This window comes from Aythya marila (genome assembly GCF_965140915.1).
Source record: "Aythya marila genome assembly, chromosome: 29".
NCBI classification, from domain to species: domain Eukaryota; kingdom Metazoa; phylum Chordata; class Aves; order Anseriformes; family Anatidae; genus Aythya; species Aythya marila.
The window spans coordinates 1,378,752-1,509,046 of NC_139070.1; the positions used below are offsets into that span (position 1 = coordinate 1,378,752).

General features: G+C 62.0%; 14 protein-coding genes across 28 annotated transcripts in view; 7 read left to right on the forward strand and 7 right to left on the reverse strand.

Moving 5' to 3' along the window:
* Positions 1–8,615: 8,615 nt before the first annotated feature.
* NHLH1 (nescient helix-loop-helix 1) lies at positions 8,616–9,014 on the forward strand (the record flags this gene model as incomplete). Its single annotated transcript, XM_082781187.1, has 1 exon — positions 8,616–9,014. One exon carries the CDS (start codon positions 8,616–8,618, stop codon positions 9,012–9,014), a length of 399 nt encoding a protein of 132 aa, XP_082637313.1.
* A 7,050-nt stretch (positions 9,015–16,064) lies between these two features.
* Positions 16,065–31,783, forward strand: VANGL2 (VANGL planar cell polarity protein 2). Of its 3 annotated transcripts, XR_014319152.1 has the most exons (10): positions 16,065–16,145; positions 22,698–22,856; positions 24,427–24,694; positions 24,781–24,901; positions 26,919–27,526; positions 27,941–28,077; positions 28,404–28,539; positions 29,007–29,238; positions 29,554–31,483; positions 31,592–31,783. XR_014319152.1 is itself a non-coding variant. In XM_082780685.1 (9 exons), exons 3-9 carry the CDS (start codon positions 24,624–24,626, stop codon positions 29,812–29,814), a joined length of 1,566 nt encoding a protein of 521 aa, XP_082636811.1. In that variant the 5' UTR covers positions 16,065–16,145; positions 22,698–22,856; positions 24,427–24,623; the 3' UTR covers positions 29,815–31,502. The 3 variants fall into 3 exon arrangements, 2 of the variants coding, with proteins under 2 accessions (XP_082636811.1, XP_082636812.1); XM_082780685.1 differs by lacking the exon at positions 31,592–31,783 and having other exon boundaries at positions 29,554–31,502; XM_082780686.1 differs by lacking the exons at positions 16,065–16,145; positions 31,592–31,783 and adding an exon at positions 19,996–20,054 and having other exon boundaries at positions 29,554–31,502.
* A 1,442-nt stretch (positions 31,784–33,225) lies between these two features.
* LOC309888407 (uncharacterized protein) lies at positions 33,226–35,668 on the reverse strand. 3 transcript variants are annotated; one of them, XM_082780708.1, is made up of 7 exons: positions 35,555–35,668; positions 34,718–34,924; positions 34,474–34,575; positions 34,053–34,091; positions 33,906–33,955; positions 33,682–33,780; positions 33,226–33,486 (listed from the first exon to the last, which is right to left on the reverse strand). In XM_082780708.1, exons 1-7 carry the CDS (start codon positions 35,613–35,615, stop codon positions 33,424–33,426), a joined length of 621 nt encoding a protein of 206 aa, XP_082636834.1. In that variant the 5' UTR covers positions 35,616–35,668; the 3' UTR covers positions 33,226–33,423. The 3 variants fall into 3 exon arrangements, with proteins under 3 accessions (XP_082636834.1, XP_082636833.1, XP_082636832.1); XM_082780707.1 differs by having other exon boundaries at positions 33,226–33,483; positions 33,682–33,783; XM_082780706.1 differs by having other exon boundaries at positions 33,682–33,783.
* Positions 35,669–36,176: 508 nt separating this feature from the next.
* SLAMF6 (SLAM family member 6) lies at positions 36,177–42,992 on the reverse strand. 5 transcript variants are annotated; one of them, XM_082781042.1, is made up of 9 exons: positions 42,761–42,992; positions 40,812–41,040; positions 40,461–40,730; positions 40,239–40,265; positions 39,588–39,683; positions 39,454–39,498; positions 38,099–38,151; positions 37,676–37,774; positions 36,177–37,388 (listed from the first exon to the last, which is right to left on the reverse strand). In XM_082781042.1, exons 2-9 carry the CDS (start codon positions 40,993–40,995, stop codon positions 37,353–37,355), a joined length of 810 nt encoding a protein of 269 aa, XP_082637168.1. In that variant the 5' UTR covers positions 40,996–41,040; positions 42,761–42,992; the 3' UTR covers positions 36,177–37,352. The 5 variants fall into 5 exon arrangements, with proteins under 5 accessions (XP_082637168.1, XP_082637166.1, XP_082637165.1 ...); XM_082781040.1 differs by having other exon boundaries at positions 37,676–37,756; positions 40,812–41,096; XM_082781039.1 differs by having other exon boundaries at positions 40,812–41,096.
* A 281-nt stretch (positions 42,993–43,273) lies between these two features.
* On the reverse strand, positions 43,274–52,844 carry LOC309888637 (signaling lymphocytic activation molecule-like). Of its 3 annotated transcripts, none has more exons than XM_082781070.1 (7): positions 52,772–52,825; positions 49,788–50,114; positions 49,179–49,460; positions 48,099–48,191; positions 46,389–46,465; positions 45,750–45,917; positions 43,274–45,672 (listed from the first exon to the last, which is right to left on the reverse strand). In XM_082781070.1, exons 1-7 carry the CDS (start codon positions 52,821–52,823, stop codon positions 45,616–45,618), a joined length of 1,056 nt encoding a protein of 351 aa, XP_082637196.1. In that variant the 5' UTR covers positions 52,824–52,825; the 3' UTR covers positions 43,274–45,615. The 3 variants fall into 3 exon arrangements, with proteins under 3 accessions (XP_082637196.1, XP_082637195.1, XP_082637197.1); XM_082781069.1 differs by having other exon boundaries at positions 46,389–46,468; XM_082781071.1 differs by having other exon boundaries at positions 43,275–45,672; positions 46,389–46,468; positions 52,714–52,844.
* A 2,512-nt stretch (positions 52,845–55,356) lies between these two features.
* Positions 55,357–59,967, reverse strand: LOC309888601 (CD48 antigen-like; the record flags this gene model as incomplete). The annotated part of the gene is made up of 4 exons (XM_082781017.1): positions 55,357–55,832; positions 56,032–56,301; positions 56,378–56,695; positions 59,742–59,967. Coding segments are annotated over 4 exons (900 nt in total), but the record flags the coding sequence as incomplete, so codon positions are not given.
* LOC309888495 (CD48 antigen-like) lies at positions 59,830–64,695 on the reverse strand. The gene is made up of 4 exons (XM_082780821.1): positions 64,528–64,695; positions 62,826–63,143; positions 62,480–62,749; positions 59,830–62,289 (listed from the first exon to the last, which is right to left on the reverse strand). Exons 1-4 carry the CDS (start codon positions 64,577–64,579, stop codon positions 62,204–62,206), a joined length of 726 nt encoding a protein of 241 aa, XP_082636947.1. The 5' UTR covers positions 64,580–64,695; the 3' UTR covers positions 59,830–62,203.
* Positions 64,696–66,967: 2,272 nt separating this feature from the next.
* On the reverse strand, positions 66,968–70,214 carry LOC309888374 (CD48 antigen-like). The gene is made up of 4 exons (XM_082780646.1): positions 69,787–70,214; positions 68,180–68,497; positions 67,829–68,098; positions 66,968–67,639 (listed from the first exon to the last, which is right to left on the reverse strand). Exons 1-4 carry the CDS (start codon positions 69,836–69,838, stop codon positions 67,554–67,556), a joined length of 726 nt encoding a protein of 241 aa, XP_082636772.1. The 5' UTR covers positions 69,839–70,214; the 3' UTR covers positions 66,968–67,553.
* Positions 70,215–71,353: 1,139 nt separating this feature from the next.
* Positions 71,354–76,606, reverse strand: LOC309888661 (natural killer cell receptor 2B4-like). Of its 3 annotated transcripts, none has more exons than XM_082781100.1 (9): positions 76,433–76,606; positions 74,262–74,570; positions 73,929–74,192; positions 73,524–73,634; positions 73,054–73,127; positions 72,847–72,912; positions 72,670–72,735; positions 72,419–72,478; positions 71,354–72,190 (listed from the first exon to the last, which is right to left on the reverse strand). In XM_082781100.1, exons 1-9 carry the CDS (start codon positions 76,521–76,523, stop codon positions 72,113–72,115), a joined length of 1,119 nt encoding a protein of 372 aa, XP_082637226.1. In that variant the 5' UTR covers positions 76,524–76,606; the 3' UTR covers positions 71,354–72,112. The 3 variants fall into 3 exon arrangements, with proteins under 3 accessions (XP_082637226.1, XP_082637225.1, XP_082637227.1); XM_082781099.1 differs by having other exon boundaries at positions 73,054–73,187; XM_082781101.1 differs by lacking the exon at positions 76,433–76,606 and adding an exon at positions 74,779–74,911 and having other exon boundaries at positions 73,054–73,187.
* A 1,228-nt stretch (positions 76,607–77,834) lies between these two features.
* Positions 77,835–79,206, forward strand: LOC309888602 (SLAM family member 9-like; the record flags this gene model as incomplete). Its single annotated transcript, XM_082781018.1, has 4 exons — positions 77,835–77,919; positions 78,158–78,466; positions 78,535–78,798; positions 78,988–79,206. 4 exons carry the CDS (start codon positions 77,835–77,837, stop codon positions 79,176–79,178), a joined length of 849 nt encoding a protein of 282 aa, XP_082637144.1. The 3' UTR covers positions 79,179–79,206.
* An 8,281-nt stretch (positions 79,207–87,487) lies between these two features.
* Positions 87,488–109,556, forward strand: KIRREL1 (kirre like nephrin family adhesion molecule 1). Its single transcript, XM_082780618.1, has 15 exons — positions 87,488–87,752; positions 101,396–101,545; positions 102,195–102,344; positions 103,222–103,379; positions 103,482–103,632; positions 104,410–104,515; positions 104,618–104,766; positions 104,877–105,004; positions 105,086–105,212; positions 105,301–105,401; positions 105,508–105,706; positions 105,791–105,898; positions 106,426–106,565; positions 106,664–106,741; positions 107,488–109,556. Exons 1-15 carry the CDS (start codon positions 87,701–87,703, stop codon positions 107,962–107,964), a joined length of 2,274 nt encoding a protein of 757 aa, XP_082636744.1. The 5' UTR covers positions 87,488–87,700; the 3' UTR covers positions 107,965–109,556.
* Positions 109,557–114,649: 5,093 nt separating this feature from the next.
* On the forward strand, positions 114,650–119,164 carry LOC309888643 (SLAM family member 8-like; the record flags this gene model as incomplete). Its single annotated transcript, XM_082781078.1, has 7 exons — positions 114,650–114,722; positions 116,772–117,113; positions 117,358–117,651; positions 117,802–117,921; positions 118,032–118,123; positions 118,403–118,510; positions 118,847–119,164. 7 exons carry the CDS (start codon positions 114,650–114,652, stop codon positions 118,889–118,891), a joined length of 1,074 nt encoding a protein of 357 aa, XP_082637204.1. The 3' UTR covers positions 118,892–119,164.
* Positions 119,165–120,005: 841 nt separating this feature from the next.
* On the forward strand, positions 120,006–124,017 carry LOC309888644 (SLAM family member 8-like). The gene is made up of 6 exons (XM_082781079.1): positions 120,006–120,506; positions 121,878–122,210; positions 122,485–122,763; positions 122,852–122,971; positions 123,078–123,148; positions 123,785–124,017. Exons 1-6 carry the CDS (start codon positions 120,437–120,439, stop codon positions 123,866–123,868), a joined length of 957 nt encoding a protein of 318 aa, XP_082637205.1. The 5' UTR covers positions 120,006–120,436; the 3' UTR covers positions 123,869–124,017.
* A 342-nt stretch (positions 124,018–124,359) lies between these two features.
* Positions 124,360–130,295, forward strand: part of LOC309888569 (ETS translocation variant 3-like) — a 7,904-nt gene continuing 1,968 nt past the window's right edge. The window contains exons 1-4 of one of the 3 annotated variants that reach the window (XM_082780976.1): positions 124,360–124,493; positions 125,187–125,245; positions 126,231–126,468; positions 128,390–128,505. In XM_082780976.1, coding sequence (XP_082637102.1) covers positions 125,200–125,245; positions 126,231–126,468; positions 128,390–128,505 — 400 coding nt within the window. In that variant the 5' untranslated portion in view covers positions 124,360–124,493; positions 125,187–125,199. Of the gene's footprint in view, positions 124,494–125,182; positions 125,246–126,230; positions 126,469–128,389; positions 128,506–130,295 lie in introns of all 3 variants that reach the window. The other 2 variants (XM_082780975.1, XM_082780977.1) reach the window with 2 other exon arrangements.

Consider the following 130,295-nt stretch of genomic DNA (forward strand, 5'->3'; position numbering starts at 1 on the left):
ATGCTCAGTACCGTTGAAGCAGTCCACCCCAGCTCTGCTCAGCCTCGTCCTCTCTCTGTGTGCAGCAAGAAGGCCCAGTCAGATTTTCCTACTGCAAGCCTGGGCCTCTGTCCGTCTGCCTGTCCATCAACCAGCCAGTTGTGTGCATACCTGGAGAAAAATGCTGGGGCTGGAGGAAACGGGAGGTAGTTTGGAGAGATGGTGCTAGGAGGAGATGACGGTGCTAGGAGGAGATTTTGCCACCACCTTCTGTTTAGTGACTCAAGCTTGCTCCTTCACAGCCTGCCCTGTGCTCCTGGGGCCCTGTCCTTTTATCTCCGTGCTTTGTCCAGCCTCTTTCACCTGCCTGTCCAGCCCGTGCGTGGTGCAATTACTCAGAGGAAGCAGGGGATAAGGCAGGGATGGAGGATGCTGCTTAGGACCTACAGCACTGTGCTACCCAGGTGATCTTTCCCCAGCGCCAGCACAGTTCTAGCAGCGAGGTTTCTGGGGCTAATCAAGATCGACATACAAACAGAGCAGCATCTCTGCATCTCGGAGCCAGCAGAAAGGGAGAAGCAGATGGGCTAGAGGAGGCAGGGAGCTGCTGCTAAATGGATTGATGGAGAGGCCTTTAAGAGAGATGGATTGGAGAGGGAGCCGCTGGAGGAAAGGGCCGGGGCGGCCACGCTGCGAATGGGGCAGGGGCCCAGGGAGATGATGGGAAGGGAGAAAGGCCTGCAGATAACAGATGGATGGACACAAAGACTGGAAGGGAAGAGAGGGACAGATGGACAGGCAATAGAGAGAGTCAGGAGAAGAGAGGGATCTGAACGTAATTAGATTGGATCCGATTATGACAGACTCGATTAGAGCAATATTATGATCAGGAGCTTCTGTCGCTATTTGGCTTTTAGGGGGGAACAAAGCCAGAGAGCACGTGTGGAAGGGGGACAAGCAGAGGCAAAGGGAACTGGGAAGGATGAAAGGAAAGGGGCTCCTTGTGAAAGCTGTCAGTGGTGGTGGTGACAGATTGTCTAGTTATCGAGCACCGGGGCCGTCTGTCACCGACCGCTCACAAAACCTGCACTCAATAAAAGCCAGGGAGACAAAGGCGAGGAGAGGAGAGGGGCTATCGGAGCCGAGAGCTTCTGTCACGAGCCAGGCAAGCGTGCCCAGGGCGTGGGGTGTGCTGTGCAGAGCAGGGCCCTGCTGTTATTAGCTGGGCGCATGCACGAGGAAACACGGGGGTGCGCACAAACACGTGTGCTGAGAGGTGCTGGGCTGTGCCCTGCCACCCATGCTCACACGTGCCCTGCAGCCCAAGTTTACACACTCACTTGTGCACACACACCTCGCACGGCCAACCTGCGTGCACCTGCAGTGGTGTGCTCTGCCACGCTCAGCCAAAAAAGGTTTTGAGCCCGGTGTTGGGAGGGCGGCATCACCCCGAGCAATGGCTCCTGTGCTGCTCAGGTGTTCCTGGGGTGCTGCTTCCCACCGAGTGCCTGCGAGGTGCCTGGAGCATCACCCAGCGGTGTCACAGCGTGGTCGGCGAGGCCGTGCACTGACTGCATGGAGCAGCCCGAGCCCTGCAGCAGTTGGTTGTAACGGAGCGCTGCAGCCCAGCCCTCTATGAACCATGCGTGTGCACACCTGGAAGAAGTGTAACGGCACCAAACTGTCACTCCAGGTGCTGGAGGGCCTCTTCTGCAGGGGATGGCTCAAAAACACCAGAAAAGGCTTTGCTGTGAGTGAGCAGCTGGGTCATGGCAGGAGCACAGGGGAGCTCAGCAGAGCTGTCTGAGTTTTGTTCTGCAGAGGGTCCCTGCTGGACGGGCAGGACGTGGTCCCACCATGTGTGTAAAGATGCCAGTCCTCGGGAGCAGAAGAGGACACGTCCCAGCAGCAATGCTCTTTCCAGCATCCATGAGTCGTGGCAGGGATCTCCCTCGCGCTCTCCCACCCTTCGTGCAGCCCCTCTCTGTATAAAAGTCCACAAAACTCTGGCTGGGTCTGCTCCAGCAGCCCAAGGGTTAAAGCTGCCTGTTTTCCCTGACAAGCAGAGGCCAGCGTGGTCCCCGGTGGCTTTGTACAATATGTCGCCTCATCTCCTGCCAAATGCTGCCTCTTGGAGCCTCTTTTCATACCTCGCCGTGCCCTCCCTGCACGCAGCCGGGAGGCCGGGAGCGGCATCCCCCGCGGGGGTCCCCGGCCGTGCCTCCTCCCGCAGCTCATCCCCAAAACCCCTGGCTCGAGGTGGGCAAAGCCCGGAGGGCTCCATCCACTGGGGTGGGAGCCCTCCAGGACCCACCTCGACCTCACCCTGGCAGGTCAAGGCGAAGCTGGCGAGAGGTTTTTGAAAGTTGGCTGCGCTCCCGCTGCCATTCACCAGCTTCGTTTGCTGCTTGAATGCCGTGTTGAAAGGGAGGCCCAGGAATTCGGAGGGAAGGAGGGCTGTCTGCAGGCTCCGGCTTGTGGGCTCCTGCGATTAAGAAACCTGGTTGGTTTTGGTGAGGGATACCAGTTTCTGCCGGTCAGGAAGTTGGGAAATTGAGAAGGGAAGAACAAAGCCACAGGGTCTCTTGTTCTCCCTCCCCCAAATCTCATCGGTTTTTGGCCAGCCTTAGGATACCTGAAGCTCCCGAGTCCTTTCTGAGGAGGCAGGGAAGGAGGCAGCAGCCAAACTCCCGGGGACCACAGCTGCTCACGTGGGCTCTGAGCAAGGGAAGGTCGCAGCGGAGGGGGGAACTTTGGCTTGGATTGCAGGAGAAATGTCTTGAGGTTCTCGCTGTGTCGTCACCCTCCCATGAGACCCGTGGCCATGGCTTCATCTCGGCACGGCGGGGAGGAGCAGCCCTGCTGGTGCTCATCTTGCCCCCCATGAGCCACTGTGAGCACAAGGGCTGCATCCTGCCCGCAGGCACATCTCACGGACAAGGAGCAGCCGAGCTCAGGGACATCCCCAGGTGAAGTCCTCCCTGCCGGCAGCGAAGGGGCCTTTGCGATCTCAGCTCTTATCTGCGGAAGGAGGAAGGCTGGGAGTCAGCTGAGGGCAGAGTTAAGGTGATGGCAGGCTGGGGCGGGGATCATCTGCTGTGCTTGTGTCACTGGGACCATGCAGAGGGCTGTCCTGGCTGATCTCCCCCACCTCAGGGCTGAGCCAGGCAGCCCGTGTCCTTTGCAGGGGCAGGATGCATCTGCCTGAGCCTGGAGAGAAAAACTTGAGTGGGAGCCTGCTGAAAGGAGCAGGAACCTGCCCACTCTCCTGGATGCTGTGGTGGCCACGAGGCCGGCACAGCCTGGGCCTGGCATCCCTGCGGGGAGGCTCCAGCAGCCAGCTTCGCTCCTTCCCTCCCCTCCTCCCCGAGCCCAGCCCGGCAGGATGCCCGGAGCAGCCCAGCATCAGCTGCAGCGAGAGGTGGGGCCCTGCTGGCGTCCTGGCAGGGGGAGAGGAGCTGGCCCTGGGGGTGGGCAGGCGAGACGGAGCAGAGGAGGGAGCAAGAAATAAATGCGAACAGCCCGTCGGGCTCTCGGGGGAGACGGGGGCCCAGGCGGAGCGCTGCCGCGCGTGCGGAGAGAGGAGGGGGACGCAGGGGGATGTGGGGCTGGTGAGTGGTGCCCGTGCCCCTGTGGACGTGCGTGTGCTGCTCGTTTGCACATGCAAGAGGGGTGATTTGCGCGTGTCGCGTGTGAGAAGCGTGCGCTGGGTGCGGGATGTGCGTTGCATCCAGCGCCTTCTCCAGGCGTGCTGCGCCTCGCGCGCGCGTTCGTCTCGGGGCGGATGTGGCTACTGCCACGAGCTCATTAGGCGAATATTGTTTTATAATCGGTGCCATAGCAATGGTGAGGCAGGCTCCTCGCTGCCACCTGATCCCTCTGCCTCGTCCGCCGCACGCCCTGCAAAACTCCGAGACCATCTGCTGATCCGTGCCACGGGCTGGAGCCCGCCCAGGTGCCGATGCCCATCACCTGGGCTTCGCCCGCCGTGCGGGGAGGGGAGGCAGCCCCCGGGGACTGGGAGCAGGGCAAGAATCCAGCACCTGGGGGAGGGATGGAGGGGGTGACGGCGGGATGCTCCAGCAAGCAAACTGCAGGGAGGTCTGGGAGGATGCACACAAGTACATATGTATGTGTGGGAGAGGGGATGCACAGGTTTCTGAGACGGGAGGTTACTGGTAACAAACTAGAGCAGATTTTTTCAAGAGTTGAATGCAATAATCTGAAATCTAGGAAGGGTGAGAGGCAGAGATGGTCTAACCCACAAAAGAGATCACTGCTTTGTGGTTGGCAGTGTTTCGCAGCAGTACCCGTGTGTTCTGGGTACCTCTTCCTTTCACTTTCTTTCTTCTCGCCAAACTTTACTCCAGGTGAGTTTCACAGCAGCTCACAGGCAGCACCTACGGGACGGTTGCTGCTGCTGCTGCTGCTGCTGCTGGAGCCTGTCTGGGAGAGGCTCCCAGCGGCCCAGGCACCCACGGGTGCTCACCTGCCCCACGTGCAGACCCACAGCCGGGTGATGCACGCTCCCAGCTGCTTGCACGCGGACACACGTGTGTACCAGCAGTGCACGGACACGCAGCCTGCCTCGCACACGCACCCACACCATGGAGAGCTGCGCCGTCGGTCCCGCTGCTTCTGCAGCCGCCTCTCCTCGTCCCAGCCCGGCGCAGAGCCTCGCCTGCCCATCGCTCTCTTTCCACGCTCGCTCCCCATCTCTCCATTTCTCCTTTATGAAATATGCATGGAGAACAGATGTCGCCTTCTCCCGGAGCACCCCCACCCTCCTCCCTCCCTCCCTCCCAGCCCACCACCTCCATCCACCCTCCAGGACCACATCCAACCTCCACCTCCCTCCTCTCCCGGGGGCTCCAACCTCCCGCACAGCCAATGGCATCCCCCTCTCTTGGCTTTAATATTTATGAGGGGGGGAGCACCGGAGCGGCCAATGAGGCTGCCGGGGTCGGACCCGGCGTGCGAGGCTGGGGTGTATATATAGCGTGCGGGGCACATGCCTCCTCGGGGTGTCCATCTCAACGCGCGGTGGCCCGCCGGCGTTCCTGCCCAAGGGGTGAGATGCCAGGGCCCCGAGGCCACCGGGGCTCCCCCTGAGCCCCGGCTCCGTCCCGCCGAGCAGGACACCAACTTTCCACCTCCTCGATGGACGGATGAGCCAAGCGGCTCCTGGCTCCCTGGATTATTTGAGCTTCTGGAAGGGAAAAGCTGGAGCCCGGGAATGGTCGGCGGCTTGGGGGTAAGGGGCCTCTCCTCGGGGTGGGATAGCAACGTGCCCGGCCGCTGCTGGGGGCTTTGATGATGCTGAAATGCGAGTGGGATAGGCGGGGAGGTGCAGGGACAGCGGTGTTACGTGCTCCAGGTGCTCTCGGAAAGGTTGCCTGCGCTTTGGGGCCACCTTTAAGGCACGAGCACGCACTCGTGTCCTTCGCTTCGGGCTTGGCGGTGACCTGGGGCATTCTGTTCAGAAACAAGGGAAGGAGCCCCTGCTCGAATGGCCTGAAAGTGGGCTCCTAGGCACAGCCTGCATCCTCTTTGCGTGGCCAGGGAGTCTTCAGAAATTGTCACACCGCTGGTCTGGAGTGCAAAGGAAAGGGAAAGGGGGGAGAGCAAGGGGCTGGGGAGCTTTGCTTCCCCTCAAAGCCATCCCTGGGGCTTTGCTGGAGGCAGGGCTGGGACAGGCAGGGGTTTACAGGAGGTTCTTGCAGCAGATGGCTTTAGGAAGGTGGCAGTTTATGGTTCATCCAAAGGAAAGAGCCCCTCAGAGCGCACGTTTCAGAGGAAAGCTTCTTGAGGCTGGACTAACCCTGCAAAGAAGGAGCAGGGTAAGGAGTACTGGGGTCCAGTCCTGAAACTTGTCCTGCTGACATCTTCCTGCGACCAAGAGCAGAGAGAGGCCCCGGGCAGGACTCCTGATAACCCCTAAAATTCACTCACAAGGATGCTGAGACGGTGACAGCAACACATCCCACAGCCCTCTGCACCAGCACGCTGCCGTGCGGGGCTCGGGCTGGTCCTGAGCCTGCTCCCCATCCGTCTGCTCGAGGAGAGGAGGTTTTGCAGCCTGTCCTCCCCCAGGGATGGCAGTGACAGTGTCACAGGAGGCTGAGGGGAGGCTGGGGCTGGAGGCTATCGTTCCTCTCCTCCCCTGCCCCGTGTTGATGGGGCCGGGGCGCAGCGCAGCAGCTTCGCGCCACGGGGCAGCCCCGGGCTGGATGCGGCAGCACAAGAGGAGAGCGGACCCCTTGAATTCAGGGCAGCAGCACTGGGATAACGGGGGCAGAAGAGGTCACGAGCGTGGCCCCAGGAGCAAGGGGGAGTGTTTAAAGAGGAGCTGCACGCCTGAGCAGCACCCTGGGTGTCCGCACGCTGACTCCTCACCGCACCCCAGGTCCGGCACCGGGCGCAGGGCTGCTGTGGCACGTGTCCGGCCCCAGAGCCAATGTCCCCCCTTCTCCCAGCCCCGCTGCAGCTTCCCCAGAGCTCAGGCTCGTGGCTGGAGCTGCAGCAGCTGGGAGCAATGCTCCAGGGAGCCATAAAATGAGTAGGAATGGTGTGACCATGCAGAAGCACGGCCGTGGTGACAAGGTGGCCACGCAGAGCAGTGGCAGAAGGGATGCTCAGCTCGGGTACGACTTGCTTTGAGCTGCTTGCACCCTGACACGCTGCTCCCAAGCATCCAGCAGGGAGGGATAGAGGATGAGGAAGGAGGTCCCGGCTCTGCGGGAAGGGGACAAGAGAAACAAGGGGCTGGGGAAACGAAAGCAAGATGGGAACAGAGGAGGTTGAACGGGGTGCAGGAGGCACGGCCGTCGTACGCAGCTACAGCAGCTGTGGCTGATGTGGAAACTTCAGGTGTGTCTGTGTGGGTCCGGCTTCGCTGTCCGCAGGCAGAGCAAGTCAAACACGAAGCCAAATTCAGGCTCACCCTAAGGACAGCGTAGTTTATGTCATGCTGAAAGCCTTGAGGATATATCCCGAGAGCCACCTTTCTATCAGCCCTTACTTAAAGCAGCTCCTTCCGTCTTCTCTAGGCTAAGGGCTTCACGGGGATAACTTTTTGTTCAGGGTTTTGGTGCTTTACTTGTGCTGCCACACTGTCCTGTGTTCCAGAAAAGAAAAAAAAAAAAAGGAAAAAAAAGTCCAGCGTTTTTTTTTTTTAGTGAAATCTGAATATTCCAGTGTGTGTAGATGCCTGGTGGGGCAAATATATGAGCCTGGGTGTAAATTACTGTGCGTAAATGGATGTGGGATTCTCACAGAGGAGTTTTTGACTGGGACCACTAGCGGGTATGTGCTGGGATGTGTGTGTGGAAGCACACAGGAACAGCCACGTATATTGTATGTTAGTGTGGGGACAGGGGGACCGTGCAGTCCCTCCCGTGCTTGCTTAGGGGGTTCCTTGTGCTTCCTGGGCAGCGTTTCTGTAAATGCACATCAAGGCTCTGTCCATCAGCCGCCTTTTAAAATGGGATGTGGGCTATTTCTCCCCAGTCATCGCCTGTCCATATTCGTTTAGGTTCCATTTCTCAGTCATATGGCTCATTACAAGCTTGTCAGGCCTGAGCGATGTAATATGTTGTACATCTCTGCCTGGCTGCCTTCCCAGCCCCGCTGCCGTCTCTTTGCGCAGCAGCGTTTCCCCTTCCGAAGTTTATTCCCCAGCCTGTCCCCTGCCCGGGGACAATGTCCGTGCGGCAATCCCTTATCTCTCCCCGTGCTAGGGCTCAGGGTCCCCAGGCTTCAGCGCCGAGTAGCGGAGGCAGCAGGCAGGGGAGAGGGGCGAGGACAGGAGGCAGCCTTCCCGGCCGGCGGCACGGCGTCCCGGAGGGAGCGGGCAGCCAGCTTCTATTTGGACACATCAAGCAAAGCAGCTGTGTTGGGTTCCATATGTCTGGGGTGCCAGGATCCATGACATACGGGCTCATTTAGTATACAATAAGCCCCCCTTCCCCTCGCCCCCGCAGTCTGTTTTTCCCCTTCACTCATCCACCACCTGTCATCTCTCCGGAGAGCCAGGAGAGGCGGCTTCCACCTTCTCCCCGCGCCGCTCCGCGGGCTCCTTCTCCACCACCGGAGCCCCATCCCAGCCCAACGGGGACAGGTTTTCCCCCAGCCACCACCGCAGGGCAGCCGGAGCAAACCATCACGCATCCAGCATCCCCTTTCCATCCTGCCCAGCGGCTCTGAGAGCCCCTCTGCTTCTTTTTTTTCCAGAGCGCGCCGGAGGAGCTCGGCTCTGACACCTGACAGCTCCAAGCCTGGGTCCTGCCACGGCTGCACGGCGGAGCCCCCGGTCTCTGTGCATCTGCACGGTGCCAGCACCGAGGATATTTATTTATTTATCGCGTTTCTATGCATCCTGCCCTTTTATCCACGTGGTTTATTGTTGAAGTCGTCGCCCACCCAGCGAGGAAAAGGGAAAAATTTTGAAATTCCCTTGCAGGGACGGTGTGTGATGAGGAGGAGGAGGAGGAGAATAAGCAGGGGTTCGCTGTGAGCCGGGGCCCTCGTTCAGGCGGAGTGGCTTTGCTCCGACGTGGTGCCCGCGTCAGTCTGTCCTGCAGTGCCTCCTGCCCGAAGCGTCCGTCCGTCTGCCCGCCCGCCTCTCCTCTGCGAAGATGATGCTCAACTCGGACCAGACGGAGATCGACCTGCCCCCGACGCACTCCGAGTCCGAGTCCGTCTTCAGCGACTGCGGCCGCGCGGGCAGCGTGGAGGAGGCCGGCGGCGTCGGGTTGTGCGCCCCGTCCCGCATGGCCGAGCAGGGTGAGGCCGTGAAGAAAGACCTGCAGCACCTGAGCCGCGAGGAGCGCCGGCGCCGGCGGCGTGCCACGGCCAAATACCGGACAGCCCACGCCACGCGGGAGCGCATCCGCGTCGAGGCCTTCAACATGGCCTTCGCCGAGCTGCGGAAGCTGCTGCCCACCCTGCCGCCGGACAAGAAGCTCTCCAAGATCGAGATCCTCCGCCTGGCCATCTGCTACATCTCCTACCTGAACCACGTGTTGGACGTCTGAGCCGCTCAGCCTGCGTCCGTCCGTCCGTCCATCTGTCTGCCACATCTCCTACCTGGACGTGTGCTGGGCATCTGAGCCAAGTGCTCAAGTCCGTCTGTCCGTCTGCGACCTGCGCCACATGTTGGGCATCCAAAATGCTGTGCCTGCATCCACCCATCTGTCCAAATGGACTGAGTCCCTGTCCGCCCGCTCTGCCCCCTCCCTGAACTATGGTCTGTATTCCCCCACCGCCAAGCCCACCTCCGTCTGTCTGTCTGTCCTGAGCCAGGCTGGCTGTTCGGTCCATCGGCCGTCCGTCTGTCCTGCTGGATCTGCTGCCTCAAGGCCGTGCTGGCCGTGTGCGCTCCCAGCTTCTGTCCGTCCTCCTGCTGCACATCCCGCTGAAAGCACTGATGGGATCCTGAGCCTGCATCCATCCTTCTGTCCACCACATCCACTGCCTGACCCACAGCAGGAGCCTCCAAGCCCAAGTTTCTCTGCGTCACCTCTTTTATACCAGCCACAAACCAGACCCGTGCAGCCCCAAGCAGCTCTGGGGGTTTGTCCATCTGTCCATCTGCACTTTTGGCCACAGGGCAGCCACCAGCACGGCTGCTCGAGGCTCTGGGGCTTTTGCTGCAGTTCTGCTCCTAGCATCATGCTGGGCACCTGAGGGTCTGCACGGGGACCTTGCTGCCACCCCAACCCGCTCTGCCCAGCAGCATCCACGGGCACAAAGCAGCTCCTCAGGGTTTGTCCTGGCCTGTCAGGAAGCACAGGGCACGCTGCTCCATCACGAGGTGCCCAGAGCCACGCTGTCCCAGATCCCATCGCAGTGGAGCTGCCTCCACCCGGGGCCTGGCCAAGCTCCTCCACTGCACATCTGCCCCAAAACCTCCTGCTTTGGGAGCTTAAAACCCCAAACCCGTGCATCCCCGGCTTTGCTGCCCTGGGATCTGGTGCAAAATGAGCGTGGATCCCCCCTGGCCCTTTACTCGCCCTCTTTGCACCAACATCCACGACCACCCAGAGCAATCTTCACTGTCCCCCCCAGCATTTCCTCTGCCTCCCCTATTTTTGTTTTAATAGTTAATTTTGCACTGGCAGCAGCAAGAGCACAAGCAGAGCCCTGCAGGGACCAGGACCAAGCCGAATCCCCCCAGCACACACAAAGGCAGCGCTCTGCTGGCTGCAGGACAGGCAGGGGCCAGGCCCTCAGCGTGGGACCGGGGAGATGGAGTTGGAGGGCTGGAGGGGAAATGTTCTTGGCGAGGGTTGGTGTCCTGCAAACACCATGGGGGCAGCCAAGCAGGGATTCCTCCTCCTCCCTCCCCACTGTCTGTCTGTCCTGCTGTCCGCTCCCCACAGCCCCTGCCCTCCTGGTGTCCCACACTCTGCTTTTTGCCCTCCTGAGATGGTCACGGCCATCCGAGCCCCAGCTCAGGAGCTCGCCAGCCTCCCAGCTCCATCCCTCTCCTGTCACCACCATCAGCCCCCACCATCACCTCGCTCCGGACCTCATCTCCCCGCTCCCTGCAGAGGCAGGGGACCTGCCACTACCTCCGTGCCACCAGGTACCTCCCTGTCACCAGGGACCTCCGTGCCACCAGGATGTGCCAGGGGCTGTGGCATCCCCGAGGGCTGGAGCAGGGCCCCATCACCACAGCGCTCAGCGGCCGAGCAGAGCAGAGCAGGGCAGCCCACCCTTCCCCTCCACTCACAGACCACGTCCCTGTGCCACGAGGATATTTATTGAATTAATTTATTGATAAATGTTATTATTTATTTGCTGTGTTGTGCACTTTTTGGAAAGGAACCCTAGAAAGCAAGCAAGCAAGCAAACAATGACCACGGCAGAAAACAAAGCGACCCACCCTTGTACACGGTGTGCCCCAGCGTGTGTTTGTCTTGGCTGTTCAGACTGTGCAAGGATTTATTATTTATGAGTTCACGAGGAAGTCGGGGAGGGGGGAAATGAATTAAACCAACAGCAAAAGAGAGATCTTGAACTCGGAGTGCCCGGCTTCCCTTTTTCTTTCCTTTTAACCTTGCTTTTGACCATCTCCTCCCGGCAGCTGCGGGATTCCCCATGCCTGTGGCTGGAGGTGGTGGCAGTGAGACCACAGGACAAGGAAGCATCCTCCTGGCTAGGTTGGGGCTCATAACGGGTCCTTGGCCTTTTCCCCAGCTCTGCAGGCAGCAACCACACGGGTGCTTGCAGGGCGGGGTGAAGCAATGAATCTGGACAAGGAATGGGCACCCAGGTGATGTTCCTCCTGGAGATGGGGAAGGAACAAAGCCACAGGGCTTATGCTGAATGTCCTCGTCCAGATCGCTGCTTCAGCCAGGCTGGGATGCTTCCTTCTAGTCCTTAGAGTTACCCGAGCCCATCCTGGGCACCGCAGCCACTGTTTTAGCCAGGACAAGCAGCCCCCGAGCGGTGCCGTCCCTCTGGTGACAGCAGAGGGCTGAGGACACCCGGTCCAGGCATCAGCATCTCCGAAGGCACCCAATAAATCCACCTTCACCCTGGGAAATCAGCACAGCCCCGGCTCCAAAGTCACCCATCACATACCCATGCCCCTTTGCCCAGCAGAGCCCCCTCGGTCCCCTTCCCCACCCTGTCCCTGGTCCCCCTTGTCCCTGCGAGCCCCCGGTGCTCTCCCCGCTTCCTCGGCCCACCCCGCGCCGTGCGGGGAAGCAAGTTTGCGGCTCCTCTCCTTTGTCTGTGCCGATCCCGCGCATCCCCGGGGGCAGGTTGCAGCTGTTCACCGACTTGCTCCAAATTTCTTCATATAATCAATTGGCCTCGGCTGCAGCTCGGCTCAGCGGAGATGCGTCAAAGGGGAAATAATAAAGATGGGGAGGGAGCGGGGGAAGGACGCGGGGAGGCTGCAGAGCCCCCGCACCGGCAGCAGGAGGAGGTGGGGAGGTGCAGGAGCAGCTGATGGAGAACTGGAGCCCCCAGCTCCTCCAGGTCTCACCGGGGATGTCTCCATCCCACCCCATCCAGCCCAGAGGTGGGAATCGGGTTAGGGAAGCTCGAGCCCCACCGCGGCTCCCAAACCTCTGCTGTCCCCGGCTGCCAGCCCCGGCCCTGACATATGGTCCTCATTGTGCCTCGCACAATGGCAACACTTCATGCTAATTCAGACGCTGGTCCTGGCCTCGCTGTCATCTCCAACAGATTGGGTCCCTCGCCTGCTCTTTGTGCTCGCAAGGTAACGGGCAGCTCTGCTTCCCCTCTGCCTCCCCGAGCGCTTCCCTAGATGCTTCCCCGCTCCCGCAGCCATTCCCCCCTGTCCCCATGCACATCTCCATCCACTCCGGTGACTCTGGTCCCGGTGCACACACGGGTGCGTGCCCAAGGAAGACTTCACACAGCACTTGAAAAAAAAAAAAACATGGAAAAGAGTCACAAACACACTGATGAGCGGGTGTGCACGAAGCTGCTTGGCTGCTTCTGCCCAGCACCGAGCATGAGGATGAGGAGGTCGCCTCCTTTCCTGCTGCTCTTCCTCCCCCAGGAGGAGGAGGGTGCAGGACGGGACACCCTGCGCTTTGGGGAGGGGGAAGGACCCCGCTTGTCCCAGCAGCAGCAGCAGGGCCAGGCGTGCCCTGGAGCGGGTGGCCAGGAGGCTGTGTCCCCAGGGATGTCACCACGGGCAGCAGCTGTGTCCCCAGCTCGCCTGGATGAGGCGGCAGTGCCATCTGCTGGGTCCCCAGAACGGGGTCCTCTACACTGACGTCAGGCTGGGGACCCCAGGGCCCTGCAGCAGCCTTGTCCCCAAGCAGAGCGAGTGCAAGGGACAAGGGGAAACAGCCCCAATGCGCTCAGGTGAGACCTCCCCAAAGCACCCTCAGTGTTCAAAATGCTGCTGTTGATGCTTCTTTAGGGCACGGGGGTACCCCAGCTGCTGGGAACGGTGAGCCCAGACCCTAAAGGGCCGATGCCCTAAGAGCCAGGGAGCAGATCCCCTGCTTCCAGACACGACAGCGGGCTGCCTCGCCGATACCCCAGCTGAGAGAAGTGGCAGCAAGGCAAGAGTTGGGTGGGGGGGCACACGGCCGGAGTTGTTTGGGACCTCCTGTCCCTCCCCAGTAGGGTCACAGCGCATGGGGCAGGGGCAGGAGGGTGGCCGGGTCTCTGCCGCCCGAGGGCTTGCAGACAAACATCTGCAGGGAGGGTGCAGACGCTGCTGATCCCGCCCGGGGCAGGGCTGCTGCTTTCTAGGACTCCTAATCTCCTGAGCTATCTGGCTGGAGCCTTCGCCCCGTCCCGGTGGTGGAGCAACAAACCCAGCCGTGACGCCCAGGGAACGCCTCGGGGTTGGACCTGCCGGGGCTGGAAGGGGCAGCGAGGGTCCTTCAAAAGAGGATTTTGGGGTCAAGGCAACGCGGAACTGGTGTTGGGGACGCTTTTGTCCCTGGGAGATGGGCGCATGGTGCCCGGCACCCCCATGCTGCTGAGCCCCGGTGCTGGGCAGCTTCGCAGGCTGGGGCTTTTCGCCTGCTGCCCTGAGCAGGGTGCGGAGGGAGGGAGGGGACCGTCCCTGTAAATCACAAGGTGGAACAATGCGGCCCTTCCCAGATGGCGGGGAGGCTCCGGCAGCCCCAGCTGGCCAGGAATGAGCTCCCAGGGCCCATTAATCACTCCCGGAGCCGGAGCCGGAGCGAGAGGACAGCCCGGGGCAGCTGGCTGCAGGGGGAAGGGGGGGAGAGCAGAGGGGCCCCCACCCAGCAGCGATCCCCAAAGCCCTGCGGGGCCGCGAGGGCCCAAACCCAGCCGGGGTTCCTGCACCCCCCAGGGCTGCACCTTGAGGCCAGCCTCAGGGGCTCGCGGGGCCTGTTTCACCACATGAAAAGAGGATGGGGGTGTAGTGACCCCCCCCCAGCTCCGGGCCTGGAGCCAGGGGAGCAGCACGGGCTGGGATCTGCCTCCGGCACCGCATCGCCTCTTCGCAGGTGGAGGCCGAGAGCGACCTGGAGCAGCCCCAGGGGCCACGGTTAAGGCTGGGCTCCCGCAGGATCAGGCCCTGCTCGGCCTCCACCAGAGCCAGAAAGGAGGAAAGGAGCCGGGAGGACCCCGGGGGGGGGGTCCCCGAGGTGCCCCCAGCTCAACCCCACAGCCTCGTGGGTCGCCTTCGCCCCACGGCCGGCGAGGGGAGGCCTCGAGCCTCCGAAAGCAGCGGGGAGGCTGCAGGGGGGAGGCTGTGGGGCTGTGCCACTACCTGGGGGGGCTTGGGGGGTCCCTGGGGGGGTCGGGGGGATCCTGGGGAGGATGCTGGGGGGGGACCCTGTGGGGTTGGGGGGGATCCGAGGGGGATCCTGGGGGGCTACGGGGCACCGAGGCCGCCCCGGGTGGAGGCTCCGCAGCCTCCCAAATCCCCGGGCCCCCCCCGCCCGCAAACAAGCCATTTAAATCCCACCAATGGGGAGGCGGCGGGAGGGGAGCTCGGCACGCCATTGGTCAGCCCGGGGGGGGGGCGGGGCCGTTTTTTTCCCAGCCCCGCTCATTGATGAGAAAAGCGCCCGGCGCTGTTCCGCCCACTGCGCCCCCCCCCAGCCCCGCCCCGGTACCCGCTATGGGGGTGCCCCCCCCACACACACCCAGGCCTGGGGGGTTTTGGGGGGGGTTTTGGGGAGCAGAGTCCGGCCACGGGATGGGGAGCGCAGGGGGCACCGCGTGGGGGTCCCCTGTTGTCCATGGGGAGGGGTTGACCCCCCCCCACAGCACCCTGGGGTGCAAAGAGGCGGTGGGAGCACAGGCCTTGAGAATTTGGGGGGGCTGCTCCTGAATGCTTGCCCCCAGTTACCCCAGTGGGGACCCCCGCTCCCAGCACTGGGGCTCCTGTAGGGCTCAGCTTTGTCCCTGGTGTTCCCCCCCCACCCCAGCACTGGGGGGGCTCCCAGGGGGCCTGGCTCCATCCCTGTGGGTCCCCCAGGTCCCTTCTCCCAAATCAGGTGTGTGCCACCCTGCCCTACCCCTCCCTCTGCCCCCTTCATCCCTCTTGGTGTCCCTCCCCATCCATCCGTGTGCACCCCTCATCCCTGGGGCTGCCGGGAGCGGGGTTGGGGGGCTCCCAGGTGCTCCCCCCCAGTTTAGGGCTGGCACCCCGACACCACAACCCACGGCTGGGATGCCCCGGCTGTGATGGGCACGGCCAGACCCAGGCATCTTGGGGTCCGTCCTAGAGGTGGGTGGCAGACCCAGCTTTCACGGGGGGGGACACGTTCGAGGTCGGGGGGAGATGTTCGTTCACACGTCCTCACCCCAAAGCGCCCAGGCCTGGCACTAAGGGTGGGAGCAGGAGCACGGCCCCAATGGGACGGTGCCCGTGCGGGGTCACCTCTCCTTGGGGGAATCCTAAATTTATTAGGGTCGGCAAAGAGCTCCAAGCTCATCTGGCCCAGCCGTCCCCCTACCCACTAAATAATACCCCAATAAATAACACCACCCACTGACCCATGTCCCCGAGCACCGCGTCCAACCTCTCCTTAACCCCCCACCCCAAGGGACGGCGATGCCACCACCTCCCTGGGCAACCCATCCCAATGTCCTGAGAAGGAATTTCCCCAAATTCCCAACCTGAACCTCCCCTGGGTTCATCCCACCCTAAAAGGGGGGACACTTGGGGACACGCACACCCCCCCGCCCCAAGCTCCTGCTGGGCTCCAGGATCCCGCTGGTGACCCGCACCCCAAATCCAGGAGGGGCTCCGGAGGGGCACAGACCCCCCAGCTGGGGGATGGGGGGGGGAGTGGGGGCAACGCCAGGACCCCCCCTCGCTGTCCCCATCCCCATAGCAAGCGGTGCCGGGGGGGGGGGGGGACACAATGGGGCGGACAATGGGGTCCCCAAGCCCCGGAGGGGCGCCGGGAGCGCGGATGGGAGACAATGGGAAGGGGGGGGGGGGGCCGGGAACAGAGGCCGGGGGGGGGGTCGGGGGAGGCTCGGGGAGCGGCGGGGCCTTGGGGGCCGCTCCGTTGGGAGCCGGGGCTTCCTCCGCCTCCTCCTCCTCCTCCTCCTCCTCCTCCTCCTCTTCCTCCGCCTCCTCCTCCTCCTCCTCGGCCGCCGCCGCCGCAGCAGCCCCGGGATTTTCGTGGCGCTGGGCGCGGGCGGGGGGGGGCGCGCACAAAGGTGCACAAATGGTGAGTGGGGGGGGATTTGGGGGGGGGTCCCGGGCTGGAGGGGGTGGGGGGGTAAACGGGGAGGGGGGAGCAGCCTTAGGGCCGGGCCTGCCCGAGGGCCTGGGAAGCCGGGGACTTTCCTGGGGCCGCGGCCGGGCTTGGGAAGGCGCCGCTGGGCGAGTGGGGGGCGAGCGGGGGGCGAGTGGGGGGCGAGCGGGGGGCCAGGGGTGGGCGGCTGCTGGGAGCCCACGGGCGGGGGTGGGCAGCGGCAGCCCCCCAGCTCCCAGCCCCGCCACCGCTCGCTGGCTTCGCCCCGGAGCCCCCCACCCAGCTGCGTGCCCCCAATGCGCCCCTCCCCAGCTCCCCAGCACCGAGGGGCTGCATCGCGGGGGCTCGGAGCCCCTCGGTGGGCAGCGAACGCAGCCGGCACCCCCGCAACCCCCCCTCCCTTGGGACCCCTGCGTGGGGTGCAGGAGGGTGCCCGGGTGGTGGGCGAGGGGTCCGCAGCTCGCTCCGTCCCCTCCCCACCCTGCGGTGCTGGGTGCGTGGCTGGGGGAAGGGGGGGGGGGGCAGCAAGGTGCTGAGCTGCTCCCCCCCCTCCCAGCCACGCTCACCTGCTCCCGGCGGAGCCCCGGCCGGATCCTGAGCCGGTTTATCTTGGTCCTGGTCCTGGCGCAGCGCCCTGAGCCGCCTGGGAGTTCCCTGCGATCGGCGAGCGCAGACACCGGCCCTGCTGCCCCGGCTGGGGCGAGAGGCTTCGTTTCCCTTGGGAGAGGGAGTAGAGCCTGTTCCCCCCCCCGCCACCACCACCACCAAAGCCCGCGGGCCGCGGTGTAATAAGTGAGGCGGAGGTTTAAAAAAAAAAAAAAAAAAGGAGAGAAGAATTAAATATTATCTGCACGGAGCCTCTGGGGACGGCTCTTGCTTAATCACAGCAATTCGGGATCGTGCTGGGGCTGAGCTGGGCTCCGAGGCAGCCTGAGTCAGATGCGATCTCCGGGCTTCTCCTGGGGATTTGGGGCTGCCTTTGTGCTGGGGGCGAGCGCGGGACCCGAGCGGATGATTTAATTAGCAGATGACTCCGTCGGAGGCAGAGGTAGCTCCGAGCTTGGTTGGTAAACCCAGAGGTGCCCATCGCCACGGGTGGGTTTGGCCTTTCTGCTCTCCTCCGCAGCGAGGCAGAGGCACAGATCCAGCCATCGGCCCCGCCAGGGCTCTGCCCGACCTCCAAGCGCTTCCCAGAACATCAGACCCAGGATTTGGGGTGAATTCGGCTCCTTGCAGAGCCCGGAGGGGTTCCCTTCCCGCAGCTTGGGGTGCTTTGTGCTGCTGGTCCCGGTTCTGCCATGGGTTCCTGGGGAATTTGGCCACCTCGGCGCAGCCAGGAGAGGGGGGAAAGTGGGGTCTCTTGGTGGCAGGGGGGGACATTCAGCAGCCAGGGGTGCCCGTGCTGAGCCCCACACCATAACGTGGGGGGATGGAGCCTCCTGCTCGCCCCCAGGGACCCCATCCCATGGGGCAGAAGGTGCGAGGAGCTAACGGGGCGGCACAGCCCCACAGAGGGGCGCAGCTGGCTGCCATCCCCACTGCTCCTTTAACAGCACTCATCGTTCCTACAGGGACTTGGGGTCTCGGGGGCAGCTGCAGGTTCCCGTTATCAGCCCAGCGGGGATCCCAGAAACTTCCCTGGGATGTGGTGTGCTCCAGGAACACTCCTCCATGGCTGGCAGCGTGCACTGGTGTTTGGATGCTGAGCAGGGACCCAGTGCTGGCCATGCCAGGGGAAAGCTGCTCCATCCCGGGGCATTCCCTGCTGGAAAGGGTGACCCGGAGAAGGGGGGCTTCTGGCACGGCTTGCCTGGTGTTTGTCGGCTCTTCCAGGCTGGCTTCAGCCATTTGACTGATGAAATGTTTCTTGCTTGGGTCAGATCGCAGACAATGGGGCCGGAGGGGACACGGGGGAAGGCAGGGAGCCCATCTCGCCGGCTTCAGGCACGGCTGAAGCAGCCCCAGGTCTTTGGGCTGAGCTGATTTGAGATTTCAGGTCTGCTTCCCCAGGGCCGGCGTGCCTGGCAGATGCTTTATGGCTTTATTGTCCGGCCAGGATGCTGGGCAGGGGGCCTGGGAGAAGCGTGCGGCGAGGGCAGCGCCGTCCTTGCCTGGCTGTCCCCGGGGTCAGAGCTGTGGTGTCGTGGCTCACCAGCGGGCACGGGGTGACAGCACGGTGCCAAAGTCCCCACAGGGCCAGCTGCCAACGTCCCTGGCCCCGGACAGACCCTGTCTCTGCTCTGTTTCTCGGGGCTCTGAGACGCGGATCACACCGTCTGCCCGCCGCAGCCTTGCAGGATTTAGCGCCAGGCACTCGAGCGGATTAAGCGGAGCTGGGAAACATCCACAAGTGGGGTTGTTTACCCCGCCAGCGTCACTTTGGGTCGGGGCTGGTCCTTTAGGACATCGCAGGGCTTCCCGTGAGGCTGCCGGAGAGGCCACTAAGGTAAAAGTGCCCTCCCGAACCACGCATGCTGTGGGAGAGCCCTCACCCCATCCGTGCACCCTGCCGCCCCGCTCGGACCCCGTGCCCACCAGCGAAGCATCCCAGGACTGCGGTGTTCGGGTTCTCCTGCGCACCAGGACCTTGGGGTGGCCGCGGGGTCGTCACCCCGTGCCCGCATCCCCGCGGGAGGCACCGCCGAGGGAGATGCTGCGAGGCCGTGGGTGCAGGGCTGAGCCCCCCGCGTGGGGATCTGAGCCCAGGAGGGCAGAGCAGGAGCCGGTGAGGGGCCGTGGGGTGCGCAGGGCGCCGCAGTTAGGCTCCCTTGGTGCTGCGGCGTTTTGCAATGCAAATGGCTTTCTCTTTGCAGCCAGCCCTTCTCATGCAAATCCCCTGGGTTTGGTACATTTTCTCCCTCCGGTTCCAGACCTGCCGCAGCCATTTTTTTACCTGTGCATCCCGGCACGGCCACCGCCGCCGCCTTCGCCCCATAAAGCAGACCCGGTGACCGGGAGAGGCTGGGCTTTGTCCCGGAGCTGCGCAGTGGGAATCCCCCGAGCGCTCGGAGGGACTGGACGTTCCTGTGGATATTGTAACAATCCCGCGTGAGCGTAATTAAAGCTGACAGTTGGGAAGGGATATTAAACGTTCTGCATCCAAGCTGACGCTGAGCAATTTGAGATCAGAATGGGACCCCATGGGGGAATGGGATTAAGCTGCTCGGGCTTCCCATGGGCCTTTTGCGCGTCCCTCTGAAGCGCCTGCTTGTGCCGACGGACCAGGGACCTCTTCCAGCGTGGAAGTTTGCAGATTCCTCCTTGGGAACGTGGTGATGGCATCTCCAGAGCCTCGTGGGGCCGGGACTGGACCAGTTTCCCTGAAACGTCTCCAAAGCACGTGAGGAGGGTTGGGGCTGCTCCTGCAAAAGCCCATCTCGGGGGACTTCAGCATCCGACGGAGCCGAGCAGCCCCTGGCTTCTTCCCCAGCACGAGGCTCCCCAGAGGCAGCAGGAGAGACGCGGCGTGGACGCAGCTCAGCGAGGAGGTGCCAGGCTGGATGTGGCCCAGAGGGCTTGGGGAGAAAAGGGTTTGTGTTTGCACTTCTGGAGGGAGCGTGCGGATGAAGGGAGCCGGGCGAATTCCCCCCAGCCCCTCGGCAGGCTTGGCTAGACGTGGCTGTGCTGTAGCAGGGGGAATGCTTCGCCGAGCGGCCCCCCAGCTCCTGCCTGGGGAAGGCTGGAGCCTGTCTGCCCTCTCCACGCAGAGGACTTCAGACAGCGCCCACAAAGCTTCCTGCACCTTGCGCATCACCCGCGGACACCCAGCGCCATGGTGCCAGGAGCCTTTTCCGGGACTCAACCACGTCCCCTCCCTGTCCCCATCACCTCTGGCTTCCCCGATGGCCTTGGGGCTCCACCGGGATGGTGGCAGCTGGCCCGGTAGGGGACAGAGGCGGTGGCTGGCTGGGGATGGTGCCCATTGTGCAGAGCCAGCAAGGCGTGGTTGTGCAGCCAAGCGAGCAGACGTGCAGGGCGCTGGGCTCGGCAGACCCCAGCACCAGGACCAGGAGCTGCCTCCAGTCCCAGGCTGTGGCAGAGCTGGGGCTGGTTTTGGAGGTGTGACGGGGCTGGACAGGCTGTGCCCCGCTGGCTTTTCCACAGAGGGATGCTCGCTGTGCTGCTCCCTGCACCCAGCTCCCTGGCGGCAGCTCCAACAGCCCAAAAGTCACGGCGTGCAGCAGAGCTGAGGCTCACGTGAGGTTTTCTGCCTGTCCTTAAGTGTTTACAGACACCAGCTTGCGGTGTGCCTCAGTTTCCCCATCTCTGTGGCGGGCAGAGGTGTGCTGCCAGCCCTCGGGGCCCCTTGAGAGCACGAACAGCGTTGGAGCCGTGTGCCAGGATCCAGGACCCCGGCGTCCACCCCACGGTGCCCACCACAAGGCTGCCCACCGCCTGACTCAGTTTCCCTTCTTCTGGGAAGAAGATGCTCTCCTCAGCGTGCCGGTATTCCCTGCCGCTATTCCTGCTTGGCTTCGCCGGTGGGAAGCCAGCTCTGGTCGGCGTGCAGAGGGTTGCATCCACACCCGTTTTGGAACCACATGAGAGCACCATCGTCTCGCGCCGCTATCTCGGTGATCGATCTGGATTCGCAGATGCTTTGCACCAGTGGTGGAAAGAGCACCACCGTGGTGCAGTGGTGGAAAGGCACAACCCGTGGTGTAAAGGCACGGCCGTACGGGCATTTAGCAACCAGGTGGAGCAGTTCAGGGGCTGGTCAGGCTGCTCCCGGTGACCCCATGGGGTTTGGGTTCTGGGTCTCGGTGGGCGCCCTCCAACCTGCCCCAGGGCAAAGCAGCCCCAGGCTGGTTCAAATCCTCCTTGGCAGGGATGAGGGGAGTGGAGCTGCCAGGCTGTGTCCCTCGGGAAGAGCTGCCTGCTGCCAGCAAATGTCCTCTCTTGGCTCTTGGAAGCTCGTGGTCTCGGGGACGGAGTGGATGAGGCGAAGGTCAGTGCCCCAGAGCATGGTTTTGACTGGGAAGAGGAGTGGGTTTGCCTCTCGGGCTTCTCCCTGGAGCTGTTTAAAGCGAGAAAGGTTTCCCGTGGAGGAGCACTTGGGTCTTTTTGGGGGGCATTTGGAGGCAAGCAATAGTTGAGGTTGGAGATTTGTGGACTCAAAAGGCAGGGGAGATGGCGGCAGCTTCTTTCTGACCGCCAGCAGGATGTGCGCCCCGGAGCCCCAGCCGAGCTCTCTCTGCTTTGAAGCCCGAGATGTGCTTCAGCAGCATCCCGAGAAGCCATCCAGTCTGGACTTGAAGATGTCAAGAGATGGCAAATCCTCTCCTCCCCTGGGGAGTTTGTTCTAATGGTTAATCACCTCGCTATTAAAAATGTGAGTTTTCCTCCTCATTTGCCTGTGTCTGGCTTTTGCTCCCAGCCCTCGGCGGTTGCTCTGCTGGCTCGCAGAGGCCGGGTAAGGCGAAGCCGCTTCTCCTCCCGCAGACGAGGCAACCATTTCCAGCTCCACCTGAGCCCCCGTGCTGCCGAACCGGCTCCTCGCTCTGCCAGGCAAACTCTTCTTTTTGAACACCACCAACAATAAAAAAAAAAAAAAATCCCTTTCTTCCCTGCTGGAGCGGCCAAGCCCCTCGTTCCTCCAGCTGCCGTGAGAAACGCCGCGCTGCTTTGTACTTGGAGCCGGGCACCACGGCAGCTGCCTCCGCCTTCTCCAGGGACATCGCGAGGCGCCAGGGAAAGCTGGAAGAGTCCCCAGGGTGCTCAGGCTGCCCGGGGGCCATGGAGGTGCTGGGGGTGCGGGGCTTGGCGCTGCGCCCCTGGGGAAGCCGCTGCTTGGGGCAGGAGGAAGAGGAGCTCCGCCGTGAGCCCGTAGCCTCTGCTTGTGATCGAAGGGCCTGGGCCGTTCCCGTGGCTAATTGCCCGCTCCTGTTAGAAATGCCTGCATGGTTTTTGTCCTGGTTCGTTGAGGGGTGGTCCTGTGAGGGGTTTTTGGGCATTGCTGAACCCACAGGGCTGTTGGAGGGCTGTGATCCCTCAGGTCGCAGGGATGCGCCGAAATCCCCTCGTCATTTTGGCTGAGGTTTGAGAGACTGAGTCTGGATGGGGCCAGGACCCCGAGGGGATGCTGGAGGGGGCTGTGTCCCTTCTGTAGGGTCACGGTGAGGGGCAGCAGGGAGGTGGCACCGGCTGCATGATGCCAGAGAGTGGGGCTAGGGGCACGACAGGGGCGCAGAGGTCGAGGGTGCCGCACTGTTCCCTCTGCTGGGGCATTCTGCAGCGCGATGCCACCAGAGCTGCCTGATGCCACCACGGCTCTGCAGGGGCTCTCGGAACCGGTGACACCCTCAGTGAGCCCCATCCCTCGCTGGTGGGCTGGGCAGTGACATGGGAACAAGGACATCAACTCATGGTGGACACGTGCTGGGGCGCAGGACGCTCACAGTCCTCTTCGCCGTGACAATCCGGGGAGCAATGCGTCCCCAGGGGAGGGGACACCGCTCCTCCTGGCCGCTGCCGGGGCCAGAGATGCTTCTCTGCTCATCCCCTTCCCTTTTTTTTTCCCCCCAGCTCGGAGCCTCGGCGCGGACGCCCGACCCGTGAGCGGCCCCCATGCCGCGGTGGCCGCCAGCTGGATGCCGTCCCCGCCGCCCGCTGAGGATGCCCCGAGCGCCCCGGTGAGCGCCCGCACGGGGGACAGCGCCCGGCTCCAGCCCCAGCGCCCCTCCGGTGAGTCCCCGAGCTGTCCCCTGAGATCCCTGGGGACCGAGCTGTCCCCTCCTCGAGCCCCTCCGTGGCGCTAATGAATAGGGTCGGGGGAACAGCCCAGCCGTGGCCCCCCTGCGCCGAGCCGCCGGCCCTCGCATTGTTCCTGCCAGAAACCCGATGCCGGCCTCCCAACAAAGCCCAGAAGAAGGGGAGGGGGGGGGGGGGGGGCTGGCAGGGGGGCCGGGGGGGTCCCTTTCTCCCTGCCCCTTCCCCCATCGCTCGCTGGGGACGCCGGGACGAGCTCCCGGCCCCGTTGCCATCTCCTAGACAACCGGCGTGGGGGGGCTTTTGTCTCCATAGTGATAAATGTGCGAGCATCCAGCATCTGGGACAAAAGGGTGTCCCCCCCCCCCTCTGTCCGTGTGTGTCCCCCCCCCCCCAGCCTTGCTTCTTTTTCCCCTCCTCGACCCCCCCTCCCCGAGGCCTCGGAAAAGAGGCCAGAAGACATTTGGGTTTTATTTGGGTGAAATGGCATCGCCCTGGGAACGCGCCCAACCCCGCGCACAGCCGGCTCGGCCCCCACCGCCGGCACCCCCCCGGCACGCAGCGGGGTGGCCGGGTGCTCCCTCAGGGTGCTGGGGATCCCTTACAACCCCCCCCACCCCACCCTCCAGACATCATCTGGGTGCTGACGGGGGGCTGCGAGCCCCTCAATGGGGTTTGGGATGGCCCCGCAGAGGTGTCACCCGTCGGGGGGACACCGTGGTGGCCACCGTCTCGGTCCAGGTCCCTTCCTGGTGGGAATACTCCAGGGGGGCTGCGAACAGCTCCTGTGCTGCCGATGGGCTGAGGGTATAACGCAGCCATAAACCCCACATCATTCTCCCAATCCAACAGAGACACGGCCCTATAAGCAAGCGCAGGTGGGCGTAAGGCGCGCGTCCGGGCGGATTTACGCAGCAGCGGCGCGCAGGGAGATGTTGGGCGCTGCTGCACCGGGCTGGGGGCTCATCCGGGGGCTCCTGACCCCATCCTCGAAGCCGCCCCCCCAGCCTGGAGCCCCCCCCGGCCCTGCTGTGCCCACGGGGGCTGCGGGGCCTGCATTGATCCGGGTGTGAGATGCCGAATCCGTGCCGGGAGACTTGTTCGGGCAGAGCCCCAGACTGCGAGCCGGGCCTGCAAGCTTGCCTGCACCAAGTTATTCATTCTTTTGTTTTTTTTTTTTTGTTGTTTTTGGGTTTTAAGTTTGGCCCCCACCCCAGGCACTCTCCTGGCAATTAAAATAATGATGGTGATGTTCATTAAAAGGGTAAATCACCCGAAACAGCGCAGCTAGAAGCTGAGCACTAATAAAGGGAAAGGTGGTGGTCCCGCACCCAGCTGGGGTTTAAAATAGAAAATGTCCCAAAATGACCCAAATTCCTTCATCCTTTCCCCTCTGAAGTCCTGTCCCCGCTTTAAACCTGGATCCACAGGGACGGGGCGGGTGGTGGTGGCGTCCTGGTGGTGGCAGTGGGGGCACCCTGGGGTCCCCGGGCACGGCTCCGGGGGCCGCGACGGTGCCACCGACCCTTCCCTGTCCCCTCCGCAGGTGGGCGCACCGATTTCTCCTGAGCCGAGCCCAGCCCAGTGTTCAAAATAGAGTCCCTCAAGGTGACGGTCGACTTCCTGAAGGTGCCCCTCGGCCTGAAGAAGCCCCCTTTGAAGGAGGCCTTGGCGGCCATCCCGGGGCCGGGGAGACCCAAGCCCCTCGGCGTGGAGCGGCACAAGCCCCGGCGCGCCGACACCATGGACAATGAGTCGCAGTACTCGGGCTACTCCTACAAATCCGGGCACTCCCGCAGCTCCCGCAAGCACAGGTGAGAGGAGCTGGCGTGTCCCCGGGGGTCCCCTGTCCCCAGCGTGGGCGCGCACCCACCCTGCTCCCCTCTCTGCCCCTCTCCAGGGACCGGCGGGACCGGCACCGCTCCAAGAGCCGGGACGGGAGCCGCGGGGACAAGTCGGTGACCATCCAAGCGCCGGGCGAGCCCTTGCTGGACAACGAGTCGACGCGGGGGGACGAGAGGGTGAGGATGGGCAGGGGGCTGCCGTGGGGGCTGCCGGGCTTTACATCGCCTCCATCCCTGCTCTGGAAAGGGGCAGGAGCTGGCCCTGCACTTAGAACAGCCCCAAAACAGAGCCAACCTCGGTGACGCGGACCCAGCCCACGTCGGGGCTGGGAATTGGGGAAGGGGATGACTCCAAGAGCCCCGGAGGGTGCTGCCGAGGGTGGGAGCTGCGGGGGGGTCCCGGCGTGCCTTGCCCGCCCCCAGGGAGCAGTGGAGCCGGTCGGGCTGGCCCTGGGCAGGCTGACAGCACCTCGGGGCGCTGCCTCCGTGTGCCCGCGGCGAGGGCGGGGGAGCCAGACGAAAGGGGACGGGGAAGGGGACGGGGCTGTCGTGGTGTGGGCATGCAGCTGGGGTGGGCGCGGGGTGCCCGCAGCTCCCTGCCCGCTGCCCAGGGTGGAAAACCACCTTTGGGATCGGCTCCCTCGGGATCTGCTCCCTCCAGATTCGCTCCTGCTCCTTGCTCGGCGCCTGCGGGGCGACGCCGGCTCGGCCCTGCCAAGGTTTAATAACCCCAGCCCCGTCCCTGGGAGGATCAAACGGATGAGCGGGTTTGTGCAGCCGGTCGAGCTCTCTGCTGCTAGTGCGGGACCTGCAGCCCCCGGGACAGTTCCTGGAGCCCAAATTTCAGCAAAATCCCCCTCTGGGATGAGAGATGCTCTGGACAGGGCACTGCAGCGACGACGGGGACCAGGCTGGGCGCCAGCTCCTCCAGCCACCGCAGAGCACAGACCCTGGCTTTAATCATCTCCCAGCCACCTACACGGGCACCTCCAGCTCTTTCATCTTCCCCCAGTACGGAGCCGGTGCCGCCGGTGCTGCCTGAGCCGCTCGAGGCCGCCCGCGCGCTCCTGCAGTGTCCAAGCAAAGCACTTGAAAGACGGCCTGGAAATACGGACCAGTCCTGCGGGGGCGGCCAGCACCTCTCCGTTCCCCCTGCCTCCAGCAAGTCCCCGGCCCCGGGGGTTATTTCGCTGCTCCAGTTTGGGATGAAGTTGCCAGCCTGCAGAAATTCCGGGAGGAAAAATCCCAGCTTTGTCACGTACAAGGAAACCCCCGGCTTCAGGAACGCCGAGGTGCTGTGGAGCAGGACGCGAGGACAGACAGATGGATGGATAGACCCTGAGTGTGGAGGAGCAATGCTGGTGACGCCGCCTCCCTTTGCTGAAACCACGTTTTAACTGGGAAGGGACCAAAAAGGGACGTCTCACTTCCACACCTGCATGGCTTTGGTGAAAAAAAGAAATGAATGGGGCCAGGTTGGCCACGCTCTGGGATTGTGTCCGCTCCCGGTCCTGTTTTTATATGGGACAGGCTGCGCTGGCTGCTGGGGAGCTGCTGGGGTCTGGCGCCTGCCTGGGATTGTGCTGGTGAAGCTGGAGGTTGCATGGAGAGGTTTTACAAGCAGGGAATACGTCTGAGAACAGAAAACAAACAAACAAAAAACAGCAAAAAAAAGCCAAAAAAAAAAGCAGACTAAGCTTTAAGAAACTGCCCCGTCCCCCTGGCAGAGATGCGTACCCCAAAAGGGACTGCTGGCGAGCCGGCACGCGGCCACGAGCCCCGATCGCCGTCGATCTCGCCCTGCCCCGGCGCTGGAGCAGGCAGCGGCAGCCGGCGAGGAGGAGGCGGCAGCGAGGGTGTGTTGGGACGGCGGCCGGGCATGTTGGCTCTGGCCCCGCTAATGAGGGGATTTGCCTGGAAACAGGATGCCTTCCACTTGCAAAGCCGCTCTCGCCCGCGTCGTGCGCGGCGGGGCGGAGAGGTGGAGCGCGGCGCAGAGCCTCCGACGGGGATTTCCTGGAGGGTCCCGGCCGATTCGCCGTCCCCCCCCCCCAACCCCGGCTGCTAAATGGGGGTGATGGCACCGGTCAGCACGCCGGGCTTGGAGGTTTGGGGGCCGGAGGGGGTTGCCGGGTTGGGTTGGGATCTCGGGGTGGCAGGGCCCTCCTCCACGTGACCCTCTCCCCTTCCCCAGGATGACAACTGGGGCGAGACCACCACGGTGGTGACGGGGACGTCGGAGCACAGCATCTCGCACGATGACATTACGCGCATCACCAAGGACATGGAGGACAGCGCCCACCTGGACTGCTCCCGGCACCTGGGCGTCGCGCTGGCCGGGGCGCTGGCGCTGCTCGCCTTCCTCACGCCCCTCGCCTTCATGCTCCTGCCCCAGCTGCTGTGGCGGGAGGAGCTGGAGCCCTGCGGGACGCCCTGCGAGGGGCTTTTCATCTCGGTGGCCTTCAAACTCCTCATCCTCCTGCTGGGCAGCTGGGCGCTCTTCTTCCGCCGCCCCAAGGCTTTCTTCCCGCGCGTCTTCGTCTTCCGGGCGTTGCTCATGGTGCTCGTCTTCCTCCTCGTCGTCTCCTACTGGCTCTTCTACGGCGTGCGCATCCTGGACTCGCGGGACCGCAACTACCAGGGCATCGTGCAGTACGCCGTCTCGCTGGTGGACGCGCTGCTCTTCGTGCACTACCTGGCCGTGGTGCTGCTGGAGCTGCGCCAGCTCCAGCCCCAGTTCACGCTCAAGGCCGTGCGCTCCACCGACGGGGCCAGCCGCTTCTACAACGTCGGGCACCTCAGGTAAAGAGGGGTGGCAGGGACAGGGATGGGTTGGGGGGGACTCCCGCGGGTCTGGGTGAGCTCCAGTGTCGGTGCGGGCTCCGGTGCTTGCAGGACCGCGGTGCAGTCGTGGTGCTTGTGCGTTCCCGTGTGTGTTTTGTGTGTTTGCACGCGTGTGTGTCTGCATGCGGGTGTTTATGTGCACACACACACGTTTTTATGTTTCTGTGTGTGCATCTGCATTCGTGCGTGTGTATTCGTGCTTGTCTATTTGCACCCGGGTGTGCACACGCTGCGTCCCGCTGCATGCTGGCACCGGAGGAGCCGTGCGTGTGCCCGCAGCAAGACCCCCGTGCTCCCTCCCCGTCCTGTCCCGGCTGTGTGCGTGCCCCCGATGGATGCTAACCTGCTTTTTGTGCCCCCGTGCCCCTGCAGCATCCAGCGAGCGGCCGTCTGGATCCTGGAGAACTATTACCACGATTTCCCAGTCTACAATCCTGCCCTCCTCAACCTGCCAAAATCCGTCCTGTCCAAGAAAATGTCCGGGTTTAAAGTCTATTCCCTTGGCGAGGGTGAGCTCCCCCCGTTCCCTTGGCTTTTCCTCTCGTTCTCCCTCCTCCCATCCCGGTGTTTTCCCCTCCGAAGGCAGCTTCCCGGGCCGGGCTCCGGGCGCCGAGCCGGTCCCTCTGGATTTGCGTGCGTTTGTCCCGGCCGGCGCGGGCGAGTCGGGTGCCGGTTCCCAGCCCACACCAGTAACGCCCTGCTGCAAGCAGCAGCAAGTCGAGCGCGGCCGCGGGACGGGGCTGTGCCGGCAGCGCTGGGAGGTGTGAGGAGGGCGGGGGGGGGGGAACCCTGGGTGCCCGCTCCCCCAGTTCTGAGCTTGCCCCTTTCCCTGCAGAAAACAGCACGAATAACTCCACGGGGCAGTCCCGGGCCGTCATCGCCGCGGCTGCCCGCAGGCGCGACAACAGCCATAACGAGTACTACTACGAGGAGGCAGAGCACGAGCGCAGGGTGCGGAAACGCCGCGCCAGGTACGGGGCCGTCAGCGGGGACAGGGCCCTGGGGACCCCCAGGAACCATCCCAGGACCCCCCTGGGGTGCCAGGAGGGAGGGAGCAGCCCCAGGGCCACCTCCAAGAGCTGGAGCTGCTTTTGGAGCAGCACGTCGCAGGGTGCTGGGTGGTGTCCCCGGAAAATTGCTTTTGGGATACGGGGCACGGGGTGGAGCTGTGGGGCAGGGGGGTGGCGAGTGGCTCCCTCGACCCCCAGGGCTCCTGGGGACCTCAGGACCGGGCTCTGCTGCCCCAACTGCCCCGCTGCACCCGTGGGCTGTGGTCTTCATGGAGACCCCGAGTGGCTGCAGCTGGAGGCACTGCGGGGTCCCTCGGGTCCAAGCTGTGCCCCATCGGGGCCGCCCAGAGCAGGGGGGCTCAGCACCACATCCAGAAGCTTTCGAAGAGCTCCGAGGAGGAAGCCCCACAGGTTTTTTCTCCCGGCAGGCTCGTGGTGGCGGTGGAAGAGGCCTTCACCCACATCAAGCGGCTGCAGGAGGAGGACCAGAAGAACCCGCGGGAGATCATGGACCCGCGGGAGGCAGCCCAGGCCATTTTCGCCTCCATGGCCCGGGCCATGCAGAAATACCTGCGCACCACCAAGCAGCAGCCCTACCACACCATGGAGAGCATCCTGCAGCACCTCGAGTTCTGCATCACCCACGACATGACGCCCAAGGTGCGCGGGGGCGCAACGGGACGGGACCCAGCCACCAGGGTTTCCCCACCTTGGCTCGGGGAGGGTTTTGCCCACGGCGTGAGAGCACCCCCCGGCAGGGCGAGGGGTGGGGGGGGAGGCTTTTTGTGGCGCGGCGCAGCCAGAGAAGCGGGCGTGCCAGGCGGCGATGGATGGGGGCAGGTTCCCAGCTGCTGGACCTGCTGTGCTGGGATGCTTTTCCTGCAGGACCTGCTGAGCAGCTTGAAGCTGAAAAAAAATATATATTAAAAAATAATAAAAAAAGGCAGAGGTTCACACGTCCGTTCCTTCCTGCAGGCGTTCCTGGAGCGGTACCTGAGCGCCGGGCCCACCATCCAGTACCACAAGGACCGCTGGCTGGCCAAGCAGTGGACGCTGGTCAGCGAGGAGCCGGTGACGAACGGCCTGAAGGACGGGGTGGTCTTCGTGCTGAAGCGCCAGGACTTCAGCCTGGTGGTGAGCACCAAGAAGATCCCGTTCTTCAAGCTCTCGGAGGAGTTCGTGGACCCCAAGTCGCACAAGTTCGTCATGAGGCTGCAGTCGGAGACCTCCGTGTGAGCTGACGAGGGGTGGAGAGGGGCCGGGGGGGCCACCCCGCCTCGTCCTCCCCGCCTCTGCCGAGGCTCAGCGAGGCCGTGGCCGGAGGGCAGGACTGCGGCAGGCACCTGGAAGCAGTGCCCGCGCCTGGCCCCGCCACCAACCTGTGGCCACCGCTCGCCCTCCGGCTCGGGTCCCCGTCGGGCGAGCCGAGCCCCTTCCTCCTCGTCCCCGCGCTCCCCGAAACCCAGGTCCTTGTAGCAATCCCCCAGGAGGCGCATCCAGCGCAGGACGGTGTCGCGGCCGGGAAGGCGGCGGCGTCCCTCGGTGCCATAACTCAAGGGCTAACCCTCCGTTGAATTTCCTTCACCAGCGTCTTTGCAGCGCGGCCGGGTCTGGCGGACCCCCCCCCCCCCCCGCGCCCCGCGCTTTCCCGTTTTCTACCTGGCGACTGTCCTGCCTCTGGCCTTAAAGCACCGCCCGGCGTCCGGGGCTGGTTTTTAAAGAATCGAGACTTTTGGAGTATTTTGCAAACACCTCTGCGATCTGTGGCTGCTATGAACCCCTCCCCGGCTGCCGGGGAAGGACCCGAAGCGGCGATGCTGCCGCGGGCAGGTCCTCGCCTCCCCACCGTTTTCCACGCTCGCCTCTTAACAAAAGCAAGAGAAAGTCGGGGTTTTAAGGCAAAAAGCGGCTTTTCGGCGGCGGTGCGTGTGCCCCCGAGGAGATCAGCGTCCCTGCAACCCACCCTGCCAGCTCCGAGCATGGGGGGGGCTTTGCACCGTTCCTGCAGCGTGGCAAGAGCCCAAATCGTGCTGGAGTGGGGCAAAAATCATCCCAGCCTTGTCCGTGGCACCGGGCTGGCCGGTGAGGGCGAGGGGTTGCGGGATTTGGGGAGCACAACACCCTTGGGTTTGCTGCAGAACGGCCCTAAGCACCCCTCGGGCTCCGCTGCTGGCCCCGGGTGGCTTCTTTGCAAAGGGTCTTGGGTCACCAAGGTCCAAAATCTGCGTCCTGCGGTGGAGATGGGGACGTGGTGGCCCCCGGGGGGGCTGAGCGAGGGGACCCCGCAGCGCTCAGACCCACGCCACCATCGCCGTGGGGCACCGAGCGCCTGCAGGGCCCCCGTGCCCACAGAAGCTTTTGCCTTCCCTTGGTTTTGTTAAGGTTGCAAATACCTCATGTGGTTGTTTTTTTTTTTTCTGTTGTTTTTATTTGATTTTATTTTTTTCATCTGGCTTTTGTGCTGGGGGAGGCTCATGGGGGTGACCGCGGCACCCCGAGCCATTTGGGCTCGCTCGGTGGCGAGACCTGCCAAATTCCCTCGCTGTGACGCACACGTCCCACTCCAGGGGGGCTGGGGGCTTCCCCAGTAAATACCAGTACCGGAGAGAGGCTCCCCAGTGGATTTCAAGGGCTCGCCCAGCACAAGCTTGTGGGGGGACGCGGCGGCGGGGGGTGGGGGGCACCGCCTTTCTGAATTCCTACGAAATCTCCATTTTTCTGGAGTTTCTGTGTTTTTATGGCCCCGCCAGGTCCCCGCCGTGCCAGCGTCCGTCCCACGCCAGCTTCCAGTCCCGTTTACACCAGCACCGCCGCGCCGGAGCCCCCCCGGGTGCCGGAGCCCCTCGGGGGGGGCTGGTGCCGCCGGGAGCCCGGTTTGGGGGTGTTTTACTGCAAAAAGACTTCAGTGAGTGAGAGTGGATGTTGTAGGCCTTGGGGGGGGGGGGCGGGATTTTCCACTTGGAGTTTAAGAAGAATTCACCTTTTTTCGTTCTTTTTTTTTTTTTTTCCGCAGAGCCGAGCCCTTGTGCATGCGTGTAGAAAATTGTAAAATGTAAAATTGTTTTTTAATATATAAAAAGCTTGTTTTTACAGTTTGCAGTGGATCGAAGCATTATGGCAGTGTTAGGAAGTTGGTTTTTTGTCTTTTTTTTTTTTCATAGAGGATCTAATTTTTTTTTTTTTTTTTTAATAAAATAAACCCGTTGGACATTTTTTTTTTTTTTTTTTTGGCTTTATCTTCCCCCCCAAACCCACTCCAAACCCTTCTCGGTGTGGGGTCGGGGCCGGATCCAGATCCGTGCCCTGCAGCAGCAGGAGGCGGCCTCCAGAGAGCGCTCGGGGAAACTGGTCCCTGCCCTAGGAGGATGCTCGGGACTCTTGGGGCCAAGGTTTGGGGTTTGGGGGGCCAAGGTTTGGGGTTAACGGAGCCAAGGGTTTGGGGTTTTAGGGGTTTTATGGAGCAAAGGGTTTGGGGTTTTCTGGAGCCAAGGGTTTGAGGAAAGATTTGGGGGCGTTATGGAACCCTTGGTTTGGGGTTAACGGAGGAAAGATTTGGGGGGTTATGGAGCCCTTGTTTTGGGGTTTCTGGAGCCGAGGATTTGGGTTTTATGGGGCTAAGGACGGGGGATTTATGGGACCAAAGATTTGGGGATTGTGGAACCAAGGATTTGGGGTTTACTTGGCCAGCAGTTTGGGGTTTATGGAGTCACAGTCTTAGGGTTTTTGGGGTGACACAGGTTTGGGGTTCATAGCCCCACATGCCTGGGGCTTATGGGGCCAAGGATTTGGAGCTAACGGGGACGGGGATTCGGGGTTTGCACAATGAAGGCCCTGGGGTGCAACTGGAGAAACTCCCAAACCCTTCGGGGCGCAGCCCCCACCTCGCCCCCCTCGCAGGATGCGTGCCCTGAGCACAGAGGCAGCGGATGCGACGGCACCTGCGCCCCCAAAACACCCCCCCTGGCCCCCCGCTGATTCACCAGCACCCGGCGTCAGCGTTTCCTTTGGCTTTAGCACCTTTTTTCCCCCACTATCAGCCTCCCCGAGCATCACCTGCCCACCTCCCTCCCTGCACCTTACGTGGGGCTGTGCGCTGGCACCGGGGGGAGCAGAAAAAGGAGATGCCAAGGCAGGGACCAGCTTAACCCAGGGACCCGGGGATGTCACGGTGTCACCGGCCATGGGGACAGCATCCATCCAGCTGCATGCATTGAGAGCTGCTCGCTTCCCTGTGATGGATTTTTTTGCTTCTCTGCCCTTCCCGGGCTGCCACCCACAGGGTGCCCCCATGGTTATTTCCAGCCCTCGCCACCTTCCCTTTTCTCTCACCCCGCCTTTGCCCCGTGATGACTTCAACGCTCAGCAAATGAGCTGCCGGCACGGTAGCTGCGTGGTTTCCCCCCCCACCACCCTTTCCTGTGACTAATTAATCAGCCAAAAAACCTCCTGCCCCCGCAGCCCCCCCTTTTTCCCTCCGCGTGGGCCCGCGGCCGCCTCCGCTCCTTCCTAGGGCCAGGAAAAACTGACAGCTCGGCTGCGTGGGGTGCAGAAAATCCAGGATTTCTGGGGTGAAACCCGGCTTTATTGGCTCGGCCGTGCCCCCCCCCACAAGCCCTGTCCTTGGGGGCCGTGAACGCTGCGCCCAGCCCCGTCCCACGCGGGTCCCCGTCCCGCTGGGTTTTGGCGACGTGCCGGAGCATCCCTCGGAGCGAGGTGGTACATGATGTTCACGTCCCCCAGCATCCACGTGTCCCCCCGCTGGGTGTCTGGTCAGAATTTGTCCTCCTGGGGTGGCCTCGTGCTCCATCAGGTTGTCCAAAAGCCACTGGCTCCCCTGGCCGGCCCTCAGTCGGCACCAGGCTCCCCAGAGCAGCAGGGATTGCTGGTGGCCGCAGGGACAGCTGGCTGCTGAGGTCAGGGAGAGGCAAAAGGAGGAGATGAGGGGGCCACAAACCCTCCCTGGGGGTCACAAACCCTCCCTGGGGGTCCAGGGCACATCAGGAGCATCCTAAAAACCTCCCCACACAGCGCTTTGGGTGCACACCGTGCCCAGAATTGTGCCCTGGGCTGGCAGCTGCCAGGAGAGGGGGGAGGGGGGAATACCTGGGAAGGCAGCGGCTGTCCTGGGGGGGGGTCCGGCTGGCAGAAGGTGGTCTCGGTCAGCTCCTGGGCTTGGGGGTTCTCTGCCCCTTTCCTGTCCTCCTGCTAGAGAGGAGCAGCAGCACAAGGAGGTGCTGAGCATCCTCGCCACGGCTGCGGCAGGTGGGGAAACTGAGGCACAGGAATGGGGGGGAAGTGCTGGAGCAGCCCCCACGTGCCCGGCTCACCTGGGCAGCGGGGATGATCAGGGCGGTGTCGTGCTCTTGGACAAGCGCATCTGCAACGCAACACACGGGGCCGAGTCAAGGCACTAGGAGCGGGCAGAGGCTGCGCTAACGAGCGTTGCCCTAACGAGGAACCCGCTCGCGGCTCACCTGAGAAGTCGCTGATGGAGGTGGTTGGCTCCCGCGTCCCTGCGGGGCAGGGCAGACACACGCATGACATTAGAGAGGCTGAAAAGCCATTAATAAAACAACAACAACAACAAAAGCACACAGCGAGGTCCCGCTGGGATGAGGAGTGAGCAGGTTTGGGTTTTGCTTGGCGAGGCCACGAGCTCGAGTTTGTGCCAAAACAGAGAGAGGCCGAAGCTTCGTGGCACAGGGGAGCCCAAAAGGTGCAAAACTGAACAGAAGAAGCCTCCTCCAGCACGAAGCCTCGTCGAGCCATGCCAGCATGGGTGGCATTTTGCTGCTTTTCGTGGTGCTCTGAGGCTGGGAGGGTTTGCCACCACCCTCTGCTGCTGAACCCATCACGGGGCTGCCCCAACCACGGGTGCCCCGGCGAGGAGCTCACCTTCGCCCTTGGTCCTCCGGTAGGTGAAGAAGAGCACGAGCAGAGCAAGGAGCACAAAGATGACAGGGGACCAGTACTTGACGGGAACTCCCGACCCATTTCCTATGGGGAGAGACTGGAGATGGGGGCTTGCTGCCAGCAAAAGGGGGTCAGGGGCACTGGGGGGGCTGCAGGACCCTCCAGGGTGGTGGCATTTGGTGGCACAGCCCCGAGCCACATCTCATCCTTGCCCCAAGGCACTCACGGGTTTGGTTCCCCAGGCTGCCTGCTTGCATCGGCGCGGTGATGTTGGGGGGGTCCCTGGTCGAAGTGGGGGTTGGAGAGGCCGCAGGCCACATCTTCATCCCATCCACGTCCCTGGTGGCCGCGGTGGGGTCTCCCGTAGCCTCTGGGTTGTCATCGTGCTGGATGATGTTCTGGTCCCACAGCTCCTCTCCTTTGAGGGTGAGTGCTGGGCGCAAGGCTCGTTAATTCACGCTAGGGCCGAGCAGCCCCAGCGACACCAACCCCGCACATCCAAATATTAGGAACTCGAGGTAGGACACTGAAACCTCACACCAAGCAGCACGTGGCATCGGGGCTGCACAAACCCCACCGGGATCCTGATCCTGAGCAGCTCACCAGCAGTGCCAGCGTGGTGGCTGTGCCATGGTGGCGCAACGGGGCCACGGCTCGGGGACACCCAACTGGTGCCAGGGCCGGGCAAGGGGCCGGGTGGGCAGCGAGCATCCCAGCTGTGGTGCTGGTACAGAGCTGGGCTTGAATCTAAGAGCCAGCAGCGCGGTGAGGTTGGGGTTCACAGCAGAGCCCTGGGTGCTGAGGGAGCTCGGGGTGCCCAACGCCTCCCCCTGTGCGCAAGCCAAGCCATAAAGCAGGAGGCCGGAGCCACGCTCCCCATAAAATATCAGGGCCAGCACCCTGCCCTGATGCAGGGGCTGCAGTGCCCTGGGCAGCCATCGCGGCCTTGCACCCCCGGCCTTCACGCCGCCCCCTCTTCCTCTTCCTCTTCTTCTTTCTTCCCTCCCAGCCCTGCAGGTGGGGGCACCCCGAGGCCCCGTGTCGCCCCCCCAGCCCCACTCACCAGCCCCAGCACCAAGCACGGCGACGCAGAGCCACCTCCAGCCGGCTCCGCTCGCCTCCATCCCCTCTGCCCCTCCGAGCCCTCCACCGCGGCTCCTCGCAGCCGAATTTGCAATGCCTTCCTTCCCCTTTCTGCCCAGCCAACGGCTTCCTGTGAGCACAAAGGTGCTGCCGACATAAAGCGATGATTAATGGGCAGAAAGCATCCCGGGGGGCACCGCCGGGGCTGCAATGGGGTAAGGGACGGCGCCCCAGCCATCACCAGCGTGCGCGAAGGAGGCGGAGATGCTCCAGCACTGCCCCAGCTCCCTTTGGGCCCTTTCCTGGTGTCACCGGTGCTGCTTCGAGCCCTGGACGTTGCCCTGGTGGGCTGCCACAGGGGCAAATCCCTTGGCAAAGCGTGTGGCCCACTGAGGTTTTTTATTTTTTAATGGATCGGCAGAAATTCAAGAAAACACAAAAACAAGTCTTATCTGGCTGCACCGTGAAAACGCGGAGAACAAAGTAACACCACGGGTTAGTCACTAATAAGACTGTTCCCCCCCCCCCCCACCTCAAAAAAAAAATATGCAGACAGAAATTGAGCTCAGATGTGTCTCGCATTTTTATTCCAGCAGCTCCTAGAGGGCTCTCCTGTGCCAGGCACTTCAAAGAAATCTCCGGTTTCATCCCTGAATAATTTACTATCCGCACAGACAAGACAAAGAGCAGGGGGAAGCAGCACGCACAGGAAGAGGCTTCCACGGGTGCGGCGTCTGTCTGGAAAACCGACGGCAAGGTGCACGTCCTGCTCAGCACCAGCTCTGCTGGGGACGATGCAGACCCGGGCAGCGCGTCCTCCCCGGGCATCCCGACCTCACCCGGTCCCTGTGGGGACGAGCCCGGGCTGTGCAGCCGCTACCACCCCATGCAGCATCTCGGAGAGCTGCTCTGCTCGGCACAGCTCTGCCTGGAAGCTGCCTAATGCTGCAGCTCCAGCACCTCACACGCGAGCACATCATGCAAGAATAAAACCTCGTGTATAAACACACCAAAGGAGGTGAGCAGAGCAGCACCAGCCACGCTTCTTGTTCCATTTTCCTCCAAGACCACCTCCTGCCTGCCAACGACCTCAGACCACTTCCCACCTAGCAGAACCTCATGCAGGGCTGCAAACAGCTCGCTCGTGGCACTAAGAAAACCCCACAAGTGGTGGGGGAGCTGCGAGGTCTCCACCAGCTCCTCATGAGCACCAAAGGAGCAAGCACAAGTGCTGAAACCACAGTGCGCCCTTATCTTATTCCTTTACTGTGTTTTTAAAAGTGTTATTTTTACTTTCTCTTTGTCCCATAACCGAATAAGTCAAAGTATTTGCACAGTTAAAGAGTGTAGTAAAAAAACGTGGCTTTGGGACTCTTCTCAGGTCTTCCCATCCCCTCGCGCAGCCTTCTCAATGCTCCTCGCTGCATGAGCATCCCAGGAGCAAGGTCTCTGCGTGGCAGGGCTGGGTTGGCAGCCACAGTTTTGTTCCACGTTTCTCTGGCCAGAGAGTGCAGAAAGAGGATCCCAAGTCTCACCGGGATGCCAAAACACGGGCAGAGGTCCTGTGCCAGACGAGCGTCTCTGCCTGCACCGCATCCCCCAGGCGCTTACGTCCTTGTGCCGAGGCCAGCATGACCGAGGCGGTGGTGCTGAGCCAGGAGGGGATGCCACAGCCCGGCGTGCTGGCACCATGAGCAGGGCAGCCTCACGGGTGTGCTGGGCTCTGTCTGCGCCATGGCACCCAGCTCGCTGACCGGTCAGTAGAGGCTGATCCGCTCCTAGCACCCCAGCGTGCTGCCGCCCAGCTCATCCACCTGCAGTCACAAACGGACACAGCTGTACAAAGCTCCCAGCAGCCGATGCCTCTGGTAACATCAGAGGAGGCCCTCAGGCTTGCTCAGAAGTGCTGGGCCCTGAGGAAAAGCAGTGGCGACCCCTCTGCCCTTGCCCCAAGCCCCTGACCCCAGCACCAGGGCGTTGCGATGCGCTCAAGGGATGAGCTGCCCCTTCGCGCTGCCTCCCCACCACGCTCAGGTCCCATTTCTGCCCCCAGGGTTTTGCCTCCCCTCCCCAAGGGAGATGGCCATGAGCACCAACGCACCTGGGCCATGTTCTGGACGGTGGAATAAATGGTTTTGGAGGTCTCTACCTCAGGGGCCGGCGTCTTCTTTCGGTCATTTTTCTGTGCACAAGGGAAATCCTGCATTTGCAGAAAAAGGTTTTTTTTTTTTTTAATGCTTCCAGGGCGCAGAAGTAATGGCTTGGAGAGCCGAGGCCACCTGAATTTGGTGGGGCTGGGGACCAAGGCCCTGGTGACATGTGGGGAAGCACAGGCAGGTGGCTGTGGCTTTGACAGCTTCTCTGGGCTGTCCCCTTTGCTGTCCCCAGGAGGAACCAGCAGACAGAAGCGGGGCCGTCCGGCTGCCGTCCTCCCCCCATATCCCCACCACGCGTCCCCTGCCCTGTCCCCATCCCACGCAGGGACCCCAAAGGGGTTGCCAGGGGTGAGCCCACAGGGACTCACCTGCTGGGCAATGCCGACCTCAGCGTACACCGTCATGTATTCTGCTGCCACCTCTGCAAGGAGAAAAAGGGGCAGGTCAGCACCGGAGCCGGCTGCGGCATCCCCGGTGCGCACCCAGCTCCTCGCCGAGGGCTGGGGGACATCCCGGCATCAACCCTGCTGTGCGCTGGCAGCCAAAGACAGTCAAAGCAAGTAGCTAGTGAAAAATAGCTTTTTATTTAAATAGAAGATGTTTTCATGCCTTAGCCGCTCCGTTTTAAGCCGCAGCCATTGCAGCAAGAAGCGTTGTCAGTCTTTGTCTCGTCAGACAGAGGATGGGGGGATTTTTTAAGTCCTTCATAACCCTGGTTTGGGGTCAACAGTTCAGTGCCTGTCATTTGAAATGGCCACGGGGACCTAGGCCTGCACAGAGAGGAATTTTTAGGGGAAGATTTTGCTGTTCCTGGTGGGAGAGCTGGGTCCTGCTTCTGGAGAAAGCCTCGGTCCTGCTGCTGGGTGCGCCTGCACACCCGGCCCGGGCGCACAGAAACACGAAACAAAGGGCAGCAACTGCCCCATTCACGCCAGCTTTAGCTCAGCTCATCAACAAGATGAACACATAAAAAAGGCGAGGGAAAGCTCTTCTGGGAAGGCACAGGCACATCCCACCGCTGATACCGGGAGAGGAGACACCAGCAGGTGCTGCAGCCTCTCGCTGCACCCGGCCTCTCCGCTGCAATTGTGTCCTGAGTCCTGGGCATAGACCCGAAAGCGATGCCAAGCTCTTGGGGAAACCTTCAAGCTCTGCCCCCAAAGCCCCCCAGCCCCAGGGAATCCAGGCAGCAGCTTTTAGGGGCGGCGCAGGCAGGCAGGAGTCGCTCAGGCTGGGCACGGTGCTGCAGCGGGGCCGTTTCACTTCTCTGCACCCCCTCTGCTGCTGCTTTCAGATTGTCCCCAAAGTCCCTCTCGTGCTTTGGCGCTGTCCTCACGGCTCCACTTTCTTTCCTTGGGGAGGGCACAAAGGTCTCCAGTGAGGGACTGGGGCACAGGACGGCTCCAGCGGCCACAGAATCACCTGGGGGGGGTCGGGGCCGCCTGTCCCTGTCACCGTGTGTGCAAGATGGGGGCACAGGGAGGTGCTGGGGGCTCACCAGCCCCAGCCTCGAGCGCTACCTGGGCTCAAGGGAGGATGGACGACGACCTCCAGCACATCCCATGGGGGTTAAAGCTTTTGGGGGGCTGTGAGAGCGGCTACGCTGCGGTGCCAAGCCCTGGAGGTGGCTGGATTCCCTCCTGATCTTGGTGACCAGCCTGTCCTCCCCAAGAAAATTGAGGAGGGAAGGAAACGCCTCGGGGGGGGTGCCTGCAAATCCTACCTGTAGCGGGAGCTCCGGGCGTGGAGGGGTTGAAGATCTTCCTGCCTGGGGGAGAAACGACACCCGTCTCTGTCACCAGCAGCCCACGCGCAGGGATGCGCTGCAGAGGCTGCGACCTGCAGGCAGAGCCTTACCTCGGAATATCAAGAAGGCCAAGAGGACAGCCAGGATTATTAGCGCTATGATCACCGTCACGGCTATGATGCCTGTAAAGCTTCTGCTGTAGGTGTCTGGAGAGAGAAGAGGGTCCAGCAATCACGGAGGAGTCATTTGGGCACATCCTGAAGCTCATCGGCCTCTTCCCAGCGTCAGACCCGGGGGAAAGGAGCGCAGCTTTCCTCTGACCCCCGCTCAGCCTTCCCCTGCTCTGCAGGAGCTCTTATTTCATGGGGATGTGGTGCAAAGCTGTCAGGAGGTGATGCATTGCACAGGGACAAGCGACTCTGCTCTTGCATCTCCCGGGCTCTGCCTCCCCATTGCATTAACAGTTCCCTGCTCCGATCCCAAACTGGGACATTTGGGCACTGACCCAGACTTCCCCTTCCAAATTTCCTCAGGTAGCAGAGACAGTGCACGGATGCTGAGGATGCCCAGAAAGCCTGGATGTTCCCCCCCCTCCCAACAAGCTACAGGAAGAGATGAACCGCTCCGGCCTCAGGCTCCCCGGCCTCCAGCGCAGGGTCGGGGCAGCCCGGTGCCAGCAGCGCTGGCTCGGGCACCCTGTGACACTTGGGGACAGGACGTGGACGGGGACAGGACGTGGACGGGGCAGCACGGCAGCTCACCGGTGGCAGCAGAGTGGGTTGTGTTTTCTGGCAGCGCGGCGTGGGGAAGAGAACAGGGACAGGGGAGAGAGGTGAGCGCTTCGGCAAAGCCCCCCACCCCGGGGGGGGCCGCACTCCCTCTGCTTTCTGAGAGCCTGAGGGGCACCCGGCTGGGATCAGGATGCATCCCATCCCCGCCAGCATCCCCCGGCCCCCATCCCTGCATCCTTTGAGGGCTCTCACCTGCGCAGACGGCGGCGGGCGAGACGGTGACATTGCGGCTGCTGACGGGGTTTCGCACCGTGCAGGTGTGGGACAGCACATCCAGCTCTCCCGGCGGCGGCTGCTCCTCCTCCACCACCAGCTCGGCCTCCTCAGCATCCAGCTGCTCGCCATGGCTCCAGGAGAAGGATGTGGTCCCGGGGGTGTTCACAGCGCAGCGCAGGACATAGCGGCAGGCGTCGGCCGAGCAGTTCCGCGACACGCAGGTCACCTCCGGCTCCCGCAGCACGCCTGCAGGAAACGGGGAGGGCTCTCAGCACATCTCCCACCCTTCACTCCTGGCACGAGGCCGAAACATGAAAAGACACTCACTGTGCACCCGCAGGGTGAAGTTGGCTCTATACACGGAATTTTTTGCTGTGTAGGTACCGGCATCTTTCTTCCCCAGCTGGGAGATGGTGAGTGATCTGCCGTTGTTGGGGAAGGTCACACGTGACTCGTAGGAGTTCTCAAAAAATGAAGGATTGAGAGACTCTCCCAGTGTGATGGTAAGCATGAGCTCTCCATTGAAACTCCAGCCCAAATTTTCTCCTTTCAGGTCCTGAAGGTGAAACGTGACAGAACCACCCTCGGCTCCATCCACTTCTAATGCACACACTGGGGAGAAAAACCAGGCTGAGCCCCGAGCACGAAACAAAGGAGGTTTGGGGGTGCCGTGCTCAAGGGGCAGGTTCAGTCCCATGTGTGGAGCCCCCCCAACCTTAGGCTTTTGGGGTTCTTTGGGGTCCAGGCCCCGATTTGCCCTCCAGCCAGCGCAGCACGCGTGGCACGAGGACGGCTGGTGCATCACCGTGGCTCTGGATGTCAGGGTGCTGAGAACCAGCCCCATTATGGGGCGGTTCTGGGAGGTGGGAGTGTCCCACGTGTTTCACTCCGGGATGAGGTCCCGCAGCAGGACCGGTGATTTCGCGTCCCGCAAGCGAGCGGCACGTGGTTGTGGCTGCTCTCAGCTGCGAGACCCGCGCTGCTTCGCAGGCCCCAGGAGCATGCAAGGGACAAAGCTCCAAGGTGCAAAGCAAAAGCCGCAAGGAGGAATCTGTGACGGTTCCAAAAAAAAAAAATAAATCAAGCAGGTTCCCTTTTCTCGCAAGGAAGACAGCCGAGCTCGTCTAAATCAGCAAGAAAGCAGGTGGCTGCTTCTCTGATTTTGTGACTTCTTCCCTCTTCTGAGGAGGAAGAAGACACATTGCTGCTGTTTTGGATACTCCCAACTCTGTGCTGCCCCAGCTGGGCTAGGCTGGGAGGGGGGAGGTTTCCCCACCAGAGCCTGGAAAGGGTGGATCGTGGCCCCGAGACGCTGCTCTCTTCCCAAGGGTGCTCTTCTTCGAGGCCAAGCAAAGGCACTCCTGCCCGAACCCCCCTGCCCCGGGGACCCCTCCGGGGACGCGCTTCCCCCGCTGCAGGGAGGGGAAAAAGTTGGCAGAAGAGATAGTGCTCAGGAAGGAAATGCTGCAGGCTGGGCGCGCACAGCCTGGGGGCCGCAGGGGCTCCTGTGGTATCCTTGCTGCTTTCCCCCTGCACCTGACAGTTTCTCTTTTGTCCACAGCCACCTGCAGACCCTGCCCAGAAGTCTTGGTTAGGAAGAGAGGAAGAGCAAAGCAGCATCTCCAGCCGACGTGGGAGCAAAGCCCGTCCTGCACCAGCGCCTGGTTAAATCCTGAGCCACCCCACCAAGGCTTGGAGACAGCTGGCTGCAAGAGCCAGATGGGAATTCACACCATTTTCCCTTCCAGGCCTCCCTCGATATTACTTCTGTGCCCATGAGTTCACGAGACTCGTGGCGACCAATGTCCCAACATCTGCAGCGGCCTGAAAACAACCAGAGAAAGCTCCTCGGTCCAAAAACAGACCCGTAACGAAACCCTGGACACGCAGCAGGCTCAGAAACAGCACGCGGGCAGCCACGGGGAACAGACCCCGCGGTTGCCACGGAGCAGAAGGGCAAAAGTGCACATCTGGGGCATATCTGGCAGCAGCTGGACAGGGCACGTTCACCCGTTAGTGGGGACCACGCTAGGATGGGGGCAAGGACCAGGTCTGGGACATGCTGGGTGTGATTCGCCCATCCCTTGTGGGACAGCGGAGCTGAGCCCTGATAATGGGGTCAAAAAACGAGCCCCGTCCCCACGTAGGGCATTTGCACCGGCACACACCAGCTCATCCCGGGCTCTCCGCTCTCGTGGGCATCCCCAAACTGCCTCCACCCGTGGGCTCCTTCCCTCCCTTCGTGGCACCCGGGGAAAGGAGCATCCCTCCCTTACCTGCTGGGCACAGGAAGCAGGCGAGGAGCAGGCACACGAACACCTCCATCGGAGCACGGCGCGCTCTCTGCCCTCAGCTCTCTGGTGTTGCTTTGTGGCGACAAAAGGAAGAAGATCGCGCTACGCCTTTCTCACTTCCTCCAAACAACTCTTTAAGACCCCTGGACTGATTCAGTGGGGACTGGAACTTTTGTAGATTTTTCCAGCCTCAAGCAGCGTCCCCGGGGCCATGTCTGTGCGGTTTGAGGGTGCCCAGGCTGCCTTCTGGGGCTCCGGATGCTCTCACACATGAGGACAGCTCTCCCCACCCTCTGCCCCCCCTGCATCCCTGTGACCCTGAAGGCTGTGACAGCCCCGTGGCCACACGCTTATCTCTGACTCCTCGTGTTCCCTAAACACCCAGGGAGATGCCCTCCCGGGAAAGAAGACAGGAGAAGACAGGAGAAAGGAGGGTTTGGGGGATTTCTCCATAACGGGACCTCGCAGGCGCTTCCTGGCTTACCTGCTGGAGGTGGCCCTGCTTTAAGCCCCATTTGGTCAGTTTTGGGATGCCCATCCGTAACATCACCCCCGCTGTTCCTCAGAGGGGGCCCAGGGGAAGGAGCCAGGCAGCCGGGGCAGGATTTTAGCCCATGGGATATTCCCCTACCCCCCCGGGGCAGGGAGGAGCAAGGGGCAGCAGAGACCAAGTGTTACAGACTGAGCATGGAAAGGCTGGGAGTGAACTGGGATGAAGAGGAGGGTGAGGGAATTTTTTTTTTTATTTAATTGTTCCTCACTATTCTACTCTGTTACCAAGTGATAATAAATTAATTTTCCCCCAGTCGAGTCTGTTTTGCCCATGACAGTGACTGGTGAGTGCCCCCCTGTCCTTGTCTCAGCCCAGAATAATTTTCCAAGTATTTTCTGCTCCCGTTCTGTTGAGGAAAGGGTGTGAGAGAGCAGCTGGGTGGGCTCCCTGCAGCCAGCCAAGGGGATCCCACTGCCTGACACCACACAGCAGTGTCCAGCCCGTCACGAGGAGGAGTAAGGTGCAAGAAAATCCCATGGAACATGCACAATGGAAACCAAAACAGAGAAACACAATTTCCAGGCAGTGTGGCAACCGTGACAAAGTGCATGGTGGTGACAAGTGTCCCAGAAACCAGCCCCGAGGGAGCAGGGGGAATTGCGGGTCAGCACTGATGGACCCACATCATCCTTTGTAAGGGGCAACGAGATCCAAACTCTCCACCCCCAAAAACTGTCCGAGGAACACCTCCGCCACCAGAACTTCCAGGGTGCAGCATGACCCTGGTGTCATACTGAAATTCGGGCGAAGGAAGTGAGCTGGCGATGTCTGGCTTTAAAATCATGCTGGTTCCTCCACCTTGGCAAGGGAAAGGGTTTCAGCTGCTCGCAGGGGCTGCCACAATCCTGCCCTGATGCGGTGCTGCGTGAGGCTGGGAGAGGAGGCAAGAGCAGGGTAATGAGATAAATCAGTCCTGCGGGGTAATTAGTCCCTGAACTGCAGTACTGCTGAAGAAGTGCACTTGGACCAGCATTGTTGCTCAGTACCAGAGTAAGAAAATCATGAGCAATCTGTTAAAAACAACCCAACAGGAAGAGCCACCCACAGCCCCCTTGGGTCATCCCACTGTCACCAGCAGCCACGTGGGTCTGCACAACCAGCACTGCTCCACCTGCAGTTACACTGCCTGGGTTCTGGGGCAACATCACCTTTTTTTTTTTTTTTTTTTTTTCTCACTATCCTGAGTATTTTGAGTCCCCTCGTGCTCCACAGGTGGGCAGTGGTTGCACGTCGCAGGGTCAGAGCTGTATTTCTGCAAGGATGAACAAGAAAGCAGCAGGCTGCACCCTGCCAGGCACAGAAATTGGGGATCTGGCACCATTTTAGGGGTGCAAAGTGAAGCGTGACTTTGCCCTTCTCTGGACCTAGATTCCTGGTGGGAGTGACAGCTTTGCGAGCAGTCTTTTCCAAGGAAAGCAGCTCAGCTGATCGGCTGATGTAACACAAGGAGGAAGCTCGGGACGTGCAAAACACCAAATCATCTTCTCGCTACCAGCACCTGATCCAGCTGCAGCCTGGCGCGTGCCTCCCCCAAACCCTTCTCAAAGGAACTGGAACTTTTTTTTTTTTTTTCCCTGCAGCTGCACACGAGATCCGATGGGCTGCTGGGTTTGAGATCAGCTCGGGCTGGGACCGTTGGTGGTCCTAGGGGGGCTCCCGGCCACCCCCAGCACCCCGCTGCTGGATGCTGGCTCAGCCAGAAGTCCAGCTCTTGGAAGTGGCCGTGGGCGAGCAGCGCCAGGTGCCCTGCCCAGCGTTGTGCAACCCAAATTTCTGCAGCAGTCAGACCCAACCCCACGCCTTGTGCAAGCTGCCACGGAGCAGAGATTGAAACCCTGCTTGCAATTTGTTTTTTTCTTCTTTGGTGATTTGTCTTTTTTTTTTTTTTTCCCCTGTGTCGCCGGCCGTGGGCTCCCTCTAGCGAAGCCGGGGCCGTGGGCTGCAGCCGTGGGGTCCCGCAGCCTCCCCTGGCCACGTCCTGCCTCGCCCCCGGGGGCTGTGGGCTGTGGGGTCACATCCAGCTCCTCTCCCGGTGCTCAGCATCTCATCGCTGTCCCTCAGCCCCAGCCTGCAGCGATTCCTTTCCATGCTCCAGTCCTGCGCTGGGCTCTGCTGTTCCTTGACGCCAGCTTTTTCGGGGCCGGGAGCAGCTTTTTTGGGTGCTGGAGGGGCCTGCCCTATTTGGCAGGGCTGAGCGGGATCCCCCCAGCCCAGGATGTGGGTGCTGGTCACGGGGTGTGGATGCCAGGGGTCTCGGGGCCAGGCTGCTGCCGCGCAGGGGGGCTCAGATCTTGGGCAGCGTCACGCTGGCATAAACCGTCATGGGCTCCGCGTCGGGGCTCTGCTCGCAAGGAAAGAAGGGGGTGAGCGAGGTGCCCAAATTGGGATGCCCAAAGTGGGGAACTCGCGTTCCCTTACCTGCGAGAGGGGCGAGCAGCCCCGTGGGGTGGGTGGCTCTGCCCGGGGGCTGTGCTGGATCCGGCCGGGGGCTTGGGCTGTGTCCGGGGGCAAGCCGGTGGCTGCGGCGTAGATGGTGGTGCAGGAGGGGTGCTCCGTGCCGGGGGGGCTGCAGGGGATTTTCTGCTTCTGTGCAGGGAGCAAGGGGTGAGCGGTGCCAGACAGGTCGCTGCGGGGGCTCTTCCCTCCCTTCAGCCCTGCAGGACCCCAGATTTCATCCCGGAGCAGGATTTGGGAAGGGAAAACTTTCCCCCAGAGCCACCCCCGGGATGTTAGGGGCTGGGGAAGCTGCAGCACCCAACCTTACTCCCAGAAACTCCCAAACTAAGGTGACCAGGATGGTTCTTGGGACCTCACCATGCTGGGGGGTGACACCCATGGGCCCACGACCCCCCCAGTCCCACCATGGGCATGATCTCGCCACCTCCCTGGCTCAGCCCCCACCAAATGCATCGACACCCAGTGACCAAAGCCCACTCGTGGCAGAGCCACAAGTGCACACCCAGCACAGCTTCAGGGTGCTGCTGCCTTCCCTGCTGCCCGCACCCAGGCTGCAGCCCCCCAAGCATCTGCCTCCGTGCCTGGGCTGGGCTCTCTCACCTCCACCCGCTGCACTTGGGAGTAGATGGTGCGCACCTCGTTGTCCTCGGGGAGCGGCGTGTGCTTCCACAGCCGGCCTGCTAGGGGAGACAGAATCACAGAATCACAGAATTGTCTAGGTTGGAAGAGACCTCCAAGATCACCGAGTCCAACCTCTGACCTAACACTAACCAGTCCTCCACTAAACCATATCACTAAGTTCAACATCTAAACGTCTTTTAAAGTACCTCCAGGGATGGTGACTCCACCACTTCCCTGGGCAGCCTGTTCCAATGCCTCACAACCCTTTCGGTAAAGAAGTTCTTCCTAACATCCAACCTAGAACACCCTGGTGCAACTTTAGCCCATTCCCCCTCGTCCTGTCACCAGGCACATGGGAGAATAGACCAACCCCCACCTCGCTACAGCCTCCCTTGAGGTACCTAAAAAGAGCGATAAGGTCGCCCCTGAGCCTCCTCTTCTCCAGGCTGAACAAGCCCAGCTCCCTCAGCCGCTCCTCGTAGGACTTGTTCTCCAGGCCCCTCACCAGCTTCGTCGCCCTTCTCTGCACCCGCTCAAGCACCTCAATGTCCTTCTTGTAGCGAGGGGCCCAAAACTGAACACAGTACTCGAGGTGCGGCCTCAGCAGAGCCGAGTACAGGGGGACAATCTCTTCCCTAGTCCTGCTGGTCACAGTGTTTCTTATACAAGCCAGGATGCCATCGGCCTTCTTGGCCACCTGAGCACACTGCTGGCTCATATTCAGCCAACTATCAACCAATACTCCCAGGTCCTTCTCCGCCAGGCAGCTTTCCAACCACTCATCTCCCAGCCTGTAGCACTGCTTGGGGTTGTTGTGCCCCAGGTGCAGGACCCGGCACTTGGCCTTGTTGAACTTCATGCAGTTGACCTCAGCCCATCGGTCCAGCCTATCCAGATCCTCCTGCAGAGCCTTCCTACCCTCGAGCAGATCGACACACGCACCTAACTTGGTGTCATCTGCAAACTTACTGAGGGTGCACTCGATCCCCTCATCCAGATCATCGATAAAGATATTAAAGAGAACTGGCCCCAGTACTGAGCCCTGGGGGACTCCACTAGTAACTGGCCTTCAACTGGATTTGATTCCATTCACCACAACTCTTTGGGCCAGACAAAGTCACCGTTGTGCCGTAGGACTGCTGCTGGGGACCTCCTTGCACCCTGCTCCTGACCCCAAAGCATCACAAGGGACAACCTCAGTGTTTCCCCAGCACTGCAAGGCGGTGGGCTCAGCACTGCACGTCCCCAGCACGGTGAATTTGTCCCTTTGTGAATTTTGTCCCCCTTTGTGAATTTGTCCCTGCACAGGGGCAGGGGAGCAGGGTGGCCGGCGCCCTCGTCGAGGTGTCTGGGGAGATGATGCTGTCACAAATTTGGGCTGGGATCATGCATTTCCCCTTGAAACCATGTGATATGATCACAGAAGCATAGCATCCGGGTAAAGCACTTGAGATGTGCTAGGTGAAGCAGGTATATACATATATATAAATATATATTTCTTTTTTAAGCTGGTTTCCTTCCTGCCTTTCATCCCGTGCTTCAAAAGAAGCAGGTTTCGCTCCCTCCCCAGCACCACGGACCCCAAGACAAGGTACTGCAGGGATCAGCCTGGCTGGGGGGGCTGTGATCCCATCCTTTTCTCCCTCACAAACACCTCCCGTGCCCCCAGCTGCACTCCCTGACACTCACCCACGTGTAAGGCAGTGAAGACCCCGATGAGGACCAGCACGACCACTACGGGCACCACCAGCAGCACGAGGTTCGGCCCCGGACTGGCACTCCCTGTAGTGCAGAGAGGGGAAATGGTCAACACCAGCCCCCCAGCAGAAAAACCTCCCCATTTAAAACCATCCTGGGTCTTGTCGTCTACATCTGAGGCTGGTTTTTTCGGTAGAACAGGAAACGAGGGGCAGGAAATGCTTTCTTTTGAACTCGGCTTTCAATAAGCACCTCCAAACTGCAGCCGTCAGCGAAAAAGCTGCTGGGGGCTAGATCGGGGCCAGATAAGGCCCTAAATACCGCTCTGGTGGCTTCGCAGGGATCGCGGGGAGATAGCCTCTGGGTGCTGCAGGTGTATGGGAAGGGAGCCCAGGGACAGAGCTCTGAGGGTGGCACCGGGCTGCCACCCTCATGGTGGCATTAACGCATGTGGCACAGGGGTGTCCCCATGTGCAAGGGGCTGGGGGGACGAGGGGGGACAAACATGCCCGAAACCCTGGCATCATCTCCTTTTGGCATCTTCTTTTTCCAGTCAAGGCCTGGAGACGCCACGGGGACGTTTGCTGGGCACAGGGTGCTGTGAGAGCCCCGGAGTGGGTCAGCACCACAGGGAGGTGACTTCACACCGTGTCCCCGGGGAAAGGGGCAGCCGCTGCTTCCCCCAGCCCCAGCAAAAGTCCCAACATCACGAGGAAGGGCAAGAAAACCCCAGTGAGAGAGAACACGGCTTTTGCCCCGAAAACCTCCAAAGGGGAAGTTGTCACCGAGGTTTTTTTTCAATCCTCCCCGGCCCTCCCAGCGTGCAAATCGCATGCATTGAAAATGAGCCTTGGGCACCGGGGCGCAGCGAGTGCAGGGATGAGACCCACGGCTCGGCGTTTACGGGAAGGACCGGGCAGCCCTGAGCAGGCAACGCTGCGGCCGCTTTTCCTGCAAAAGGCTCCTCTGAGGCTGCCGAAAGCAACGTGAAAAAAATCCCCTGCAGAGCCAGAGCGGGGCTGGAGGTGGGAAAGAGCCGGGTCGGCAGCTGTAGCATCCCCGGGGACTCACCCCGCTGCTCGAAGCTGCAGGCGGAGGAGTTGAAGGTGACGGCGCTGCTGCTGACGGGGTTGCTGGCGGTGCAGGCGCAGGCCAGGCTGGTGGCGTTGAGGTGGTAGGAGAGGTGCAGGAGGCTGCCGTTGTGGGCGCAGGGCGACGAGGAGCTGGCCTCCAGGCCGGTCCAGCTGTAGGACACGTTGTCCCCCCTGGCCGCCGTGCAGTTGAGGGTGACGGTGCAGCTGTCGTTGGCCAGAGCCCAGCTGAGGACCTGGATGTTGGGATCGGACACCGGCTCTGGGTGGGGAGAAGGGACAGAGGCTCGTTTCTGGGGAAGGATGGAAACGCCGCCTCGTCCCCTGGCCTGGGAAATCCCACCGACCTCCCCTAGCTCCAAGGGAGGTGGGGAGAAATCGATCTGGCCCCAGGCCTGCTGTGGCCTCTCCAAATGGGGACGAGGTCTTCATGCACCCAAATACTCCTGGGGATACCAGAGAGGGTCCTGGACAACACGGGGGGCATCTCTCACCACCCCCACACCCCACCCCATTGCTACCCACCTCCCAGACCCGCTCCCAGCACCACAAGAGGCCATCACGGCCCTCCAAAACCAGTGCTTCTCACCATACACTTCCAGCTGTATCTGCCAGACCTTCTCCTTCGCGTCCTTGCTGATGATGTACTCGTAGAGCCTCTGGTCCTGCCGCTTGGTGCTGAGGATCTCCAGCGAGAAGTTGGAGGAGTGGAAGTGGTTCTGGCTCGGAGCGTAGTTGGTATAGTTTCCATTCGCGTACTTGAGCAGGACTTCCTTGCTATGTGGGTCCGCTGTGTCCCGCTTCCACGTGGCCACCCCAAAGCTCTGGGTGAGGTTCTGGAATTCCTGGGGGATCCACAGGACCGTCGCCTTCCCCAGCGTGCCCAGCACTGTCTCCCTCGTCCCACGGCCCATGCCTGGGAGGAGAGCAGAGAGAAGGGCTGACGCAGGCAGAGATGCATGAGGACACCCCAAAGGGCTCACAGAAGCTGCGCCCTCCCTGGTGCTGCTGGAGAACAGATGCCACCCGAGCTGCACGAGCAGGGAACGGTGTTGGACCCACCCTGGTAATCTGGAGATGGCATCTGCTCAACAATCTGCTCAGCTGCTTTACTGAACTGCATTTTCAGCCCGCCTGAACCCTTGCTCGCGCACCACATCCTGCGCCAGCGACTGCCATGGCTCTCAGGGTAGGAGGGAACGCAAGGGGCTCTGTGCCCCAACGTCCCTGCGTGCTCCCAGCTCACAGGGACCCCTTCAGCACCTGCTGGAGCGGGGCCACCTCGAGCAGGGGAAGGCGCTTGTGGCCCTGGTCTCATGGGGAGGTGATGCCCATGGGGTGGCCAGAGCACCCTAGAGCAGTCTTGGTGACACCAGAGTCACTTGGATGGAAGTGATGCTTGGTGGCCCTCGGCCAAAGCCTGTGGCTGGGTGTGCATCACGGCATGCGCCCCCCTAAAGTGCTGCAGCTACAGAAACCTCCCTGGGGAGTTTTCTTTGAGGAATTGCAGGAAACACAGCCCCACAGGCTGGCTCTCCCTTCTCCTCTCACCCAGGAGCTAGTAGGCAGTGAGGAGACGAGGTGGTCCCATGGTGTCTCTTGGGTGTCTCTTGTCTCTCACCAAGAGGGCGACTGAGCAGCTCCAATGATGGTTGGCACATGCACCCCAATGTACCCTAAAGCATCCTGCCCACCCAGCTGTCCTGGGAGAGGTGCAGTTCATGGCTTCTACCCTTCTACCCAACCCTTTCCGGCTTCAGGCTGTGACCCCATGATTCACATTTGCCCACAGCCTCCGTGAACCCTGAGCTTGTTTTTGTAGGAAATAGTGCGAAGAACGATGCCAGCTCAGCACCACTCGCTGCTGGAGCACAGAGGGGACCCGACCATGTCACCCCCATGTTTCCTATCCACTTCTTTCCACTGAGGTGGGGGCTTGTCCCAGAAAGGAAAAGGAAAGTGTGGGACTCGCTGCAGAAGAGCAAGCCTGGTGGGGCCCAGATAAGCCCAGTATCCGCCTCTCCTGCTGCACACACATTTCCAGTAAAAACCACAAGAGAGCTCAGAGCGACCGTTTTCCTCACCCACCATCCCGAGCACATGCCATCACTTATTTTTTCCCCCTCCGTGGCACAAAACACAGCAGCTTCAGAGCTGTCCCTGTGAATTACGTCTCCACGGCGCCGACCCAGCCATGCAGACACGGCCGTTATCCCGCAGAAATGCCGAGCCCCGGCTGACCCAGCAGCTGCCACGTTTACTGTAAAGCCCAGCACGGAGCTGGATGTTGTCTTTTCTTGGCGGCCTGGAGCGCGGCAGTTAAGCTCCTGATTAATTACCGAATGGAAAAGCCCTTTTTGCATCACATTAGAAAAACCCTCTGCCCCAGCAAGAAGCAGCTCCCGGGGAGAGGAGGAGACTTTTCCCCATGGGGAAGGCAGCTCGGCTGGAGCAGGGATGCTGTGGGAGGGATGCGAAGAGGGCCAAAAGCATCCGCACAAACCCAGCTGGAGGGGCTGGAGGAACACAAGCGATGTGAAGGGTCCAAAGCAGCCCCTGCGTCAGGTATTGTGTTCGTGGGACTTTCGGCACGCTGGCCGGACAGAAAACCCCAGGGAGATTTCAAGGGCAGGTATTCTAGTAACAGTGAGCCAGCAGAGTTGAGCAGAAACCCCAGCTCCACGAAGCTGCTGGTTTCCTGGCTGAAGCTTTCGGTTTGTGCCCGGCGAGGATGCAGAGGGCTGCAAGGGGACACAGTGTCCCCCGGGGATGGGGACGCTGGGCTGGCACCAAAAAGGGGGTCGGGATTTATCACTGACCTCCTTCTGCTAGGCTCAGGGGTCCCAGCTCCCCCCAAACTTCTGCACAGGTTTAACACTGAACTTTTCTCAGCACCCTCCCGCTACATGCTGCAGCCCCTGGAAAGGAGGACCCCGCGCCCTGGCACTGCCCCGACCCCTCCTGGGTTTTCTGGATGTCCCCCGACCCTTTGCACCACAGGGACTGTGGGTGCTGGGCCTGGAGGGGTCTCAGCACCCAGCAAAGACGATCCAGAGGGGTTTGAATCATTCATTTTTAAACAGAAAGTGACAACGTCCCCAGACATCACCGGCTCCCACTCCTACACCTTTTATTGCTGGGGTACAATCTCCCAGCCCACTGGCACCTCAAGCTGAGGTAACCCAAGATAAAATCTGCCAAAATCTGCCAAATCTACCACACACCTCCCGTACCCCAGCCCACATCTGGTAGCGAATGATTTGCTCGGTGCTGTTACTACCTCGTTAAAACACACACAGAGTACTTCGTTACTGCAAATACACTATCCCCATCACCATCTTTGCCCCTCCAGCCTCTCTTATTCACTCCTCCCTCGGTCTGCCTGCTAGGAGCGTATTAGGGATGCACGGCACATCCAGCCTGGAGTTGTGAGTCATTTGTCTTCCAGATGAATATTTATATTTATCTGCCTGCCCACCCAGCGCACGGCTCCCAATTTCTAAAAGCCCCAATACCTGACGATCCCCAAACCATCCGAACCACGTATTTTGCAGGTAGGAAGGCGTTATGTACCCCAGACACGGCAGAAGGAGACGACCAGCCAGAGACACACGCTGCAGCCCATGCCTCGCTTCACGGAGCTGCTGCCGGAATGAAGCTAATATCTGCTGCCGGGCTCATTATAAGAACAGGTGTACTCAAATCAGAGGCACTGCTGTGGGCCATGTGTTTCCTGTTTTTTTCAGCAGAATGACTGTTTTTCTTGAGTGGAAACTATTCAAAGCGTAGAGTCACTGCTGAATGCTTCACTGGAGAGCACCAGAGAGACTTGCAAGAAGGACCCAAACCATTGATTTATCGTTTTCACCAGAACTACATCATCCAGCCACAGGTCCTTAACCCAAACCCAAAAGAAGAGGAAACAGACAGTAAGAAAATTATTTCATGTACGGTAACAGCTTCCTGGGGCTGCCCGGCGCCTGTGAATGCGGTGGAGGGGAAAAAGGAGGTGAAACGAGCGGATCCCACACCACAGCAGCCACAAAGCTCAGCAGGGCCCCTCGCTGCAGGAAAAACACTGGATATTTTGGGATTAGCCCACTCTGGATGCACGGGACCCTTGGTGGTTCCAGCCTGCAGCTTCAGCTCCATGGCCTCACCGCAAGCAGGAGCAGAGGTGGCCTTTAACACCCATCGAGGAGAAGTCTGATCCTTGTTCTCAGGCTGAGCATCTTTTGGCCCCAGTTTGCTCCTGCACCGCTTGAGCCCATCCCCATGGGCCCAGCCCAGCCAGGACTTGGGGACGGGGACAGTCCCCGCTCCTGTGGGTACCCCCCATGTTGAAGGAGCAGGGAGGGGACATGGATGGAGCAGGGACCACGCTCAGTGAGCATCGGAGATGGGGAGCGTGGGGAAAACACCGCCCGCACGTTCCATTGCTGGGAAGGGGTGAGAAGAGCTTGGTTGGTTTTGTGTTTTTAGTGGAATGAATTATTCATCTCCGCCGTTGCTCGGCCTGCAAAGCGTTGCTGCTTTACAATGGGAGAAGGTTGTTTGTTTTTTTTTGCGTTTTTTTTCCTATTGCTCTTTTCACGTTTTTCTTACTTTTTCTCTCCTGGTTTGCAGAAGAGAGCAGAGGCAACAGCATAAAGCACAAATTCCTCCGCTGGCTTAAAACAGACCAAATTTAAGTGTCAGGATGAAATAAAAGCTGAATTTATGCGCTTCACTATTTTTCAGCGGAGCAGAGCTCTGAGCGCTCCACGACTTTTGTCACCAATAAATTATTTCTAACACTAAAAAGCAAAGTTATGCCTAAAACCACACCAAACCAGCCGGTGCTCCCTGGCGTCCTGCCGGGCTGTTCCTTCCCACTCAGAAAGCATCTGTCTGAGAAAGCAAGGCCTTTCCCAGGAAAGGGGAGAGCTCAGCAGAGGTGTAAAATAGAAAGAATGAGTAAGAGCAGTACGGAGGGGACTCTGCTCCTTTCTCACAGCAAGGAGCGTGGGCTCGGCCGAAATTTGACAGCCGGCTCGGAGGATGCTGAAGCAGCCGGATGAGAGGGGGCTTGGGTATCTCCTTGGTCTCATGATGGAGGGGTTTGGGGCATCACCTGGGGGCATTTAGCAGAGCACCCAGCTGCCCCAGCAGAAATCCCACCAAGAGCCAGTGCTCAGGAAGGGTCTTTCCCATGGATGTGCTCTTCGGTGTTCCCACACTGGCTCGGTCATGTGGGCAGGGTGTTGTGACGGTCCCCAAGGGGGACCCTGGTTCTGTCAGGGTTTGAATGCCCCCAGCCACCAAGAGAAATCATTCAGACAGCACAAATCCTCATCCAGGAAGTATGAAGGGGCGAGGAGAGGAAAAATGGTGGTGGGAGCTCACAGAAAAACTCCCTTTACCTGGAAAAAAGGATCCTACACGCTGCTGGTTTCCCCATCAGAAGCCAGGCAGCTTGGGCTGAAGTCTCCTGGCTGGAAAGGTGAGCGAGGCACCAGCTAATGCTTTGGAGGGGGCTTTCTGTAGAAACCCACATTGGTACTGAAATCTCAGGCTGCCACACACGAGGAATTACCCTGGGCCTCTTATTAAACCCGGGAGCTGGAACAACTCGTGCTCGTTCCTGATTCTCAAATGAGCCACCGAGGTCCATGCCACCCCTTTGGTGAATCTGGCCCTGGGAGCCTTTATTTAGTGATGGATCTGGGAAGTTTGCTCTTGGGTTGTTGGGAGAAGAGAGCCCGATTCTTCATTTTCTCCATCTGATTTGCTGGAGTTGACAGGAGCAGCAGCACCCCGGGCAGCTGTGGCCCTGTGCGATGTCCCCATCCCCCCTTGCAGTCTCAGGGATGTCACCATCACTCACAAGGCACGTCCCCCTGCCCTGTGTGCCTCCGACTGCTCCCACAGGGGACAGCTGTAGAAGGGCTCCTCTCCCCAGCAAGGGCAGTGGGAACAAACACAGCTCCCCAGTCACCCCCGGTCCCCAGGCACCCACTGCCACCGACACCAAACCCCAGACCAGAGGAAAGGGGGCACCAAGCCAGGAGGAATGAAGCAAATGCACCCAAAAACATGAGGTCTGGTGTGGAAAGGAAAATATTTACTGTACACATACAACATGATTCCACTATTGAGCCTTCCTGGGCTGAGAAAAGTCAACCTTAACTGTCTCATGGTCCTGCTCCGGTGCTCCACAACTGGATGTGGGGCATCACTGGCCGTATCACGCACTTTCCCTGAAAGTGTCATGTGCTGTGTACCATCCCTCATAACCACTCCACACACCAGTCCCCTAAGGGCATTGCCCCCCCAGTGGCTGGCAGACACCAGGAGAGAGCCGAGGATGCCCACAGCCATGGGGAACCTGCAGGAAAGGCTCGGCTCAGGTCTCAGAGCTAGGGCTGGGTGCATTTTTGAGCTGCTAAATGTCCATTTGGTGATTCACATTGTTGGGGTTCTCAAAGTACCGTTGAAAGAGACTTGCCATCTGGGGGCTTCATCCAGGTTCTACCCCCACAGCGGACAACATCAGCCACAGCATGTCATTAATGCAGAGCGAAGAAGAGGAGGAGGTGTCCCAGCAACATCAGCATGCTGGTCTTGGTGGTGGTGGGGACAGCAGAGGACTCAGCTGGAGGCAGAGGGAAAACCAAGACATGAGAGCAGCCCAAGTGGGACTACCGCAGGGCTGGAACACGCAGCCCCACGGTCCCTTCCCAGGGGGCTCCTACCACCCCCAGCCCATGGGAAAAGGGACCTGACCCCTGGGACACCCAGAAGCCACCTCCCACCCATCTCACCCAGGTTCTGCCACCTGGTACAGCCGGTACCTGTCCACGAGCAGGGGTGCCTGCGGGTCAGATGGGCGCTGCTGGAGGACACGGGGTTGCTGGCCCTGCAGGTGTAGGTTTCCAGGGAGGGGTTGAAGGAGAGGGGCAGGGTGCTGTTGGTGCCCTTAGAGCCCCCTGGCACGACCCTGCTGGCGGGATTCCACTCATAGGTCACGTCTTCCAGCTGCACCCAGCACTCCAGGGTGACACTGCAGCGCTCTGGGTTGTCCCCGTTCACTATGGCACGCACGGTAGGTTTGGGGACCACATCTGCAAGAGGCACTGGGATGTCACAGCCCGCCCTGTCCCCAGCGGGGTGCCGGGACCACCACCCCCCCAGGCTCACCATACACCTTCAGGTAGATGCTGTAGGTGTGCTCCGTGCCCGCCTTGTCCTCCAGGTACACCCAGTAGATGTTGCTGTCGTTTTTCTGCAAGCTGCAGATCTTCAGCGTATTGTTGGGGAAGAGCTCAAGGCGGTCCTTGAAAGGGCCATTGGGGTACCGGATCCCCCTCCCATTCTCGTGGATGGCAACCTTCAGGGAGCTGCCACAGCGCCAGTGGCTTTGGTGGTAGGTGGTCGTCTGGGTCTGCGGCGGGGGGCTGAGGTACACCACGCCTCCCACCACCCCTACTGCCTTCGGGGAGGATGCCTGCACCTGTGCTGTGGGGAGAGCAGAGAGTTGTGCTACCAGGCATGGCTCAGGGGGACGGGGTAGCCCCTGGCCTCAGCCACCCGCCTTTGTAGTCCCCTGGGGCTGTGAGGCATCGGAAAAGGCTGCCCAGAGAAGGGGCTGGGGCACCATTCCTGGACATATCTGGTGTGGTGCTCAGGGACACGGTCTCCTGGCAGACCTGGCAGCACTAGGGTAACGGTTGGACCTGGTGGCCACAGTGCTCTTTGCCCAGGGAGGTGGTGGGGTCACCGCCCCTGGGGGTGTTCAAGGAAATACGCAATGCCCCATGGTGGGAGCACGCTGAGGCTCATCAGCCCGACTCCTGCCTTCACACAGGCAGCGAAGTTTCACCTAACAGCCGGTCTGGCCGCCCCCGGCTCCATTTCCTCCCTCCCTGTCACCATAGAGAAGAGACCAGGGCCTGTGCTGGTGTTGCTCTCACAGGAAGCTGCTGGCCGCCATGACGCCTCCCCTCAGCCTGCTCCTCTCAGGGCAACGCAAACCTCGCACATCGCACCCTCTGGTCCTTGCCATGCCTCCGTTGCCCTCCTTTGGGCCAATCTGATATTTTCATGTCCTTCATATGGTGCCGAGCCCAAAACTGCACAAGGAGCTCAGGGTGAGGCCGTGCTGATGCTGATGACAGCAGGACAGCCATTTCCTCTGCACCCCAGGCTTTGGGCGGCCATTTTGGCTGCCTCAGCCCCTAACGCCCCGTTCCCCCCTTCAGGGCCACGCTCCAGCTGCCTGCCCCCATGTCCATATACATCATGCCTTCCCTTTTTTCAACCTTGGGAGCATCTTGAGAGGCACGGCTTCATGCCGAGCTCTGTCACTGACATTTTTGCTTCGACTTTCGCTTTCTTTCCTCCCCCCTCCCCAGCTTGCTTGGCAGCCCCTTGGCCCTCTACCCCATGGGACACCGGAGTGCCCCATGGGAAGTGAGACGGACACCGCGGTGTCCCAGCAGGTCAAAGCTTGGGGATGGGAATTGCTGGGGAAAAGAGTGAGGATGGGGAAGGCTCATGTAGGTCGGGCACTCCATGGGCATTGCCCCAGTGCCCACCTCCACCACCACCTCCACCACTGCCCTCCAGAGCACCATCCGCCCCCAGCCCCGTATCACAGCCCACCTGGCACCCTTGTCCCGGAGGACACCCCGCACACACACACCCTGATGTTACCTTGCACAATAGAGAAGATGAAGAGGAGCTCCGCTGCAAACCCCACCACCATCTTCACTGTGGTTTCGCATGCAAAATTATCACTGAAACTCACGTGGCTCCAGTGCCAAATTCCACCAAGCCCCCAGCTCCCCGGTCAAGGAAGTACGTTCAAAGAGTAAAGACTGCACCGTTTATTTCTCTTCTGTGTCCACCAGCCTGAGAGAGCTGGAGGGTGGCAGTCAAGCAGAGGAAGGGGAGGTTTCAGCTAGACGTTTACCAACACTGGTCCAACACAGCAACAGGCTCTCTGGAGAAGTAGTCAGTGCATCGTGTTGTGACTGGCCAGGATGCTCTGTGCATTCTTGGCATAGACTATCTCAGGAGAGCTAAAGACAGCACTTGAAAGGGCCACTGGGGTACCAGACTCCCCTCCTGTTCTTATGGATGGCGACCTTCAGGAAGCTGCTGCAGAACCAGTGGCTTTGGTGGTAGGTGGTCTTCTGGGTCTGCAGCGGGGGGCTGAGGTACACCACGCCTCCCACCACCCCTACTGCCTGCGAGGAGGATGCCTGCACTCGTGCTGTGGGGACAGCAGAGAGTTGTGCTACCAGGCATGGCTCGGGAGGACAGGGCAGCCCCTGGCCTCAGCCAGCCGCCTTTGTAGCCCCCTGGGGCTGTGAGGGATCGGAAAAGGCTGCCCAGGGAAGGGGCTGGGGCACCGTTCCTGGACATATCTGGTGTGGTGCTCAGGGACACGGTCTCCTGGCAGACCTGGCAGCGCTAGGGTAACGGTTGGACCTGGTGGCCACGGTGCTCTTTGCCCAGGGAGGTGGTGGGGTCACCGCCCCTGGGGGTGTTCAAGGAAAGGTTGCATGTGGTGCTTGGGGACATGGGTTAGTGGGTGACTGGGGTGGTAGGGGGGTGGTTGGAACACTTTGGCTTCTCCAACCTTAATGAGTTTGTGATTCTTTACCAAAATAAACGTTTCTGTGCAATGCCACATGGTGGGAACACCCTGAGGCTCATCGGCCCGACTCCTGCCTCCACAGAGGGTGGAGTCACTGCATATATCCAAGAGTGCTGTCCACTTGCTTGAGCATCAACTGTCTTGGGGCCATGCCCACCACCCCGCGAGCTTCTCCCAGGGCCTGTACACAGAAAAATTTTGCCTAACAGCCAGGCTGGGCACCCCGGCTCCATTTCCTCACATCCTGTCACCATAGAGAAGAGACCAGGGCCTGCGTTGGTGCTGCCCTCATGAGGAAGCTGCTGGCCGCCATGAGGCCTCCCCTCAGCCTACTCATCTCGGAGTTATGCAAACCTCGCACATCGCGCCCTCTGGTCCTTACCATGGGCAGGGGATGGGTGGCCATTTTGGCTGCCTCAGCCCCAAATGCCCTGTCCCCCCCTGCAGGGCCACGCCCCAGCTGCCTGCCCCCGTGTCTGTACACATCCATGCCTTCCCTTTTCTCAACGTTCGGAGCATCTTGTGAGGCACGGCTTCATGCCGAGCTCTGTCACTGACATTTTTGCTTCGACTTTCGCTTTCTTTCCTCCCCCCTCCCCAGCTCACTCGGCAGCCCCTTGCCCCCCAGCTCAGTGGGACACCGGGGTGCCCCATGGGGAGCGAGACAGACACCAGGGTTTCTACCCAGGTCAAAGCTTGGGGATGGGAATTGCTGGGGAAAAGAATGAGGATGGGGAAGACTCATGTAGGACAGGCAACTCACGGGCACCGCCCTAGTGCCCACAACCACCAGCACCACTACCACCACCATCCCCAGCACTGTCCGCCCCAAGCCCCGCATCACAGCCCACCCAGCACCCTTGCCCCGGAGGACACCCCCCACACACAGCCTGATGTTACCTTGCGCAATAGAAAAGATGAAGAGGAGCTCCGATTTAAGTCCCTCCGCAATCTTCACTGCTGTTTGGCACGCAAAATTATCTCTGAAACTCACGTGGCTCCAGCGCAGAAGCCCAGCAAGCCCCCAGCTCACCGGTCCAGGCAGTACATTCAGACAAAGAATAAAGACTGTACCCTTACTTTTTTGAGTCCTCCAGCCTTGACTGAGAGAGCCGGAGGGCGGCAGTCAAGCTGAGGAAGGGGAGGTTTCAGCTAGACATTTAACAACGCTGGTCCAAATATGCAACAGGCTCTCTGGAGAAGTAGTCACTGCATCGTATTGTGACTGGCCAGGATGCTCCATGAATCCTTGGCACAGACTATCTCAGGAGAAGATTTTTCAAGGACACAAAAGGGTTCTGCTGGACTTTTGCAATAGCTGCCTAAGAGACAGAGGGCATTAAGCAATTGTCTACCTTGCCTGGTCTCTCAGAGGACCCTTCTGTTGTGGGGCTGCTGAGGGTCGCAGAACAGCAAGTGCCAATCGCTACCACAACTGTGCACCAGCAGCACTATTGCGCCAACAGAGACTCCCTGATTCCCATCCATAAGCTAATTCATCAATTGGAGACACAAGGAGTGATCAGCAAGACTCATTCACCTTTTAATAGTCCCACATGGCCAGTGCAAAAGTCTAATGGTGAGTAGAGACTAACAGTGGACTATCGTGGCCTGAACGAAGTCACGCCACCACTAAGTGCTGCAGTGCCGGACATGCTAGAACTGGACTAGAACCAGTTCGGCTTCTATTCACACTTAAAAACACTTAAAAGTCAATTCACAAGGTGCATTGGATCTATCAAAAACAACAACAACAACAACAACAAAAAGTAGTTCATACACTGGCACTAACAAACTGTCGTGGTTTTAGCTAGGATAGAGCTAATTTTCCTCCTAGTGCTGGTAGGGTACTATGTTTTGGATTTAGGATGAGAAGAATGTTGATACCACACCGATGTTTTAATTGTTGCAGAGAAGTTCTTACACCAAGCCAAGGACTTTTCAGCTTCTCGCTCTGTCCTACCAACGGGTTGGCTGGGGGAGCAGCAAGATTTGGGAGGGAACAGACCCAAAACTGGTCAGAGGGGTATTTCATGCCATCTGGGCTCATGCTGGACAGTATATAGGGTGGTTAGCTTGGGAGGGGGGTCCAGACTGCTAGGGGTTAGACTGGGCATTGGTCAGCGCGTGGTGAGCAATTGCATTGTGCATCACTTGTTTTGTACACATTTTTATTATTATTATTATTATTATTATTATTATTATTATTATTATTATTATTATTATTATTATTATTATTATTATTATTATTATTATTTTCTGTCCTAATAAACTGTTTCTGTCTCTACTCACAAGCTTCAGTTTCTCGTTTCTTTCCCCCATCCTGGGAAGGGGTGGAAAGGGTTTTATAGTGTTTAGTTGCCAGATGGGTTAAACCACAACACGCGCATCTGCATCCTCAGCTCCCAGCAATACACAGTCCAAATTTCAAAGCTGTCTCCTCCAAAGACAAGCTTCAACCACCCAGGGGTGCACTTGCCCTGAAGGTGTCACAGGTTCCAGGCTAAACGTGCTGTGTACCGGCCCTCATAACCATACCACGCACCAGTCCCCGAAGGGCATTGCCCCCCAGTGGCTGGCAGACTCCAAGAGAGCTGAGGATGCCCACTGCCATGGGGAACCTGCAGGAAAGGCTCGGCTCAGGTCTCAGAGCTAGGGCTGGGTGCATTTTTGAGCTGCTAAAAGTCCATTTGCTGATTTGCATTGCTGGGTGTCTTGGTTTAACCCAGCCAGCATCTAAAAACCACACAGCCGTTCGCTCATCCTCCCCCCTCCCTCTCTGGGGTGGGGGAGAGAAATGGGAAAGTGAAGCCTGTGAGTTGAGATAAAGACAGTTTACCAACACAGGAAAATAAAAATAATAATGAATATAATAGTACTACGAATAATAATGTATACAAAACAAGTGCTACTGGGAAGAAAATTAACTCTGTCCTAACTGAAACAAGGCACTGGGGTTTGCAAAGTGCTGTTGCAAGAGACTTGCCATGTGGGGGCTTCATCCAGGTTCTATCCTCAGAGCAGAGGTGTGACGAGACGCTGACAGACAGAAGCTGCAGTGTGTCACGTGCTGTGTATCATCCTTCATAACCACACTACACACCAGTCCCCTAAGGTCATTCTCCCCCAGTGGCTGGCAGACACCAGGCAAGAGCCGAGGATGCCCACTGCCATGGGGAACCTGCAGGAAAGGCTCGGCTCAGGTCTCAGAGCTAGGGCTGGGTGCATTTTTGAGCTGCTAAATGTCCATTTGGTGATTCACATTGCTGGGATTCTCAAAGTACCGTTGAAAGAGACTTGCCATCTGGGGGCTTCATCCAGGTTCTACCCACACAGCGGACAACATCAGCCACAGCATGTCATTAATGCAGAGCGAAGAAGAGGAGGAGGTGTCCCAGCAACATCAGCATGCTGGTCTTGGTGGCGGTGGGGACAGCAGAGGACTCAGCTGGAGGCAGAGGGAAAACCCAGATGTGAGAGCAGCCCAAGTGGGACTACCGCAGGGCTGGAACACGCAGCCCCACGGTCCCCTCCGCGGGGGGCTCGTGCCCATGGGAAAAGGGACCTGACCCCTGGGACACCCAGAAGCCACCTCCCACCCATCTCACCCAGGTTCTGCCACCTGGTACAGCCGGTACCTGTCCACGAGCAGGGGTGCCTGCGGGTCAGCTGGGCGCTGCTGGAGGACACGGGGTTGCTGGCCCTGCAGGTGTAGGTTTCCAGGGAGGGGTTGAAGGAGAGGGGCAGGGTGCTGTTGGTGCCCTTAGAGCCCCCTGGCATGACCCTGCTGGCGGGCATCCACTCATAGGTCACGTCTTCCAGCTGCACCCAGCACTCCAGGGTGACACTGCAGCGCTCCGGGTCGTCCTCGTTCACTATGGCACGCACGGTAGGTTTGGGGACCACATCTGCAAGAGGCACTGGGATGTCACAGCCCGCCCTGTCCCCAGCAGGGTGCCAGGACCACCACCCCCCCAGGCTCACCATACACCTTCAGGTAGATGCTGTAGGTGTGCTCCGTGCCCGCCTTGTCCTCCAGGTACACCCAGTAGATGTTGCTGTCGTTTTTCTGCAAGCTGCTGATCTTCAGCGTATTGTTGGAGAAGAGCTCAAGGCGGTCCTTGAAAGGGCCATTGGGGTACCGGATCCCCCTCCCATTCTCATGTATGGCAACCTTCAGGGAGCTGCCACAGCGCCAGTGGCTTTGGTGGTAGGTGGTCGTCTGGGTCTGCGGCGGGGGGCTGAGGTACACCACGCCTCCCACCACCCCTACTGCCTTCGGGGAGGATGCCTGCACCTGTGCTGTGGGGAGAGCAGAGAGTTGTGCTACCAGGCATGGCTCAGGGGGATAGGGAAGCCCCTTGCCTCAGCCAGCCGCCTTTGTAGCCCCCTGGGGCTGTGAGGCATCGGAAAAGGCTGCCCAGAGAAGGGGCTGGGGCACCATTCCTGGACATATCTGGTGTGGTGCTCAGGGACACGGTCTCGTGGCAGACCTGGCAGCACTAGGGTAACGGTTGGACCTGGTGGCCACAGTGCTCTTTGCCCAGGGAGGTGGTGGGGTCACCGCCCCTGGGGGTGTTCAAGGAAAGGTTGAACGTGGTGCTTGGGGACATGGGATAGTGGATGACTGTGGTGGTTGGGGGGTGGTTGCACCACCATGAGCTTGGAGGGCTTCTCCAACCTTAATGATTTTGTGATTCTTTACCAAAATTAAAGGTTACTTTGCAATGCCCCAGGGTGGGAACACGCTGAGGCTCATCAGCCCAACTCCTGCCTCCACAGAGGGTGGAGTCACTGCATATATCCAAGAGTGCTGTCCACTTGCTTGAGCATCGACTGTCTTGAGGCCATGCCCACAACCCCGCAAGCTTCTTCTAGGGCCTGACCAAAGCAAAGTTTTGCCTAACATCCTGTCAGGCCGCCCCCGGCTCCATTTCCCCACATCCTGTCACAAGGGAGAAGAGACCAGGGCCTGCGTCAGTGCTGCCCTCATGAGGAAGCTGCTGGCCGCCATGATGCCTCCCCTCAGCCTGCTCCTCTCAGGGCTACGTAAACCTCGCACATCACGCCCTCTGGTCCTTGCCATGCCCCCGTTGCCCTCCTTTGGGCCCATTCTGATATTTTCATGTCCTTCGTATAGTGTCGCGCCCAGAACTGCTCAAGGAGCTTGGGGCGAGGCCGTGCTGATGCTGATGACAGCAGGACAGCCATTTCTTCTGCACCCCAGGCTTTGGACGGCCATTTTGGCTGCCTCAGCCCCAAACGCCCCGACCCCCCCAACAGGGCCACGCTCCAGCTGCCTGCCCCTGTGTCGGTACACATCCGTGCCTTCCTTTTTCTCAACGTTCGGAGCATCTTTTGAGGCTCGGCTTCATGCCAAGATCTATCACTGACATTTTTGCTTCCACTTTTGCTTCCTTTCCTCCCGTCTCCCCAGCTCACTCGGCAGCCCCTCGCCCCCAGCTCGGTGGGACCCTGGGGTGCCCCCGCAGGTCAAAGCTTGGGGATGGGAATTGCTGGGGAAAAGAATAAGGATGGGGAAAGCTCATGTAGGACGGGCGACTCATGGGCACTGCCCCAGTGCCCACAACCACCAGCACCACTACCACCACCATCCCAAGCACCATCCGCACCCAGCCCCACATCACAGCCCACCTGATACCCCCCACACACACCCTGATGTTACCTTGCGCAATAGAAAAGATGAAGAGAAGCTCCGCTGCAAGTCCTACCACCATCTTCACTGCATTTTGGCGCGCAAAATTATCACTGAAACTCACGTGGCTCCAGCACAGAAACCCACCAAGCCCCCAGCTCTCCGGTCAAGAAAGTTCGTTCAGACGAAGTAGGAAGACTGCACCCTTACTCACTTCCTCTTCGAGACCAAAAGCCTTCCTTGGCAAAGCCAGAGGGCGGCAGTCAAGACCCCAGCACCTCAGACAAGGAAGTACATTCAGACAAAGAATAAAGACTGTACCCTTACTTTTTTGAGTCCTCCTTGACTGAGAGAGCCGGAGGGCAGCAGTCAAGCTGAGGAAGGGGAGGTTTCAGCTAGACATTTAACAACGCTGGTCCAAATGTGCAACAGGCTCTCTGGAGAAGTAGTCACTGCATCGTATTGTGACTGGCCAGGATGCTCCATGAATCCTTGGCACAGACTATCTCAGGAGAAGATTTTTCAAGGACCCAAAAGGGTTCTGCTGGACTTTTGCAATAGCTGCCTAAGAGACAGAGGGCATTAAGCAATTGTCTACCTTGCCTGGTCTCTCAGAGGACCCTTCTGTTGTGGGGCTGCTGAGGGTCACAGAACAGCAAGTGCCAATCGCTACCACAACTGTGCACCAGCAGCACCATTGCGCCAACCAAGACTCCCTGATTCCCATCCATAAGCTAATTCATCAATTGGAGACACAAGGAGTGATCAGCAAGACTCATTCACCTTTTAATAGTCTCACATGGCCAGTGCAAAAGTCTAATGGTGAGTGGAGACTAACAGTGGACTATCGAGGCCTGAACGAAGTCACGCAACCACTAAGTGCTGCAGTGCCGGACATGCTAGAACTGGACTAGAACCAGTCCGGCTTCTATTCACACTTAAAAACACTTAAAAGTGAATTCACAAGGTGTATTGGATCTGTCAAAAAAAAAAAAAAAACCAACAACAACAAAACAAGCTCATACACGGGCACTAACACACTGTCCTGGTTTTAGCTAGAATAGTGTTAATTTTCCTCCTAGTAGCTGGTAGGGTGCTATATTTTGGATTTAGGATAAGAGTTCTGATAACACGCTGATGTTTTAATTGTTGCAGAGCAGTTCTTACACCAAGCCAAGGACTTTTCAGCTTCTCGCTCTGTCCTGCCAGCGGGCAGGCTGGGGGTGCAACAAGAGCTGGGAGGGGACTGACCCAGGACAGCTGACCCAGACTGGCCAAAGGGGTATTCCATGCCATCTGGCATCATACTGGACAATATATAGGGGGGGCTGGCTGGGGTGGGGGTCGTCTGCTTGGGGATAGGATGGGCATCAGTCATCAGGTCGTGTGCAACAGCATTGTGCATCACTTGTTTTGTACTATTTACTATTTTATTTTGTTTTGTTTTATTTTATTTTTATTTTATTTTATTTTCTGTCTTAATAAACTGTCCCTATGTGAACCCACAAGCTTCAGTTTCTCGTTTCTCTCCCCTGTCCCGGTGATGAACATCCTTGGGATGTTCAGACCAGCATGTTCTCATTGTTATGTCTCCTGAATGCACTTCAGATTTTGTCTAAGGTTAAATAAATATTTAAGAGTGTCATCCAAAGGTCTGTCATGAGGCAGGATAGCTATGAGAGGAAGGGAGAGTGGGAGAATATGGGCAGGCATCTAGAGCAGTGGGCACCTCCAGTGCTTTGCAAACTTAGCCCCAAACAACTGAAAAATCCTAAAAAAGTGGTCGAGTGCTTGAAAAAGGTGTGTCATCACCCTGGCAGTACCACACAAGCAGAAATCACTGCAACGTGCTGGGGCTTGGCCTATGCTTACTGAGCTGCACTCAATGCCAATATAACCCCAGTGACAGACCATCGGCCACTTCAACCTCTGAGACAGGCCCAGCGGCCGCTCCAAGCCCTAAAACGGGCGCCAAGGCTGAGCCAGGGAAACAAACTGTACCAGCATCGGTTGCACCCGTAACCAAGGTGAAAAAATGGTATAGAGAGTCAGGTCGTTCAGAATGCAGAGAGCCTTCTGCTAGGCCTAGGTATAGAGAAGACGAGGCAGGGCCATCAGAGGAGCAGGAGGATGAAGAGGAAGACTTTGCAAAAACAGCAGTACCTAGCCAAAACCTATACGAGCGTGAGCTATGAGATGTGAGAAAAGATTTCTCTCGCTGTATAGGTGACTTTACAGCTTCTCGCTCTGTCCTGCCAGCGGGCAGGCTGGGGGTGCAGCAAGAGCTGGGAAGGGACAGACCCAGGACAGCTGACCCAAACTGGCCAAAGGGGTATTCCATGCCATCTGGGATCATGCTGGACAGTATATAGGGGGGACTAGCCGGGGAGGGGGGGCCAGACTCTTAGGGGTTAGACTGGGCATCGGTCAACGGGTGGTGAGCAATCACATCATGCATCACTTGTTCTGTACACATCTTTTTTATTATTGTTATTGTTGTTGTTATTATTATTTTCTGTCCTAATAAACTGTGTCTATCTCTACTCACAAGCTTAAGTTTCTCGTTTCTTTCCCCCATCCTGGGAAGGGGTGGAAAGGGTTGTATAGTGTTTAGTTGCCAGCTGGGTTAAACCACAACACACACATCCTGCATCAGCTCCCAGCGACGCACAGTCCAAGTTTCAAAGTCATCTCCTCCAAAGACAAGCTTCAACAACTCAGGGGTGCACTTCCCCTGAAGGTGTCACAGGTTCCAGGCTAAACCTGCTGTGTACCATCCTTCATAACCACTCCACACACCAGTCCCCTAAGGGCATTCCCCCCCAGTGGCTGGCAGACACCAAGAGAGCCGAGGATGCCCACTGCCATGGGGAACCTGCAGGAAAGGCTCGGCTCAGGTCTCAGAGCTAGGGCTGCGTGCATTTTTGAGCTGCTAAATGTCCATTTGCTGATTCACATTGCTGGGATTCTCAAAGTACCGTTGAAAGAGACTTGCCATCTGGGGGCTTCATCCAGGTTCTACCCACACAGCGGACAACATCAGCCACAGCATGTCATTAATGCAGAGCGAAGAAGAGGAGGAGGTGTCCCAGCAACATCAGCATGCTGGTCTTGGTGGCGGTGGGGACAGCAGAGGACTCAGCTGGAGGCAGAGGGAAAACCAAGACATGAGAGCAGCCCAAGTGGGACCACCGCAGGGCTGGAACATGCAGCCCCACGGTCCCCTCCGCGGGGGCTCGTGCCCATGGGAAAAGGGACCTGACCCCTGGGACACCCGGCAGCCACCTCCCACCCATCTCACCCAGGTTCTGCCACCTGGTACAGCCGGTACCTGTCCACGAGCAGGGGTGCCTGCGGGTCAGCTGGGCGCTGCTGGAGGACACGGGGTTGCTGGCCCTGCAGGTGTAGGTTTCCAGGGAGGGGTTGAAGGAGAGGGGCAGGGTGCTGTTGGTGCCCTTAGAGCCCCCTGGCACGACCCTCCTGGCGGGCATCCACTCATAGGTCACGTCTTCCAGCTGCACCCAGCACTCCAGGGTGACATCGCAGCGCTCCGGGTTGTCCCCGTTCACTATGGCACGCACGGTAGGTTTGGGGACCACATCTGCAAGAGGCACTGGGATGTCACAGCCTGTCCTGTCACCAGAGGGGTGCCAGGACCACCACCCTCCCCGCCCAGGCTCACCATACACCTTCAGGTAGATGCTGTAGGTGTGCTCCTTGCTCGCCTTGTCCTCCAGGTACATCCAGTAGCTGTTGCTGTCGTTTTTCTGCAAGCTGCTGATCTTCAGCGTACTGTTGGGGAAGAGCTCAAGGCGGTCCTTGAAAGGGCCATCGAGGTACCGGACTCCCTTCCCGTACTCATGGATGGCAATCTTCAGGGAGCTGCCGCAGTACCAGTGGCTTTGGTGGTAGGTGGTTGTCAGGTTCTGCAGTGGGGGGCTGAAGTATACTACACCTCCCACCACCCCTACTGCCTCCGAGGTAGCCGCCTGCACCCGTGCTGTGGGGAGAGCAGAGAGTTGTGCTACCAGGCATGGCTCAGGGGGATAGGGAAGCCCCTTGCCTCAGCCACCCGCCTTTGTAGCCCCCTGGGGCTGTGAGGCGTCAGAAAAGGCTGCCCAGGGAAGGGGCTGGGGCACCATTCCTGGACATATCTGGTGTGGTGCTCAGGGACACGGTCTCCTGGCAGACCTGGCAGTGCAAGGGTAACGGTTGGACCTGGTGTCCACGGTGCTCTTTGCCCAGGGAGGTGGTGGGGTCACTGCCCCTGGGGGTGTTCAAGGAAAGGTTGGACGTGGTGCTTGGGGACATGGGTTAGTGGGTGACTGTGGTGGTTGGGGGGTGGTTGGATCTCAATGAGCTTGGAGGGCTTGTCCAAAGTTAAAGATTTTGTGACATTTTTTCCTAAATAAACGTTTCCATGCAATGCCCCATAGTGGGAACAGGCAGAGGCTCATCGGCCCGACTCCTGCCTCCGCAGAAGTTAGAGTTAGGGCATATATCCAAGAGTGCTGTCCACTTGCTTGAGCATTGACTGTCTTGGGGCCATGGCCATGACCCCACAAACTTCTTCCAGGGCCTGACCAAAGCAAAGTTTTGCCTAACAGCCGGTCTGGCCACCCCCGGCTCCATTTCCTCACATCCTGTCACCATAGAGAAGAGACCAGGGCCTGCGCCAGTGCTGCCCTCATGAGGAAGCTGCTGGCTGCCATGAGGCCTCCCCTCAGCCTGCTCCTCTCAGGGCTACACAAACCTCGCACATCGCGCCCTCTGGTCCTTGCCATGGGCAGGGGAAGGGCGGCCATTTTGGCTGCCTCAGCCTCAAACGCCCCGTCCCCCCCTGCAGGGCCACGCTCCAGCTGCCTGCCCCCGTGTCCGTACACATCCGTGCCTTCCCTTTTCTCAACGCTTGGAGCATATTGGGAGGCATGGCTTCATGCCGAGCTCTGTCACTGACATTTTTGCTTCCACTTTTTCTTCCTTTTGTCCCCCCTCCCCAGCTCACTCGGCAGCCCTGCTTGCCGGGACACCAGTGTGCCCCATGGGGAGCGAGACGGACACCGGGGTTTCTCTGCAGGTCACAGCTTGGGGGTGGGAATTGCTGGAGAAAAGACTGAGGATGGGAAAGGCTCTTGTAGGACGGGCGACCCACAGGCACCACCCTATTGCCCACCTCCACCACCACCACCACCACTGCCCTCCTCAGCACCATCCACCCCCAGACCGGCATCACAGCCCACCCGGCACCCTTGCCCCGGAGGACACCCCCCCCACACACCCTGATGTTACCTTGCACAACAGAGGGGATGAAGAGGAGCTCCGCTGCAAGCCCAATCGCCATCTTCACTGCGGTTTGGCACGCAATATTATCTCTGGAACTCACATGGCTCCAGCACAGAAACCCACCAAACCCCCAGCTCTCCGGTCAAAAAAGTACATTCAGACGAAAAATAAAGAGTGCACCGTTTCTTCCTCTTTTGTGTCCTCCAGCCTGAGAGAGCCGGAGGGCGGCAGTCAAGCTGAGGAAGGGGAGGTTTCGGCTACACATCAGGAAGAGGTTCTTCTCCGAGGGTGGTCGCACAAAGGAACAGGCTCTCCAGAGAAGTAGTCACTGCACCAAGCCTGTCTGAATTTAAGAAGCCTTTGGACTGTGCACTTAGACACATGGTCAAAACTTCTGGATAGACCTGTGCGGTGCCAGGAGTTGGACTCGATGATCCTTGTGGGTGGGTCCCTTCCAACTCGCGATATTCTATGGTTCTTTTGGGGGCAAAGGGCAGCGAAGTCCTGTGCTGGGGGCAACCAAACACTTGTGAAGGAAGGGCGATGGCAGCACCTGCTGAGCCCTGACCCAGTTTAATTTCAGCCCTCTGCAGTTCACACCCATCAGGGAGGAGATCCTATGCCAGCAAGAGGTGTTCCTATGAATGTGCCAGCGCACACAATGCTGCAGCCAGACGGGCAGTGCCTGTCCACGTCCCCAGGCACAGCGGGGCTGAGCATCACCGGCTCAACCCACACCAGTGGGAACTGGCAGAAGTGGGGATCAAACCATGCTGTCACCATGCAAGCTGCAGCCTGGGTGCTGCAGGTCACCCCCCACGTGCAAAGCATGGCCGTTAGGGAAAACTTACCATGATGGAGCATGGCTTGGGCTGATGGGTGCAGCTCGGAACCGGCACCCTCAGATGATTCTGCTCATTAGGAGCATGGGGACCCTGCCTTTGGGGCCAGACCCTTCTGCAAAAGGAGATGCATCTCCTACATCAGCCCCCGCTGACAGGCAGCAGCCTCAGCCCCCTCCATGTGCCTGAAGTCTCTGCCCCAGATTCTCCATCAATGCCCACACTGTCCTGCGTGCAGGTTGCAGCCCCCACCCCAACAACAAGCTCCCTCAGCCAGGCACAGCCCAGACTTACCTCCCGCAGCCAAGACGAGAGGGCGTTGGGACTTATGCTATTGGAAGGGATATTATTCACCAAAAAGAAATAAGAAAAGTCTCTTTATGCTTATTTGCATTTTGCATTCACCCGTATTTAGTGCGAGAAGTATTCTGCTCACACCTGCATGCCTTGAAGAGCAGAAGACAGGGCGTGGGCTGGCTCCAATCAGCAGCAGCACAGCGGTGCCTGAGCCCCAATGGGCAGCTCCTGCCCCCCAGGTTTCCTTGCTAGGACAGCCAGCTCCCCCCCAGTATCCCCCAGCACAGCTCCCCATTAACGATCCCCATTAGTGCTCCCTTCACAGGGAGCAGACACAAAGGTATTTTGATGCAGGGAATCAGAGGAGAGGGGAGCAGGCAGCACCATCAGGAGAGAGCTTCCATCAAAGTGGCACATTTAATTTTAATCCTGAATAAAATCCCTTGATCTTGCCTTTGGTGAGATGTTTGAAGCCAGAGCCCCTCTTCTTCCTCCCCTCCCTTCTCCCAGAGCCACTCGTGCCATGGGATAACTTCAGGGGGAAGGGACATGGGGGCATTGCTGGACACGGGATGGCTCCAGGTGCTTGAGGCCATGCCCAGCATCATGCTCCTGCCCTGAAATCATCCCCAGGGCCACCCCAGTTCGCACAGCAGAAACTTTTCCAAGTTCCTCAGCATTGGCTTCAGAGGCTCCCAATCCCAAAGCAAGGTGATCCACCCCCCGCTTCTTCCCCCTCCAAGTTACATTTGAGGCTATAAATAGTCAATTAAGCTAATTAAACCAGCCCCACAATTGCCTCTTGCAGTTCAGCTTCTATTCACACTTAAAATGAATTCGCAAGGTGTATTGGATCTGTCAAAAAATTAAAAAAAAAAAAAAACAACAACAACAACAACAAACAAACAAAAAACAAGCTCATACACTGGCACTAACACACATCCTGCATCCTCAGCTCCCACCGACGCACAGTCCAGATTTCAAAGCCGTCTCCTCCACAGACAAGCTTCAACCACCCAGCCTGTCCCCCTTCCCTCGCAGCAAAGCCTCCAAGGCGCACTTTGGGTTTGCAGTCCTTGTAAAACCCCACGTCCGGATGTTCTCATCTTGAGCAAGTCCCCAGCTCCCCACGGGTGCTGCCCCTTGGGTGCTGGCTCCAGAAGAAGAGGAGGTCTTGCCAAAACAGCCAGGGGCTAGGAGTGGTGGTTGTCCACAGGAGACAGGGACAAGGTCCGCGGTGGGAGACTCAAGTGTTTCAAAGGCACCGTAGGCTGCAAGGAAAGGGGGGAGTTTCAGCCCAGCAGGGACTGGCGGGTGTCGCTTCGGGTCCCCCACAATGGCATTTACAGCCCCGCACGGGGAGGGTGATTTGGAGCTTTCATTAGTCACCAAAAAACACCCCCAAAGTCACCCAAATTCCAGCAGCAGAAGCTGCAGAGCAGAACTTGGAGAGGAGACGCGTGGGGCTCCTCTCCCCGCGGGGCCGGGGCCCGTTTTACCTCTGTGTAGGCAGTGCAGACCAGAGCTGGATCCAGCTTCTTTCTCCTGACGGAAGGGGACTGTGGAGCAGAGAAAGGACCTGCCGTTAGGGGCAGTGGGTGGCTGCTGCCCCACCAAAGGTCCCTGAGGGCATTTCAGGAGCATCGGGGAGTGCTGGGTCCCACCGAGCACCGATGCCTTCAGCTTGTGGGGAGGATTTGGGTTTCTCTGCCATTGCAAATGGGCTGGAGTCACGGCAGGGAAAGCTCACCTTCTTGGTAGGTTGGATAGTGGAGTAGATGGTGCAGCTTTGGGGCTCCTGGAAGTGTCTGGGCCCCTGCCAGGGTGAAACAGTGAAAACGTGCGATGAAAAGCAAGTTATGGGCAAAAGGGGCAGCCCTCTGCCCAGGGGGCCACCCAGATTCCCTCCCCTGGGTTGGAGCCCCACCTGTGCTTTGGTGGAGACCACGGCGTAGATAGTGTTTCCTACCACATTGGCCTCCCTGTTCCTGTTCTGCAGGAGAAAGCAGCCCCAGGATGGTTAAAGGACACAGCCCAGGGCGACAGACACTTCCAAACCGATGCCCCGGGGGCCACATGCTGCCCGGGGGCACAGCATGGGGAAGGGGCACCCAGGGATGCCCCCAACACTCACAAGGTCTTGGCCAGCTTGGACTTTGCCCACTTCCTCGTAGACAGTCATCGATGGCTCGACGGGTCCTGGGGGAGCTTGAAGGGTCAGAGCAAGGGATGAGCGGTTGCAGCCCCCATGCTGGGGGGATTCAGCCCCTGGGAAGCACTCGAGTCAAGCAAAGCAGAGGGAGAAAGGCATCCCTCGGCAGTCTGGAGGTTTTGTTCCTCCTCTGAATAGAGCTAACACTAACCACAACCCAAATAGTCCCCGAGACCCCATGGGGAGAAGCCTCCGGTGCTGCCACCGGCTTTGGGCACGGCGCTGGGACAGGACTCAGCCCATCCCCGGGGACCTCCCTGCAGAGCCAGGGGCTTGGTGGCCGGTCCCACATCAGCCCAGGAGGGACGAGTGGCTGAGGGCCAGCACCGAGAGCGTTAGCAGGAGCGCAGAAGCTGCAGAGCCAAATCCCCGCGCCAGCCCCGGGGTCAAACCTGCCGAGCCGTCCTTCCGTCGCTTCCTCCAGCACCACCAGGCGACAAAGGCGACGAGGGAGACAGCCAGCACCAGCGGCACGGCCACTGCCCACAACAGGATGGAAGACCCTGAGAAGAATGAGGGCAGAAGGCTGACGTGGGGCAGAGCCTGGATGTTTCTGAAGCACAGTCCCCATCAGTGCCACAGCTCAGCACCTGCCCAGGAAACCTCAGCCCCGATGTACATCTCCCGCGCCCAGCAGTCACCGTTCCATTCCCAAGAAGGGAAGCTGGGCACATTTTAGCCCAGCAGCAGCATGGCACCCTCTGGAGTTTCACTGGGGAAATGAAGGTCCCGGAGACCGGAGCAGTGCAGGTGATGCACCCCCAAAGCCAGTTTTGATGGAACCGAGGGCAAATTACCTGTGCCTGGAGGGACGCAGAACGTCCTGGTGTCAGTGCTGGCTGTGCTCCAGCTGACCGGGTTGCTTGCATTGCAGATGTAGGTCCTGGGCTCCGTGTCCCCATGCACCCACAGCACGTTCTCGTGCCCCTGGGGCTCCCCATCACGGGACCAGCTGTAGGAGATGTTGGCAGCACCGGGCACGGAGCAGAGCAGCGAGAAGTTGCACCAGCCCTGCTCCTGCTGCGGCATGCGCACCTCCAGGCGTGGCTGGCCGATGGGCTCTGTGAGGACAGGGGGGTGAGAGGGGCCGGGGAGAGTGCTGAAGGGGGGAGAGAGAGGCAGCCACTCACCCCACACTGACACGTGGAAGCACTGAGAATGAGTGTGGCCAGATGCAATCTCAAAATCTGCAGAGTAGTTGCCGCTGTCTGCCTGGGTGACCGGGCTGATGCGCAGGGAGAGGGTCTCCGGGTGGAAGGTGGCTCTCCCAGAAAAACGATTCCTGAAATCTGGAACTTTATCCTTTAAAGCACTCACAATGACCAGCTTGGTTCCTGAATCCAGTGTCACTTTCCATTCCAACTTTACCCATGCTTGTGGTGTTTCCTTGGGCAGCAGCTGCAGCTCTCCTCCGGCAGGCACAGCCCTGTCCTCGCACCCTGCGGTCCCAAAGAAGAGGCACGGGGTGAGCACGGGGGGTGCCCCCGGGGCAGGGAGAGAGGGGGCTCACCCACTGGAGCCCCCTGTGCTGGTGCCCCCATACCCTCTGGGCACCAGTGCTCGGCGCAGCAGGACCAGGTCCCTGGGTGTCCCCAGCTCCTGCAGCACCCCAGGCTGGCCTTGTGTCTGTCCGCACCCCGTACTCACAGCTGGTGGCTGCCCGTGTTTGTATCATCTCTGACCTGAGCAGAGGTGTTTGCAGCCCCTCCAGTAAGGCTCCAGTTGCTCGGTTTTGCCCCAGCTCCTTTCTTGCCTGCCCAGCCTGGGGAGCAGCGAGAACCTTACCCAAGGGACCCTTCCCCCCACCCCGAAGCTGGGCTTTCTCCCCTTCCTGTTCAGAGCAGCCCCGGATGTCTGGGCTTCTGGTAGAGGTGAGATAAAAAGCCCTTAAAAAAAAAAAAAAAAAAAAAAAAAAAAAAAAACAACAACAACAACAAAAACCACACACACAAAAGGCAGCGGTCACCAGGACGAGCACGCACGCAGCTGCTCCGTTTCCTCCTGCCTCCGTGCAGCTGGGGCTGCACCAGGCTCTGCAGCAGCCCCAAAAGGTGGGGGGCTGCTGAGGGTCCCCAGCTCGGCATGGCACAGCCGGGTGTGCTGCCGCCCCCCCGTAGCCCCCTGTATGGCACGGCCACGGGGACAAGCACCAGGTCGGGGATCACAGCTCCGCATCGATGCTCGGAGGGCGCTGACAAAGCCACCGGCTTCGCTGTCCTTGCGTGCGTGGGTGGGGGCGAGACCCGACTTGAGACACCGAGCCTAAACCTCACCTTCATTAAACTGCAGCCACCAGACCCTGATACAGAGGGGACACCCCCCAAATCAAGCAATAGGAGAGTCTGGGACGTGCAAAAGAAGGAGCAGCTTCCCTGGGAGGGATAAGCACTATTTATCCCCCGCGGGCTCACACCTGAATCGCACTGCACTGTGCGCCCCCCGCTCCAGGCACCCAGGAGCCTTCAAGCAACGGGGACAGCTGAAGCTTTGCAACCACGTCGTGCTGCAAGAAAACCACAAAAGGCACCGTGACGCCCTCGGCCAGGCTGTGCCTTGCCCAGCCACTGCGGTCACAGCGAGCAGGGGAAGAGACAATGCAAAGTGTAGGCTGCAGAGGTGTGAATGCAGGGGCCGAGCTGGTGGAGCACGCCAAGGTTAACCGCACCGGCACCTCCAGGGAGGTTTTGCAGCTCAACTGAGCCCCAGCTTGCTGCAGGTTTTGTTGCTTGAGCTTCAAGCCAGCAGCATCCCCCCAGGTGTGACTCCCCTGGGGCCAGTTTGGCAGAGCTGGCCAGCAAACTGGTGGGGATGGGGTGGTCGGGGAGAGGAGGCAGAGGTGGTGCCCACCCCGCTCACAGCAAAAGCAGGGAACGTGATGGGGGCTATGGAAATGTGTCCAGGGGATGCTGAAGGCACCAAACGTGCCCCCGAGCCCAGGCACTTGCAGGGGCTCTGCTCCCCATGGCACAGAAGTCTCCAGTTTTAGGAAGAGCCTCAGGCACTGACAGTTCCCCGAAACTGCTGTCAGAAGGGGCTGGTCTCGCTCAGCAGAGAAATCCGGCCTGCAAAAGGGAATTGGCGCGGCGCGGCGGCCAGCGATGGCCCCAAATGGGCTGGGCCGGCCTGGGTGCAGAGGACAGAGGCAGAGAAAACCCCAAATACTCCCCCAACCCCTGTCCATCTCCTCAGGACCCCCGAGACTGGCTGAAAACCCACGTCCCACCCGCGCATCCCCCCTGCCCTGCCCGCAGCCTCCAGCCACCCCGCCGTGCCGTCAGCTCGCCCTGCGCCCCCTCCTCACCTTGGGCACCCTCAGGGAGCGGGGCTGCCACCCACAGCACCAGGCACAGCGCCATCCACGGTGCTGGCAGAACATCCCGGGGCTGCTCCATCTCTGGAGTGTGCGAGCAAGCTGTCTGCAGCTGGAGAAAGCCCTGGGAACCCGTGACCGGCCATCAACAACTTCCTCTCTCGCCTGCGGTTCCTCAAACCCTCATGGGCGCACACTCCAGTGCAATATCCTCCGCGTTGCCACAGCTCGCCTCCGGCCACCCCCGCTGTCCCTGCGTCACCAGTGGGGAGGATGGGACCATCTCAGGCTCCCCTGGCCCCTGGGGGATTCGTGCTGCTGCCTCCCAAGCGAGCTCAGCTGCAGGGCGCAGTGGCTGCAAACCTCAGGGGAAACTAATTTTAATTACGTAAAGGGGGTGCTTTTGGGGTTTTGCTTTCTTTTTGCAGTTTGTCTTTGGGAGGAGAAGGTGCTCAGAGGCACTGGCTGCTCACAGTGTACAGCATGCGAGGACCCTGACACCAGCTTGGAGACAGCCCCGAGCAGGATCCGGCCCACCAGAGAGCAGTGCCCAGCCCGGCCTGGGGGTCAGGGAGGTACAGGACCAGAGCTGCCTTCTCCCTCACCTCCCATCACCTTTCTCTGGGACCTAATAAAGGCATGAACGTGGGGTTGATTTTTTTTTTTTACTTCTTCTCATGCTCGTTCCATGTTTTGATGCACTTCTCACTCGTAGCCATGCAGGACCTCGGTGATGCTGCACCCACGGGCGAAGCTGGGCGATGCCCCTGCTCAGGGCTCCATCCCTTTCCTCCCACCGCCCCATGGAGCCAGGCTGTGGGTACAGGGCCAGCCTCCAGCCCCATGCATTACCCCACAACCTGCTGAGGATCAGCCCCCCACGCCTGCCCTCACGGCCACGTCACGCCTCGTTCCTGTTCCTGCGTGGCGTGGTGCAGCTGGCCATGCAGCGCGCTGCCCTTCTCCTCATCCCTTTCCTCTTCCTCAGCCGAGCCCAAGGTAAGCTCATTGGGAAACTGCTGTTACTTGCCTGCCTCAGATCGTCATTCAGCTGTGGCATCGGTTTTGGTTCTTTCTTTTGTGTCTTTTGTGCCAACCAGCAAGAAAATGGTCACTAGCGAAGTCCAAGATCACCTTTTGAGTGGCTGGGGGAGAAGAACCCCAGTAAAGTGGCACTGAAAGCAAAAAGCAGTTTTTTGAGGGCCTGAAATTTTCCCTGCTGTGCAGTTATTGTGATTTTTATTTTTTTTTTTCTGAAAGGATGCATATCTATGAGAAAATATTTTGCTTCCGAGGCTTTAGTGTGCTCTGGGAGGGAGAAGCAAGCAAGAGCTAAGGCAGAGTTGGTTTTTGCAAGAGACAACTCTCTTCATATTGGCCCTAGATAACAAGCATGGATTGGGAACAAATAACCCCGAAGTGGGTGTACATGACAGTAGCTCCTTCTCACTACCCAGAAACAACTGGTGATGGAGGATGTGAGAGGCGAAGGAGGAATTAACTGCAAGCTCCTTCCGAGAACGAGGGGAACTGAGCGGTGATGCAGCCACACGCTGCTGGCCACTTTCCAAGTGCCAGAGACCCCGGCCAGTCCTGGGGCTAGGCTGGGTGGGGGACTCCCCTGCAGCACAGCTGAGCCCCCTCCCCAGGTTTTTCTGCCACCCCGGGACCCCCCATACCTCATGCTTACCCCATGCCTCCTCTTTGGGACCGCAGGGTGTGAGGACAGGGCTGTGCCTGCCGGAGGAGAGCTGCAGCTGCTGCCCAAGGAAACACCACAAGCATGGGTAAGGTTGGAATGGAGAGTGACACTGGATTCAGGAACCACGCTGGTCATTGTGAGTGCTTTAAAGGATAAAGATCCAGATTTCAGGAATCGTTTTTCTGGGAGAGCCACCTTCCACCCGGAGACCCTCTCCCTGCGCATCAGCCCGGTCACCCAGGCAGAAAGCGGCAATTACTATGCAGATTTTGAGACTACATCTGGCCTCACTCATTCTCAGTGCTTCCACGTGTCAGTGTGGGGTGAGTGGCTGCCCCTCTTTCCCCCCCCAGCACTCTCCCCGGCCCCTCTCACCCCCCTGTCCTCACAGAGCCCATCAGCCAGCTGCGCCTGAAAGCACTAGTGCTGCAGCAGGAGCAGGGCCGGTGCAACTTCTCGCTGCTCTGCTCCGTGCCCGGTGCTGCCAACGTCTCCTACAGCTGGTCCCGTGATGGGGAGCCCCTGGGGCACGAGAACGTGCTGTGGGTGCATGGGGACACCGAGCCTGGGACCTACATCTGCAATGCAAGCAACCCGGTCAGCTGGAGCACAGCCAGCATTGACACCAGGAGGTTCTGCCTCCCTCCAGGCACAGGTTTGTGGGATATTTCCTGCACCTTTATGTCCTAAATGAGCTTTGGGACTGAAATCTGTTTGGGATGAATGAGTGGGAGATGTGGCAGCATGCAGGTGGGGGCTTGGCAGGATCAGTCCTGCACGATGCTCCAAACCCAGTGGGGCTCGGTGGAAAGTGCCCCCCCTTCCCCATCTTTTGGCTCTTCAGTTGCAGGTGTTTCGTGGTCCTACTGCAAAACCAAGGGGGTTCTCAGCCTCCTGGTTCTGGGCAGCCTGGTGGCCGCTGTGGTCATCACGCATGTCCTCACGCGGCAGCAGGACAGGAGCCAGGCGGTGGCATCCCTGTCCCAAAGCACTGGACCCCCAGGAAGGGACTCGCAAGCAGCCCGACCCCTGTGAGTTCTTAACCCCTGTGAAAACATATCAACAAGCCAATAAATCTCTTTTTCTCTAGCATTCTGGTGTTCCTCAATCAGTTCTGGGCCATTCTGCGGATCCCCAAGCACCCTTCCTGACTTGTCAGCTGCCCTTCGCCTTGGCTGTGGTGCTGGGACAGCTTTTGGGGACCTCAGGGACACGCAGCAGGGTCCCCCCCCGGCACAGAGCCAGTGTCCTGGTCCTTGTCCCCTCGTGCTTCCCAAACGAGCATCCCAAGCATGGGGCAGGGCGGGGGGCTCCCCATCATCCCAGCTCCATCTGGGAGCAGCAGCGCATCCCAGCCCTGCTTTAAACTCTTCCCCCGCTCCCCCCCCCCCCGGTCTTTTATCTGGGCAGCTCGGCGTATCGCTCGCGCATCGCCGCAGGTTTCTTCTCGCTGCCAAATCTCTTTACCTCCAGATCTGCCGCCATCAGATAAACTGCGAGCGGGGCGCGACGGCGAAGGAGCACCGCCTTATCTGAAGGCGGCAGCGGTTTGTTGGCCCTTATCTAGCCCGGCCGATAGATACGCTGCGAAATCGACGGCGCTGGGAGATATTAATGAGCTTGTCCAGAGAGTGGTTTTACCCCGCTCCGCTTTGCTTCCTGCCCTGGGATTTCAGGGCTGCCCAAATTAAACCTGCACAGCCCCGCACTGTCCCCTGCACGGCTGCCCCGGCCAGTGTGTGATGCAGGGAGAGGGGAGAGGAGCCCCTAATCCGTGTGTGTCCCCCCCCCTCGCCGTCTGCATCTGCCCTGTGATCCCCTCGCCGCCGCTAATCACCTTATGGGCTTGGCGCCTAAGCTCATTGTCTCCCAGCCCTTCCCGATCCCCGGCCAAGTGGTCAGCACCGCGGCCCCGAGGGGAGCCCCACGCACCCCTAGGATGCTCTGGGAGGGCCTCAGCGTCCCCGGGGATGGTGTTAAAGGACGGGAGCCGGGCAGATCCTGGGCAAAACTCTTGGAAAAACTCCGCGGTGGCAGCTCCCATCTCCCCAGGGTGGGTTTCCTGCAGCCCCGAAGCAGGCACGGAAGGGGCACAGGGTCCCCGCTCCTCCGTCGCCCGAAGCAATGGGGGAGCAGCATCAGCCCCCTCAAGGGGCACATCCTGCCCTGCCACGGGACCACTCAGCTCAGTTTCTCCTTTGGGGTAGTAAAGGGACGCCTCACGTGCCCATCGTTAATTGCTGGGTGCTCGTTAGTCCCCGCTGTGCCCTCTCGGGGCCGTTTCCCCGCGTGTCCCTGCTCCCCGCGGTGCCGTGGGATGTGGGGACTCCCCCGGCCCCGGCCCCCCGCTCGCAGGCAGAGGAGCAAAAACTAATTACGGCTACAAAGGAAAGGCGAGGTTGCAAACCTCCACTCCAGAGCAGGGGCTGAGCCGATTAATTAGAGCTTTTGTCTGCGGCCGGGTTCAACATGTAGGGAACAATTTACATCAAGGGGACCTTCCCTTTGCTGTAGGAGCTTTCTGCGGCTTGCCCGGGGAGCGCGAGCCACGGGAGAGAGGGGGGAAGAAAATGAGAGAGGGAGGGGAAAAAAAAAAAAAAAAAAAAAAAAAAAAAAAGGAAGGGAATGAAAGGGAAGCATTTACCACGTTTCACAGACCACATTGAGGAGGAAGGGAAGATGCTGCATACTCGAAGCACCGCATTGCAGAGGAGAGGGTGTTTTTATTCAGCGCATCATCCGCGGTTTCTCATCCCCCCTTCCAGCGAAATGTGGCCCCTGAGATGTGCAGGCGCCGGGGGGCTCCAGGGGGGAGCCGCTCGCGTGGCCGCACGAGGGACGGGGACACGGGGACACAGGGACACGGGGATACGCGGCCGCTGCCGGCCCTGACCCTGGCTGCGGGCAGGAGATGCTGCGGGTGGGTGCAGGATGTGGCCCCTGAGCCCTGCGCGAGGCTCTTGGGGTGCTGCTGCCGGGGGGGGTCCCCACGGGCACCCCACAGCCCTGCCCCGCTGAGGCTGCGACCGCTTCTGGCTTTTAGCTCGCCTGCAGCCCCCCGGCTCGGGGGCGCAGCCCGTTCCCGCAGCGCCCGGCTTCCCTTTCGCTGGAAATGAAATGGGGGGAAAAAGCAAGGTTTTAGGCAAAACGCTCGCCCTGCCCAGAGCGCGGCTCTGCCCGAGAGGTGGCAGCATGCGACCGCGCACCGGGCCGGGCTGGCTCCGGGTGGGGGTCCCCCCCCCACCCCCGGGCACCCCCTTAGGGTGCAACCCCTGGCTCCGTGCATTAACCCCAAACCGCTGGGGTGAAGCTGGGAGCGGTGGAAACCCTCGCTTTGGTCGGGTCAAGGATGGAAGGAGGCTCAGGAAGGTCTGGTGACCACGGGAAGAGGCAAATGAACGCCCAAAGCTGCTTCATGCAGCGCCTGAGCTGTGGGGTGATGGCAGAATTCGTGCCCCTGCTTCCAGGTGGATTTGATGGGGAATGGGCTGGGATGCTGGGGGCTGCCCGGGGCCACCTTCCCTCTCCCGGTCCCCTCCAGCCCCACCTGGTTATTCGTCACCCACACGGGCAGGACGGGCTCTGCAGGAGCTGCCTCCTCCTCCCTGCGCACCCAGGGCAGGATCAGACCCGGGCACACCTTAGCAAAGCTGCTGCCCCTTCCCTGGCAAAGCCCGTGCCAAATCACCCCGTCCTTCACCCCACAAACACCCACATCCCTCCAGCCAGCCTCATGCAATTGCCCTCCACCAGCCCCAGGGCTTTCCTGCTGCAGCAGGGCACAGCTCCACGGACTGGGGGTCCCCAGACACCCCCACAGAGGAGGGGACCCAGGGGCATGGCCATGGCCACGCTGCTCGGCTGAGGGGGCTGAGATGCTGGGCAGGGAGCCTGGAGCATCCCGGCTGCACCAGCACCCATCCCTAGGGATGCTTTGGGGTTGTTTCGAGGAGGAACGGGGACAGTGGGACCGGGCACAGGCACTGAGCACCACGCAGGAGATGCCACCGCAATGGGGATGGGCAGGGGGCAGCCCCTGGGTGCTGGGGGAGGAAGGCACCGTGTGGCCCAGGGGGTTTTTGTGGCCACCCTCCTCGGTCCACAGGTGATGCTGAAGGAGGCTGTCCACGGGGTGACCAAGGACTGAGCCCTGCGAGGACGAGAAGTGAAGCAGCTGCCCCCAAATCCAGCGACACCTCTCCCCGTCCCTGCTCCCACCCCATGCCCGGCAGTGCCTTGTCCCAGCGCTCCCCATCCAGGGATTCCTCTGCTACCGGGTCAGCACCAGATTCATGTTTACGGCCCCAAATTCGGTGTGAGATAGTAACTCAGCGTCTCATAAAACCTTCCATAGTTTTTTAATAAGTGAATTATTTACTGGTGACCCTGACTAAATGCTGTGCGGCATAAATTATTGACGGGCAGATCTGTCAAAAAGTTCTCATAAATAAGTTATCCGGTGCCGTCTTAATGGTCCCAGTAAATTACTCATTCAATCTGCCGTCTAAATGCTCTCCTGGGAAAATTACTCGCGCCTGCTGATTTATGAATTAGGACTGGGCAAATAAGGACGAGCGGGAAGGAGAGCCCTGCCGGGGCACCCCGGGCTTTCACGTCACTCTGACGTTTTGCCCCGACGTGCAGAGCCTGGCACTGCCCCATCCACCATCCCCGCACGGCCGTGGTGCAGGGAGTGTGTGGGGTTTGTAGGGTCTGGCTCTGGGGGTGCCACCCCCTAGGGATTTGGGGGGGCACGGAGCTCATTTTCTTGCACCTACAAGGTGGCACAGATCCAGCCCTGCCTTGTGTACCAGTCCCAGCAGTTGTGCCCCCCCTACATCTCCCAGACCCCCCAGAAGCATTTTCATGCTCCCCCCACACCCCACACACCCCGAGCACCCCTGCAAGGAGCCCCAGCTGGCGGCAGGCTCGTTACCTGGGCTTTATTAACACCACGGGGCACCGCGCGCATGCTTTATGGCTGCTATCATCACCAGCCGGCAAACACGCATTTCCATCTCCCCCAGCAAGCCTAAATCCTCCCTGCCAAGGGCCAGGGCTTGCTCTCCACATCTCGAGTGTGTGGAGAGAGCCGTATTTCTCCCAGGTCCTGCTGTCATTAAGCAGCAGGAGCCCGGTGCAGAGGGAAAATCCCCAGGCACCGAGACCCGGCCCCTGTCCGGCACAGCTCCGCTCCCCGTCCCCTCCCTGTGTCTGCTTCCGAAGCATCTCGCTCCTCTGCCTCTTTGCCAGATCTGATGGAAATCATGCATGAAGCGGGTCTCAGACCCGTGGGGTAAGGGGATGAAAAAGCGCAGTCCCCAAGACAAGGCACAGGGTCCCCATGATAAGGCACAGGGTCACCAAGACAAGGCACAGGGTCACCAAGACAAGGCACAGGGTCCCCAAAATGAGGCACAGGGTGTCCATGACAAGGCACAGGGTCTCCATGACAAGGCACAGGGTCCCCAAGGCAAGACACAGGGTCCCCAAGACAAGGCACAGGGTCCCCAAGACAAGGTACGGGGTCCCCAAAACGAGGCATAGGGTCCCCAAAACAAGGCATAGGGTCCCCATGCTGAAGCACAGCCTGCGAAGGAGGCAATCAAACCCAGCCTGGAGGACGGGGAACAGGCAAGAAAATTCACACCTGAGAGCTGCGAGGGCGACCTCCCACACTTTGCCCCGGGTTTGTCCCCATGGGGGGGGGACGGGGACAGGGTGAACGCACAGGCACTGCCTGGGGATGCCCCTCGATCTCCGCGGCTCTCCCAGAGCATCCTGACGCTGCTCCGTCACCTGCGCGCCAGTGTTTGCTTTAATAATTGAATGCCAGTTTGGGGGACAATTATTTATTTAAAGGAAACAGCGTGTTAACAAGAACACAATCTAATCCCCCGTGACAGATGTCTGCTTTATTAGCACCTCTGTCCGAGAGCCGAGCCCGGGAGGCGAACAAACAAACACAACAAACAAAACCTCGTTAGGAGATGGAAGCACACTCCAGGAATTAGTGTGCGAAAGGGAAAAAAATAAAGAATAAACAGCGATGGCACCTCGGAAACACAACTGGTGTTTCCACCAGTGCTGGGGTGCTCGAGGTGAGCTGCGAGGGGTGGAGAGAGGGTGAAGCTCAGAGCTGGGGCTGGCCCGGCCCTGAGGCGACGATGCTGGAGGCAGCATTTTGGCCATTTCCCTGGCATTTGGGGCAAATCTGTGGTTAGGCAGCACCCAGCCAGCCCCAGGGCTCCCGGCTCTGCTCTCACTGGCCCTGGGGAGCTGCTGCTGAGCGGTTTGCTGATGGGGAAACCAAGGCAGCGAGCGGCGAAGCAGCTGGATCCCGAGGAAGCCCTGCTGAGATCCTTTATCCCCGTGACTTTGACCCGCTTGTGAAATTTGTTTTCAATCAGCCAAGGAGTTCAGAAGTTATTGGCAGGGAGCGGGAGCACGAGCGCATAAGCTGCGTTTCCTTAGGAAATCGAGCCTCCTGCAGCTCTTTGCAAATCACCATCCGCTGAGCAGGCAGGAGCCGGGCACGCAGCGCCCGCTGCCTCCCCTCCTGGAAGGCCGTTAATTACGGCGGAACGGAGGTCACGCTGGTGGGAGCACGGGAGTGCAGGCGAGGAGGCTGCCTCGTAATTGCTTTACAGAAATAATAATAATAAAGAGCCCTAACGCGGGGCTGCGGCGCCGGGGTAGACTTCTCCAGCCCGGCCGCTTATTGAATCGGGGAGGGAAATCCACCTCCTTTCCCCGCCGAGGTGCTTTTCGGAAGCTTTCAAATTATTTTTCTGCTCCCTGTTGTTCCATCCCGGTGAGCGGAAAGTGAAATCCCGTCCTCTCCATCACGCTGCGAGCGGGGCTGGCGGCACCGGGCAGGGCCCCCCGGGCATTGCAGCCCCCCAGGCACCTCCCCAGCCCTCACCAAAGCCACCAAAGGATGGCGGGGACCCTGGGCAGCCCCACACCGATGTCACCCAGCGCTGCGCCCACACGGGCCGGGGCCGGCTAACGAGCAGGTTCGTTAGCCATTCCGCTCCAGCGCGCCGCTCGTAATGAGCAAAGGCGAGTGGCTGCCTCCAAATGGGTTCTGGAAGCTGCTCGGAGACATTAGGCTCTGTATAAATATCATTATGATTGTTATTATTATTGGCACAGATGGGCTTTCATGGACCGCCGCGCACCACGGGAGTTCCCGTTCTGCCTCCGGCGCTCGGCGAGTGGGAGAAAACAAATCGCTGATGCCAGCTCCGGCCCCGCACGGGGTGCCGGGAGGTGTCGTGAGCCTGGTCCCCAGCTGCCCCCCTCCCGGCACCACCGGCACCTTCCTGACTGCTCCTCAGCACCCTGCCGGATGGGACCACAGGGACCTCAAAGGGTGTCCCCAAGCCACGATGGCCCACGCTTGCCACAAGGACGGGTTCATTCATCCTGCCCCAGCTCTAGGGTCCATGGGCTTGATGCTCATCCCTCCCTGATGCCCTGGTGGCTGGCACGTAGCAGGGGCCAGGGGGTCCTGCTCTGCTCCTTCCAGCCTTGGTTTTGGGGTGCCCCCAGCGCCAGCCCCATCCACAGCCATCCCTGCTCCTGAGTAGCGAACGTGGCAGCGAACGTGGCAGCTCCTCTGCTCTGCTCTGCTCTCCTCCCCCGTCAGCAAATTCCCCACCGCTCCCCCCTGACCTCTCTCTCCCTTTCCTTCGTGCCTGACAAACTCCCTCCTACTTATCTCCATCTCCTCTGCTCCACATTCCTCCGGGGGGAGGGCGGCATCCCCCTGGCCCCTCGCCCCAAGCTCCATCCCCGGGGGCAGAGCAGGGGGGCTTTGGCGAGCCGAGGGCAGGATTTGGCCGCTCAGGAGGGCAGGGGACACGGCGATGCCTCGTCCCCAGCTGGAACCGGGCGCCCACGGCGCTCAGCATCTTTTATTGCCCGGGCGGCGGCACCAGGGGGCAGCGCGGAGCCGCCGGCAGCGGGGCCGGATCCTGCCTCGCCGAGCGGGGGGCAAAGGGCAGGGCAGGGCCGGGGCGAAGCTGCAGCCCCCAACCCCTTGCGAGGGACGAGGAAGAGGAGGAGGAGGAGCAGGAAGAGCCCCCGCAGCCCGCCGTGAGCCACCTCCTGCATGGCACGGGGGGCACCCGGCCACGCCAGAGCCCCGCGCGGAGTCCGGGCTGGGGGCAGCAGCTCCGACAAAAAGTAAAAATCAGAGCGAAGGCTCGAAAGCCCTGCTAGAAATCCCCACTGGAGCCAAGCGCTCGGCCTCCCCGCTCGCAGGCGGCCTCAGCTCCCTGCCCGTCGCCCCGCGCTCCTCCACCCTTGGCAAAGCTGCAGCCGCCGGCGGGCGCAGGAGATGCCTGCTGACTCAGGCAGGCAGCCGGCGCTGGTTCCCATTTGCAATGTTTTCTCTAAAACCCTCAGGGCTAGAAATTCTATTTAAAAAAAAAAAAAAAGAAAAAAAAAAAAGAAAGAAAGAAAGAAAGAAAGAAACCCAACAACAACAGCCAAGAAAAAAAAAAAATAAAAACCCAACCATGAAAGCTGAAGCTTCTGCCTCTACCGAGGGCTTAGCCCGCTCCGCTCGACTTGGAAAGCTTCCCTTCCCCGGAGCCTGTAGGCAAGAGGATTTTTCGAGCCGCTGATATCCAGGGCCTTCAGTTGGGGCTTAGAAAGTTTTCAAAAGAGGAATAGAGAGAGGGGAGGATCAGCAAGCGTGCGGCGCGGGGGAGAGGCCGCCCGAACGGCGGCGGAGAGGTGAGGCAGGGCGAGGACGGGGGGCTCAACCCGCAGCCCCCTGCCCCGGGTGGGTGATATGGGGTCCCGAGTGGGTGCTGCTCGCCCCGGGCAGCCCCACGCCTTGCACACCCATCCAGCTGGCGTGCACGTGCCTGAGTGTGCACACGCAGGGGGACGCACGCCCCAGGACGCACGCGTGCGGCGTGACACGCGTGCACGGGCGTGCACATGCACGGGCACAGCGGCACAAAGCCCCCCCCAGCGTGCTCACACGCGTGTTCGCCCCGCGTGCACGCGCCGACACGCATGCACACGCACAAACACGCGTGCACGCGCCTGCACACGCATGCACACCCATGCACACGCACGCAGCCTCGTGCACACGCATGCACACCCGTGCACACGCGAGCAACTCCAAGGTCCCACGCGCGTCCAGGCGCAACCCTCGGGGGCGCAACCCCCCCCCCCGTCGTGCAAAAAGCCGCCCCCCCGCGCCCCCCCAAGGCCCGGGCCCCCTCTCGCCCCCCCGCCCCCGCTCCCCGCTCCCCCCTCCCCAACTTTCCCGAGTTGCCGCCCCCGGCCCGGCCCCGCCCCGCCGGCAGCGCGCACTCCGGGGCGGCGCGGCACGGCTCGGCACGGCTCGGCACGGCTTTGCACGGCTCGGAGAGGCTCGGCACGGCTCGGAGCGGAGCCAACGCAGCCCGCGGCCCTTCCCCGGCCCCTTCCCGGCCGGGCCATGCTCTAGCAGCGGCGGCGGGGTCGAGCGGGGCGGCGGGGCAGCGGCCCCCCCCCGCGCCCCCTGCCCGCAGCGCGGCCGGGACGGGAGCATGCGGATCCTCTTCCTCTGCCTCCTGACTCTCGCTGACTCCTACGGGCAAGGTAAGAGCCGGGCAGCGGGGGCAGCGAGGAGCCTGGCACGGCTCGAGGGCACGGCCCGGCTCGGCACGGCTCTGCCCGGGGCTGGGACCCGGCTCCGGACCCGCGCGGTGCCGCCGCGCCCCGCTGGGATGCGCCCGGCTCCGGCCAAGGGAGCCCGCGGCTGGCTCCCGGGGAGGCTCCCGAGGCTACGGGGGGGCCGGGCATGGTCTTGGGGGAGCCCCCCAGCGGGGGCTGGGATCCCCAGGTTTGTGCTCGTGGACCCCGGCTGGGGAGCCGCGTCCCCGGGTTGGGACCAAACGGCCCCCCCCTTGCTGCGTCCTGATGCAGCCCGGGGTGGGCTCTGCTTCGGGGCAGGGCCCCCCCGGTTTCGGTCGTGCTGGATGCCCCCCGGTTAGGGCCGTGCTCCCCGCAGGGGTCCTGCCCGCCCCCCCCCCCCACCCCCGGTCCGGTCCCGCTGGAGCCGGGGTGAGGCCGGAGGAGATGGGGGCCGGGGGGGCCGCGGCGCTCGGACGCAGGAATTTGTCGGTGCTGGGGCAGGCGGGGGGGACCCGGCAGCTCTGGGGACCCCCACAATAGGGGGGGACGTGTGTGGGGGACCCGGCCTGGACGTGGCGATGCTGGCCCAGCCGTCCGTCTGTCCGTCCAGCCAGGATATCTCGGTGAGAGGGGGCGAGCGCCGGGGGCAGCCGGGACCCCCAGCTCCCAGCCTGGGCAGCGCTCAGGAGCGGGGCTGGGGACAGCGTGGGGCACCCCCTTTCCCCCCCCAAATCGTTTTAGGGGCTTGCTGCAACCCAGGGGCTCGCCCGAGCCCCCCCACGTCCCTACATGACCCCCCCCAAATGACCACACGGAGCCATCGAGGGAAACTGAGGCACGAGGCACCGCGTGGCCAAGGTCACGCAGAGCGAGGGGTGAGGGGCTGGGGGCAGCCCCGGTGCCCCCCCCGGCCACCCCGACCACCGGCGGGGCCCCCCAGCACGGGCACCGTGCGTGCCACCGAGCTGCTGGGGTCTCAGCTGGGGTGTCCCCCCCCCACCCTGTGTCCCCCCAAATGGCACGGGGGGGGGGGTCGGTGCGTGGCCAGGGTCAGGCACTCGAGGGCATTGCCCTGCGCCGAGCCAGCCCCCCCCCCCCCCCCTCCTTGCACAGCCTCCGGGTCCTTCCCTGCTGCAAAATCCAATCTAATTTTTAATTAAGGGGGCGGCGTTGCTAAGATGCCAGGAACAAAAATGAGTCGAACGGGGGGGGGGGGGTTTCAAAGGAGCAAGCAAAGCCTCTTAGAGGGCCGGGGCCGGGGCCGGGGCCAGGGGGGGGGTCGATCCCAGGCTCCCCCGCGCAGGGCTCGGGGAAGCGCCGCGGGGCTCCGCTGCCCTCCCAGGAACAAAAGCGCCCGCACGGTGCCATGTGCATCGCGCCGGCCTCGCCGCAGGGACGAGCTGGATGGGCTGCGAGGACGGGGACGGGGGGGGGCAGCACCCCCCCCCCCCCCCCCAGCATCCCCCAGTCCCCCCCGGTCTGAGCGGCCCCGTCCCGCCACCGTCCCCATCTGGCTCCTGCCACCGCCAAGTTTCGCTTCTGCCTCCCCGCGGCCCCGCTCCAAGGTGGGATGCTTGGGGGTTTAGGGGGGGGTGGGAGGGGAGCAAAACCTGGTGGGCTCCCCCCCCCACCCCGCAGCCAGGCGTGTGGGTGCCGGGGGGGGGGGGTCTGTGCCATTCATGGAGTTCCACCCGCTCGCACAAAGATGTTGAATGGGTTTCATCACTCTTCATTTCTCACTAAATAATTTTCTGTATCTTATCTAAATGAAACCCATTATTCTTCCCCCCGTTTCAATCACTCGCTGTGATTGCGCCTCAAATTGAAATATTTATTCATTTTCTGGGCGATTCTTCTTCTCCTTCTCTCTGTGGGTTGTTGTGTGTGGTGCTTTTTTTTTTTTTTTTCCCTCTTTCCCTCCCTTCTTCCCTCCCAAGGAAGAGCAGCGAAATTGAAACAGCGGAGAGATGGCGGCGGGGGCTCGTCCCGGGGCTCTGGTGCCGGTGGGACTGAGCTGAGACCCCACGAGCTCCCTGCACACCCTAGGGGAACGTGGCTGAGCCCCGCTGCCTTTGGAGCCCTCACCCCTGGGTGCATCCCTGCTGAAGGGGCAGGAGTGGCACCGGGCGCTCCGAGGTCAGGCCGGTCCCTCTGGCCCCTTGCTGGTGCCTTTTTTTGGGTGGGGAGCGACTGCAGGGCTCTGTTCCCACCACCCCGTGCCCCTACAGGCACCCTAGGGTGATGCCAACCACCCCGGTGCAGCACCAGCATCCCACAAACTGGGGCTGCCCCGGGTTTATGGGGCAGGAGGGACGGTGCCGGGGCACGGGGCCACCCTTCTTGTGCCAGGGACGAGGTGGCTGGGCGGGGGCTGCACCCCAAATCTGGCTGCTGGAGACGGGTGGAGGCAAAGGGGTCTCGGTGGCCACGGGGGGCTGCTGGGGGTGGTGGCGGGCACCTGCCCGTGCTCCCCTCCCGGGGCCGTGGTGGCTCGGCTCCCCGCGCGCCGCGGTGGCGTGATGTGATTTGTGAGCTGACCGTCGTCTGCTGCAGGGTAATAAAAGCCCCCGGGAGAGCTCCCGAGCTGCAGCGTGGCGGCCGGGGAGGGTGGGAAGGTGGCCCCAGTCCCCGTGGCTGGGGGGAGCCAGCGCTTGGCATCGCCCCCCTCTGTGGGCACAGAGGGAGGCTGGAGATGTTCGGGGAGTGATGGAGCCGCCGGTGGCTTTGGGGCATCCCCAACGCCCGCTTCACCCACCCGCAAAGCCCCGTGCCACACTCGGCGTGATCCTACAGCGCTTGTGGACCCGTGCCAGCTGTCCCCAGGGTCCCCTCTGGGTCACCGTCATCGTCCCCGTCACCCTGCAGTCCCCAGAACACCTCGGAGGAGGAGATGGAGCCCCAAAGGGTCACCGCGCGTCCCCCCAGCCCCGCAGTGAGGGGGACCTGGGGGTGGCACCCCCAGCCCCGCACTTTGCCACCTCCCCATTCCCCGCAGCGCCCTTCAGCGATCCCAGTTTGGCCAAACTGGGATCAGAGCAGCCTGGGATTAAGGTGCTTAAGCGCAGGGGGATGGGGCTGGCAGCATGGGGTGCCCGAGACCCCCGGGTGCTCCCCCGTGGGGCTCCAGCACCGGCACGGAGAGAGGACGGGGGCTACGTGGGGCGGGTGGGGAGGGTCCCGACCTCCCCAGGAACCCCAAAGCCGCTTTGTGAGCGCCGGGGATGCCGCGGTTTTGTGCGGGGTCCTGCCCCGAGCCCGTGGCACATCCCTTACAGAAGGGGCCGGATCCTGCCCCGGCACACGGCGAGCCCCAGCTCAGCCCCACAGCGGGGCCAGGGCAGCTTTTGGGGCCGGCGGGGACGGATCCTGCCCCGGCAGCCACGGCCCCGTGCCGGGACTTGCCTGGGCCGCCCGTGCCAGGGCTGAATCGGCCGCTCCCCAGCTGGGGCCGTGGTTTAGTGCCGGGGAAGCATCCCCGGGGGGGACACAGCGGCCCCGTCCCGCTCCCCTCCTCGCAGCCTCCTGCCCGTTCCCTGCAGGGCCCCCACCTCCGGCCGTCCCCCCGCCCGCGGTGACCTCCGGCACCCCCCGCGCCCTCCTCTCCGAGGTGAGAGCGGGGTCGTCGGCCACCTCCGCCCCACCGACCCGAGCCGAGCAGCATTAATTACATCCCCAGCCTTTAATTCGAGCTTGATTTAATCCCGAGCCAGCTTTCCTCCTGCCCCGCCTGGCCCCGAGCCCACCTGGGCTCTCTCACCACCCCCCATTGGGCACCCATGGGTGCTCGCCCGCCCCGCTCACCCCATCCTTGGGGCCCCCAGCCCCAGCCCTGCAGCACCCACCTCGCCAGCCTGCGGGGATGGACGGGGACCACCACAGCCCCAAGAAGCCCCCCGGTGTCCCCTCGGTGTCCCCTGCACCTGCGGGACCCCGGTGGCCCCGTGGGGTGTCCGGCGGGGACGCAGCCCCCCCAGCAGCGCGGGCGGCGGGGGGCTCGTGGCTAACTCCCCATAAAGGTTCCCCTAATTGCTTGCCTTACCTCAGGTTTTATCATCAAAGCATCCGTTATTCCCTCTCCAGCCTCCTTTTCTTTTTATTATCTCTTAATTAATCACTCCAGCTTTCACACTTAGCAGATAATTACAGTCTCCTGGGTGCACGGCTCATTTTCATAACCTCCTGCTCCCAGCCGGGGGTGGGCACGGCGCGGGAGGGCACCGGGGGGTGTGTGTGTGTGTGGAGGGGGGGGGGGACACCGAAGGGACCCGTCCTGCGCCCGCAGCGGGACCGTGGCACCCTTGGGTGCCCGCAGCCCCACCTGGAAATTGAACATCGGGGCTGAAAATTGACAGCGAGGGGGGCAAAATCAGGCAAAAGCCATCGTGTGGAGTGCCGGGGGGGGGCCTAGGGTGCCGGGGGTCCGGGCGGGAGGAGGAGGAGGCTCGGGGCAGAGTTAAGGGGATGGAGGGAGCCGAGCGCGCAGCGGGGTCCGGGCAGGGGGCTCGGAGCAGGGTGGGGGGCTCGGAGCCGGCCAGGAGAGGACCCGGGGTTGGGGGACGGCTGGGGGGGGGGCAGGAGGGGGTTCGAGGAGCCGAAACCCTCGGAAAAAGGCGCAGGGAAGGGAAAAGGGGGGGAGCGAGGCCTTTTTCTGCAAGGGCTGGAACATAATGGGCTGCCAGCGCTGCCATGGCAACGGGCGGATTATGATCCAAATGGAAATCAAAATAAGAGGTGGGGGGGGGGGGGGAGAGAAGAAGAAGAAGAAGGAAAAAAAAAAAAAAAAAAAAAAAGCGAAAAGAGTGGAGTAAAAAGGAGGAGGGGAGGAAAAACAACTTTTATTTCAAACCCGAGAGCGGCCGTGCGCCGTGCGGGGGTTGCCATGGGAACGGGGGAGGAAAAAAAAAAATTAAAAAAAAAAAAATTAAAAAAAGGAGCAAAAACCACGCAGGCGGGCGTGCGAGGGGGCGCGCGTGGGTGCACGAGGGCGCACGTGCCCAGCTGGGTGTGCGAGGGGCACGAGGGGACCCGCTGGTGGCACCGGGCCCCGGGCGGTGACACCCGGAGCATCCCCGGCCCCCGCTCCCTCGCCTCCTTGCGAAGCCCTTCCCGGGGGATTTGGTGGGAAAAGGGGAGTTTTTGGGGGCGGCCGGGGAGGGTTCCCGGCCTCCTGCGGTGTTTTGGGGTGCACGAGGCTCGGCCCGGGGTTGGGGGGTGTCGTGGGGGCTTGGGGATGGGGTGGGGGGCGCGGCGGGTGGATGGGGGCTGGGGGTGACACAGGGCGGTGACAGGGGTTGGGGACAGCTTCTGCCAGGGATTTCTGGCAGAGATTTGGGGGAAACTGAGGCACGGGGCCTCGGCTGTCCCCGGGGAGGGCTGTGGGGCCAGGGCTCTGCACGCAGCATGGCCATAGCAAACGGGGAGCAGCGGGGAGCACCCCAATAAATCCAAGGACACCCCAAAAAGTGCCTGTGCCCCCCCGTTTTCCGCCCCGTGCCAGCCCCTGCCCGCTGCGGGATCGGGGCCGGGCGCGGGGAGCTGAGGGTTAAGCGCCGGGTTTCCTTTCTCTCCCTCTTCTTCCAGAGAGCCTTGGCAGGAAATTCCTCAAATTCCAGGCTTGTAGGATCATTGCTGGGCTCTGACCGCAGGAGCGCAGCCAGGGCTGCTCCAGCTTCTCCTTTGCGGGACTCGCAGGGGCCGGCGGCGAGGGGGGGGCTCCAGGGTGGCCCCCACGGTGTTCCCAGCCCCGTCCCCCCCCCCCCCATTGCCACCCCATAGGGACCCCGGCACTGGGCTCGGCCCCATTTGGCCAAGTTGGCCTTGGTGGGCACGAAGCCCCACGGGACCCCCCCGTGTCACCGCCCCGGGGGTGCTGGCGGGGGGGTGGGTGCCCTGCAGACCTCCCCCCCACCCCACCCCATTCCCCACCCAGGACCCCAAATTTTTTGGTGGCGGGCACAGGATCGGGGCGGGCTGAGATTCCTGCCCCTATTTTCCGGAGCGGAGGGGGAAGGGAGCGAGGGGCCAGGAGGTGGGGGGGACAACAAGGGTGCCCCCCCCAAAAAAAAAAAAACAAACAACTTGTGGTTTCGAAGGGGTCACCGCGCCCCACTCGAGGTTTCCACCAAACCCCCCCTTTGTGAGCCCAGCACCCCAAACCACGCTGGATTTATCCAGCACCAGGATAAATCCGGGGGGGGGTTCCTGCCCCGTGGCACCGGGGGGGGGTCCCATCCCCAGCCCTCGGCCCGGGGCCGCTCTGCCCCATCCTCTCGGGGCCCCGTATCGGAGGCTCGCGCTCCCAGCTGCTCGTCCCGATTCAATGTGAATGATAATCCCATTATTAAGAGATGTCTCATTAAGACATCTGTAACGAGAGCGCTTACCAGCAGCTCGGTGGAAGGGTGCCAGCCCCGTTTAAATATTTCTTTCCCCTCCATTAATGATTAGGGAATTTGGTTTTTCTTTTTTTTTTTTTTTCTTTTTTTTCCCCCTCTTTCCCAAAGAAGAAGTCCCCTCCCCCCGGCGCGCACACACAAACAAAAGTCTTAATTAGACATTGTTCCTAACAGGGATATTACACAAATTAATTAAACTCAAGCCAATAAACAGCCCTGCTCCATAATTCTGACAGCCCCAGAAATGAAGAGGAAATAACGAGGGCAGAGGCGCCGCCAGCTCCCGACTCGCCCATGGGTGGGGGGGACGGGGGCACCCTGGGACCCCCCCGTGGGGGCTGAGCACGGCGTGGGGGGGGAGCAGCGGCCGCACATCTGCAGCCCAGGCCTTTGTGCAAAGGGCAGCGAGGGGAGGAGGAGGAGGAGGAAGAGGAGGAGGGGGCTGGGGTGCGAAGGCTGCCCCGCTCTGCTGAGCCAAAATGCACAGAGCCCGGCATGGGCGCACTCGGGGAGGGTGCACGTGGCTGCATGTGCAAGGACACACACACACGTGCATGCACACACCCGTGCACACACACACACACCCGTGCACGCATGCACACACACGGGTGTGCACAAGAACATGGCCTGTGCTCGTGCTCGCAGCTCCAGTGCATGCACATCGCTGGGCTGTGCACACCCGTGCAAGTGGTAAAGTTGGTGCACGCACGTGCACGCTGCTGGGCAAGCGTAGGGACGTGCACACACGCATGTGCATGCACTCCTGTGCAAGCAAGCATCTGGTGCATGCACACACACGTGCACGTGGTCCCGTGCAAGCATCTGGTGCATGCACTCATGCACACACACACACGTGCACGCACACACTCCTGTGCAAGCAAGCATCTGGTGCATGCACGCTTGTACACGTGCACATGTTCCTGTGCATGCACTTGCACACCCATGCACACTCCCGTGCATGCACAGCACCGTTGCACACTCGCTCCTTCCCGCTCATGCAGCCGCTGCACCCCTCTGCGGCCCCTCGCTCCGTGCCCGCCGGCCGTGCCCGGCCCCCCGTGCCCCCCAGGCGCGCCGAGCCTTTGTCTTTCTGCCTGGCTGCTCCCTTTCAAGGGGCCGAGGGCCCTGAAAGGCGCCGAGGTTCTCACACAAACGCCGGCCGCCGGCCACTGCCTCCAGGCAGGGCAGGTGGGGGGGAGATGGAGACCCCGGCCCCAAGGTGCTGGAGGGGGCTCGGGGCTCTTGGGGGCACTGGGGTCCCGCAGGTGTGATTGCTTTGGGGGGGTCAGGGGGACTGTGGGGACCCCTAAAGCAGGGTCCTGCCAGGATCAGCCCTCGGAGCGCCATGGGACGGCGCCTTGGGGTCGGCCCCGAGTGCTGTGGGGCAGCAGAGGGGTCCCCAGAGGGTGCCTGGGGGGTTCCAGTGGGGAATCTGCGGGGGCAGCAACGGGATTTTTGTGGGACAGCAAGAGAGTTCCCGTGGGGCAGCAGCGGGGTTAAGGCGGGGGGGCAATGGGGTTCCAATGGGATAGCTGTGGGCTTCCCACGGGGAAACGAACGGGGTTCGTATGGGGGAAAAGTGGGGCTCCAGGGGCTCCCCACAGGGCAGCAAGAAGCCCCCAAACCCCCCACCCCAGCCCCCGGTGCACGCAGCTGAAGGGGCAGCGGGGTGGCCCCATGGGGACCCTGGCCCCGTGCCCCCCCCCCAGCCCAGCTCGTTTGCCATACGGCAATAAAGCACTTCATTTATTCGCTTCTCTATTTTCTCCCTCTCCCTGCCCAACACTGGTTTATATTTTATTGGCATCTTTGCTGCGCTGAAAGTAATGTAATTACGAGGGGAATTTATATGTTGTTTCGTAAGTCGGGAGTTCATTTTTTTTGTATTATTATTATTAGGTGGGGAATATTTAAGGCTCCTCAGGAACGAAAAATAGAACCCAATTCCACCGCGTCATCTCCCCCGGTATTTATGCCTCTTCCCAACGAGGTTTCAATTGAAAATCGCTCCGTATGTTCCCAGCGCCGCGTTATTTTCTCCCCGTGGCTCATCACGAGCCGGTGCCTCCTCTCCTCTTCATCCCTCCGGGTCCTCTGCCATCGCTCGTGGCATTTTGGGGCTGTCACAGCCGTCCCCAAATCCTTGCCGTGCGCATCCCGCTATCGAGGCGCTTTCCCCGTGCCTCAGTTTCCCCAAAAAAGCTGCCTTGCGGGGGGGGGCAGCAGGGTGTTGGGGCCGTGTGTGTGTCCCCCCCCCCAGGCTCTCCTCCTGCCGTCCCCAGCAGCGCAGGCGTCCCCGCCGCGGTGACACTGATGGGCTGTGACACGGCGGGAGGTGCTGGCCGCCCGCGCGGCGGCGCGGCGCCCGTCTCCTGCCCGGGAGGTAATCGAGGTGGAATATTTGATCGGCCGGGAAATGAGCTGCTAAATTTGTTGTGAGATTGGTGTCACAAGCAATCGCGGCGGCGCTCCTCGGCCGGCGGGGGGGGGACGGCAGCGGCGGGGAGCGAGGGGACCCCGCGGGGTTGGGGACACCAAGTTGGGGGGGGGGCGCTGGCGGAGCCGGTGGCGCTCCAGCTGCTTCGGTGGCACGGGGGGCACGGAGATGTCCCCGATGTGGAGATGTCCCCGCTGCGGAGATGTCCCCGCTGCGGAGATGTCCCCGCTGCAGATGTCCCCGATGCGGAGACGGCCCCGATGCGCACCCCACGTGCCGCTGCCCCCCGGGGACGCCGCGCCTGGTGGCACGGCCAAGGTCATCGTGGCCAGGGCGCGGGGAGGACAGCGGGGACCCGGCGTGCCCGAAGGCGGCGGGGAGGAGGGGAACCGATCTCCTCCTCATTTGTTTTTATAATTCTGCCTTTTAAAAAATGAAAATAACTGGAGCATCCCTTCCCCGGAGAGCTTTGCTACCACCAGCTTCAGCAGCGGGAAGCGGAGCAGAGGGGTGGGGAGGGGGGAGAGGCAACGGAGTGGCCCCCGCCAGCCCCGTGCCAGCCCCGCGGGGACACTGGGGACACCCCGGGGCCACTCCCCGAGATGGCGGCGAGGGGCAGGGCTGGATGCGGCCCTGGCCCCGCCGTCGGCCGCCCTGGTGCCTCCCAGCCTGGCGCTGGGCGCGTGCCAGCGATGCGCTGGCGTCATATGATGGTGGTGAAATACTTTCCGTTCCTGCTGGGACGGGAGGGCCGGGAGCGGAGCCGGGGTCCTGGCTCTGGAGGCAGCCACTGGGGGGGCGAAATGGGGACAAGGGACAGGGATGGGAATGGGGACAGGGATGGGAATGGGGACAGGGATGGGAATGGGGACAAGGACAGGGATGGGAACATTGATGGGGACAGGGACAGGGATGGGGATGCTGGCGTAGGGGGTGCAGGAGCTGCTGCGGGATTCAATTACCGAGGAATTAAAGGATGGTAATATTCAATTAATGTCAATCGGAGCGGGATTAGAGGCAGGAGATGTTGTCGGATGGGTGGGACGCGGATTGGATGGGGTTGAGCTTGGGGCTGATAAAGGAGCGGGGCGCACAGGTTGGGGCTTTGGCCCCAAATGGTGCAGTTGGCATTGGGATGGGCACCCCAGCATCCTCACTCCGTACCCCAGCATCGTCCAGCCGTACCCCAACGTCCTGGCACCGCGTTCCCATCAGCGTTCCCGTCCTGTTGCCCACCCCTCTGGCCACGGTAGCGTTAAAAAAGCGAAGGGGAAGGAGAAGAAAATAGAAGAGGGCATTGAGTGACTTCAAACAAGGAGCGGAAGCGGCTCCTCCTGCCAAGATGCTTTCAGAGCGCGCGGCTCGCGCTGTTCCCGGGCAGCGCTGTCTTGCTGGGGTAATCGCAGCGAAGCAGCCTCATAAATTGTTGATGGCAACGGGGACCCTCTCTAGCAAATATCAATTTGCTGGCTGCGAGCTGCGGGCAAGCGTGCTGCCGGGCTGGGCTGCCACCCGGGTCCCCATCCCGCTGCTGTCACCCGCCCGTGTGGCACAGGGACACGGGGACGCTGCGGGAGCAGGCTGGGGGCATCCCAAGCCGCAGGGTTCCTCTGCCCCAAGCCTCATCCCAGCTCCCGTCCCTGCTCCCCGTGGTCCTGGGGTGGGTTCGGGGCTGTGGCTGCCACCCTGGGCTGGGGACACACACGTGGGGCTCTGTCCTTGAGGCCACCACCGCCACCAGCCACCCGCGTCCCTGCCCCGAGCCGCGGCCGGCTTGAGCAGAAAGCCCCAAATTGCCGGAGCCTAAAATAGCTGCTGCTCCTCGGCAGATGGGGCGGGAGGACGGCGAAGTGCCAGGCTCGATCACGTCTCCGCTCCGCCGCGTCCCCCGCCAGCCGCGGCACCCGCCCGCTGCACGGGCACGATGGCACCCGCGGGCTGCGCGTGTGTCCCTCCCCTCCATCTCCCGATTTTGGGGACACGGTGACACCAGCGGCAGCCCCGTGCCTCGGTTTCCCCACGCTGGCGGTGCCCGAGGTCCATGCGTGGCACCGTCCGGGGGATTTTTGGGGCCGGCCGCAACCCTTGCGCTTTTTTCCATCCCATTGCCTCGTGCTGGGTGACAAGTGGCTCGGGGTGCCGGCACCGGGGCGGTGACAGCGCGGTGACAGCGTGGGGGCAGAGGGGACGCGGGCAACAGTGTGGATGCAGCCAGCAGCGTGTCCCAGGGATGGGGACAGAGCAATGGGGACAGGGACGGGGACAGGGCAATGGGGACAGGGATGGGGACAGCGATGTCCCCAGCTGCAGCAGCCACCCGCGGCCCCGTCCTCCCTCCCGTCTCTCCCTTTCCGCTCTGCCGGGCAGGGCCACAAGGAAGCCAAATCCTCTTTTCTCTCTCACAGAATAAAACCAGTGGAGGGTGGGATTTTTTTTTATATATATATTTTTTTTCCCTCCCTGTGTATTTTTATTTTTTTTTTTCCCCCCAATATAAATAGAAGCGAACAACTCGGGAAGAGGAAAGGGGAAAGGCTTAAATTTAAAAGCGGTGAGAAGAGGAAGGGGAGGAGGGAAGAGAGATAAAATAATAAAAAAAAAAAAAAAAAAACTCGAGCGCGGAGAGATTTAGCTCCATCTGAAAGCTGTCAGCGCGAATAAAAAGCTTTTCTTTGAACCCTGAGTTTAATAGCGAGAGGAGAGAGAGGGAGATTGGAGCACCAGCCCCAGGGCTTAATCAGACCTTCATTTGATAAATAGAGGGAGACAGGGCCGGGCGTGTGGCTGGGTCCCCGCCGGGTCCCTCCGTGGGAGCCCCCCGCGTGCCCGGGCACCCACGGGTGGGCACAGGCTGGGTGCGCACCCCCGGCACCCTGCGGCCGTGCCCCGGGGCCTCGCCGGGGATCTGTGGGATCTGTGGGCTCCTTGGCACAACGTCAAGGACCCGCCGCGGCGAGGGACGCGCGGTGCTCGCTGTGCCGGGGCCGAGCCCCCCCCCCCGCATCGCCCTGCGCCAGACTAAACAGCGGCGGGGACGGGATGGGACTGGGACGGGACTGGGATGGGACTGGGATGGGGATAGGGATGGATATGGGGACAGGATGGGGACAGGGATATGGATGGGGACGGACAGGACGGTGCCTGCAGCAGGGTGGGGGGCACCCGTGCGCCCCTCTTTGGCATCCTGCGGGTGCCACCGGGTGCTCTGTGTCACCCCGCGGTGGCCCTGTGCTGTCCGTGGGTCCCCGCTGTCTGTCTGTCTGTCTGTCTGGTGGCCGCAGCCCCCCCCCACCCCGCGCTGCCTCCCCCCCTTCCCCAGCTCTGATCTTCCCCCACGCCCACCTCTCTCCAGGCACCTTCCTCTTTGATCTCCGCTCTGCTTTTTTATTCCCCCCCCCCAGCTCCATCCCTCCCCCCGCCTCTCCCATTCTCTCCTTTCCCTTTATCTCCCTCCCTCCCCCTGTCCCTGCTCCCGCTCCTCTCCCAAAACGCTGCCGTGGGGGGGCCACGGGGCAGGGACATCCGAGTGTCCCCAGCCACCCCCTCCATGCCCAGGGCCCCGTAGCCGGCTGGGGGCACCCCGGGGTGGGGGTTTGGGATGCCCACGCGGGTGGGATGTGACCGGGGGACACCGGCAGTGACCGTCCCCGAGTCACCGCGGGTCCCGGTGGGCTCTGCGAGGGGCTGCAGGGCTGGGTGCCCCTTCCTCAGCACCCTGGGGTGCCCCTTCCTCAGCACCCTGGGGTGCCCAGTCCATGGGTCCTGGGGTACCGGGTACTGGGGTGCCCCCATCCTGGGGATTTGGGGATGCCCGAAGCCACGTGCGGGTTGGGGGGGGTCTCTCCAGCTGCCTGGGGGCGATGCTTTGGGGTTGGTTCCTGGTGCTGGGGCACAGCCAGGGGGTGCTGGGGGCTCCCCGGCAGCGGTGGGGGGATTTGGGGAGCTGCCGGGGGCTTTGGCTGCAGGATCAAAGGCAGAGGGGGCTCAGAGCACCCGGCTCTTGGGGACAGAGCACACCCAGGGGACACAGAGCGCACGGTGCTGTGCCATGGAGGGCCGTGCCGTGCCGTGCCGTGCCGTGCCAAACTGTGCCGTGCCATGCTGTGCCGAACTGTGCCGTGTTGTTCTGTGCCATAACGTGCCGTGCTGTGCCGAACTGTGCCGTGCCAAACTGTGCCGTGCCGTGCCGAGCCGTGCCGAGCTGTGCTGAGCCGTGCCAGGCCTCGCCGGGCCACGCAGGCGGAGGCAGAGCTGGGGACTTAGCGGCGGCTTCGTTATCTGCAGCTCGCTCATCCCCAGAAGGGATTTCTGCCTCCCCCTCTCCCGCTCCACAGCGGAAATCATTTGAATATTTTAGCAAGAGGCTTTCAAAGCGGGGGGGGGGGAGGCGAGCACGGGGGAGAGAGAGGCAGCTCCCCTCTGCCACCCCAGAGGGGCCCGAAACGCTCCTCACCCCACTGTCCCCATGCTCCCCAAGCGGGTTGGGACCCCGGTGTGCCCAGCTCCCCCTTTTTGCCCCCCCGCACACGCATGTGACACCCCCACACGCATGTGACACGCACCCCGCGCTCCCCCCGCTGCCCTCCCGGTCGATGCCCGCTCGCCGCGTGACGGCCGCGGCACCACGGGGACACGGCCTGGGGGGCTGGGGACGGCGCTGGGGACCCCGGTGCTGGCGGTGCCGGCACAGCCCAGTGCCACCAGTATGACGGAGCACTGGGCGCTGTGGTGCGGGGCGCCCTGGGCCGTCACCGATCCCCGTCCCACGTCCCCAGCGGCGCAGACGCGGTTCGTGGAGGAGCCGGAGGACCAGACCGTGGTGGCCGGCCAGAGGATCGTCCTCTCCTGCGTGGTGCTCAACTACTCCGGGATCGTGCAATGGACCAAAGACGGGCTGGCCCTGGGGATGGGGCAGGGCCTCAAAGGTACCCGGGGGGGGCTCAGGGGGTGTCACCGCATGGGAGGCTCCTGGGTGTTATGGGTCCCGCGGTGCCGCAGCCCCCATTTCCCAGCTCCGTGTGCCGGAGCGGGGCCACGTGTGCCGTAGTGAAGCTCTGGCAGGGACTGGGCGCTGCTCTCTGCTCCTTGCTGCACGCGCCGGGGGCTCTGCGTGGACCGGGGATCCTGCATGCATTGGGGTCCTGGCGTGTGTTGGGGTCGTGCATGCACTGGGGTCCTTGCACACGTTGGGGTCCCTGCACGCCCAGGGATCCCTGCACGCACTGGGTTCCTTGCATACATTGGGGTCCCTGCACACACTGGGGTCCCTGCACCCATTGGGGTCCCTGCATGTACTGGAGTCCCTGCATGTATTGGGGTCCCTGCACACCCTGGGTCCCTGCACACTTTGGGGTCCTGCCCGCACCGCAGTCTTTGCCTGCGCCCATGTCCCTGCACACCCTGAGGACCCCCCCGTGCCCCGGGGATGCCACATGTGCCCCACACATCCAGAGCTGGCACCAGGTGGCAACCAAACCCCAAGCCCCGGCGAACCGGGCTCAGAAATTTGGGGGCACAGGGAGCACCCAGGGGGTCCCGTCCCCTCGGCGCTCACCCCGCGCCGTGTCCCCGCAGCCTGGCCGCGTTACCGCATCGTGGGCACGGCTGACTCGGGCCAGTACAACCTGGAGATCAGCGACGCCGAGCTCTCCGACGACGCCGTCTACGAGTGCCAGGCGACCGAGGCCGCGCTGCGCTCGCGCCGGGCCAAGCTCACCGTGCTCAGTAAGGAGCCCGGCTCCCCCCCCCGTTACCCCCGGGTCCCCCCCAAACCCCTCCCGGACCCCCCGAGCCAGCCCAGGCAGGCGCAGGGAAGGGGCTGCCGGTGCCTGCGCCGCCGCCTCCCCCTTGCCTTGCCTCCAGCAGCCCGGCTGTGCCATTATCTTTAATGCCTTAATCTATATTCACGCCGTGGCTGAGTTACGGGACCTACGAGTGCAGTAACTTTGATTTCCCCGACTTTTGTGTCTTGTAAAAAAAAGAAAAAAAGAAAAAAAAAAAAAAAAAAAGATGCTGCCGGAGCCGCAGCGGAAATGTTGCATGAACGGGGTTTTGGGGCGGATTTCTTGCTTTTCTTAATTTATTTTTTTTTCCTCTCGTTCTCCTTCTTCCCCTGGCGTTGAAATTCCCATTCGAAAGGCAGGAGATAAAAGGCGCGCGGGTGGGAGCTGTGGCTGGGGGCACCGAGCTGTGCCCATGGGGGTCCCCCCCAACTCCTGCCGAGCTCAGGGGGTCCCCCTGTGTCCCCCCCCCCCCAGTGTGGGGCTCACATAGGGCAGAGGGCTCCTAGGATGGGGGGTCCCCATCAGCCATTCCTCCTGCACCCAGCCAGCACCCGGGGGTGTTTGCAAGCAGCCCAGCCCCTCCCTCAGCACAGCACGACCCCCCCCAAACTCCCTGGTTCCCTTCTCCCCAAGAGCCCAGCCCTAATAAACCAGTTTCAAATCAAGGTTTTAGCTCCTCAGCTTGGCGTTTGTGGAGGGCCCCCGGTGTCCCCAGTGTGTCCCCAGTGTCCCCAGTGTGTCCCCGGCATCTCCAGTGTGTCCCCGGTGTCCCCAGTGTGTCCCCGGTGTCCCCAGTTCGCCCCCTGTCCCCTCTGCAGTCCCCCCCGAGGACCCCACCATCGACGGAGCCCCCGAGATCCTGCTGCGCGCGGGGACGCCCTACAACCTGACGTGCCGGGCGCGCAGCGCCAAGCCCGCTGCCACCATCGTCTGGTACCGGGACGGGCTCCAGCAGGACGGAGCCATCACCACCACGGTACCGGCCGTGTCCCCACCCCATTCAGCCCCCCCTTGGCCCCTCCGTGGCCCCGTGAGGCGCCGGAGCTGACCGCGAGCCCTGTCCCAATCTCCCTGGCAGGAGGTGCTGGCTGACGGCAAGCGGGAGACGACGACCAGCCAGCTGGCCATCAACCCCACCGACCTGGACATCGGCAGGGTTTTCTCCTGCCGCAGCACCAACGAAGCCATCCCGGCGGGGAAGGAAACCTTCGTCAAGCTCAACGTGCACCGTGAGTCCGCAACGGGGGCGGAGGGGATGGAGGGGACGGAGGGGACGGTGCCGCGGCACGCGGGTGTCACCGGCGCAGAGCGAGGAGCTTTCAGTGTGTGGGGTGTTGTGGGGTGCTGGGGGGCTCCCAGCCCCGTGGTTTGGGGGCCCCCAAATGGTGTCTGGGTGGGTGGGGGCCGAGGTTGCACCCGCTGGGTTCACCGGAGCCGGGCTGCGCCGGCGTCAGGCGGGGGCCAGCTGGGGACGGCGCGGTGAACACCGACCTCCAGTGGCTGCTGCGGGAAGGCTCGGCCCCGCCGGGTCCACGGCCACGGTGGGCACCCAAAGATATTGGGGATGGAGGGTGCCTGCTTCTGGAAGGGATGGGGGGCACCCAAATCCATCAGGGATGCTGGATGCCCACATCTAGAAGGGATGGGGGGCACCCAAATTGATCAGGGATGGTGGTTGCCTGATTCTGGAAGGGATGAGGGGCACCCAAAGCAGTCAAGGATGGTGGACACCCATAGCTTGAAGGGATGGGGGGCACCCAAAGTGGTCAGGGACAGTGGGCACCCACTTCTGGAAAGGATGCCAGGCACCCAGATGGATCAGGGATGCTGGGCACCCCAAAAGACCATCACAGTTTCGGGGCTCTCCCCCCGTGCCGTGCCGTGCCCAGCACACGGGGCCGGCTTCGCTGCGCCGGGCCGGGGGCTTCTCCCCTCGCCCCCTTCTCTCTCTCTGCCACGCTGAGCCCGCCCCAGCGGCCGCGACGGCTCCGTCCGCCTTCCCGCAGATCCCCCGACTGTCACCCTGTCCATCCAGCCCCAGACGGTGCAGGAGGGCGAGCGGGTCGTCTTCACCTGCATGGCCACCGCCAACCCCGAGATCAAAGGCTACAGGTGAGGAGGACCCGCGGACCCTTTGGGGGGGGCTCCCCCCGACCTCCGGGCTCGATCCTCGGGGCCGGGGGGTGCTGAAGCTGGGGTCTTCGCTCCTTCCAGGTGGGCCAAAGGGGGGGTGATCATCGAGGAGGCCAAGGAGAACAAGTACGACACGCAGGTGGACTACACCTTCTTCACGGAGCCCGTGTCCTGCGAGGTGCACAACGACATCGGCAGCACCAACGTCAGCACGCTGGTGGACGTGCACTGTGAGTGGGGCAGCCCCCCCCCCAACACCCCCAACACCCCCGAGACCTCCCCCCCACACCCCAGGGCTGCCTCCCACCCCCCTTCCCCAACCCTCCCCTCTCCCCGCCAGTCGCCCCTCGCATCATGGTGGCCCCCAAGCCCACCGTCACCGACATCGGCTCCGACGTGACGCTGACCTGCATGTGGTCCGGCAACCCCCCGCTGACCCTCACCTGGACCAAGAAGGAATCCAACATGGTACTGAGCCGGGGGGGCTCAAGAAGGGGCTGTGCCCACCCCCGCCAGCCCTCCTGAGCCCCCCCCTTGCCCCCACCCAAGGTGCTGAGCAACAGCAACCAGCTGTACCTGAAGTCGGTGACGCAGGCGGACGCGGGGCAGTACATCTGCAAAGCCATCGTGCCCCGCATCGGCGTGGGCGAGCGCGAGGTCACGCTCTACGTCAACGGTGAGCGGAGAGAGGGGGGTGGTGGGACCCCCACCCCGGTGCCGTTGGGTTTCGGTGACCCTCCCCCCACTTCGTGTCCCTCCCGCAGGGCCCCCCATCATCTCCAGCGAGGTGGTGCAGTACGCGGCGCGCGGCGACCGCGGCAAGGTGGAGTGCTTCATCGGCAGCACGCCGCCGCCGGACCGCATCGTGAGTGAACCAGGGGGCCCCGTCCCCATCCCCATCCCCGTCCCCGTCCCCATCCCCATCCCCGGGGGGGGCGCGGAGAGGCGCTGACGCAGCCCCCCTCTGCCAGGCCTGGGCTTGGAAGGAGAACGTTTTGGAGGCAGGGACGCTGGAGCGCTACACGGTGGAGAGGACCAACACGGGCAGCGGGGTCCTGTCCACCCTCACCATCAACAACGTGATGGAGGCCGACTTCCAGACCCACTACAACTGCACCGCCTGGAACAGCTTCGGGCCGGGCACCGCCATCATCCAGCTGGAGGAGAAAGGTACCGGGGGCACGGCGCCGCGGTCACCGCCGCCGAGCCGCCCGGCCCCGGCTCACGTCCCCGCGTCCTCTCGTCCCCCTGCAGAGGTCCTGCCCGTGGGCATCATCGCCGGGGCCACCATCGGGGCCAGCATCCTCGTCATCAGCTTCCTCGTGGCGCTCGCCTGCTTCCTCTACCGGCGTCGGAAAGGAAGTGAGTGGGGGACGGGGACACCACGGATGGGGACGGGGACAACATGGATGGGGATGGGGAAACCAGGATGGGGACAGGGAAACTGGGATGGGGATGGGGACGCCGTGGATGGGGATGGGGACACCACAGATGGGGACGGGGACACCATGGATGGGAACGGGGACACCACGGATGGGGACAGGGACACCACGGATGGGGATGGGGAAGCCGTGGATAGTGACAGGGACACTGTGGATGGGGACGGGAACACCACAGATGGGGATGGGGAAACTGGGATGGGGATGGGGACACCGTGGATGGGGATGGGGATGCCATGGATGGGGACGGGGACACCACAGATGGGGATTGGGACACTGTGGATGGGGACAGGGAAACCAGGGGTTAGGGTGACATGGATGGGGATGGGGACACCACAATGGGGATGGGGACACCACGATGGTGACGGGGACACCACAGATGGGCACAGGGCGGGGGGACCAGCCAGGCTGTGCCCCCTCCATGCCACCTCCGTCCCCACGCGTCCCCAGGTCGCAAGGACGTCACCCTGCGCAAGCTGGACATCAAGGTGGAGACGGTGAACAGGGAGCCGCTGACACTGCACGCGGACCGGGAGGAGGACACGGCCAGCGTCTCCACCGCCACCCGCGTCATGAAGGCCATCTACTCGGTAGGGGACAGCCCCCGGAGGGGCCACGCCGCGGCCAGGGCTGCCGGACCGTGTGGGGTGGGAGCGGGGAGGGAATGAGGCCGTGTGTCCCCCTGCAGTCCTTCAAGGATGACGTGGACTTGAAGCAGGACCTGCGCTGTGACACCATCGACACCCGCGAGGAGTACGAGCTGAAGGTCTGGTCCTGGGGGTGGGGATGGGGTGGGGTGGGATGGGATTGGATTGGGATTGGGATTGGGATTGGGATGGAGATGGGGATGGGATGGGATGGGATGGGATGGGATGGGATGGGATGGGATGGGGTGAGGATGGGGATGGGGATGGGATGGGATGGGGTGGGATTGGGATGGAGATGGAGATGGAGATGGAGATGGAGATGGAGATGGAGATGGAGATGGAGATGGAGATGGAGATGGAGATGGGGATTGGATGGGATGGGGATAGAGGATGGGATGGGATGGGATGGGATGGGATGGGATGGGATGGGATGGGATGGGATGGGATGGGATGGGATGGGATGGGATGGGATGGGATGGGATGGGGTGAGAATAGGGTGGGGACAGGGGATGGGGAAAGATTGGGGATGGGATTGGGATGGGGATAGGGATGGGGATGAGGTGGGGATGGCAATGGGGATTGGATGGGATGGGATGGGATGGGATGGGATGGGATGGAATGGAGTTGGGATGGGATGGGATGGGATGGCAGAAGGTTGTGAGGGGATGGCTGGCACGGGATGGGGATGCAGATGAGGATGAGGATGGCCTGGAGACGGGGATAAGGACAAGCACAAGAAAGGGGACAAGAACAGGCATGGGGCATGAAAAAAGAGCAGCTCGGAGGCGAGAAGGGACCAGATCCTCGCCCACCCCACCCCACCCACGCTCCCCTCCCACCTTTTTACCCCTCCCCATCCCCTCAGGACCCCACCAACGGCTACTACAACGTCCGTGCCCACGAGGACCGCCCGGCCTCCCGCACCGTCCTCTACGCCGACTACCGCACGCCGGGGCCGGGGCGCTACGAGGCGAGGCCCCCCTCCCGCCTGTCCCACTCCAGCGGCTACGCGCAGCTCAACACCTACAGCCGCGGCGGCCCCGCGTCCGAATACAGCGCCGAGGCGGCCGCGGGCACCGGGGCCCCCCCGGGGACGGCGGGGGGCGAGACGGCCAGCCAGCTCTCCTACGAGAACTACGGGGGTCACGGCGCCTTCCCGGCCGGCGGCGGCGGCTACGGTGGCTACCGGTTGGGCTACGGGCAGCCCCCCAGCTTGGAGCGGGCGCCCTACGACGCCTACGACCCCATGGGCAAGTACGCCAGCGCCACCCGCTTCTCCTACACCTCCCAGCACTCGGACTACGGGCAGCGCTTCCAGCAGCGGATGCAGACGCACGTCTAGGGGTTGTGGGGGGTGGGGGGGGGGCGGCGGGGAACCCGGCGACTGTCCCCTGATATTCAGGGGTTCATCCTGACCCCCCCCACCCACCCACCCCTCGCCCCGCTTCTCCGTGCGCCGGGTCCCTTCTCTTCGAGCTTCCACTCCCCGCTGGGATAGCGGTTGTCTTCGCGGTACCTTCCCAAAGGGGCGCGGGGCGGCCTCCCCCTGGCCCCGTGCCCCCCATCCCGGCCCCTTTTCCCCCTTTCTGGCTCCGCTGGGAAGTGGGGGGGAGCCCGGAGCCTTCCCCGATGGGGGCTCAGCCCCGCACGCCCCGGCCAGCGCCGCCCGTCCCGTGGCACACGTGCGGATGTAGGCGCCGCGTTTGGCTTCTTTTCTCCCCAAAATGCCCCGGCCCAGCCTGTTCCCGTTCCCTGTGCCTTGACTTTCGGGGTTGGCCCACGCTCGGGGCCGGCTCCCTCCCGTCCTTCCATCTGTCCGTCCGTCCCACAAAGCCCCCGCTCCCACCCTGCCCCGAGCCGGTGAGCAGGGGGCACCCCGCTCACCCTGGGGGGTCCCGGTACGGCGAGACCCCCAAAACGCCCCCAAATCAAGGGGACAGGGGGCCCTCAGTGAATGTATTACAGGGATATGGGATAGGGGCAGCTGCTGGGTCAAGGATTTCGGTCCCCAGATGGGCACCGGGACCCCAGAATAAGGGGAACCCCAGAACAAGCAGGACCCCAAAACATGCAGGACCCCAATTCCCTCGGGAGCAGGGAGCCAGGCTCTGGCTGGGGCACGAGGGATTTGGGGGGCACTTTGTGAGCTCGATGCTGGGGAGGTTTAGGGGAGGTTTTGGCTTCCCAGCTGCATCCTACCCAGCCCAGCTCTCGGTACCGGCACCCTACAGACTCGGGGGGGTAGGGGGTCCCCGCGGACCCTTGGGATTAGGTACGAAGCACCCTCCCCCTGCCTGCCCAGCTCTGCCCTGGGGATCGGGGCGAGCTCGGTGGCCCCCATCCTGCAGAGCCTCCTCCTCCTCTTCCTCCTCTTCCTCCTCGCTGCGGAGCCGGCCCCGCGGCAAGCAGGTACGATTCGGCCGCAGGACGGTTCGGGAAGGAAGGGGCACGGCACGGGGAGGGGGGTCCCCGATATCCCAACCCCCTTTCCCCGTCCCCAGCGGGTTAAACCTCGACCCCAAAGGTACTGTCAGGACGGTGCTGAGCCCCCCCCCCGACCCCCGGCCGGCCGTTTCTTGCGATGGTGCCTGACTTAACCCCGGCTGTCGCCCCCAGATGCTGCACCCCCACCGTCTATAGCAATAGCGTCCCGCCGGCCCCGAAGCCAAGCTGAAGCTTTAAACTCAACTCCCTGGGGCAGGGGAGCGGGATCGGGGCCCCCCCGGCCCCAAAGGGAGCCCCGGGCCAGGTGGCAGCACCCCAGGGCGCGGGGGCGAGCGGGTCCCCTCCTAGCACAGGCTGTTTTAGACCCCCCCCCCCCTTCCTTTCCCCTAGAGACACGTATCTGTGACCCCTGCCCCCCCCAAGCCACCGTTTTTTTATTTGTCCTTTTCCTTTTTTTTAAATATTATGTACTATATTTTTAGTCTTAAACACGATATATTATATATATTTAATTTTTTTATATATATATTATAAATATAAATGTTAAAAAAAAAAAGAAAGGGCTGCGGTTTGCCTTTGTAGCATCTCGGGGGGGGCTTTGCCAGCGGGGCTGGGGGGACGTGGGACCAGGGGGGATGATGGAAGGGGGGGTCCCCAGCCACAGCACCCCCCGCGCTGCCTCCGTTGACCTATTTTTTATTTTTTTTGCCCAAGCTTTTCAGCAGGAGCCGCTGCCAAGAGGGGCAGCAGGGGGGGACACGCTGGCAGCCCCTCCGCACCCAGCCCAGTTTTATTTCTCCCAGCCCCGGCTGCGCCAACGGGCTCGCTTAATGATTTTGTTTCCCTACGAACGCAGGCCTATTACTTTGCGCGCTTCCACGCCTGGTTTATTATGCATGAAGCAGGCAATTTGCCTGCTGCTCCCGGGACCCATCTTTAAAACAAAAAGGTGCTTTGTCATTCCTAATGGCTTTTGCTGGAGCGTGGAGCGTGCGCTCGGGCGGACGGATGGATGGAAGCATGGGGTGGATGCGTGGAGAGATGGATGCGAGGGGAGAGGCGTTAAACCCCTGCTCTGCCCTGACCCCTTTTTCTCTTGCCATGAGCGAGTTTCGCTGGCCCAAACCCAGGAGCGAGCCACGAATTCACACCTGGAGATTAGATCAGCTCCAAAATCCCAGCCCCGGAGCTGCTTCCACCTTGCTAAAGAGGCAGGCGCGTCTCCCCGGGAAGCACCAACCCTCCCCTCCTCGCCACCCAGCTCATTTATTCCGAGCTGGATTCTAATTTATGCCCCGGGATGGAGCGAGCTCGCCGCCTCCTCTCGGCTCCGCAGAAATCCCTCGCCTGCTCCTTCCTCCCTCGCCTCCCCGCAGACACGAGGCTGCAGCCTCCAGAAGAGCAGGGGAGGGCGTTGCGAGGCTGTTTTTTGGTTTTTTTTTTCATTTTTTTTTTATGGGTTCCTGCACGCCAGCCCTCGTGGATGTGTTGCACCGAGACAAGGGAACACCCCAAAAGTTGGGGGGCGCAGACGAAGCACTGCGGGTCTGGGGTGAGAGAAATCGCCTTCGGTTTCACCAGGCTGTCCCTGTCCCCTCAAAGGTGGGGACAACGGAGGGACGGGGCACTGGGAAGCACCCAGGAGCCAACAGGCAGCTGCCTTTGGGTCCTGGGCTTTCCCCCAAACCTGGTTTTGGGTCCTGGGGTTTCCCCCAAATCCAGCCTGAGAGCGCCAGGGAAGCAGCCCCCGTCACCAGGAGCTCCTGACCGGGGCGGGCACAGCCCCAGCCTCACTCCCAGCCATCTGACAGCCACGGCAGGTTAAAATTAAAAAAAAAAAATGCAATAAGGGTCCCTCAAGAAAAGCCTAATTTGTCTCCCGGAGCCCCAGACCTGCTAATAACACGCTGGAAGCGGAGATACCGTTCCCGGCTCTTCCCTCGCCGGCTGTCGTGCCGGAATTTAATCTCAGCCCTCCGCTGCCCAGGTTGGTGATAAAAACAGAATTTGATTTTGTTCCTAATAAATCAGGGGCTCGTGGAGAGGAGGCGGCAGGAGGGCTGAGGGGGCTGGGGCTGAGCTGAGGGAGGGGGTTTGGGGCTGGGCAGGGTGCTACGAGGCAGCCCCATCCCCATTTATCCTCTAAAAGCTGCAAAGCACCGGGAATGTTTCTCCCCCCCTCCCTGAGACACCCCCCCACGGTGTTATTATGGTGTTATCCAGGTTGGTGTTTGAGCCAAATCTCTCTATTTTTGCACCAAAAGCAGGGGCAGGGCCACCAGCAACAGAATATGACGGAGGAGGCTCCTAAGGGCTCCAAAAGGCCCCAAAAGACCCCAAAAAGGCCCCAAAAGGCCCCTCGCCCTCACGGAGCCGCAACCCCCCACCTCCTCCACCGCCCGCCGGCCAGGCGGGCACTAAGCCCCGCCCCTCCCCGCGGCTCCTTTTATAGGGGCGGAAGTCCCGCGAGATTTCAGCCTGAGCGAGAACGCGGGGAGGGGGTGTCTTCGCGCGCCCCGCTGCTGACGTCATCAGTAGGCGCTTGGCGGCGGTCGGGGAAGGGTCGAGGGGAGGAAAATGGCGGCCGCGGGCGGCGGCGCCTGGGACCGGGCCGGGTCCCCCGGGCTGCAGAGGCTCCGGGGGGTGCCGAGGGCCCCGTGTGGGGCCCTGGGGTGCGAGAGCCGAGGCCGGGGGGCTCTGAGGAGGCCGAGAGCTGCGGGAGGACGGCGGCGGGGGGGGGGGAGCAGCCGGGCCCCGGGCTCCCCCTTGCGTCCCGGGGCTGCCTCAGCGCTGCTGCTGGGAATTAACTGCTGGAGCTGCGAGTGAAAAAAACATAAAACACCCCCCGAAATGCCCCAATTTCTGCTGGTTCCGTGGCCCGGGAGAAAACCCCAGACCCAGAGAGGCTCCGACAGCCCCAAGGGGCGACAACAATGCAATTTTGGGACCCATCAGAGGGGAAAACATTAAATTTTTGGCACCCACAGGCACCATCCCCCTTGTCCCGGGGATGGGACAGGCAGCGGTGGCCTCGCTCTTGTCCCCACAGCGGGTTTGCACCCCTTGGGGCCGGGCTGAGACGCACCCAGTGCCATGGGTGTCCCCAAAATCACACCCGGTCCCTGTCCCGGCGGTGCCAGCGAGGGGCTGGGGTCCCCCAGGGACACGATCCTGGGTGCCTGGAGCTGCGCCGAGCCCCCCCCTTGCCTCGTGCAGGCGCCGTCCCCACCCCTGCGGCCGCAGCAGGGATGAGGAGGGGGGGAAGTGGCTTCCCCCAGGCTCCGCCGCAGGTTTCCTGCGTGAGCCAAAGGCTTGCGGCCGGCCGGGAACTGGGGGGAACTGGGGGGAACTGGGGGACCCCCATCCCTAGGCTGGGTGGGCACCCCAAGGGGGGGACCCTGCTGCGGGGCCATCGCCTCTCAGAGAGCCCAGGGGGGGTCTCGGGGGCTTCCTGGGGGTGAGGAATGGATTCAATCCCTCCCGGTGCTGGCGGCAGAAGTGCTCACAGCTCGAGCTCACGCGGCTCCAGCTTCGTGCTTCCAGCTCGGAGGTTCAGCCTTTTTTCTCCCCCCCTCTCCCCGTGACACCCAGCGACTCCGCGCGGTCACGTTGAGCCGGGTTCTTGGGGAGTTGGGACTCTCCCGGCTGCTGGCAGGCACGCTCCTCGCCCCAGGCAGCCCTGGGCTGCGCTGCTCCTCCTCGCCCGCGCACGAGGACAAGGCTGGAGGGCTCAGGAGCTCAGGATGTGGCCCGGTGGTGCTGGAGGGTTTAGGGGGTTAGGGTTTAGGGGTTTGGGTTTTAGGGGTTCAGGTTTTAGGGGTTCAGGTTTTAGGGGTTGAGGGTTTAGGAATTCAGGGTTTAGGGGTTGAGGGTTTAGGGATTCAGGGTTTAGGGGTTCAGGTTTTAGGGGTTGAGGGTTTAGGGGTTTGGGGTTTAGGGGTTCAGGGTTTAGGGGTTTAGGGTTTAGGAATTCAGGTTTTAGGGGTTGAGGGTTTAGGGTTTAGAATTCAGGGTTTAGGGGTTCAGGTTTTAGGGGTTCAGGGTTTAGGGGTTGAGGGTTTAGGGATTCAGGATTTAGGGGTTCAGGTTTTAGGGGTTCAGGGTTTAGGGATTCAGGGTTTAGGGGTTCAGGGGTTCAGGTTTTAGGGGTTCAGGGTTTAGGGGTTGAGGGTTTAGGAATTCAGGGTTTAGGGGTTCCCTTTTTTAGGGGTTCAGGGTTTAGGGGTTTAGGGATTCAGGGTTTAGGGATTCAGGGTTTAGGGGTTCAGGTTTTAGGGGTTGAGGGTTTAGGGGTTGAGGGTTTAGGGATTCAGGGTTTAGGGGTTCAGGTTTTAGGGGTTCAGGGTTTAGGGGTTGAGGGTTTAGGAATTCAGGGTTTAGGGGTTCAGGTTTTAGGGGTTCAGGGTTTAGGGGTTCAGGGTCTAGGGGTTTAGGGTTTAGGGGTCCAGGGTTTAGGGGTTCAGGTTTTAGGGGTTCAGAGTGTAGGGGTTCAGGGTTTAGGGGCTTCTCCTGATGCTCGTGGGGTCTCATCCTGCCCATGCTCCTGGTCCCATGTCCCCATTCTTTGCGGCATCGGTCTCCTGGTCCTGGCACTGCTGCCAGGCAGCACGGGGACGTGCTGAGGGGCGATTTAGGGCCCCGTGCAGTGGCTCTCAGCCCATCCCCTCCACCCCGTACCCCAGCACCCAGAGCCAAATCCGAGCGGGGACACAGCGAGGGGCCGGACCCACGCGCGTGCCCACCTCAGATTGTGTCTCCGCTTTTTCTTTGGGGTGCTCCTTGGTGCCGTGGTCACCTCCCCGTGCATCCTACGGTGATCAGCCCCTGCCAGCCGCAGGGAGCAGCCCCTGGCAGCAGCTGCCACAAATTTGGGCTTCGTGGCCCCTCAGCTTGGGGTCTGGCACCTTCCCGGAGGTCCTGACCCCCACTGCCGGTCCCTGCAGGGTTCAGGCATTGCCCCCCTGCTCCCCAGGGGCTGATTTACCTTTTTTTTTTTTTTTTAAGCCTACTGCACGTGGCGCTGAGGCTCTTTCCCTTTTTATCTTTTCCACCTTGGCTTGCTGGGGGGCTGAAATTCAAAATAATCTGCCCGTGGTGCCGACAGGATCCGCTGCCTTCCCTGCGGGCACCCAACACGGGGCTGGGAGGGCTCGGGGGGGTCTCTCCCTTTTGCATCCCACCCCCCAGTGCTGATTTCTTCGCCCCACGGAGCTCAGCCCAGCGGGGTTTGGGATGTGCCTCCCCCCTTGCTGCCGTGCTGCCTCCCCGGGGAAAACAATTTGGGGACCGTGGGCAGGGATGCTCCGGATGCCACCACCCTCCTTAATCCGGGCACCGCTCCTCGAGCGGGGCTGAGCGAGGACACCGAGAGCCGGGGGGGGTCCCGGCCGTGCCCCCCAACCTTAGGCCGTGCGTGTCGCTCGTCCCTGCTCATTAACGGCGAGCTAATTAAGCGGCACGCGGTGCCCCTGCCGCGATGCGATGCTCGCCTTCCTGCGGGTAGCGGCGGGGAGAGGCGGCTTTGCTCCTCCCCGTCTCCAGCGCCGCTGACTCTGCCCACCCGAGAGCGGCACAGAGCAGGAATGGAGGGGGACTTGGCCACCAGCGGAGCCCGGCTGCCCGCGCTGCTGCTGGCGCTGCTCGGCCTCGTGCCAGGTGAGTGCCCGGGCACCGAGCCCTCGTCCCCGCACGGCCGGGGCCTCCCAGGGTGGGCAGCGCCACCGCCGGTGCCCCCCGGCTCTCCGCCGCCGAGCCTTCGGCCTCACGGGTCCACACGGCCACGCAGGCGCGCGTGATGCTCGAAGGAGAGGTTTCGTAAGCTGGGGGGGCTCCGGGCAGCCCCCCGCTGAAGCCCCCGGCGGGGGCAGCTCGCCCCACGGAGCCCCCCGGGGCTGCGCCTGAGAGCGCGGCGAGGCTCTTACGTAAAAGAGGAGCGAGGAATCCCCTTAAATCCCGGCGTGCTAAGCCAGACGTTGAATAATTCCCATAAAACCCTCGATTCCGACAGAAAGCATCTAATAGTCCGGGCGGATTAGCGGCGAGGTTTTATCTTCCTAAGGCTTAATTGGCTTCAGGAGCGCGCGGCCGGCAGACGGGGGCTGCTGGTGCCGGCGCTCGGCGCGTGCTGCGGGCAAAACTGCAGCCAGCGGGCTGGAAAGGAGGCCGGCGGGGAGCCTCGGGGCTTGCCAGCCCCCCAACTCGATCCAAATCCTTTGCTTCGGGGGCGAGGAGCCGGAACAGGATAAAGCCCAGGTGGAAATCACCTTCGGAGATCTTTGGGATCGGAGATGGGAGCTGCACGGAGCCGGACGCCCCGCACCAGGGAGCCTCGGGCACCTCGGGGCGCCCAGCTCTGCCCTCTTTGGGGCTGTTAATGGGGTAGGAGGGAGCAGCTTGGGATGTGGAGTGCTTGTGCTCGGCACCCACCCGCTTCTCCCACCCGATTTTCCTCCATCCCTCCCTGCTCCCCCCTCCTTGCACTCTCTGAGGGCTGCGGCTCGTCCCCGTCACCCCCGGGGCTCAGCATCTGCCCAGCAGCTGGGCACCAGCCCCTTCCCGCAAACGGGACCCCAAAAACTTGGAAATGCCCCCGGGGGAGCAGCGCGGGAGGGAGCGGGGCTCAGCCCACTGCCAGGCTCGGGTGGAGGAGCCCCAAAAAAAGCCCCTGATAAACGGGATGGGAGCGGTGGGGAGCGTTCCTTCCCAGCAAAGCAGGGAGGCTCGATAAAAAGCAAAGGCTGGGATGGCTGCCTCTAATCTGCTCGGATATTCTGGCACATCTGCTTCTGCCGGCGGGGCGGGGGGAGAGGAGAAAAGAGAAGAGGAGAGAAGAGGAGAGGAGAGGAGGGGACGCCGGGGACGTTGCGCCCCTGGTCCCATCCCGGACGGGGCGAAGCCGCTCGCCCCAAACCCCAGCGCTGAGCATCCCCATCCCTGCGTGGGACGGGGACAGGTGGCAGAGGGGGCTTGGAGAAGATGCCAGCCCCCCCCCCCCTTTTCCTCGGCCCCTTCCTCCCCCTGGCAGGGCCGGGGGCGGTGGAGGAGACAGCTTGCGGGTAGGCGGGCGCTGCCGGCAGGGAGGGAGCCGGTGCCGAGCGTGCTTGCGCGCGGAGAGCTGGCGGAGCTGCCAAAAAACCGCGGGTGTGGGCTCAGAGCGACGGCCCCGCATCGCCCAGGTGGCTCCAAACCCCCCCCCCCCACCAATCCCTCACGGTCCCCCCCCCCCCACCTTGCCCTAACCCGTGTTGGTTTTTCGTAGGCATCGTGGCGGAGGCGCGTTTTAAGGCGGAAAATGAGGTTTTGCAGATGCTGGCGGGGAACTCCTCGCAGAGTCTGTTGGAGCGGTGTTCTGGTGAGCGCCCCAGAGCGCGCCCGTTCAGATGCGGCACCGGCATCCGAACCACGTAGACGCTTTTTTTTGGGACGCCGACCCCCGGCGCCCTCCCCTCCCCGCCGCTAGCAGCAGCCTCGGCACCCTCTCGGGCCACCTTCCCGTGTCCCCAACCCCGACAGGGACACCCGCAGCGGGCGCAGAGGAGACGATGCTTCCTTCCTCTTCTTCCTCTTTCTTCCTCTTCCTCTTCCTCCAGCCTCGGACGGACGGCAGCACCGGGAGGGGATCCGTCCCCCCCCGGGTAGGGGGGGTCCTGCTGCCCGTCCCCGCGTTGTCCCCGCACACCCGGTGACGTTTTGCTTTGTCCCCAGAGCTCCTCTTCGGCCGTGTCCGGGCGCAGCCCCAGCAGGTGATCGGCATCCTGGGGGGCTCGGTGCTGCTCTCCCCGGCGCTGCCCCCTGGCAGCAGGGTGAAGGAGATCGAGTGGAGCTTTTCGGCCGGCGCCGGGGCCACGATTCAAGTGGCGGAGTTTGGCCCGGGGGGGTTCGAGCGCCCCGACCCCCACGACCGCTTCAAGCAGCGGCTGGAGATGCTCAACGCCACGGCGCTGAGGATCGGGGGGCTGGAGCTGGGCGACAGCGGGGTCTATGGGGCGAGGATCAAACTGCACCCGGCGCTGGTGGAGGACCAAGCCTTCAACCTCTCCGTCTACGGTGAGCGATGCGAAACGGGGCTGGGTTTTGGGAGAAGGACACCAAGAACCTCCTGGCGCGGGCTGGAAAGATGGGGAAAACGCGGCACAGAGCAACGAGGCGGTTTGGGAGAGACCCCGACCCTCCGTGCTCCCCGCCGTGGGGTCCTTTGTGGGGTGGCCGTGCCCCGTTCCGGCCCCGTCACCCGTCTGTGGGGTGGCAGGGGGACGTGGCTGACCCCGTCGCGTCCCCTCCTTGGGCGCAGAGTCGGTGCCGAGCCCCCGGACCCGCAGCCAGCTGCTGGCCAGCACGGTGGAGTGGTGCAACCTGACCCTGCAGTGCCAAGGAGCGGGGAAAGGAGCCGTCAACGTCACCTGGAGGAGGGACAACGGGCGCCGGGAGCTGGGCGCCGACCGCACGCAGCTCTCCCCCGACGGCACCACGCTGCGCCTGGCCCTGCAGCCCGGCACCGCCAACGCCACCTACGCCTGCACCGTCAGCAACCCCGCCGACCACAAGGTCGTCCTCTTCGACCTGCAGAGCATCTGCCGGAGCGGGGGTGAGGCTGCGGGTGCGGGTGCTGCTCCCTCGGGGGGTGCTGAGCACCCTTGGGTGCCAACCGGCTCGGCCTGGGGGCGGTGAGAGGGGGTAAAGGGGGTCTTTGGTTGTCCCCCCTCCTGGCTCAGCCCCTCTCTTTCTGCCCTCGCAGGGGGACAGGCGGCCTTCTCCAAGTCGGGGTACATCGTCCTCACCCTCATCCTGCTGGCCGTGAGCCTGGGGGGCGCCTTCTGGTGCTGGCGGCTGAACAGCGAGAAGTCGGCGGACCCAGGTCGGTGGTGGAGCCCCTCTCGGGGGCAGCTCGGGGTCGAGCCGCGCTCTGGGGCCGTTTTTGGGGTCCCCCGTGTCCCTGACACCCCCTCCCCGCTTTCCCCTCTGCAGCTGCCACCCCCACGGTGCCGGCTGAGGAGGGCGCCCCCGACCCCCAGTACGCCGAGATCGTGCGCCGGAGCCCCCCGGAAGGTAATGACCAGGTGAGGAGCCCCCCGCAGGGTCAGGCACCGGGGCTGGGGGCTGCCAGCTGGGGTGGGGGCATGCCGGGGGGGTCCCCATCACCTCGGGGTCCCCATCGGAGCGGGTTCCAGCTCACAGCGGGGTCCCCATCCACGCAGGACGCACGGCGCAGGGGGGGCTGCGCGGCACGGGGCCACCGTGGGCTCTGCACCCTCCCCATCCCGGGGGCGAGCGGGGAGGGCACAGTGGGGTGGGGTGGGGTGAGGGAGGACCCTCAGCAGCCCCCACTTCTTCCGCAGGGCCTCCGTCCCCCCGAAAATAACCCGGACCCCGGCCCGCCGGAGAAAGCGCCGGTCAGCACCGTCTGCGAGCAGATCCGCCGGGCGCCGGAGGACGCGGCCGAGGAGGTGACATAGGCCCTCAGGTGCGGGTGGCCCGTGGCCGTGTCTGCCCCCCGGGAGGGGGTCCGGGGCCGGGTGGAGACCCCCCCACATCCCCCCAAACCCTCCTGGCACTGCTCCCACCCCCCTGGCACTGCCCCCAGCCCCGTCGCTGCATGCTGCGCCAGGTCCCGTCCCGCTGCGTGGAAGGGGGAGAGGAGGGGTGAGATGCACGGACGGATGGACGGACGGACGGACAGCAGCACGGACAGACGGACGGACGGACAGCAGCACAGACAGACGGACAGGGCGGCCCGACACCCTCCGTCCGTCCTCCTGAAGGATTTCTCCCTCTCCCCGCAGGCGCCGGCAGCGCTGGAGCGTCGGGACGTAACCCAAGGGCTGTGACGTGCGTTGTGTGCCAAACCCGACCCCTCTCCAGCCCCCCCCCCCCCCCCCCGTTTTGATTCCGGGGACGGGAGGCGTCACCTCTGGGTGCCAGCCGGCCGGACGCCTTCCCACCCACCTCTGGTTTGCCCAAATTTCTGCCCGAAGCCCTCCCGGCCCCTTGGGGAACAAGGAGAAGAGCGGCAGCGAGGCCGGGGGTCCCCCTCCAGCACCCGGGCAGCTCTGATGCCTCAGGACTTTTGGGGGGGGGGGTCCCCAACCCTATTTCTTCAAGCTGAGACAGCAGCAAAAAGGGGGGGGGGACCAAACCCTTTTTTTAGGGGGTTACAGGGGGTGGGCAGGGGGCTGGGGGCACCCCAGTCCCAGCCACTGCGGATCCAGGATGAGAGCACCCGGCGCAAATTGTCCCCCCCCCGCTGCCCCCAGCTCAGCCCCTGCCCTGGTTCCCCCCCTCCCGGGGCCGAGCAGCCCCCGGTGGCATCCTGGGGGGGGGGCCATGGGGGCACCGGTGCCGGCGTGGGTCTGCGCCCACTCTTCCTCCCCCCGTCGCCGTTTCCGTGTTGCCTGTGCACTGCCGCGAAAAAAAAAAAATGAAAAAAAAAGAAAAAAAAAAGGGGGGGGGTCTCACTCGTGTATGTCCAGCACCTTCTGTCACGGGGGCTCCGTGCTCGGCCCCCACCTCCCAGCCTGGTAAAAGCAGCAAATAATAAAATCTTGGTGAGAGCCCTGAAATCATCCCCGGGGGCCGTGCTGCAAAACCTCAAAACCTCCCCGCTTCGGGGCTGCGCCCCCCAAAAAAAGAAGAGCACCGGGGGGGGGGCGCGGCCGCCTCTCGCTTCCCTTTTTGGAACTGCAGAAAACAGCAGCGGGGAGCTCAGCGGTTCCTGCTCAGCCCCTGCTCTGCTCCTCTGCACGGGGACGAGCCCGGCCCCGCTGCGCTCTCCCTTCCCTTCCCTCCCCTTTGGGTTTTGCTCCGGGTGAAGGTTTTTCGAGATGAGTCCCTGGGGGGGCAGCTCAGCGGGGTGGGAGTGCCCTGCACCCTCTTACAGCATCCCCAAAACCGACCTTTTCGTCCCAGCTCCCAGCCAGCCAAGAGCTTTTTGACACCAGCAGCTCCCCGTGCTCCTGGCGCCTTGCAGCCAGCACCCCGAGGAGCCTCCTCCCCGAGCCCTGCACCCAAATCTCCCCGTGCCAGGGGCCGGGCGCTCGTCCCCAAGCCGTGCCAGGTGCCCGTTCCCTCCCGCCACCAACCCAGCTGGCATTATTTACCCAACAGCAGCATCCGGGCTCCAACCCTGCTTTATTGCACCCGGAGGAGGACGAGGGCTGGGCAGCAGCACCCAAGGGCTCCGGGCGATGGAGAGGTCCCGGAGGAGCTGAGCTGGAGCCCGGCGGGGGGCTCGGCGTCGGTCCCCAGGGTGTCCTCAGGGTGTCCCCAGGTTGCCACCCCCCCCGGGGAAGGTGAGCTGCTGCCTGTGGGTAGATTTGCATGCGTCCTCACCGCCGCCTGCGCAGCTGAGCTCACCTCGAGCTGGTGATGGAGACATGGGGGAGCCGTGGGGCCGGCGACGTCCCCTTCATCCCCGGCTGCTGGCCCTGCTCCTCATCGCCGCAGGTAGGCACGGGGAGGAGGTGGCCACCGGGTTCTGCTTGCTGGTGGCCCCCGGCGCTGAGCCTGGAGGTGCTGGTGGTGCTGGTGGTGCTGGTGGTGCTGGTGGTGGTGCTGGGGGAGCTGAGAGTGGGAGGCGAGCTCAGCGGCGGCTGCTTGCTGCTGCAGAAAGCCAGCGAAACCCAGCTTCGGGGCTGGGTTGCAAAACGAGTCCCAGCCCTGGAGGGTTTAGAAATATGGGAAATAGCCGGGGAGAGAGCGGGGATGGATCCCAAAAGGGGGTCCCCAGCGCTGCTGCCGGGGGGAGCCGGGTTGGGGCAGGCTCGGTGCCGATGGGGAGCAGCGTGGGAAGGGCCCAGCGCCCTGCAGGGCATCGCCGTTTATTGGCAGCGTAAATCAGCGGCCGAGAGCCCCGCTGTCACCAACCAGGCTGGGACCCGACCGTGAGAAGGTTTGCTCCTCGTCCTCAGCCCTCGGCTTGTAAATTGTCGGGGTTTCGTGCCAAACCCTGCCCGCCCGTCCCCGCAGGGCCCGCGGGGGTCCCTTTGTGCAGCTCCCAGCTCAGAGGCAGAGCTGTGCCCCACGCAGGGTGTTGGGGCCAGGCCGGGACCGCAGCCGGGCTCTCCAGCAGCCCCCAAACTGGGGGGCACCCGGAGAACCAGGGGGGGACACAGCCACCTCCGCCCAAAAGGCTCCAGCTCTATGGGGTGAGGGCTTTGGGGACGGGGACGGGGACAAGCAGACACCCCCCAGGAGCTTCCAAGGGCAGGGAAACAAAACACGCCGAGGCTGTGTTTTGGGGTAAAGCCAGGGCCACGGCCCTTTGTTTGGGGCAAAACACCAGCGGGCAGCTCGCTGCCACCGGGGGCGACCAGCGGTGACGTGGGCTCGCTCTGCATCAGCGTCCCCAAAACATTGGGGGGAGCTGGCAGGGCACCGTGGGAGCCCCCCCCCACGCACATCCCCACACTTTTGCCGCCTGCCTGCCAGCCCTACAGCGTCGCCTTCCTCCCCGCAAAACCAAAGCGGCCCCGGCCGGAGCGCGGCTGCACCGGCAGCGGGTGGGAAACGCGTGGCCGGCCCCGAGCGGGGCACAGGAAGCGAGCGGCCGGCGCAGGACGGGGGCCTGTGATGTGGGGGGGGGACGGGGGACGCAGCTTTTTGCGTCTCGGAGCCGCATCCCGCCCCTCCTGGCGTCACGGCAGCTCCGCGACCCCGCTGGAAATAGGGCGCTGCCCGCAAAGCCGCCTGCACCCCGAAATTCGGCTCGTGGCTCCGATGGGGGGGTGAAAACCCGGGGGTGCTGGAGGTGAGGGGTGGAGGATGAGGGGTGCTCGGGGCTCTGCTTCTTCCCTGACCTCCGCTGTCCCCGTGCAGGCTCCGCAGGCGCCCAGCTGCAGCCGGTGAGCGGGGTCCGGGGGCGCTCGGTGCTGCTCTCCCCGGCGCTGCCCAACAGCAGCGAGGTGAAGACGGCCGAATGGTACTTCAGGACAGGCACTGGGAAAAAAATTCGAGTGGCAGAGTTTGGCCCAAAGGGGTTCGAGCGCCCCAACCCCCACGACCGCTTCCAGCAGCGGCTGGAGATGCCCAATGCCACGGCGCTGAGGATCGGGGGGCTGGAGCTGGGTGATAGTGGGATCTACGGGGTGTGGATCAAATACAACAGCACGGTGGAAGTGGAGGACCAAGCCTTCAACCTCTCCGTCTACGGTGAGCAACTGGAACCAGCGCTGGGGGGTTACTGGGAAGCGCTGCCGCCGCTCCTGGGGTTTCCAGCCGGTGGGGAGAGGCGACAAAGCCCTTTTGTGCCGGGAGGGGAAGGGGAAGAGAAACCGCCCAGCATCTGCCGGGGGAAAGGGGATTTTCCTGGAGCGATGACGGCTCCGTGCTCCACCTGCGGCTCCATCTCCTGCCCTTTGGCTCCCGGCGTGCCCGGGGTGCAGGGGCTGGGTCCCAGTAGGTTTTTTTTCCGTGCCGCCACCAGACCCAGTGCCGCCACCGCAGATCCATCCCCAGCTCCTGTCCCGCAGCCCCCAGGGCTGTAACGTCACCCTGCGCTGCTCGCTGCCCAACACCAGCTTCACTCGGACCTCCTGGCAGCTCGGCAACACCTCGGGGACACTGTGGGAACAGAGCAGGGACGGCCAGACCCTATGGCTGGCCATCCCCCCCGGTGCCCTCAATGACACCTACACCTGCGTGGCTCGAAGCCCTGCCGAGGAGCAGAGCAGCTCCGTCAGCCTCAGAGCCCTGTGCCAGCTCGGTAAAGCCCCCCCACAACCCCCCCATTGTTATTTTAGGGTGCTGGGGGGCCATCCGGCCACCCACCATCCCCCAATTTGTCCCCGCAGAGGGGGGCAGGCAGAGGTGGGCCATCTGCCTGGGGGTGCTGGCTGCCATCGCGGGCCCGCTGAGCATCCTGTGCTGCCTGAGGAGGAGGAGGAGGAGGAGGATGAAGGCGGATGAAGGAGGTGGGCACCATGACGGGGACCCCGACGGGGGTGCGGTGTCCCCAGGGCTGTGGGGGGGGTCCCCACGCCCCCTGCTCGCCCTCCCCAGCTCGTCTTTCCCCTGCAGCCCCCGGCGTGGCGGAGGAGCCGCAGTACGCACAGATCCCGAGGAGAGGCCCCCCCAAGGAGGACGAGTCGGTGAGGCTGGGGGAGGCCACCCACGGCCCCACCAGGATTTGGGGCCAGGGGGGGTCCCGGGGCTGTCCCCAAGGGGTGACCCTGCTGCTGTCCCCTATAGGGGTCCTGGGGATGTCCTCACAGGGAGAACCTCGGGGCCGTCCCCATGGGGGGATCCTGGTGCTGTCCCCACAAGGGACCCCAGGGCTGTCCCCACAGGGGGTTCCTGGGGTTGTCTCTATAGGGGGTCCTGGCACTGTCCCCATAGGGGGGGATCCCGGGGTTCTCCCTATGAGAGGACCCTGATGCTGTCCCCATGGGGGGGTGTCTCAGGGCTGTCCCTATGGGAGGGCCCCAACGCTGTCCCTACAGGGGGGTCCCGGGGCTGTCCCCTTGAGGGGATCCTGGTGCTGTTCCCACAGGGGGGTCCCGGGGTTGTCTCTAAGGGGTTCCTGTTCCTGTCCCCATGGGGGGGTCCCGGTGCTGTCCCCACAGGGAGGTCCTGGTGTGCTGTCCCCATGGGGGGGGGTCTCAGGGCTGTCCCTATGGGGGGACCCCAATGCTGTCCCTACAGGGGGTCCCGGGGCTATCCCCATGGGGTGACCCCGGGGCTGTCCCCATGGGGGTCCCGTCCCGACCCCGTTCCTGTCCCTGCAGCCCCCCCAGCCCAGCACCCCCCTCAGAACCATCTACAGCGAGGTGGGGGCCAGCAAGCACAGCCTGGCCCAGCCGCAGGCCTGAGCAGCAGGACCAGGAAGGACGGACTGACGGACGGACAGACAGGCAGACACGCGGCCCTTTTTACCCATTTTTGCTTTATTTCCCCCCATTTCCTTTCCCCTCCCCTCCCCAAAAGCAGGGGGTCGGCAGGACCCCAATAAAGGCGGTTGGAAACAGAGGAGACGGTGTCTGTGAGCGTGGGGGGGGCGGGGAGGCTCGGGGGGGGGGGATCCCAAACCCTAAAATTTGGGAAATTTGGGAAATTTGGGTGGGGGGGGGCAGGAAAGAAGGGGCCGCTTCGCTTTCCGCCCTCTTTTGTCCCTCAGCGCCACCCGTCGGCGGGCGGCGGGAAGGGGAGGGGGGCGGGGCGGGGCGGCGTCGTGCGTGCGCGCTCCCGCCCGGACGCAAAGCCGGAAGCGGAAGCGGGAGGAGGGCGGGGTTGCTAGGAGGAGGAGGAGGAGGAGGGGAGGGGACGGGAGCGCGCCCGGAAGTGTGTGGGCGGCGGCGGCGGTTCCGGTTCCGGCGGCCGTGCGGGGGAGGCAGCGGCGGCGGCGGCGGCGGCGGCGGCAGCAGCGAGGCGAGCACCACATCGGCACCGCGGCCCGGCCGCGCTCCGCCGCCCTCCGCCCCCGCTCCGCCCCCGCAGGTGGGTCCCGGGGAGCGGCACCGGGAACCGGGATCCTGGGCCCGGCCCGGCCCGGCCGCCGCCATCCCGGAGGGGGGTTAAAGGGGGGGGTCTGGGGGGGAGGCCGCGTTGCTAAGGGAGGGCCCGGGGGTGTGGGGGGGGGGTTGGGGGGGTTGGGGGAGGTGGGGGGGGTCCCGGGGGTGAGGGGGGGGAACGGGGTTGGGAATTGGGGGTTGGAGCGGGGAGAACGGGGGGGTGGGAACGGGGCCAGCCCGAGCGGGGAGCCCCGGTCCGGGTGGCGGCGCTGTAACGGGAGCCCCGGGGGCGGCCCCGAGGCCGTTCCCATGGCGGAGCGGCGGCGCCGAGCAGGAAACCCCGGCGGGGACGGAGCGGGGGCGGGCAGGGCTGGCAGACACCCCCCCCCCCCGGGCACCGGGACCGGGTTTTGTGCCCCTTTTCCCCCCCCGGTACCGAACCCCGAGCCCCGTCCCGGGATCGGAGCCAGCTGCGAGCTCCCTCCCGGTAACCGGGGCGCCCCCCCCTCCCCGCGTTTGGTTTGGTTTGGTTTTGGCACCGCTGCCCGGTTCCCTGAAGGGCATTTGCCGGGTTTAGCTCCCCCCCCCGGGCCCTGTTGTGACGGGAGGCGAACGGTAACGGGGCGGGGGGGGCAGCCCGGGGCCGGCCGGGGCTGATCTCCTTCTGTTCCTCAGCCAGCAGGAGGGAGAAAATGAAAGCGGGCTGCAGCATCGTGGATAAGGCAGAAGGAGGAGGAGGTAAGGCAGCGCCGCGCAGCTCCCAGCCCGCCCCCGGGCCCCTTCCCAGCCCCAAGGAGGCTCGGGCAGGAGGAATCCCCCCCAAAAAAAACCCTAGGCAAAACCGTGCGTCGGTGGGACCCGAAATAAGCCCCCCTCCGTGCACCCCCAACTCCTTTTTACACCCTAAAGAGCTCCGGGTTTAACGCACGAATCCTCCCAGGAATGTTTTATTTGTTAGGATGAATAAATTTAGCCGTGAGGATCTCCCCGCCCCCCCGAACCCCCCCGGGGTTGTTTTTCTTTGAGCCCCAGCCCGCGACGGGGCCGTCTGGGCACGGCCAGGCTCCGCGCGCGCTGCCCCCAGCCGAAAATTGTGGCGGCGACGGTTTGGAAAACCGCGTCTCCGGCAGCTGTGCTGGGAAAAGTGCTCTGACAAAAGCTCAGCTCGGTTGGCAGCCGCTCAGAAACATCTGGCGGCGCGGCCGGCTCCGTGCCGGGTACCGTGCTCGCCCGGTGTCCCCGGCAGCCACCCTCCGCTCGCCTCCCTTCACCATTTTGAGCACCAAACAGCCAAATCCGGCCCTTTTTGGGTCGTTTGAAGCACCTGGAATCCAAATCGTAGCGCTATTTGAAGCTGTTGGGCTTCTTCCCACTATTTCTGCCTTCTTTCTGTGTTGTTTTTTTTTTATGTCCCTTTAAGTTTCGCCTTTTTTTTTTTTTTTTTTTTTCTTTTGGAGCTCCTCCAAGGAGAGTGGGGCGAAATGAGTAAGAGAGCGAGCGGCTTCGAGCGAGGGAGCCGGGCTTTTTTCTGCCTCTGCACGGGGTGCGTGCTGGGCTTTTTTTCTGCCTCTGCACGGGGTCTGTGGGGGGCTCCCAGCTCGTGGCCCCGCTCTGGGGAGAACCCCACGCGCCCGTAGCGCAGGCGCTCGGCGCCAGAACCGGTGCTCGCGAGCCCTGGAGCCGCGGGCGGCCGCCTGAGCGCCTCTCCCTGGCACCCCCCAAGGTTATCACTTCCCCGAGTGGGCGTACAAGACCGAGTCGAGCCCCGGCTCGCGGCAGATCCAGCTCTGGCACTTCATCCTGGAGCTGCTGCAGAAGGAGGAGTTCCGCCATGTCATCGCCTGGCAGCAGGGCGAGTACGGGGAGTTCGTCATCAAGGACCCCGACGAGGTGGCGCGGCTGTGGGGCCGGCGGAAATGCAAGCCCCAGATGAACTACGACAAGCTGAGCCGGGCCCTCAGGTGAGCGGGACACCCCCCGACCCGTTTCGGGTGGGCTGACCTCGATGCTCTGCCCCGATCCGGGTGCGTTTCGGGGAAGTTTCCATCAAATCAGAGCTCTGGGTGCGATCGGGGAGGCAGGGGAGGGAATTCCTGGCTGCCCGTGACGTGTTCCACGGTGGCACGAACCCGCACCGATGGCTCAGGTGGTTATTAGCGGGCCGGCTTCCTTCCGGGGAGCTTTTCTGCCTCTTTTCTCCTCTCCCATCGCCGCTGCCGGCTTGAGCAAGAAGGTGTGGGAGGAAACCAGAGGTGTTACTCCATTATCACACCATCGATGGGACCGTTTCAGAGAAAGCAACTCCCCTTTCTAACATTTCTCGGGCTCGCCTCTTGGCTGCCAAACCTGCTCCCGGTGCCGCGGGGGGGGGCCGGAGCCGCCTGGGAGCACCCCTGGGTGCTGCTCACGCCGCGGGGACGCGTTCCCTGAGCCCCCGTGGGGCTGAAGGGCACCTTCTGCTGGAGACGAGGGCCGAGTGTCCCTCACCCTGCGCTTCATAACTCTAAAACCACCACTAAAACTTTGCTCCCTTTCATTTTGGCCCTCACAGTTTGTTTTTTTTAAGTTTTTTTGAAGCGAGGCAGCAAAAAATCTCGCAGAATCCACTGAGTTGAAGCCCGTCAGGAGCAGCCAGGTCCCTGACAGGTCCCGGCGTTATCAGCCCTCTCGGGAACGTGGACTTCGCTGCCTTACGCCCTCTGATACCTCCTGGGTGGAGCTGGCGAAGGCAAACAAGGCAGCAAACAGCCCAGTCCCATGCTGGAACAGGAAGGAAACGATAAATTGAATGGCACCGAGGCCGTAATTGAGGCATGGGAGTGGAAAATAGCCACCACCTGCCAACACTGATCATGCCTTGGCGTCTCGGTGCCAAGTGTGACAGCGGCAGGGACCAGGGCTCCCCCTGGGGACCTCGGGCTCCTCGCCCCCCCTGCTGCCAGGAGCCCTCCCAGCCCCGTTTGGTGCGACCAGCCACCACGCACGGGGATCCGTGGCCCTGAGCCGCCTGCAACAGCTTCTGTTTGTACACCACGAGGCTGAGGACAAACAGGAGTGGTGTAAGCAGGGAGGAGGCAGCGCAGCAGATTATGCCTCCTTTCCCCGTGGCCGAGTTCCTCCTCGCTCCGACGTCGTTTGGGGCTGTGGAGAGCCCAAAAAAAAAAGGGGCAGGAGCGGAAGGAGATGGGCCAGGGCTTTTGGTGCTGGCTCTGGGTGCCTCTCCTCAGCCCTGATCAGCACCGCCTGGGCGAACGAGGGAATGTTTTTAACCCTACGGTGCTCCGGGTAAACAGGAGGGAAATAAATTCCTCACTCGTGAGTCCAGCAGGGACTGGCCCTCCTGATTTCCGGCCTGGTGCCCCCTGTGCTGCTGGTGACGGCGTGCAGGGCCTCGAGGATGGGGGGAAAAACAAAACCCAGAGGGGGCTGGGGAGTTGGGTCCCTTCTGCTCGGCTCTGGGACCACCCCGAGCTTCGTTCTGCTGCTGCCTCGGGTGCAAATTCCCCTTTTTCTGGCTGCCTCCTGCGTCTGTGTGGGGGTGCTTTTGCGAGCCCCCCAGCCCACGGCACTGGTCCCAGTTTGGACAGTTTGCCCTGGGGAGCCCTCAGGGTCGCCCCTTTCCCCGCGTGTTTTAGGGAACGTCACGGTTTGAAAGCCACCCCTAAAAATCATGGGATAGGAGGGGCGAGGACCGTGTGGAACCTTCCCGAGCCCGTGTTTTCGTGTGCTCCTGCTGTCAGTTCTCCGGGCGCCTGCCCCTTGGCGGCCGTGTCAAAGGTGGCCGTCGGTCGCGCTGCGAAAACAAGACCTTTGGCCGGGTTGCCACGTGCCTTGATGGCTTCTCCCTGCCTTTTTTTTTTTTTTTTTTTTTTTTTTAACCAGATACTACTACAACAAGAGGATCCTCCACAAGACTAAAGGCAAAAGGTTCACCTACAAGTTCAACTTCAACAAGCTGGTGATGCCCAACTACCCCTTCATCAACATCCGTCCCAACGGTGAGCCTGGGGCCGGGGCAGGCGCAGCAACCTCCGCAGGTCCCCATATCGCTCATCTCCTGCCTTTGGAAGGCTCTGCTGGGGCAATCAGGGCTGCTGCGGTGCGGTGGGGATGCCTGGGTGCTGATAAAGCTTTATCTGCACTGCTCCTTCCCTCGGGGTGGCTGTGGCCGTCCCCAGGGGAGCCTCCAGGCGGTTTGGTTTCCTCTTCTGGGCTGCCCGGCACCCAGCCACGGGTTTGCTTTGCTTTCGCTCCTAGGGGACGGGTGTCCTTGGGATAAGAGGGTTTTATTTCTCTTGCCTCACATGTTTGGAACCTGAGTTTATGGTGCCCTATAAACGCGAGCCTCCTTGACCAGGAGCTTAGGGGTGTTTGTGGCAGCGCGATCGCAAAGCCTGCGGCTCAGCAGCGCTCTGCTCTCCTCCCCTCTCCTGCAAAACCCCCCTTTTGGTTGCAGCTCCGCGCCTTCCGCATCAAAAGGAGGTGTTGTTTTTTTTTTAATCGACATACCTGGGGTGCAGAGAAACCCAGGAGTGAGCTCCGAGCATTTCTCTAGCTTCCAGAGAAGCGCAGGAACTCGTCTGAGTTTGACTAAAATCACAGGTATTTCTCGATCCTCCCTGCGGCACCGCGGCGTGCTGACATTCAGGATAACGAGAAAGAGTTTGGGAACGGAGCGTAATTGTTCCCTGCTTGTCCTAAAAGGCCTTTGAGTCTCTTGCCAGGAGCAGTAGCAGAAGTTCACGCTGGGTTTGTCCTAGAGTCAGCATTACTGCTGTGGTTTCTCTGGAAGAGGGTCCTTTGTTCGCAGGATCCTTTCTGGGGGAGTTAAATCCCCCCATAGCTAGATTTCTGCAGCCGGGGTGATTGTCTGCAGAGCTGCACCGCCACCACGCAGCCGGGGAAATTGATGGCGATCGTGGCCATCAAAAAAAAAAAAAAATAAACCCTTCTGGAAGTCATTACAGCGAGGCCCTAGACTGCAAACTCTCCGCAGCAAAGAAAGCGTGACTGCAGAGGCGCCTGAGCCAGCCTTTCTCACAGCGCCGCGCGCTCAGTTCTCACCTCCAGAAGAGCGCCTCAGGGGAAGCCTTGAAGATCTGTCTCGCAGAGAGAGAGAGAGAGGGAGAGAGAAGGGAGAGAGCAGGGGAAAGTGGGGATTGAATGTTGACTCTGAAACCCCAGCGGCTGAGAAAAACAGGTTACGTGTGGGCAAAGCGATTTCTCATCGGCGCTGCTGTGCTCTGTGCCTACGTACGGCGATGACTGCTCGTCGCTCTTGGCAGTCGGAGCACCCCGCATCCCTCTCCGCCCCGGGGAGCCCCAGCCAGGCAGGAGAGCACGAGTGTGACAGCGAGGCGTTGTCCTCCGAGCCAGCAGGAGCCCGGAAAGCCAGGCGGGGAGAGCAGAAATGCCCTGAAAGGCCTCACCTGTGTGGCACACGTTGCCTTTACGGCAGCGGGGAGAGGGAAATGTATTCTCCAGGAGCCCTCAGCCAAAGCATGGGGGTGTAAGATGTAGTACGAAGCTGCGCTGCAAATCTATAATTACTTGCAGCAACAAGTCTGGGCAGTTCCAGCTCAATATTGCTCACTGCTGTTCCTTTTCCCTGTTTGCAGCCACTCCCTCCTATCTCTGGGGCATGCATTTAAAAAAAGAAGTTTGGAGAACTGGAATGCACTTGTCTAATTACAACCTGTTTTCTTTCCTTCTGGCTGGGATGGGGGTTGGGATATCAAACCTGTTTGGGGCACTGGAATCAGGTTTCTTGACTCTCGCTCCCGCAGCT

Excerpts from the sequence above, each read along its gene's own strand:
- VANGL2 (XM_082780685.1), top strand. The coding sequence starts at position 24,624 with ATGGACAATGAGTCGCAGTACTCGGGCTACTCCTACAAATCCGGGCAC. Across the intron at positions 24,695-24,780 it reads CGCAGCTCCCGCAAGCACAG|GGACCGGCGGGACCGGCACC; the intron begins GTGAGAGGAGCT and ends GCCCCTCTCCAG. Across the intron at positions 27,527-27,940 it reads TACAACGTCGGGCACCTCAG|CATCCAGCGAGCGGCCGTCT; the intron begins GTAAAGAGGGGT and ends GTGCCCCTGCAG.
- LOC309888407 (XM_082780706.1), bottom strand. The coding sequence starts at position 35,615 with ATGGAGGCGAGCGGAGCCGGCTGGAGGTGGCTCTGCGTCGCCGTGCTT. Across the intron at positions 34,092-34,473 it reads CCGGAGGACCAAGGGCGAAG|GGACGCGGGAGCCAACCACC; the intron begins GTGAGCTCCTCG and ends CCTGCCCCGCAG. Across the intron at positions 33,956-34,052 it reads CTCCATCAGCGACTTCTCAG|ATGCGCTTGTCCAAGAGCAC; the intron begins GTGAGCCGCGAG and ends GTTGCGTTGCAG.
- SLAMF6 (XM_082781039.1), bottom strand. The coding sequence starts at position 42,809 with ATGGAGGTGTTCGTGTGCCTGCTCCTCGCCTGCTTCCTGTGCCCAGCA. Across the intron at positions 38,152-39,453 it reads GCCCGGAGCTCCCGCTACAG|AGGTGGCAGCAGAATACATG; the intron begins GTAGGATTTGCA and ends TTCTCCTTGCAG. Across the intron at positions 37,775-38,098 it reads AGGTCGGCATTGCCCAGCAG|GATTTCCCTTGTGCACAGAA; the intron begins GTGAGTCCCTGT and ends CTGCAAATGCAG.
- LOC309888637 (XM_082781069.1), bottom strand. The coding sequence starts at position 52,823 with ATGGGCTGCAGCGTGTGTCTCTGGCTGGTCGTCTCCTTCTGCCGTGTC. Across the intron at positions 50,115-52,771 it reads CTCCTTCTGCCGTGTCTGGG|GCATGGGCCGTGGGACGAGG; the intron begins GTACATAACGCC and ends CTCTCCTCCCAG. Across the intron at positions 48,192-49,178 it reads CTGCAGCTTCGAGCAGCGGG|GGAGTGCCAGTCCGGGGCCG; the intron begins GTGAGTCCCCGG and ends TCTGCACTACAG.
- LOC309888495 (XM_082780821.1), bottom strand. The coding sequence starts at position 64,579 with ATGGTGGTAGGACTTGCAGCGGAGCTTCTCTTCATCTTTTCTATTGCG. Across the intron at positions 63,144-64,527 it reads CATCTTTTCTATTGCGCAAG|CACAGGTGCAGGCATCCTCC; the intron begins GTAACATCAGGG and ends CTCTCCCCACAG. Across the intron at positions 62,290-62,479 it reads GCACCCCTGCTCGTGGACAG|CTGAGTCCTCTGCTGTCCCC; the intron begins GTACCGGCTGTA and ends CTCTGCCTCCAG.
- LOC309888374 (XM_082780646.1), bottom strand. The coding sequence starts at position 69,838 with ATGGCGATTGGGCTTGCAGCGGAGCTCCTCTTCATCCCCTCTGTTGTG. Across the intron at positions 68,498-69,786 it reads CATCCCCTCTGTTGTGCAAG|CACGGGTGCAGGCGGCTACC; the intron begins GTAACATCAGGG and ends CTCTCCCCACAG. Across the intron at positions 67,640-67,828 it reads GCACCCCTGCTCGTGGACAG|CTGAGTCCTCTGCTGTCCCC; the intron begins GTACCGGCTGTA and ends CTCTGCCTCCAG.
- LOC309888661 (XM_082781099.1), bottom strand. The coding sequence starts at position 76,523 with ATGGAGCAGCCCCGGGATGTTCTGCCAGCACCGTGGATGGCGCTGTGC. Across the intron at positions 72,913-73,053 it reads TCCAAGCTGGCCAAGACCTT|AACAGGAACAGGGAGGCCAA; the intron begins GTGAGTGTTGGG and ends TTTCTCCTGCAG. Across the intron at positions 72,736-72,846 it reads TGGTCTCCACCAAAGCACAG|GGGCCCAGACACTTCCAGGA; the intron begins GTGGGGCTCCAA and ends TCACCCTGGCAG.
- KIRREL1 (XM_082780618.1), top strand. The coding sequence starts at position 87,701 with ATGCGGATCCTCTTCCTCTGCCTCCTGACTCTCGCTGACTCCTACGGG. Across the intron at positions 102,345-103,221 it reads GGCCAAGCTCACCGTGCTCA|TCCCCCCCGAGGACCCCACC; the intron begins GTAAGGAGCCCG and ends TCCCCTCTGCAG. Across the intron at positions 106,566-106,663 it reads TCATGAAGGCCATCTACTCG|TCCTTCAAGGATGACGTGGA; the intron begins GTAGGGGACAGC and ends GTCCCCCTGCAG.
- LOC309888644 (XM_082781079.1), top strand. The coding sequence starts at position 120,437 with ATGGGGGAGCCGTGGGGCCGGCGACGTCCCCTTCATCCCCGGCTGCTG. Across the intron at positions 120,507-121,877 it reads CCTGCTCCTCATCGCCGCAG|GCTCCGCAGGCGCCCAGCTG; the intron begins GTAGGCACGGGG and ends GTCCCCGTGCAG. Across the intron at positions 123,149-123,784 it reads CCCCCAAGGAGGACGAGTCG|CCCCCCCAGCCCAGCACCCC; the intron begins GTGAGGCTGGGG and ends CTGTCCCTGCAG.